At 34.8% G+C, this 144,179-nt stretch overlaps 1 protein-coding gene, 3 long non-coding RNA genes and 1 pseudogene across 8 annotated transcripts; 3 read left to right on the plus strand and 2 right to left on the minus strand.

Annotated features, from left to right (window-relative positions):
- Positions 1 to 832: 832 nt before the first annotated feature.
- On the plus strand, positions 833 to 2,135 carry LOC139875620 (uncharacterized). The gene is made up of 3 exons (XR_011767928.1): positions 833 to 1,141; positions 1,251 to 1,359; positions 2,066 to 2,135. It is a non-coding gene; the product is annotated as an uncharacterized lncRNA (long non-coding RNA).
- A 197-nt stretch (positions 2,136 to 2,332) lies between these two features.
- Positions 2,333 to 3,424, plus strand: LOC139875613 (uncharacterized). 2 transcript variants are annotated; one of them, XR_011767927.1, is made up of 4 exons: positions 2,333 to 2,369; positions 2,535 to 2,608; positions 2,758 to 2,946; positions 3,030 to 3,424. It is a non-coding gene; the product is annotated as an uncharacterized lncRNA (long non-coding RNA). The 2 variants fall into 2 exon arrangements; XR_011767926.1 differs by having other exon boundaries at positions 2,535 to 2,946.
- A 15,093-nt stretch (positions 3,425 to 18,517) lies between these two features.
- On the plus strand, positions 18,518 to 46,869 carry LOC139875625 (uncharacterized). 4 transcript variants are annotated; one of them, XR_011767932.1, is made up of 5 exons: positions 18,518 to 18,975; positions 19,070 to 19,118; positions 19,379 to 19,452; positions 19,527 to 19,580; positions 46,678 to 46,869. It is a non-coding gene; the product is annotated as an uncharacterized lncRNA (long non-coding RNA). The 4 variants fall into 4 exon arrangements; XR_011767929.1 differs by lacking the exon at positions 46,678 to 46,869 and adding an exon at positions 21,471 to 21,735; XR_011767930.1 differs by lacking the exon at positions 46,678 to 46,869 and adding an exon at positions 21,471 to 21,735 and having other exon boundaries at positions 19,536 to 19,580.
- Positions 46,870 to 53,624: 6,755 nt separating this feature from the next.
- LOC139840913 (uncharacterized) lies at positions 53,625 to 54,430 on the minus strand. The gene is made up of 3 exons (XM_071831155.1): positions 54,351 to 54,430; positions 54,254 to 54,309; positions 53,625 to 53,971 (listed from the first exon to the last, which is right to left on the minus strand). The coding sequence occupies exons 1-3, from the start codon at positions 54,428 to 54,430 to the stop codon at positions 53,625 to 53,627; spliced, it is 483 nt and encodes a 160-aa protein (XP_071687256.1).
- Positions 54,431 to 55,572: 1,142 nt separating this feature from the next.
- LOC139875634 (senescence-specific cysteine protease SAG39-like) lies at positions 55,573 to 72,870 on the minus strand (annotated as a pseudogene).
- Between the last annotated feature and the right edge of the window lie 71,309 nt (positions 72,871 to 144,179).

Genomic DNA, 144,179 nt, shown 5'->3' on the forward strand with positions numbered 1-144,179 from the left:
ATCATCTTTGTTCTTACACTTCATTATTAGTATTCTTAATCAAGAATCAAATCACTAAAGGTAGTTATAAGCCTACTGAATTATAACATCAAGAATCAAACCACTAAAGGTAGTTATAAGCTTACAGAATTATAACAACTATTACTATTACTATTATTACTATATTACTATATTACCTATTCCACAAAAACTTACAAACAGTTTCAATCATATTGTCTTTTCACTCAATTGTACCAACCAAAAAAATACACCCAACTAACCCCTCACATATATCCACCACGTACATCCAGAGACACTTCTACAAATGCTCCACTCTTCCTTCTCCGTTGATGATTTTTGCTTCTCCTTCTTCCTAGAAAAACCCAATTCAAACCCCGCCTCCATCGTCATCTCTTCACACCAACAACCAAACAATTGGGAGCAGCAAAGCAAACCAAATTATTAGATTCATTATCAAATAAAAATTGGGTGCCGTTAGTTGCTTTCGTAAGATCATTCACCCAAACCTCTTCCATGGGTGATGATCAGGGGCGGAGGGAGGGGGTCAAGTGGGGTCAGCCGCCCCCGACGATTTCAAAATTTTAGTGTAAATTTTTTCGGTTTGTTGATTTTGGACCAGGTGGAATTTTTTTTGCCCAAACCCTTCATATTTTGCCCCAAAACCTTCATATTTTTGCCTAAAACCTTCTTATTTTGCTCAAAAGCCTGCTCAAAAAACTATATATTTTTTCCCCCAAAACCTCTATATTTTGTCAAAATAAAAAAAATCCTTACGTTTTTTTTTTTTTTTTACCCCGGTGAAAAAATTTTCTACATCCGCCACTGGTGATGATGATGATGTTCGTTCGATATTGTTGCTCCCAATTCGATTCAAAGAGATTTGTTTAAACAACTATGATTTCCGATTTATTCCTTTTTCCCTAAATTTCTCCAAGTTTTAGGGTTCGACTTATTTAAAACGCCACAACTCCAGGATACATGAGTCGATTTTAGAGGCAAAATGAAAAGATTTGTTACCTGATATGTCAAAACCCCAATCCACACAAACGACTGAATTTGTTACTGGAGAAGACGACCGAAGATTATATCGGTCAGTTAAAATCCATATTCCTACAATGAAGTGGTGGGTGGTGATACAGAGGTATGATGATGATGATGATTAAATTTTTGGTTGGGAGTTGTACATTTATTTTAATTGTTTTCTGTTGTGCTTTATTTTCATTTTGTTTATAATGTTTTTAAATTTGTAGGATAACAAGTGCGCTGATGATGTTCGAAAAGGTATTCACCGTGGAACATTCATCGTCCATCCTCATATTTCTTTTACAAATAAGACAGTCAAATCAGTTGTAAATATAGGTATTATCATCAATCGTTATAATTAATTATATTATATTACTGTATGTTTTTAGCTGAGGTTATGGTTAACTGATTATGTGTATAATGTCTGGGTCGTTTTTTAGTCTAATAGGCAATAGCTCTTTAGTTTTTTCTTAAATGTGTGATACTACAATTTTTTTATGCCTACAAATCTCAGAAGTTGGAATGTCATACGCTTCAGAGTAGATGGAGATTATATTTTTTCCTCAACAAATAGCTCATCATCTACATGATTTGATAAATGTTAAGCGACATTTCTTTACAATAATTTGTTCAGTTTTGAAATAGATTATCTATATGCATACATTTTGCTGATGCTACTGATTAGTGTACGGTGTTTTAGAAATCCATTAGTGCGTTAAATGATTAGTTAATGGTGTATGGTGATATTGATTCATGTTTCTATTGAAATCATATTTGTAGAATTGTAGTATATAGATATAAAGGGATAATTGGTTCTGCGTTTCAACTTTTATGTTAGTTTTTTTACTTGAGCTATGAGGTCACATTGATTTATATTGCTATATTTATAATTCAGAACTTATTAGTAAAAAGTTAACTTATTAGGGTTTTTTATTTTTATTTTTTCTTCTTTTTTTTTTTAAAAAAGCCAAAAACTTTTTATCAACTATAACAAGGTAGAGGAGATAGTCAACTTATTAATAAAACGTTTACTTTTATGCAGAACTTATTAGTGAAAAGGGTTTGCGTTTCAGCTTATATGTTGTAGGGTAAGTTTTCTTTTTTAGTTAGCCTGTTCCTGATTTTTTTTGTGGTAGTTTTCGTCGATGTTCCGTAATCGATTTATGTTTTGCCATTCAGATGTACTAAATGTGATGCTTTAATTTTGTTTTAACGTTGTGTTGTTCTTGGCTTTTGTAGTGTTTTTTTTTATCTTCGTATTTGATTGGATTTTTATGTTGGTTAGCTAAATCTATATGTTATTTGCTGCAGGCCTGCTTGATATTTTCGCATTCACGTTTTGTAAGGTAAGATTTTGCTTTTAGTTTATTTACTTAGTCCTTTGTTTTCACAATATATGATTGTTTGGATATGCTTCCTGTGTCATCATACTCTTTCCGGCAAGAGTGGATTAAGTCTTGCAGTATGTGATTGTCTTGGTTCTGAATGTCTTTTTTTTACTATGGCTATAGGTGTGGTTGTATAACATTATGGATGTAGTTAGTGTTGCACGAACTTTTTGGAACTCACTCTTACTAAGGTGAAGGTAAAATGACAGTTTACATAAGGAATAGGGTAGCCCGTAACTTTAGGCGGCAAAGTTTAGCTCAGCCTTCCACGTATAATATTTTGTTTTCTGTGTAATGTTTATTAGTTTTGAAATCATTTGGCTTTATATACCCTGGTGAGTTGCAGAAATAATCAGAAGATGCGGACGCAGGTCATACATTAGTATTGACCATGGTGGAAGATATATTTCGTAAATATGCCCGTGTTGATTCTCTTACAGCTGTTGCTGTTGCTGAACGAAGAACAACAGAGGGCAGCGGGCATTTGAAACTAAGCATACGGGCAACATAGATTCAACCAAATGAAGATTAATAGGTATATTTTTCTCCTTTTTTTAGTTAATTGGGTATCAAAAGTCTACATTGTTTTCTAACTTTGCTAATTCAATCTCTCTTTAGAACTTGATCTCCTATTTTGCTCATATGTTGGTTGATTATCAAAGTTGAGACAACAATAAGCTTTCTTAGGATCCAGAAACCTTTTGAACTACTGCAACAGTCAAATGCACTACCAATCTTTTGTTAGTTGTAGACACTACCATATATGTAATACCACTACCACAATTGTATATTGCTGCAGCTAAGCACACTGCAACATTTTGTAATATCGACCATTTTGTCGACCATAAGAAGACACACCAAGTATATGTATGTAATGTCTCTACTATAACAGTTTACAATCTATCGAATGAAAAGTAGCGATGGAATCGCCACAACGTGCGTCTTTTATTTTGCTCAATTCTTTCCCTTTCTTTTGACAATCGAATTTAATAAACGTGCCCCCGACGCAACGCGAGGGATATTTCATCTATTGTTCTAACATATTATTTAATAAAATCGGTAGAATTTCAAAACAACATTTATTTAACCACCCTACCATTCAGTTACTAACATTTTTAAAAAAAATGACATTTGCAGATCCACCAAAGATGACTCATAAACACACCATATCAGAGGAACCAACAAACCCAACAATCAGGAAACAAACCACATCATCCAACATCAAAAGAGCACTGTTCCAAGACAAAGGTCGGTATATCAACAATGTTACCTTAATAAAAACAATATTATCACCTAAATCACGCAAAACATCTACAGGTACAACCAACGATGAACCAAAAGAGAAGAAGGAATAGCAAACCCGCAACTCTGAACGTTTTTGACTACCTTTCATCTTTTGCATCCCTGAATGTTTTGTAAACTAAATATAGTAGCTCGAAAATCATTTCCTTTAATGGCTAACTATCCCGACGCAACGCGAGGGCTACAACACTAGTCATTGTCACATAACAATAATAACAAGATACAATAATAATTTTTACTACATCCGTTATAATTATACTTTAACAAATTGTATGGTAGAACATGTTAATACATAATTTATGATGGATGTAGCAAAATGGTGGATATATCACCACCCTAATAATAATAATAATCATAATTATAATTATTATTAGACAAAATTGCTTAAATCTTCTTGGTCGAAGGTTTTAAGTTTTTAAACATCAATTACACATGAGTGGATTCACCCATCCAGTAAAACCACAATTATTTAATTCTTGATCAATAAAGGTTGACTAATAGACTGATCTTGAAAAAATAAATCGATCACAGGATTTTGAGAACTTACATTTCGAGAGCAACTATAAAGCCTTCGATCACGGTTCGATGTTTGTCCACAATGTTTGAACCAGTGGCGGAACCCGGAATCTGAGTCACACTCGGGAAAAAAAATTCGACAAAAGCTACAAAAAAGAACTTCACCAAATGTAACCAATAATGGCATGAAATGTACCAAAAACTACACGTTTCCTCAACGTAAACACATATATCGAAAACACTGCATTACATCTTCATCTTTAACTTCGGCTGGAGCTTCTCTTTATACTTCACAAATTACACAAGCATTGAAAAACTCCTCCCCAATACGATTGCGTAGGTTCGCCTTTACAATTTTCATTGCCGAAAAACGTTGCTCAACTGTTCTGGTCGCAACGGGTAACACCAATGATAACTTTAATAACCGATAAAGCAACGGATAAGATAGATGTTTCCTTGTTTTCCACCATTAGTCTAACAAGGTCGTCAATACCATTAAAGTCATTAATTTTTTTTATTTATCTTTTTGACACTATGATGGTATATAACAAGTTGATTCTCAAGTTCAATCATCTCCGTGCTATTAAAATCTATCGGATATAACTCACACGACCTTTTTAATCTTGAAGAATCTAACATCGAGAATGAATCATGTGGATTCAACACCACCGTACAAAAAAGTAACTTGGTACTAGTTTTATTAAAACGATCACCAAACTCTTGAATTTGCATATCCAAACCGGTTTTAAAACACTCTACCTCATAATATTGATTAGTGATTTTCTCCATTTGTTTCCTTGAATTAATACAATCTTCATTCATTTTAAATATTCGAATACCATGTTCCTCACAAAAAGACGACACTTGTTTTTAAGACAAGTTCAAATTCATTTGTTCTTAACTCTTGCAATTTTTCTTTGGTTGGATCCACTAACTGAACCGCTTCTAAAATGTCTTGATCTTTTCTTTGAAGAGCTTGCGATAATACATTTGTCAACTCTAAAATGCGCAACATTAGATGCAAATTTAAAACAAATTAAAATCAAATGGCTTTAAATACTTCAAAAGAACACGCACTTGATTTTGACTAGAACCGTTACTTCTTTCTTCTTTAACAAATTCAAGGACCTTAATAATGGATGGAAACATAATAACCAAACGCACAAGTTTTTATAGTGAGAATTCCATCGTGTATCTCCGGGTCGTATAAGATAAACCTATTAATTCAATCTTCTCATGGTTTCAAGCAAATGACGATGAAGATGAGCGATTGAGCTCTATAAGCAATTGCACGATCAGGGGTGATGAGCAATACGTACAGTACCAACATCTATCTTGATTTTTTGAAGCCTGGTCTATTGTGAAATCACGATACAATCATAAGGAGTATTATTTAATCTATTGGATCATGAGCCCAGATATTTAATTTATTGGATCATGAGCTTGAAGTAAAATTAAAAAAAAAAAAAATTTGGGCAAAAAATAAAAAATAAAATCCAGCAGGGACAAGTGCCCCACCCTGCCCCCTTCTAGTTACACCCCTTTCTAGTTACACCCCTGATTTAAACAATCGAAGGTTTTCCACACATAATGGATATTCATTTGAATCGAGCCTCGAACGATGATTGGTTGTTCTATATAGTATTTTAATTCTTTTGAAGATAATGAAATCATTGATTGAATTTCAAAGTGAAGATGAAATACAAATAATAATGGGAGGGACGAAAAGAATAAAAAGGGATAATACCGGAATGATTTAAGAAATGTATCTTATTATTATTATTTTCATATTTTAGGAATAAGTGAATAACCCAAGAGATATTTCAAGGTTATCTTTTCCCTATCCCTTGCATTTACATTGCTATAAGCTATAAAAGCTATCAATTATTCAATAACAATGTAACTGATTCTTATAAAGTGTAATAACTATTTATTTATATTATATTTCACATTTACGCAAAAGATTAAACACAAACGCTTGTACAACATAAAATCTAATATGATTGTAACGGAAATTGATCTGCCATGAGAGAAAAAGTTAGAAAATGAATAAAGTTGCTCATTTGACTGTCACAACTGATAAACTGGCATATCAAGGGTCGAGGGCCGTATTCCCAATTTTTTGGTCCTAGTCAACTTTTTGGTATGACTTGCCACAACTCAAGCTCTTGTAAAAATTCAAACAGGCATCATTGCATACCACGAGCCTTATGAGGGCTCTTTTTGCACCTACCAATAAGAGCCCAAGTCTACGAGCTTGTATGGGTGACCTCTCACTTTGTAACACCGTAACCTTTTTTAAATCACAGCGGAAGTATTTAAAGCATATAACATTTACATATTACAATACAACTGGTGTTACTTTTCAAAACAGTTATACATAGTTATATTAAATATCAGAGTTCTTCAATGTGTCAAACATAATCCAAGCACGGCTATCTTCTCCCGTCCCTAGTATGTAAAACAATATTACCTGCAGGGAGAAAATGTGGGGGATTAGCACAACACTAAGTGAATGAGATATCCCAACACCAAGCCTAGCTTTTTGGGATCATGCATCTGGTCATGGTCATGTGGACATAGTGTTACATAGCTATCATATAATAAAGCATTACACATCTGTATCATACAGAGCTAGCCCAACAATCATAGCAGCAATAGCATCAACAAGCTATTCACTAAAGGCACTAAGGCACTACACTAACATAGCCTCACATAGCTATACAATAAAGGTATCAATAGCTCTACACAACTATTCACTAAGTATCAATAGCCCTACACAGCTATTCACTCTCATAGCACTAATGGCTATACATAGCACTAACGGCTATAAATACAAGAGGATCGTTGACCCTGCCAGGTCTACAACTACTAGCTGATCAAGCTAGAGCTGTACCGATAGCCCTTGTTATTGTCACACAGTATACCTCTCCTGACATTTACATACATCGATTGCAATATACTGCCATTACAATAACCAATGAGCCCAACCCTTCTATACACGGTTGACCTCTTCTGTCCCTTCTATACACGGACAGTTCTCCCATGTTGAAAGGACCCGTTCATATACATTATAAATGATTCACAATAGTTGATTACATCGCGAGGTATTTGACCTCTATATGATACATTTTACAAACATTGCATTCGTTTTTAAAAGACAAACTTTCTTTACAACGAAAGTTGACGGCATGCACACCATTTCATAATACATCCAACTATAATTGGCTTAATAATAATCTTGATGAACTCAATGACTCGAATGCAACGTCTTTCAAAATATGCCATGAATGACTCCAAGTAATATCCTTAAAATGAGCTAATGCACAGCGGAAGATTTCTTTAATACCTGAGAATAAACATGCTTTAAAGTGTCAACCAAAAGGTTGGTGAGTTCATAGGTTTATCATAACAATCATTTCAATATATTAATAGACCACAAGATTTTCGTTTATAAATATATGTACACTCGCAAGTGTATAAAAGTATTCTATAAGTTGTAGGCACCCGGTAACAAGCCTTAACGTTCATGTTTTACCCTCTGAAGTACACCAGATTAGGTGTGTTTAAAATAACCTCGAAGTACTAAAGCATCCCATAGTCAGGATGGGGTTTGTCAGGCCCAATAGATCTATCTTTAGGATTCGCGCCTACCGTACATAGACAAGTAGTTTAATGTTACCAAGCTAAGGGTATATTTCTGGTTTAAACCCACGTAGAATTAGTTTTAGTACTTGTGCCTATTTCGTAAAACATCTATAAAAACAGCGCATGTATTCTCAGTCCCAAAAATATATATAAAAAGGAGCAAATGAAACTCACAATACTGTATTTCGTAGTAAAAATACATATAACGTCATTTAACAAGTGCAAGGTTGGCCTCGGATTCACGAACGTATCAATATTGAGATTCAATATTGCAGGAAAGTACGTAGACGCAACGGAGATGATAAACACTATATTGACCTCACGAGCATACTCATGAACCATACCCATCACCTCCATAGCTATAACCCATAATTTCCTTAGCTTCGACTCATTCAAAAAAACTATTTTGAAATCACTCGGACAGCACTCCGTCGTAATATTATATGTATACTAATAATATCTTGAAATAATACAGAGCAAATATATATATATATATATATATATATATATATATATATATATATATATATATATATAAATCGATTGAGAGAGTTTAGAGAAATATATTTTCACGTTTCTATGAAATAATGAAACCTATTGAATTCTATTTATAATAGATTTTTGAATTATTAAAGTGAATTATTAAAGTATGAATTATTAAAATGAATTATTAAAGTATGAATTATTAAAGTGAATTATTAAAGTATGAATTATTAAAGTATGAATTATTAAAGTGAATTATTAAAGTTAACGTAAAGTAAAAGTAAAGTAAAGGTAAATATAAAGTATAGTAAAAGTATAAAAACTATGTATGTATAATACGCGTATAAATATATATAATATTAATTTAAATTGTTATATATATTTAATGAAATAAAATATAAATATCGTTATATTTATTATACTGGTTAAGTAATGAGTTGTCAAAAGTGATTCTAGATATTTATAAAAGTTATATACGTTTTAATAATAAAGTTCTTTTTAAACTGAAAACGTCTTTGTACGTTTGAAAATAGATTAATAGAATATTATGGAAACCAATTCTCCACTAACTTTTGTCTAACTTTCGTAAATGACACTTTTTATTTTTATTTATAAATAGCTTTACAAATTATTCTGAATATCGTTAAGAGGAATAGATTTTCTCAAATCATAGTGGACCTCTCAACAGAGACTTGTAATCATAATTCAATGTTTCTGATAATTCAATCATTTAATATATTTCTTTTTAATTTCGTCGAAAATCATATTGAAACAAATACGTTCGTGTAAAGTATTATACGTTTAATACTTTATTAATATTCTCAAGTTATAATATATATATACATATACATATCTATTTATATATAACGGTTCGTGACTCGTCGGAATTTGGTCGAGGTTATAATGAATGTATGAACACAGTTTAAAATTCTTGAGATTTAACTTAACAAACTTTGCTTATCGTGTCAGAATAATATAAAGATTAAAGTTTAAATTTGGTCGGAAATTTTCGGGTCGTCACACATGTGCACATAAACCACCTACAATCTCATGGTAGGTAACATCACTAATAACTACAGGGCACCCTAATCAGACATGCTATAGATGCAATCTAATCGGGCAACCTGATAACAACAGTATCACCTACTACTTATAATTACAACAGTAATCAGCATGCATATATAGATTATCATAATCTTTAATAGCATAACAACGGGTAGTAACTACACTTGTTACTGAATACCAATATCCATAGGGATATTCCCATTCACCGATTACCAGCAAGAACTTAGTGGTCTAATGTTACTGAGCCTTCTCCGTTCCCTTATTACCTGAGAATATCATATCCCAAGTTAGCACATATCTAATCAATAATATCATCAATTCATATTCTAAACAACATCATATAGCCTAATATATCCATATATGACAAGTTTATATGGTTCCTGTAACATCCTCATTCGGGCCTAGATGTAAGATTACTAATGTGCCCTTAAGTTAGTATTGTGTTACTATGTGTTTTTATTTTTATTTAATATTTATTATTAAATAATAATGTGGTTAGGACCAGTTTGTGACAAGGGTCACAGAACAGGTTTGTTTATTTAATTTGGACTTCGTTTGGGTTACCAAATGATGTACGAAAGATATCAGATAACTGATAAATACCCGTGTGTCACACAGTATGGGATTTAATCCCAAATAATAGACTTGTGTCTATCCCTTTCTTGCATTTTCCAGAATTTTCCCAAACCACCCCGTTCTTCATCTTCTCCAACTACCAAAACCCTAATTCCCCATTGTTGATCTTGAGCTCAAATTGGTCTTGGAATCACGTTCTTTACACTCTACTGATTCTTTTAAGGTATGAATCATGAGCTTTCATGATCAATTTGGTGTTAAAATGGTGTTTTTAAGTGTATTTGTTCAAAAGCTTGAATTTGTGTCAAAACAAGTGATTTAAGTGTTGTTATGGTCAAATTGTTGTGGGTTATAGTCTATAACATGTAGTAATTGAGTTGTGGTAAGTTTTGATGTCGAAAACGAGCTCTAGATCGAGTTTTGGTGAATTTAGCGTGAAGTCCGTAGCCTATGTTCAGTTTCTGAAGAAGATGAACACAGTCGGCCGACTGTCAGTCGACAGTCGACCGACCGACGTAGTGAACCGACCGATTGATAGACAACCGACCGACTGAGTATTGACTTTCGGCCGATTGTGGATATACCAAATGAATCGGCCGACTGGGAATGTCAGTCGACCGACTGTGTCGACAGTCGACCGACTGTAAGAGTCAGTCGACCGACTGAGTGTCCAGGGCAGAATATTTTACCAAAGTGTTGAGTTTTAGCCGTTATGCTGCCCGTTTGTATTTTGATGATTTTGATGTAAATTTTGAAAGTGCATAAGTGTTAAGGAGAAAATTTTTAGCGGACAGTTTTCTGACAAAATTTTCTGTATTGTGTTATTTGTTGTTTATGGACATAAACTAACTCGTGTATATGTATTTCTCAGGAGAAAAGGAGAAAGAGAAGGTTCAGTGATTAGATAGCTGAACACCTTCTCGTTTGCTGGTATTTGGTGAGTGGGACTAACTGGAGTATATAGTATATAGTAGCATGTTATATTATGACTGCCATGCTTGTTAGATATACTTATTGTTGTGGATAGTTGGTACATTGTGATGACTGCATGTTGGTTGATGCTTGTCTGCTGGAGCCCAGTGCGTCCCTATTGTGTGGTGGCCTCGGTAGGAGAGATCAACCTGCGGGTTGGGTTCCTCATGTGGTGGCCTAGACAGCCGCGGTGTATATATATGTGAATGACGCGTCCGTCGCGTGTGGATTATGTATATACATACGGTGGTGGAGGAACTTCTGGTAAGCCCCAGTCCGATCAGCTGGTGGTTAATGGTTTGTGTGACGATCGCTCCAAATCCATATGGACGAACACGTCATTCATTGATTTCATTGCGAGGTATTTGACCTCTATGTGATACGTTTTGTAACATTGCATTCGTTTGAAAAGGTATTTCATAAATGAATATATAAATTCCAGGTTTTTTTACATCTGATGATTCCTACGTATAGACAATCACCATTTAAATGGTTTACAATAATACATCTGTTGACAATACAGTCAAAATAAGATACATGGTAATGGTTTGATGAATGCAAGTTTCTTGTATATAGCATGTATGACTCCAAGTACATAACTTGTATCACGTATGAGCAAACAGCGGAAGACTTCTAGAAACCTGAGAATAAACATGCTTCAAGTGTCAACACAAAGGTTGGTGAGTTCATAGTTTTAATATTACACATAATCCGTATATCAATGTGGATTACAAAAGTTCAGTTGTTTTATTCAAAACGTTTATCATTATGTTTTAAATAAAAGGTGGATCACAAGATTTCAGTTGTTTCATCCGAAACGTTTATCAAAATATTCTACGAAATTGAGCACCCTGGTAACTAAACTTAACGTATATATAATTTATACCCTTTGTATAATCATCTTAATAATACACGCAAACCAACGTGTACGCTTCTCAAATAGCATACGTCCGTTAAAAGGCTAGTGCTCTAGCTCGGACGGGGATATCAAGCCCTATGGATCCATATACTACTACTCGCGCCCACCAGTTCTTATAACCGGCAGTTACTAGTTACCAAAGCTAAGGGATTTTCGGTTCAAACTCAGTGTAGAATTTAGTATGTACTTGTATCCATTGCGTTTAAAATAAATTGCATGTATTCTCAGCCCAAAAATATAGATTGCAAAAGCAATTAAAAAGGGAGCAAATGAAACTCACGCATATAAATATTGTATATCGGTTAGTAAAGCATTTGCATGTATTCTCAGCCCAAAAATGTAGAGAGTAAAAGGGATCTTATGAAACTCACGCATATAAATATTGTAAATCAGTTAATAAAGCATTTGCATGTATTCTCAGCCCAAAAATGTAAAGGGTAAAATGGATCATATGAAACTCACAGTTTAATATTGATATACAATATTGCAGGAAAGCACGTAGACGCATCGGAGATGATAAACACGAGGTTTGATTCACAAAAATACCCCCGAACATTACCCATAATTTCCTTGGCAATAACCCATATTTTCCTTAGCTCTAGCTCGCTCGGAAACTCGTTTTGAAAATTACTTGGACAGCACTCCGTCGTAATATTTTTTGTACATTATTATTTTTGTATCGCAAAAATAATAACACTAATAATAATAAAAAAATAATAAGATTAATAATAATCTTATTAATAATAATAATAATAATAATAATAATAATAATAATAATAATAATAATAATAATAATAATAATAATAAAAAATAATAAATAATATCGGAGTATATATATATTTGTGTATGTGTGTGATTTAAATCGAGCGAAAACACTGAAATTTATAGATGTGGCCTGAAATCTGGAGTCATGCGACTCGCATGGAAATGGCCTTCTGGCCATGCGACTCGCATGAGGACCAGGGACAGCTCACATTGTTTTGGCTCCTAGCTTGTCGACATAATATAAAATAAATATAAATATATAAATAATTAATATAATTATTTATATATTATATTTTATTCTTGTGCATAGTAGACTTGTAATTTTTGTTCCGATAAGTCGTACGTCATCACTCGACTTATGTCCCGGTTCCGGTTTCTCGAACGCATTTTCGTACGCTTAGAAAACTTGCATTTTACATTTCGTGACACGTACCTTTGTCAAAATATAGCCTTAAATTATCCCTTAATTATATCACTCAAAGTGTATCTTAAACTTTCGAGTGTTTTGGTCATTTACTTCTATAAATCATCGTCTCGCTATTTGTTAAAACACATTTTTATAATAGTGTTTTACTGTAGCAAAGTTAATGTAGCAAAGTCAAATTTTACTGTAGCAATTCACTGTAGCAAAGTCAATTTCACTGTAGCAAATAGTGATTTTCGAAAACACTGTAGCATTTTGAGTAATGTGGCAATTTGAAAACACTGTAACAAATTAGTGTTTAACTGGTTCATCTTAAACGCTTTAGTTAACTTAACTAAATATCAATTGAATCAATAAACGAATGTTACTATCGTTTATTATATATATGTATATATCTTTTTAATATACATAAATCAGTTTTTAAATACACATTGGAAGTTATTTATAAATAAATTTTAATAATAAATATTTCAACTTATCATATACATTCGAATAGATATTTAAACCAATAAGTTTAATGTACGGTATCAAACAATTAATACATTGTTACCTTTTCATGTTATAGTATATATGTATCTATTTACATATAATTGTTCGCGAATCGTCGAAAACAACCGAAGGGTATTTAAATATATAAAAGTAATTCAAAAATTTTGAGATTCAGTTTTACAGACTTTGCTTATCGTGTCGGAAATGTTAATCATACAAAGATTAAGTTTAAATTTAGTCGAAATTTCTGGGTCATCACAGTTTGGCCGAACCGCCGGAGTCTCTGTAGACTGCACTACTGGGTGATGGTTGTGTGTTAGACTATGTGACATGATTAGTATAACACTTATGTATGCTATGGCCTGTAGTTAGTCGTACTCACTTAGCTTCGTGCTAATTCCCCCCCCTCTCCTCCCTGCAGGTTATTAGCTTTTGTAGTTTATGCTTTTGGGGAGAAGCCGGGCATGAAGATGTTATGTTTGACAGGAGTCAACTCTGATGTTGTCTTGCTTTATGAAAACAATAATCTTTTTGTAAATATGTCTTCTCGGTATAAACAAGTATTTTGTAATGACGCGTGACACAGGTTGTATTAACAATAGTTAATGTGGATATCGTATTAAATTAATATTATGCTTCCGCCACGTATTAAAAAAAAAAAAAAAATCAGCGGTGTCACAGTTCCCCATTCAATTGCCACTATCCCACGCGTGTAGAACGAGGCATACACGCTATCCCAACATTTTGACCCAAATTAAAGTTTGATTCAGTATTTCAAAACTTCACCATTAGAAAGTAAATCTCATTACATTTCCAACGGTAGTTTATTCATCGAAAACGGAGTTACGGTTTGAAAGTTACGGCCAAAACAAGTTTTTCAAAAAGCTGCCAGACTGCAACCGCGCGGGAGCACCTGCAACCGCACGGTTGCACCTACAACCGCCCGGTTGCACCCTAAAACCGTACGGATGCACCCAAAATCGCTCGAATATACCCCGTAACCGTACGGATGCATCCTGTAACCGTAAGGGAGCTGTTCATCAGCATCAGGTCGTTGTTTTCGTCATTTTGAGCCCCAAATCTCGTTTTTGCACTATTTTGACACTACAAATCACTTAAAAAACATATGTAACTCATATACAAATGTTTACTAACATCAATTTGACATAAACAACACTTTTAGATCAAGATTTGATCAAAAACCCATTTGGTATGAAACTTTGATAAAACCCAAATTAATCACAGATTAAAGCACGAATTTGACATGTAAAATACCTTGTAATGATCACGAAATTACTGATAACAAATACCCCAAATCGATTTAACACAAAAACGAGATTCAAAGATTAGGGTTTTGAGGATTTGAGAGTGTTTGTGCAAGTGTTATGAGTTTCCAAAAATGGAAACAAGGAAAGAACAGAGGTTTTAAGGTTCAAGGGTTTCCTTCATAGTGAGGAAACCTCTCCCGTGTTTTACACGGGTATTTACCAGTTATCTGAAACACGAAACACCTCATTAAGTGGTCCAAACGAGGTCCAATTTAAATAAACAAATCTGTTCTGTGACCCTTGTCACGAACTGGTCTCAACTATATAAATAAATAATTATAAACACGTAATTATTAAAATAACATATAATTACACACAAGGGCAATTAAGACAATTACCACTAGGCCCAGTATGAGGGTGTTACACACTTAATCTATACTGTTCAAAAATTCACTCTCTTTGTTAGATCATGTAAAGGAAGATAGTGGCGGATCTATAAATCGTAATCGATGGTAGCACAACTTTCTAGAATATCAAACACACACACTCTTTTTCTCCACGACGGTCCTCGAAATCACAACTTCAAAGTTGATAGCTCTCATAATACCGCTAGCCCAGAAGCCCTTTAGTAGTATCACATAATTATAATAATTCATCAACTACTTACAATTATCGAAAGCTCAGCAAAATATATACTATCCACTAAACGCCTTTAATATTTTAAATATATATATATATATATATATATATATATATATATATGTATATATATATATGTATATATATATATGTATATATATATGTGTGTGTGTATATATATATATATATATATATATATATATATATATATATATATATATATATATATATATATATATATATATATATATTATATATATATAGAAATGATTTTTTTTAAAAGCAAGTAAAACTTTATTAATATATCGGAAAAATTTACAAAGCCCTATATATTATACATTATGTTGAATCATAATGGATAAACCAATATTCACGAAATCATGGACGAGGGGCCATTAAACACCACCACACTTGAAAGAAATCGAGCTGGGGAGGAGTGGCCAGACAGTAGCGCGAATGCGGTGACAAAGTTGGCCACTACTACCCATTTAACCAAGTGAAAAATAAAGATCCAAGCCGTGAAAGCGTGAGAAATAATTGAGTGGTCGGTCGAATATTAGCCAAGGAGGTCTTTTTAATCCGAGCTAGCCAACCCGAGTTAACAATGAAAAATTACAACACGACCATGGAGATATATACAATTACCATGCCCACACACTACGAAACCTAAATTTAAGTTATAAAAGAATTTAATTTCATTATTTTATTCATTTATAAAAAGAGATAATTTGAAACATTAATCGATTACCACTATATACGCCTCTGTTATTATTGTAAAAATAGATAGATGAATATAATATAATATCATTAAGTATTAAGTATTTCATCTAAAAAAGATAATTTAAGTATGAGCGGAATCACACATTATTATAATATCGTTTCTCATATTAAACAAAATTGATTTTTTTTTGCCCAAATTACATTAGAAAAAGAGCATGTTTCTAAATGTAATCCATCATTTCACTAATTCACTAATTATTACGAAGTTTTATTTATATAAGAGGATAAAAGAACCACAACATTATATGTTACTCACTCCGTTTAAATTCTAGACTCTAGTATTTCTTTGTGAATGTTCTAAATTAATTGTCCACTTTCATAAATGAAAAAATGATGTAATAAAATTCTTTTATAACACTGCTTTATAGATGTAAGACAAAAAAAAATGAGTAAAAAGTACTCCGTATAAGGTAAGACTGAAAATTTAACAAAAAAAATACATGTATCAATTACTTTTTCTTAAATTTTGTGGTTTTTGTCTTGTAACAAAATTTAAACTTTTAGTCAAGTTTATACAATCAATTAGAACATTAATTATGAGTTAAATATACAACTTATGATTGATATTTAAAACTTTTAATTGAAGTAAAATATTTTTAAGACTTCAGAATTTAACTTTTAACTATGAGATTAAATTAAATATAAGTAGGATAACGTACAAAGTGATATGAATGCATCATTTACTTGTACAATCTGTTTTTAAAGATGTACCACATTTTTGGAAGTGAGATGACAAACTAGAAGTCAATTTTTTTTTGGCAAAAAACAAAAATAATATAAATAGGAGAATGTCATCAAAAAGATGACAATTATAAGATTACAAAGTAGTGCACAAGAGGAGCTCTTGACAACATTACAAACTCAAAAACATTGAACATTTTAACGTGCAAAATCTAAAACTAACTTAAACTAATTAATGACTCTAACAAAAACTACCCATTAAGCCAACTAAATTAGACGATCACCCATACATTATGACTATTGAGCCCTACCAACACTAAATCACATCATTAAACCAACCCAATCAACTCCATACCTTCTTCAACTGTAAAAGATCTATTCTTTAAAATGTATGAGATTTTGCGCTCCAAGTAGCCAACCTATTCCAAACCATTAGCATGAAGTTGCTCATCGGAACCAACTTCACAGATAGATTAGAAGACGCTTCAACATAATATACTATTAATCATACAACTACTCCTTCCATAATAGCTACTTTTAACAACCAAGTTTTAAGCTTTTCGTAAACCACAACAAGACTTGTAGAACCCATTTAAATATTCCATCAACCACATCCGATTAAAACTCAATTCTGAATATTGAAACTTAGTCAATCGATTCACCATCCATTTGTATCAATAACCAATATTAAAGTTTACTTCGCTTACTTTCGTATCTTGAATAACCACATACTACACTTGAAAAATATATACCATTCGACCAACCATTTGACCTCTTTCGTTGCAGCCGAGGCCCCTCATATTCTATGAGGCAAACCTCATTATTTCTTTTTATTAGGAGGGGTTGGTGGTTCTCCGTACGCTCTCATCCCACTCATGAACTCGTCATAACTCTTTATCTCGACGTCATGTTTACTTGGATTGACTAATTTTCCGACCGCTTTTGGTATTGGTTTTGGATTTGTTTTTGTTTGTAGCGTTATATCATCAGTGAACCCATCAAGACCATCATCTTCGGTGTCTAAATGATCCGAATAGCCGAAAGCCTCCTTATTGAGATTTCCACCTTTGTTCTTTAGATTAATTTTTCTAGTATTCTTTAAGTTAATACTAATGCAATTCTGGCCATTCAAAACCACTTCTTTTGCTTCCAGATCTTTGACTTTTTAGAAGTCAATGAATTAAAGATGTACTCCTTTTTTTTTGGCGAAAAATAACAGTATATTAAAAAGAGATCTAGATATTAAAAATATTAAAAAGAGATCAACAAAATGATGATCTAGATATTTGAGTACGGTACAATAACAAATGAATTGGCAAAACATTACACTGCCATTGAAAAATTAAACTACACGCCTAAACAATGACTAAGCGTCCTTAAACAAAACTTTTGAGTTGAAATCCCGCATATATGCTTGATGCCTGTTTGCCGTCAAAAAAAAAAATATGCTTGATGCCTCTAACATAACTTGAAAGTCAAAGCCTAAAGGAAGACTTCCATATTTATTTTTCATTTACTTCCTCATTTACTTCCTTCAGATCCATTTATAGCCGTTTTCCCCTTCCTTTCTTCTGATCCATCTGATTTACTCTTTCTTTCGTTCTCTCTCTTTTCTCCTCCCTTCATCCCCTTCCTTTCTTCCCCAAATTACTTCACATGCAATTTGTATGATTTCGTCTAAAAAAATGTACACATGAATTTTTTTTTTCACTGGTAGATCCTTCACCTCCCCCTTCTCCCCGCTTATACGACTTTTACACTTTGGTAACTTTTTTCTGGTCACTACTAAAAATATTGATGCTTGTTTTTCTGGTGAACTCGCTGGTCACTTTTTTCTGGTTATCCCAATCTCAAATAATCAACTTGTTTACGCTGGATCTCAATTCTCAAATATAGTAGATCTCAAAAGCTTACGAGAACATTCACTGGTTATTCTTTCTATTTCTATCAAACCCTAACCTGATCTTTAACGGTTATTTTCGCCAAATCGTACACCAAAAATATACAATTAAGCCACCGATTAAACTTGATTCGAAGGTTAGTTCATCTGATTTCATAAATTTGCCACCGATTAAAGATGATGTTGCCGCTCTCTTCAGTTGTGATTGTTTAATTTCACTAATTGCATCAGGTTTGCAGCGATATCACTAATTTGTACTCTTACTTTTTCTATGATTCAGGTCAACTTCTTTTTTTTGCCCTTTTTAATCAGCATTATTTATTTTATTGAATTATTAAAATTAAAATTATTGTTATTTTATTAGCTTTAATCATATCATATGCTTGAATTTATGTGATAAACGATTTCAGTTGGTACGTGTTTATATATTGTTGTTGCTCATAGGATTTAGTGTTATGCATTTTATGTGACCGTATATTTTCTTGTGTATTAAATTGAAGAAATAATTGCTTAATTTGTTCTAAATTTTGTCGATGCTAGGTTTTTGATGCCAGTGACTTCAAATTTAGAAATGAAATTAACTGATTAATTGCATTGCAGTTACGGTGTTGATGGTAAGTTTTGACCATTAGTTTTCAGTTGGTGGTAAAACAATCAAATCATCTATTATTGGGTCTTATAATTGTAGATTTACCAGGGTTGGATGCTGATTTGGGACAAGGGAAACAGAAGCGAGTGAATGGTACTGTGAATTACTTAACCGTACTCTCATTATTATATAGCTAAGGTCGTTGGAGACGAAATCTCTAAATGCGTGTTTTTTCACGTGATATCGTCCAAAACGGATTTCAACTTTTGTTTATCAAAAGCAGTTCTGAAAGAATATGATGAGCTGATGAGATTGGTAAGCGAGTCGTTCCCCGTTTTACCTTGTCAGATCAGTTTGTTGATAAAGAAGCGATTCTTGCGTTAATGGAAAAAGAGACGGAAGACCAGATGCCTTCCGAATATTTTTATGTCGATATGTACCTGATTGAATATTTGCTAAACTGAAAGAGTTTACCAAGAAAGACGACAATTTTTTTTGTGATCGACTCGGTGGCTGAAAATCTAGTGACCGGAATGATATCGGTTCTTTTTGGGAGAAGCTCGGCGGTGTGTGAAGGAATATAGGAAGCCCTGTAAAACTGTAAGCGTAAACTAACAAGGAGATTAGATTGTTTAATTCGGTCCATAATGTTACACAACATACATCGGAGATCGTCGACCATGCAAACATCTCGTTGGAAAGATTGTCGTATTGGGAGAATATTATAAATTCATGGTCTACTCACACATGCAAGCTTATGACGGGATAATCTCCAACTTTGAGAAATTTAGATCAGATCTTCGGTAACTGAGATTTGATAAGGGTTTGTTTTATCATGAATACGATCTGATTACTAAAAAGAAGTTTTCGGGCCGGCCGCAACTATCAGCGAGCATAATGAAATCATTACTTAGAGAAACGATTTCATGCTGCCGACACAAACTATCATCGAACACATCATCACCTAATTCTTTATACTCGTGTTAACATCATGAAATCTTTTCTCAGTTAACAATTTCATTATGCACGATGATAGTTGCGGCCGACCAGAAAACTTCTTATTGGTAACCAGATCATATTCTTGATTTGAATGCAAACCCTTATCAAATCTCAACTGTTGAAGTCTGATCAAAATCTCGAACTTGGAGAGTTGGAGATCATCCTGTCATAAGTCTGCATACGTGAGGAGTTCATGTATTCATTGTATTCTCCTAATACGATAATCTTTTCTAATTAGATTCTTTCATAGTCGACTATCTCCGATATATGTGGTATGGTCTTCTGGATTGAATCAAATAATTATATCTTTTTTTTAGTTCACTCTTACGCTCATACAAAGCTTCCTCTATTCCTTTACACATGTCGGGATTCTCCCAAAAACAACCGATAACATCCCTTTCACTTGATTTTCAGCCACCGTGTCGATCCCAATAAATCTGTTGTCCTTTTTGGCCTAACTCTACCAGTTTAGCAGATTTTCAATCTAGATAAATCATTGACATAATATTATCCGGAAGGCATCGGGTCTTTTGTCTTCTTCTCCATTAACGCAAGAATTGTTTTTCAATTAACACACTGATTTGACAGGATAAAAACTGGAATGGTTCGCTTACCAAGCTCATCAGCTTAACATATTCTTTCCTCACTGCTCTCGATAAACAAGAGCTGAAATCCATTTTGAACGATATCACGTGCAGAAACACGCATTTAGACTTGCATCTCAACTACCTAAGGTGTATAACCTAACGTTAAAAAGAGATATAACGGGTGATACATTTTACAAAATTTAACATCAACATTGTTTTGGTTGTATTATAAGTTAGAAATAAAAATTGTTGTAGCAAAGTACATCATATACTTTTGTCCAAGGTAGTAAATCATGAATAGGTCAAATGGGTCTGAAATGGTGTTCCAACATAAACACCATTTTCATTATACTACTACCAAATGGCCTGAGTCAATTGTAGCAAGCTGCATCATATTCATATACCTTTTTCAAAGGTAGCAAATCATAAATAAGTGATATTGGGTTTTTAACTTCAGGTCATATAACTAAGGTCGTTGGCGACGAAACCTCTAAATGCGTGTTTGTGAGTGTGTACGCGATATCGTCCAAAACGAATTTCAGTTTATCGAAAGCAGTTCTGAAGAATATATGATGAGTTTGGTAAACGAGTCGTTTCCCGTTTTGTGATAGAAAACTGATTCTTGCATTAAAAGAGTTTTTGTTTAATCTTTAAACCCTAGGAGATTTGATAAAAGATTTGTTTGTGTTTAAATAAGGAAACAAAGTATATACATATATACATATACGATCTATATATATATATATATATATATATATATATTGATGTGTGAAATCTAGTATATAAATTATCTCTGGAAATATGCCTGGTTAAAGATTACTACACACTTACGGGCAGTGCACCCGATCGTGTAATAGTATAAAAATGGTAATTCCAAGTATCGTTCCAAGGACAGTATTAACGTGAGAATTAAGTTTGAAACTAATAAAAGTAAACTAAGTTAAACTATGAAAATTGAAATTACGAGATAGTTTGTTTTGCGGCTATTTAACGATTAGCCAAATCAAGATAGCTTTAAAAGTAAAAGATAATATTTTTGGATTTTTAAGTTTAGATAAAAGAAATACAGACTCAACGGGAAAATAAAGATATTGGAATTCAATGGATAGAAGAATGTTCGCCTAGATCTCCTATTCGCAGTGTTGGATGATTTGTTATTAAGCACTAGTTCTATTAATCAATGCACGCAATTACAGAGTCGGTTTACCCAGAGTTCTCTTTTAGCAAACACGTCAAACTAGGATTTATTGGCTTAGGGTTCCCTTTCACCAAAAACCATCTTTCGTTTGTGACTTAGTAACTAGTTAATTATAAGATTAAGATTCAATTGGTTACGCGTTCGCTCCACACAATTCACCCCTATTTTGTTCAATTACGTTACTCGGTTTACCCCCTTGGTCCAGTAAGCACCCAATCGGTTAAGACAAATCAATTGGAAATTAGATCATTAAATTGAAACAGGGTTCCCTTTGTTCAAACAAGATTCACTAATCAACCTAGTAACAATAATTAACACCCACAAGAATGGTTCTTAATCAAAACTCATAATTATTATGCATCAATTAATAAAACATCAAAGTAACATCCAAACACTTGCAAATATTCAATCTAGACAAACATTAAGAGTTTAGCCTACAATCATGGCTAAAACCAAAATAACAATCAAAGAAATAGAGAAATTCATTGTTGATAACAAAGAGATAAAACTAATCAAAGATTGAATCCTGAAAGATACACGAATCAAGACTTGTTTTCGGAATGATTGGTACCTTAGAATGACCTTGAAGATCTCCAAAAATCACCTAAGTTCGTCAAAAAGTGGCTGGAATTCGTCAAGATACGATAATGATACATTAGGGTATTTTTCGGGCTTAAATATGAGAAAATCCTGAACCCGGGCTGAAAGTCGCGCGGCGCGCCAGATACCCCGCGCGGCGCGCCGTTTCACTGTGATCTGAGCCTTGGTTTTTGAATATGCTCGACTTGTTTTTCCAGTTAATTGGCGCGGCGCGCCACCATTTGGAGCGGCGCTCCATGCTGAAAATGCTGAAACTAGCTGAAAAACTCAATATTAACACCAAAACTCGAATCGAATCAAACCTTTTCACTCGTTAACATCGAAAAACATCCAAAACCATCAAATAACCTCAAATTTAACCTCCTTGGACTTGGAAATCAAACTTTCACAACTTTAACCAAAATAACTCCAAATCGTATCCAAAAGGACCAAAATGTACCCGATATCGCTAAGGAAAACGCATACGAAATATGCGATATCAAACATCCCCACACTAGAGTTTTGCTTGTCCTCAAGCAATGAAACTCGATAATAATCTTCTACAATAAAATAATGTCTTCAAAAATATATGTAGAACCAAACGAACAAGAAACCAAACAAGCAACTAGCGTGGGCACGATTTGGAGTAAATAACAACCATGGTTCCCACTTGCATTCCCCCTTGAAACTTCCCAAACCGCAAACAATATGTAACGGATAAAGAAACCAAAAATAATCTCGATTACGTACCATAATGATGAAGTAGAGAATCTCGAGTCATAATATAAGTCTTCAATAGCATCGGGAATCAAGTGGGAACCGAGCACCAAAGATAAAACAATCGAACACGTGTGCCAAGAGAACGTACGGGCTACCCCGCAATTGGTCAAGCCAAGCCTCCCACAGTACCTAACATCGCGAGATGTCGGTAGAAAATAATGTGCTTAGGAGGATACACATTACGTCCAGATATCATCGATGGTTATGAGGTAACCGTCTAATCCGTTAAGTCAACCATAAAGATTGAGGGTCATCAGACTTAAAAGCTGATATATTACCTTTCCGGAGGTTATCCACTGGGAATCTGATCAATCACTGACATTTTGTGTATCATGGTGCGCTTCCCATTTGGCTAGCAAATCTCCCTCATTGAGATAAGCTTTGACTACCAGTTTCCCTGTTTGATGTTGAGGCCTGGTAGATTTCCAGTCGATTTTAGCAATGACTTTTCAAGACTTTTCGTCACCCTACAACTGGTCTGGACTACAACTTCTGAAATAAATCAGCAAGTGTGTCGTTCGGGAGACTTGACTCCCTTTAGGATGGAGTGGATTCATCCTGTATGGTTATAAAAGGTGGTCGAGCGCATACATTGTCCTTGTTAGGAGAAACAATGAAGACCGCCCTATAAAGTTTTCGATCTAGCGTATGGCCCGGCTTTGACCACACGATCCAATCACCGTTCATACGGTTGACACCCGTTTTTGTACAAGTGACCTACGTATGAACTGAATGTTCATGTAGGATTTCACATTCAAAATAATGAACGTGTTTTGAAAGTTCACGACTCTCCTCTAACAGTACCTCATCGTGAAATGATGGGTAATGAAATGGCACGCTTAAGAGGTATACGAACCAAGTAGAACGGTCGGAAGACTTTACTTCCTTAATGAGTGGATCTGAGTCACTCGGAAGTGCCAATCTATTTCAATTGACACCGGGTTTGAAGCACTTTCGGAAGACTTTACTTCCGGTAAATCCCGAAAACCTTCGGGTGCCATAGCTTTTGGCTATGGGTTGTGTTGTCTAAGCAAACACAAGCACGTAGCTATTGCTCCTAAAAAGGACAACACTGGTGAAACTCAAGGCTCCTCTTCCCACAGTATCACATCATTAAATGATGCAATAATAAAATGATATAGTTTCGGAAGTATGCTAAACCAAGTAACCAAAAGTTTTTGATCTGGCACGTGATTCGGTCACAATCACGCTATGCAATCGCCGCTCTCTCACGGTTTACACCCGTTTTGGTACAAGTGACCTACTATTTAGTTCTTTGAACTAGTAGGATTTCATGTTCAATGGTAATGAACATGTGGAACAACTTTGGCTTCTTTAAACATCATGAAATAAATACCAAGCCAACTCTTAAACAAGGGTTTTGGTCGAATTTTTAACTATTTTTCTATATATTTTTTTTTCTCTTTTTCACTAACTAATTTTTTCATTTTTTTTATTTTCCCCTAAATTTTTCAATTTTTTTTTTACGACCAAAACCCCGTGAAACGCCAAGTCTTTTAGATATCAAAATCAAAATAATGATGATTCTATTAATAACCAACCCGAGAGATTTTACATCCCCCACCCCACACTTGAGATCAAGTAATGTCCCCATTACTTGAGATCAAAAATGGATTAAAATCAAAAGGGTAAGAAAAATAAAAACTTATCGAGCTTAACCACAAATCGTGGAATGACAGTGACAGATGGCGCTGAACTGACTGCCAGCATAAGAACATCGTCCATTCCCGATTCTCACACCAATATCATCACTCAAGTAGTTTTGCTGAACTTAATGCCAGACTTGAAAAAACCGTTTCACCAACACACCTAAGAAAAAGCAAAACACACCAAATACATAAAGGGAACAAGGTGGTACCACCCGGTACCGAAGCGCCTTGCCCCTAATAAGGTCTCATAGTACATCATACGAAAAATAAAAATATCAAGTACAACCAAATCGAAACGGAAATAGTCTAAAACAAATACAACAATAATACGTGCAACACATCAATTGCTTCCCGGCCAAAAATCTCTCAACGGGTCCCAAGTCACGCCATAAGTATCTTGGCACGCTTGATACGGGTCATAAGATGGATCCGGTCTCGGAGGCGTCACGGCTGTGTAGTCCGGAATGGTGGTTTGCGTAGGAATGTACGCATCCGGCACACGACGCATCTGCCGTTGGAGCTGCCTCTGATGAATTTCCCACTGATTGTGGGCCCGAATCCCTTGAACATCATACTCTATCCTGCTAACACGTTCGCCCAAATTACCAACCTCTGTCCGAACCTGACCCAAACTCGTGTTAAGCGACCCATAGTTACCCTGGTGCCACGTCATCAACTCCTGATTATGACGGCGCTGCTCGTCATACATACGCTGATTATGCTCAATCTGAGCATTATAAAATGAACGACTATCTTGGAACTCAAGATGCAACCCATCAACACTATTCACCAACCCATTAAAAGTTTCCTCATCGGGAGTCCATACTCCCCGAACATTACCACTAGAACTCCCTGCTTCATACGTGGACCCAGTACCACGTCCTCTACCTTGACCTTGACCTTGCTGACCTTGACCCTGTTGTTGTTGTTGACCCTGTTGTTGTTCTTCCTCACCTACCAAAACCCAACCGTTCGGACCTCGCCTAATAAAATCGGCTTTAGCGAAAAACAAAATATTCGATACCATTGAAAAGGGGATATTTGCTTGAAAGTGTGGTGGTTTTTGAATTGTTCATGTGTTTTTAAGCTAGTGTGGGGTAGTGTTCATATGGGCGGGTCAAATTGTTTTGATTGACTTGTGCTAAATTGTTCCAATTATGATTATGCCATTCTAGTGATGATTAAACATATGATTTTTAATTGTGATGAAGCTTTTTGTTAATGGTTGTTGAAATTGTTAAAAGTTGCTAACATGATGAAGTTTATTGGATTTTTGGAATTTAAAAGAGTGATAAGTAATCATGTTATGTTTTGGTTATGTTGATTGATGAATAAGGTTATGAGTTATTTGTTTTAATGGATAATGTGATTTGGTTGAGAGTGTAGTTTTTGAAAAGTTTTCACAAGAGTTATTTGTTTCATTGTTGTTTTTGAAAGTGAATTAACATGAAGCAAGGATTGATTGTAAAGGTGTTTGGTGCTTAATATGATGACTAACACTAACTTTTGAGTTTTGTGTTTGTTTTCTTACTTGTTTCATGAATGTAGAGAACAAGAGGTAACCAACCACAGCAACCACCGAACAATCCGGAATTGTGGTTGACTCAAGTTGCTAATATGGAGGATCTAGAACAAAGGTTTACCATAAATCTTGCTCGTCCAAGTGAGCAAACTTACTACTTGGATTGGTCGCATCTTCGAAATGAGAATATTCATGCTTATCGACAATTGCGTGGTTACTTATGGGTTACTTATAGTGGTAATGAGTTGAGACCGTATGAGCGATTGTTTGAGATTAACGAAGACGTTTATGAGCAGTTGACTGTTGAGTTCTTTTCGACCGTAAGTTGTCGCCCCCGAGTTGCTCCTCGTGAGTCGGACTTTTTGACATTCAGGCTTGGCGGGGCGGACCGTCGAATGAGTAAGGTTGAGTTGGCTCGGGCATTGGGTTTGTACCCCGAGTTAAATGATGATATCGATTTACAGTACCATTTGTTGGGATGCCGGGTTTTTGGTGAAGGTGCTTTTAGTGAAAGTGAGTATTGGCCAACGGTTATTAATCCGGGGGTTAGAGCTTTTAGCTCTAGTAGGAGCATTCAGTCAAATCTTCGACGTCCGGAGGACCGGATTCTTTTTAAAATGATTGCTACTATGTTCATGGCCCGGAGAAATGCAAACAAAATTAAACGAAAGGATCTTTGGATCCTTCAGCAGATTAAGGCTAGAGAGGCGATAGATGTCCCTTGTATGTTGGGGGCCTGGTTTCAGGAAATTGGTGAGGATAATCGTCCCGAGCGCCCGTTGTTAGGGGGGCATTTAGTGACACGTTTGGCTGAGGCATTTTCGGTGCCATTGCTTCGGCCCCCGAAACAGTACACCTATCAGTTGGCACCGAAAATGCCTCAGCCAAACGTGTCACTAAATGCCCCCCTAACAACGGGCGCTCGGGACGATTATCCTCACCAATTTCCTGAAACCAGGCCCCCAACATACAAGGGACATCTATCGCCTCTCTAGCCTTAATCTGCTGAAGGATCCAAAGATCCTTTCGTTTAATTTTGTTTGCATTTCTCCGGGCCATGAACATAGTAGCAATCATTTTAAAAAGAATCCGGTCCTCCGGACGTCGAAGATTTGACTGAATGCTCCTACTAGAGCTAAAAGCTCTAACCCCCGGATTAATAACCGTTGGCCAATACTCACTTTCACTAAAAGCACCTTCACCAAAAACCCGGCATCCCAACAAATGGTACTGTAAATCGATATCATCATTTAACTCGGGGTACAAACCCAATGCCCGAGCCAACTCAACCTTACTCATTCGACGGTCCGCCCCGCCAAGCCTGAATGTCAAAAAGTCCGACTCACGAGGAGCAACTCGGGGGCGACAACTTACGGTCGAAAAGAACTCAACAGTCAACTGCTCATAAACGTCTTCGTTAATCTCAAACAATCGCTCATACGGTCTCAACTCATTACCACTATAAGTAACCCATAAGTAACCACGCAATTGTCGATAAGCATGAATATTCTCATTTCGAAGATGCGACCAATCCAAGTAGTAAGTTTGCTCAATTGGACGAGCAAGATTTATGGTAAACCTTTGTTCTAGATCCTCCATATTAGCAACTTGAGTCAACCACAATTCCGGATTGTTCGGTGGTTGCTGTGGTTGGTTACCTCTTGTTCTCTACATTCATGAAACAAGTAAGAAAACAAACACAAAACTCAAAAGTTAGTGTTAGTCATCATATTAAGCACCAAACACCTTTACAATCAATCCTTGCTTCATGTTAATTCACTTTCAAAAACAACCACCAATGAAACAAATAACTCTTGTGAAAACTTTTCAAAAACTACACTCTCAACCAAATCACATTATCCATTAAAACAAATAACTCATAACCTTATTCATCAATCAACATAACCAAAACATAACATGATTACTTATCACTCTTTTAAATTCCAAAAATCCAATAAACTTCATCATATTAGCAACTTTTATCAATTTCAACAACCATTAACAAAAAGCTTCATCACAATTAAAAATCATATGTTTAATCATCACTAGAATGGCATAATCATAATTGGAACAATTTAGCACAAGTCAATCAAAACAATTTGACCCGCCCATATGGATACTACCCCACACTAGCTCAAAAACACATGAACAATTCAAAAACCACCACACTTTCAAGCAAATATCCCCTTTTCACTTCCAAAATTCGAACTTTAAACCCTACAAACCCTAGGTTCATGTTAAACTTCCAAAAACACAAAATTCATCTTGAAATCAAAGCATATAAACATTATCTAACAAAACCCATAACTAATTGAATCACATAACCCAAATTAAAGCAACCCCACACTAATTCATCATGATAATTAAGAATTAAACAAGCAATTTACATATAATAAGATGAAATTAGTAAGGAAGGAAACAAATTCGGACCTTTTTGGGTGCCATTCTTGAAAGATTGAGGTTAATTGAAACAATAGATCAAACTTTTAAGATTTAGGGTTTTGAAGATCAAAGGATTTGTAAGAGTAAAAGATGTAGATGAAAGAAAATAATTGAAGTAAAAAGGCATAAAAGACAGCTGGTACCCGATTTAAAGTTATGTGGTTGTGAAAATTCGGGTTGACTTTAATTAAAAACCCAAAAACCGCTGGCCGACAGATAAATGGCGCGGCGCTCCAATATCTCGCGCGGCGCGCAGGTTTATCGCGCGGCGCGCCGAAAGCTTGCGCGGCGCTCCGAATAACTACAAAACGATGTCGAGCCTTTTCCTAAATCTGGTACATCAGGTACCCAACATTGGCGCGGCGCGCCCTTAACTGGAGCGGCGCTCCACCTACTGAAACATCTAAAATTCGCATTTTTAAGCCTCTAAACCCAATTTTCGCACCATAAAACCACCAAACTAACCCCAATAAAAATTCAAGCATGATCATATTGCACATATTATCAGACAAGTACAAAAATATACAAACTCTACAACAACGTGAACCTTATTTAACGAGTCGTTCACGCGACTCGTCCCCAACTTCAAGTGACGTTGGGATCGGGTTCAACGTGAACCTCATCATTAATCTCTAACGGACCATCAAAATACTTCTTCACACGATGTCCGTTAACCTTAAAGGTGATACCATTAGCATTTTTTAACTCGATCGTACCGTATGGGTACACCTTAACAACCTCAAATGGTCCCGTCCACCGGGATTTGAGTTTTCCCGGTAAAAGCTTTAATCTAGAGTTAAACAAAAGCACTCGGTCGCCTTCGTTAAACTCCTTTGGACCCTTTAACTTCCTATCATGCCATTGCTTGGTCTTTTCTTTATAAATCAATGAATTCTCGTACGCATCAAGGCGTAATTCACCAAGCTCATTCAATTGCCCCGCCCTTAGGCGTCCGGCTTCCTTCAAATCTAAATTGCACTTTTTAAGTGCCCACATAGCCTTGTGCTCAATCTCCAACGGGAGATGGCACGCTTTCCCATAAACCAACCGATAAGGAGTGGTACCAATTGGCGTTTTGAAGGCGGTTCTAAACGCCCACAAAGCTTCATCGAGCTTAATTGCCCACTCCTTCGGATTCGAACCCACAGTTTTCTCAAGAATACTTTTAAGAGCTCGATTTGTATTCTCAACTTGTCCGCTCGTTTGGGGATGGTATGAAGTAGAAACTTTATGGAGAACTCCATATCGCTTCAATACCTTCTCCATTTGGGCGTTACAAAAATGAGTATCCCTATCACTAATTAAAGCTTTAGGAGTTCCAAATCGAGAGAATAAACGCTTAAGAAACGAAATCACAACTCGTACATCATTTGTGGGTAAAGCTTGCGCTTCGGCCCATTTAGACACGTAGTCAATGGCAACGAGTATGTAACTATAATTCTGAGATTTCGGAAATGGCCCCATAAAGTCAATTCCCCAAACGTCAAATACTTCGCAAACTTGGATGCTTTGTTGAGGCATCTCATCCCGTTTGGTGACTTTACCGGCCCTTTGGCACGAATCACATGACTTACAAACCAGGTGGGCATCTTTGAAGATTGTCGGCCAATAAAAGCCGGCATCATAGACTTTACGCCCCGTAATTTGGGGTCCAAAATGCCCACCGGTAGGCCCACTATGGCACTCGGTTAAAATACGCATACACTCATCACCGGAAACACACCGGCGGATAACCCCATCGGGACAACAACGGAAAAGATAGGGATCCTCCCAGAAATAGTACTTAAGGTCACTGAAGAATTTCTTCCTCTTTTGATGTGACCACCCTTTCTCCAAGAATCTCCCAACTAGATAATTAGCAATGTCCACGTACCACGGCTCATCAACCTTATCCATCTTCATGAGATATTCTTCGGGAAAATCATCATGAATGGTAGTCTCATCGAGAACCTCACGGGAGGGGTTCTCAAGACGTGAAAGGTGATCGGCCGCCAAGTTTTCAGCACCCTTTTTATCCCGGATCTCAACATCAAATTCTTGCAAAAGCAAGATCCATCTAAGAAGTCGGGGTTTTGCATCTGGTTTAGCAAAAAGGTACTTTAGAGCAGAATGGTCCGTAAAAACAATAGTCTTAGATAAGACTAAGTAGGACCGGAACTTATCGAACGAGAAGACCACCGCAAGGAGCTCTTTTTCAGTGGTAGTATAATTTAATTGCGCTCCTTGCAAGGTCTTGCTTGCATAGTAGATGGGTCGGAAATGCTTCTCGACCCTTTGACCCAAAACTGAGCCAACAGCGAAATCAGATGCATCGCACATAAGCTCGAACGGAAGGGACCAATTCGGAGCAATTATGATTGGCGCATTGATGAGTTTCTCCTTCAAAAGCTCGAATGCCTTTTGGCACTCGTCGGAGAAGTTCCACGGGGTGTCCTTTTCAAGGAGTTTATTCATCGGGTTGGCAATCTTAGAAAAATCTTTAATGAATCGCCGGTAAAAACCGGCGTGCCCGAGAAAACTCCTAACACCCTTAACATCGGTAGGGGGTGGAAGGTTCTTAATAGCGGTAACCTTTGCGGGATCCACCTCTATACCGTTTTTAGAAATCTTGTGCCCGAGAACGATGCCCCCTTGAACCATGAAATGGCACTTCTCCCAGTTGAGCACAAGATTAGATTTTTCGCACCTGACCAACATCCGTTCTAAATTAAGAAGGCATGAATCGAAAGTGTCACCGAAGACCGAGAAGTCATCCATGAACACCTCCATGCAATCTTCTATCATGTCATGAAATATGGCCATCATGCACCTTTGAAAAGTGGCCGGAGCATTGCAAAGGCCAAAGGGCATGCGTCGATAAGAGAACGTGCCATACGGGCACGTGAAAGTAGTCTTCTCTTGGTCCTCGGGCGAGATAGGAATTTGAAAATAGCCCGAGAAACCATCGAGAAAGCAATAGAAACTGTTTCCCGCCAACCTCTCTAGCATTTGATCCATGAAAGGTAGCGGGAAGTGGTCTTTACGTGTGGCGTCGTTCAACTTACGGTAGTCGATACAAACACGCCACCCCGTGACAGTCCGGGTGGAAATTAACTCATTTTTATCATTGGTGGTAACAGTCATACCACCTTTCTTAGGTACACAGTGTACCGGGCTAATCCACGGACTATCAGAAATCGGGTAAATCAGACCTGCATCAAGGAGCTTTATGATCTCTTTCTTCACGACATCTTGCATATGCGGGTTCAACCTCCTTTGACGTTGCACCACAGGTTTGGAGTTATCCTCCATTAGGATTTTGTGGGTGCAATAGGAGGGACTAATACCCTTAATGTCGTGAATCTTCCATGCAATGGCCGGTTTATGGGCCTTTAGCATGGTTACAAGCTCAGTTTTCTGACCTGCTGAAAGAGAAGAAGAAATAATTACCGGAAGCTTAGATTCCTCATGCAAGTAAGCGTATTCCAAATGATCTGGAAGTGGCTTCAATTCAGGCTCGGGAGGTTCTTCAATTGAAGACTTGCTCCGGTAATCTGAATCACGTTCGAGTTCTTTGAACTCCTCTTCAGTCGGCTCATAGCCGTTTTCCATCAAGGTGGTTAAAATATCCACCTCCTCAACCTGCACATCCTCATTAATCTCAACCAATGAGCATTCTCCTGAACCCTGTAACTCTGGGAATTCCTGCAAAAACTCAGACTGGACATTCACAGTGTTAAGAAAATAACATGTATCATCAGTGTAGCCAGGGTATTTCAAAGCATGGTCGATTGAGAATGTTGCGCTCAAATCGTCTATCCTAAGGGTCAACTTTTGGCCATACACATCAATCATACACCTAGCAGTATTTAAGAAGGGCCGACCCAAAATAAGTGGAATCCTTTCATCCACTTCCATATCCAAAACCACGAAATCCGCCGGAAAAACTAACGACCCGGTCTTAACTAGCATATTCTCTATGATTCCACGAGGGAATTTAATAGAGCTGTCAGCTAGCTGAACAGCCATGCGCGTGGGTTTTAACTCCCCGGGGTCTAGCTTTAAGTAAATAGAATAAGACATTAAATTAATGCTAGCCCCCAAATCCGCCAAAGCCCTCATACAGTCTAGATTACCAAGTAAACAAGGAATGGTAAAACTTCCAGGATCCTCAAGCTTCTCGGGAAGCTTGTTAGCAACAACCGCTGAGCATGCGGCATTCAACCTTACTGAAGACACGTTCTCCAGCTTCTGCCTGTTAGTCACCAAATTTTTAAGAAACCTCGCATACTTAGGCATACCTGCAATAACATCAATAAAAGGCATATTTATGTTAACTTTTTTAATCAAGTCCATGAACTTGGACTTTTCGGCCTCTAGCTTCTCCAAACGCTGTTTCCTCGGGAATGGGAGCGGTGGTTGATACTCTCTAACTACCGGTTTAGCAGCAACAGTAACCGGTTCCTTAACAACTTTTTCAGCCACCTGTTCCGGCTCCTTTTCCTTTTCCGATTCACTTTCAACAACCGGCTCACTATCATTAACTAACGGGACCCTCAAATCATACTCGTCGGGCTTCCTCGGTGGATCATATGCTAAACCACTTCGGGTGGTGATAGCATTAACATGCCCGTTTTTCGGGTTAGTATCCGTCTTGCTCGGTAACTCCCCCGGTTTTCTCTCACTATTCTTATTAGCAAGTTGACCAATCTGTTGTTCTAGATTATGAATAGCTGCTTGTTGATTCCGAAACATTTGGTCATTCTTTTCATTGTTCTGAGTAACGGTAGTAACAAGTTGAGTCTGAGAAATCACTAACTTCTCGATCATAGCCTCAAGGTTGGACTTTTTCTCTTCGGCCTGTGGTTTCTGAAAATAACCGGGAGCTTGCTGCTGAAAACCTCCACTAGAACCCGGTTGGAACCTCGAACCCTGATTACCTTGCGGATTATAAGGATTATTGAAATTCCTATTAAACTGAGCACGTCCCTGAAACTGATTGTTATTCTGCTGACTAATATAGTTGATATCTTCTTTCTGATTCATAGTCAAACCCGCATCACAATCTTTGCCCAGATGCAAACCTCCACAGTATTCACAACCAACCTTCATACCATGAATATCCTTGTTCATCTTCTCCAAATTCCTACCAAACGAATCCAACTTAGCACTGAAAGACCCAAAATCATCATAAGCACCTGTACCTGTAGTCTCTGTTCTCTTAACTGAAGCTGAAGGGTAAGATTCATGATCCTGATGCCACTCATGAGAATAAGCAGCTTGCTTTTCAATGATCGCTAACGCCTCTTCTTCAGTCTTATCCATTAACGTACCACCTGCAGCTTGATCAATACTCTGACGCGTAGGAATATCACAACCTTTGTAGAAAATCTGAACCTTCTGTAAATCATTCAACCCGTGTTGCGGACACGAGCGTAACAAAGTAGCAAAACGGTCCCAAGCATCAAACAATGTCTCACTGCTCTTTTGTCTAAATTGAGAAATATCTGCTTGAAGTCGAGCAGCTCGAGATGCAGGGAAAAACTTTGACAAAAACTTATCTTCCAAAGTCTCCCAAGATGTAATAGTACCCTCTGGTTGCTTATCTAACCATCTCTTAGCTTCTCCCTTAAGAGTCCAAGGGAAAAGTCTTGTCTTAATTGAAGTGTCGGCAACCTCATGTAGCTTAAACAAGTTACAAACATCATTAAAATTACGAAGATGCTCGTTAGCATCCTCGGTATCTTTGCCATAGAATCGGCAATCAGAAGAAATCAAATTCAGGATCGGCCCTGTAATTTGAAAAGGCTGAGTAATATTCGGCTGAGTAATCGAATTGCCTTGGCCTCCTCGGGTGGCCTTCAACTTTTCTGCCATAGTCTGAGGACGAGGTGGTTCTTCGGCCATTTCTTCAGTATCTGAAGTGTCAGACGAAACGTAAGAATCTTCTTCTGAGTTAACTTCTGGTGGTGTCTCGGGCACCACAATATCGTTGTTACTGAACAAATTGACTACAACTTCACTCGAAGACGGTGAAGAATCCACTTTAGACTTTTGCTCTTGACTTAAGGCTTTGAACAACTCTCTTTCAGGCTCGTCAAATGGTGTTAAAATCGGAAACTTGAAGAACGCGTGTGTGGCATGCACTACCTGTAACTGCAAGAACACAGCTAACAAACCGATTAAACGCACCGACTCAATTAGAATTAAAATAAAATAAACAGTTAAAATTAACTAAAAACAAACTTAATTTTCAAACTTAATTTTCAACACAACTGTCCCCGGCAGCGGCGCCAAAAACTTGATGTGTGAAATCTAGTATATAAATTATCTCTGGAAATATGCCTGGTTAAAGATTACTACACACTTACGGGCAGTGTACCCGATCGTGTAATAGTATAAAAATGGTAATTTCAAGTATCGTTCCAAGGACAGTATTAACGTGAGAATTAAGTTTGAAACTAATAAAAGTAAACTAAGTTAAACTATGAAAATTGAAATTACGAGATAGTTTGTTTTGCGGCTATTTAACGATTAGCCAAATCAAGATAGCTTTAAAAGTAAAAGATAATATTTTTGGATTTTTAAGTTTAGATAAAAGAAATACAGACTCAACGGGAAAATAAAGATATTGGAATTCAATGGATAGAAGAATGTTCGCCTAGATCTCCTATTCGCAGTGTTGGATGATTTGTTATTAAGCACTAGTTCTATTAATCAATGCACGCAATTACAGAGTCGGTTTACCCAGAGTTCTCTTTTAGCAAACACGTCAAACTAGGATTTATTGGCTTAGGGTTCCCTTTCACCAAAAACCATCTTTCGTTTGTGACTTAGTAACTAGCTAATTATAAGATTAAGATTCAATTGGTTACGCGTTCGCTCCACACAATTCACCCCTATTTTGTTCAATTACGTTACTCGGTTTACCCCCTTGGTCCAGTAAGCACCCAATCGGTTAAGACAAATCAATTGAAAATTAGATCACTAAATTGAAACAGGGTTCCCTTTGTTCAAACAAGATTCACTAATCAACCTAGTAACAATAATTAACACCCACAAGAATGGTTCTTAATCAAAACTCATAATTATTATGCATCAATTAATAAAACATCAAAGTAACATCCAAACACTTGCAAATATTCAATCTAGACAAACATTAAGAGTTTAGCCTACAATCATGGCTAAAACCAAAATAACAATCAAAGAAATAGAGAAATTCATTGTTGATAACAAAGAGATAAAACTAATCAAAGATTGAATCCTGAAAGATACACGAATCAAGACTTGTTTCCGGAATGATTGGTACCTTAGAATGACCTTGAAGATCTCCAAAAATCACCTAAGTTCGTCAAAAAATGGCTGGAATTCGTCAAGATACGATAATGATACATTAGGGTATTTTTCGGGCTTAAATATGAGAAAATCCTGAACCCGGGCTGAAAGTCGCGCGACGCGCCAGATACCCCGCGCGGCGCGCTGTTTCACTGTGATCTGAGCCTTGGTTTTTGAATATGCTCGACTTGTTTTTCCAGTTAATTGGCGCGGCGCGCCACCATTTGGAGCGGCGCTCCATGCTGAAAATGCTGAAACTAGCTGAAAAACTCAATATTAACACCAAAACTCGAATCGAATCAAACCTTTTCACTCGTTAACATCGAAAAACATCCAAAACCATCAAATAACCTCAAATTTAACCTCCTTGGACTTGGAAATCAAACTTTCACAACTTTAACCAAAATAACTCCAAATCGTATCCAAAAGGACCAAAATGTACCCGATATCACTAAGGAAAACGCATACGAAATATGCGATATCATATATGCATGTACAATTTTTTTTTTTATATATATACATATACATACGGGTTATAAAAAAAATATACTATATATATATATATATATATATATATATATATATATTAAATAATAAAACCCTAAATAAACCTAAACCCTAAAAACATTAATTAAAACCTTAATCATTAAATACTACTTTAATTAATTAAACCTAACTAGTTAATGAAACCCTAATACTACTTATATATTTTTATATTTTTATTTAACACTTGTACATTTATGCTATTAGTAGTTAACGAAACCCTAATACTACTTATATATTTTTATTTAACACTTATACACTTATAACATACTACTTATATTATAACACCTAAAAACATATTGAATATATATAGATCATTTAACTTTCTTGATGAATGGTTTCTACGAAACTCTAGGCGGAAGGGTTTGGATTTCCGATTTAAAGGGTCCTATAGCTCAAGCCCCTAAACCTGAAATGGCCATTCGAAGGGAAAGGGTATGATTGAAAGTATATCTAATATGGACACACTCTTAAAATAGAAACACTCTTAAGATATAAACTTTCTAATTATAGAAACTTGCTAAAATAAGAAACTTACTAAAAATGGAAACTTATTTTGCTAAAATAAGAAACTTACTAAAAATAGAAACTTTCTAAAAATGGAAACTTACTAGGATTGGAAACTTAGTAAAACGAACTATACTTAAAACATTTTCATACTTGAACTTAATTTGGGCAAAACACTAACTACTCTTAAATGTCAATAGGTTACTTTTCTGCTCACTCATCCAAACTTTTTTATTCCGAGGAATAACCATCTCTCTACTTACTAAGGTGAATTTCATAGCCCCACTTTACATTGTGCATAACTTATTTAACTTTTATTGGGGTGACACATATGCTACTTTTACTATTTACAATTTAGACACAAGTGCCAACTGTTAAACTATGCTATACCCGGCTATATCCGACTAAGTCCTTACAGTGATATTTTTAATTGCTCGTTAAATGCATGCTTAATTATTGGGGGTAGGCCTATCGGGAGTAACGTCCCCGATACATTTGACCAAGTCATTGTATTACTTAATAATGAAATTAAACCGACAAGTATAAACACAACTTGCCTTTGGGGCAAACTTGAACGTTTAGTCTAAATATCACGAACTGACATAACTTTTTGATCCCTGCGAGATCAACTTTATAAACTAAATGTTGTGGTCTAAAACAACGGTCAAACATATTTGTTAAACCTATGAATTTCACTCAACCTTTTTGATTGACACTTTAGCATGTTTTGTCTCAGGTGCTGATTGATCAAGCTTTCTTACTTACTGCTTATGTGATGCTACTTGGACATAGGATCAAGAGATATCGTATTTATTACTTTTGCATTTGAACATTTACTTTATTGAAATTTCTATCATTGTAACGACATTTCAATTTTCGCTGCGTACTCAATAAAGTTTGTTTTATCATTTAGTATTGTTCTCGTATATTATAATATGTTGGTTTATTTGATATTAAGTCACATTTCACCCAGGCCCTAACTGGGGGTGTGATAGATTGGTATCAGAGCATAATCAGGCTGTTATAGAGAACCAGGATTGCATTTTTATGTGTGCCTTACTTGTTAGTTAGGGTGCCTTAGCAATCTAGGAAACTATAACCTTTCATGTCTTAGACTTAAAGCACTTAGGATTGCCTTATAATCTTAACAATTATGTTTTACTAAACTTGACTTAAAGATTCTAATCAAAGTCTCTTTCCTAATGATAGGATGTCAAGCTCAAGCGTTAACAAACCAAACAAAGCTACTCTCTACAAGCCTTCTGAAGAAATGGCTCGTTTCAACCCTACCACCGAAGTAGGTGTTGGACACTCTGCAACTTCGAGACCTGTTCGAAGTCCTCTCTATAGTCCTGCCTCACCGAATTATAGCCCGAATACTAATCGTGATTCACATGGGTCTCCTCAATACTACCCAACTCCGAGGATCGAAGATAAAGGAAAACGTCATGAAGAAGTTGGTCCATGAAGGAAGAGAGCTCGATCTCCTTTTTATGATGGTGCTAAGTATGAGATCATGAGCCTGCGAAATGATATCGAGAGGAACATTGGGGATTTGCTTCGCCACGTGGCGAGAGTGGAAGTTCGAATGGAGAAACTTATGGAAGAGAACGTCAAGCTAAGAAAAGAGTTAATGATGCTAAGGTGTGAAGAAGAATGCAACACCCGTTGGGGGAAGTAATCCCTTGCTTATCTCAAAGAGGATGTTGACTTCCGAATGAAAATGGAGAGAAGTCGAGTCGAGAAACAGCTTGCTCTAAGAGAGTACGACACCAATACCGTCAACGGTCGTGTTACCAACCTTTATGACAACCTCGAGTACCTCTACGAGAAGCAAAAAGAAAAGAATGAAAGATATCGAGAGGAACATTGGGGATTTGCTTCGCCACGTGGCGAGAGTGGAAGTTCGAATGGAGAAACTTATGGAAGAGAACGTCAAGCTAAGAAAAGAGTTAATGATGCTAAGGTGTGAAGAAGAATGCAACACCCGTTGGGGGAAGCAATCCCTTGCTTATCTCAAGGAGGATGTTGACTTCCGAATGAAAATGGAGAGAAGTCGAGTCGACAAACAGCTTGCTCTAAGAGAGTACGACACCAATACCGTCAACGGTCGTGTTACCAACCTTTATGACAACCTCGAGTACCTCTACGAGAAGCAAAAAGAAAAGAATGAAAGATATGAGAAGTTTATGAAGGAGGCGGAAAAGAAGAAATAAACCGCCATTTGTTTTGTTTTGTTTTGTTTCCCATTCCTTTAATTCTTAATTATGTAAAGGCTTTTGTCTAGAAACTATTCTTATGTTCAAACCCGTGTATTAAAAGGCCTATTTAACGCCTCGTTCCTAAATAATATAAAGTGTTTTATTTATATCATGTTGATATCAATACTTTATCTTATTCATACTTGTAATTGCTCAACTTATAACTTGTTAACTTATCCAACTTATGTTCACTTCTATGTAGCAACATCATGGTTCGTCCAGCTGCACCTACTGTTAACAATGTCGTGTTGACCACCGAGCAATTCCAACAGTTGCTTGCTGCCGCTCAAGGCAACATTCAAGCTAATAACGTTAATCCTCAACCGAAACCTTGTTCATACAAGGACTTTACAAACTGCCACCCTTCCGCTTTCAAGGGAAATGAGGAAGCTGTCGAACTAGTTCGATGGTTCGAGAAGTTGGAATCCATCTTCCGTATTTGCAATTGCGGGGATAACGACCGAGTCAAGTATGCCACTAGCTCATTAGGTGGCAATGCTCTAACTTGGTGGACTGCTCATGCCAAGTCCGTGGGAATTGACAATGCTAATGCAATTTTGTGGGACGAACTCAAAAGCATGATGGTTAATAAATTCTGTCCAAGAAGTCAAGTTCAGAAACTTGAAGCCGAGTTCTGGGAACTCAAGGTGAAGGGTACTGATATTGAAAACTACACCAACCGTTTTCTTGAGCTTTCTACTCTATGTCCCGAGATGTTTCCTACCGAAGCAAGAAGGATCGAACGATATATTGAAGGTCTCCCCGAGGATGTTCAGGGGAATGTTATTGCTGCCGAGAAGGTTACTCTTGATGCTGTGATTCTCATGGCACAAAATCTGATGTTAGCTAAGAGAAGAAGAGCGTCGGCCAGTAAGCCGGTTGATGCTAAGGGTAATGAAGATAAAAGGAAGTTTGAGTCATCTCAAGATTCAACTCAGAATGCTAGTAAGAAGCCTGCGGATAGTACAAGGACGAATTATAAGGGTACCTACCCTTTCTGTGTTCATTGTGAGAGGCATCACCCGGGGCGGTGCACTGCTTACACGTCTTAGCAACGTGTCTCACTTTCTTACACAACGAACATGTAGCAGTGCACCGCCCCGGGTGATGCCTCTCACAACGAACACAGAAAGGGTAGGTACCCTTATAATTCGTCCTTGTACTATCCGCAGGCTTCTTACTAGCATTCTGAGTTGAATCTTGAGATGACTCAAACTTCCTTTTACCTTCATTACCCTTAGCATCAACCGGCTTACTGGCCGACGCTCTTCTTCTCTTAGCTAACATCAGATTTTGTGCCATGAGAATCACATCATCAAGAGTAACCTTCTCGGCAGCAATAACATTCCCCTGAACATCCTCGAGGAGACCTTCAATATATCGTTCGATCCTTCTTGCTTCGGTAGGAAACATCTCGGGACATAGAGTAGAAAGCTCAAGAAAACGGTTGGTGTAGTTTTCAATATCAGTACCCTTCACCTTGAGTTCCCAGAACTCGGCTTCAAGTTTCTGAACTCGACTTCTTGGACAGAATTTATTAACCATCATGCTTTTGAGTTCGTCCCACGGAATTGCATTAGCATTGTCAATTCCCACGGACTTGGCATGAGCAGTCCACCAAGTCAGAGCATTGCCACCTAATGAGCTAGTGGCATACTTGACTCGGTCGTTATCCCCGCAGTTGCAAATACGGAAGATGGATTCCAGCTTCTCGAATCATCGCACTAGTTCGACAGCTTCCTCATTTCCCTTGAAAGCGGGAGGGTGACAGTTTGTAAAGTCCTTGTATGAACAAGGTTTCAGTTGAGGATTAACGTTATTAGCTTGAATGTTGCCTTGAGCGGCAACAAGCAACTGTTGGAATTGCTCGGTTGTCAACACGATATTGTTAACAGTAGGTGGAGCTGGACGAACCATGATGTTGCTACATAGAAGTGAACATAAGTTGGATAAGTTAACAAGTTATAAGTTGAGCAATTACAAGTATGAATAAGATAAAGTATTGATATCAACATGATATAAATAAAACACTTTATATTATTTAGGAACGAGGCGTTAAATAGGCCTTTTAATACACGGGTTTGAACATAAGAATTGTTAAGAATTAAAGGAATGGGAAACAAAACAAATGGCGGTTTATTTCTTCTTTTCCGCCTCCTTCATAAACTTCTCATATCTTTCATTCTTTTCTTTTTGCTTCTCGTAGAGGTACTCGAGGTTGTCATAAAGGTTGGTAACACGACCGTTGACGGTATTGGTGTCGTACTCTCTTAGAGCAAGCTGTTTGTCGACTCGACTTCTCTCCATTTTCATTCGGAAGGGATTGCTTCCCCCAACGGGTGTTGCGTTTTTCTTCACACCTTAGCATCATTAACTCTTTTCTTAGCTTGACGTTCTCTTCCATAAGTTTCTCCATTCGAACTTCCACTCTCGCCACGTGGCGAAACAAACCCCCAATGTTCCTCTCGGTATCATTTCGCAGGCTCATGATCTCATACTTAACACCATCATAAAAAGGAGATCGGGCTCTCTTCCTTGATGGACCAACTCCTTCATGACGTTTTCCTTTATCTTCGATCCTCGGAGTTGGGTAGTATTGAGGAGACCCATGTGAATCTCGATTAGTATTCGGGCTATAATTCGGTGAGGCAGGACTATAGAGAGGACTTCGAACTGGTCTCGAAGTTGCAGAGTGTCCAACACCTACTTCGGTGGTAGGGTTGAAACGACTCATTTCTTCAGAAGGCTTGTAGAGAGTAGCTTTGTTTGGTTTGTTAACGCTTGACCTCCTATCATTAGGAAAGAGACTTTGATTAGAATCTTTAAGTCAAGTTTAGTAAAACATAATTGTTAAGATTATAAGGCAATTCTTAGTGCTTTAAGTCTAAGGCAGGAAAGGTTATAGTTTCCTAGATTGCTAAGGCACCCTAACTAACAAGTAAGGCATACATAAAAATGCAATTCTGATTCTCTATAACAGCCTGGTTATGCTCTGATACTAATCTATCACACCCCCAGTTAGGGCATGGGTGAAATGTGACTTAATATCAAATAAACCAACATATTATAATATATGAGAACAATACTAAATGATAAAACAAACTTTATTGAGTACGCAGCGGAAATTGAAATGTCAGTTACAATGATAGAAATTTCAATAAAGTAATTGTTCAAATGCAAAAGTAATAAATGCGATATCTCTTGATCCTATGTCCAAGTAGCATCACATAAGCAGTAAGTAAGAAAGCTTGATCAATCAGCACCTGAGACAAAACATGCTAAAGTGTCAACCAAAAAGGTTGAGTAAAGTTCATAGGTTTAACAAATATGTTTGATCGTTGTTTTAGACCATAAGATTTAGTTTATAAAGTTGATCTCGCAGGGATCAAAAAGTTATGCCAGTTCGTGATATTTAGACTAAACGTTCAATTTTGCCCCAATGACAAGTTGTGTTTATACTTGTCGGTTTAATTTCATTATTAAGTAATACAATGACTTGGTCAAATGTATCGGGGACGTTACTCCCGATAGGCTTACCCCCAATAATTAAGCATGCATTTAACGAGCAATTAAAAATATCATTGTAGGGACATAGCCGGGTATAGCATAGTTTAGCAGTTGGAACTTTGGTCTAAATTGTAAATAGTAAAAGTAGCATGTGTCTCACCCCAATAAAAGTTAGATAAGTTGTGCACAATGTAAAGTGGGGCTATGAAATTCACCTTAGTAAGTAGAGAGATGGTTATTCCTCGGAATAGAAAGTTTGGATGAGTGAGCAGAAAAGTCAACCTATTGACATTTAAGAGTAGTTAAGTGTTTTGCCCAAATTAAGTTTAAGTATGAAAGTGTTTTAAGTATAGTTCGTTTTACTAAGTTTCCATTCCTAGTAAGTTTCCATTTTTAAAAAGTTTCCATTTTTAGTAAGTTTCTTATTTTAGCAAGTTTCTATAATTAGAAAGTTTCTATCTTAAGAGTGTTTCTATTTTAAGAGTGTGTCCATATTAGATATACTTCCAATCATACCCTTTACTTCCAATCATACCCTTTCCCTTCGAATGGCCATTTCAGGTCTAGGGGCTTGAGCTATAGGACCCTTTAAATCGGAAATCCAAACCCTTCCGCCTAGAGTTTCGTAGAAACCATTCGTCAAGAAAGTTAAATGATCTATATATATCCAATATATTTTTAGGTGTTATAATATAAGTAGTATGTTATAAGTGTTAGTAATAGTATAAGTGTATAAGTGTTAAATAAAAATATATAAGTAGTATTAGGGTTTCATTAACTAGTTAGGTTTAATTAATTAAAGTAGTATTTAATGATTATGGTTTTAATTAATGTTTTTAGGGTTTAGGTTTATTTAGGGTTTTATTATTTAATATATATATATATATATATATATATATGTATGTATGTATGTATATATTTCGTGTATATGTATATATATATATATATAGTATTTTTTTATTATTTTTTTATAACCCGTATGTATATGTATGATATAAAAAAAATATTTTTTTTACATATATATATATATATATATATATATACATATATATATATATACATATATATATATATATATATATATATATATATATATATATATGTATATACTTTGTTTCCTTATTTAAACACAAACAAATCTTTTATCAAATCTCCTAGGGTTTAAAGATTAAACAAAAACTCTTTTTTTTTTTTTCAATTCGTGTATGAATATGATCTAGTTAAACAAACTAGTTTTTTTTTTACATGAACAATATGAATGTATATAATCTAGTATGAATATGATCATGAATGTAAACATGAATTGAAAGTAAGATTTAAAAGTTTTGGATCTAGGGTTTTTACCTTGATGAAAATTGATGAAGATTAACAAGATAAAGTTGATGACTTGAAGATGAAGATCAAAACCTTTGAAGATCGAAGAACACCTTGAAGATCTTTGAAGAACGCGAAGAACGAGCTTGAAGATCTTTGAAAACCTTGAAGATTGATGATGATTTTCGATGGGGTGGTGGTGATTTCGGTTTTCTTGGCTGAAAACAAGAGAGAGGGAGAGAGGTTTGAGAGAGAGAATTGTGATTGTGATTTGGTACAAAGAAAAGGGTTAGCCTAGGTCTCTATTTATAGGAGTGATTGGAAAATTCTAGAATTAGGTTAGGGTTAGGTTTTACTTAGGGAACAAGTTTGCTTGATGAGGAGGTCATGGGAGCCGATTTTGGGGAGGGTATTTTGGGCATTTCACCTATTTTTTTTTTTTTTTTTTTTTTTTTTTTAAATTTTCGCTAGGTTAAAATCAAGGAGGAGTTAGGATTTTTCACTTTAGTCCTCGTACTTTAATTTAGCTTAAATGGTTCCTTAATTATCCAAGTTTAATTATTTTAAGTGTACAAGTTTTAAAGTTATTTATTTGTTCACGAAAGTTTATTAATTCATTATTTTTATCTTTTATTAACTTGTCAATTATTACACAAACTTAATTAATATAATTTATAATTCTTAATACTTAACAATCGTTAATTCGTTAATTAAAGTTTAATCGTTAGGTTTAATTATATTGTTGGACATTTAATAAAGAAAAGTATAGAATGGAAAAATGAGGGTCATTATACACAATACTTTCTCACTCTATAACTTCACCGCTTAGCAACAATACACTAGACGGACCACTTCACAATTTGGTCCCGGAAGATTGATAAGGCCACCCCACGGAGATATCATCACGTGCTTATTTAAGGGCTTAAGCATACAAGCTGCCTTCAGGCCCACACATGACGCTGGGCGGCCTGATAAAATCGGAGAACGCTGAACGGCTTGTTTAATAAAAGTTGTTGTTACTGCTATTTTTGTGCGTTTCGAGTGTTTCTTCCGTATAAAAATGATGCTTTTATGCGTGTAGCCCATAGGATACAGCATTAGTATGTATTTGTGAGTAATGAAATTTTAAGACTTTTCCATCGAAGCTGCTGTGGTGTAGTGCACAATGAGAAAAAGAAATTGAGAAAAATAACTGAGTAATCAAACAAAAAGGGGGCAACAGTGGTTGACGTCTGGTTGACGTCTGTGGTGTAGTGCACAATGACGATGCTAGTGTGTCTAGGTGGAGATGTCAGCCATTTTTAAGATTAAAAGGAAAGGAGTTGATTTTATCATGTAGAAGATGAAGAATTTAAGGGAGAGAGAAAAGGGTTTTCAGGGAAAGGAGAGAGAAAAGGGTTTTCAGAGAAATATTCTGAGAGTTGCTGGTTGGTTCGTGTAAGATTGAGGGTAGGGAAATAGAAGAATTAAATGTGCGTTTATGGGTTGTCCACATTACCGAGTAATCTCTCTATATGTTAAATCTGTCCCAAAAAGTCCTAAAGAAACAAACAACAAAAATTACCGAATAATCCCAATAAGTCCAAAATAAACAACCCCTTAATTAGGTATTCCAATTAATTGAAATATCGAAAATCCTTGCCCAGGGACATGCATGATCTTGATTTGTTTTGTTTTGTTATGGATTTGGATAATAGAATCATTATGTTGATTATTAACATGTTTCTTTCTTCGTTGATAAGGTCAAACGTTAACAAAAGTCTATTTCATATGTTTAGATTTGTTTAGTGAATTTAATCAATGGATGTTTAATTCTATTTCATTTGATCCATGTTCAGGTACAATTTATAACTTTTCAGTTTTTAATAAATTTAGGGTTAGGTTTAATATATATAAACTGGTAATATTTGTCGTCAAACCTTAACAAAAATCTAGCTGTTCAGGTTTAAAAATATATGATATTTGTTTTTGTAGATTTGTGTTCACAGTTTACGGGTTATAGTTGTTGGTTTCTTTGTTCCTTTTAGGGTTCTTTCAGTCTTCTTATTATTTCGGATCGATAGCAGAACAATTCGGATCATATCAGGTTCTACTTTTACACGGCACATACTACATCTTTGGAGGCAATGCAAATATAATCAATTAATAACAATATGTAATCTATTAATCTAGCCTTAGAATTACAATAACAAACAGAGATATCAAGCTTCATCCAAAGTATGTAGACTTTATGATACTATACTATTGTGTATTTATTTGCAATGACTTGGTATGTAGTGATTGCCTATTATAGTTAAATTAATTGGTAATTACACAACTGTTTACGAATGTTCATTTGCATGCCTTGCATCTTCTATTCGGTAACAAAGATTAACAGGTGAAATTGTATTCTCAAGTGAATGTTACTTCAATTCATTTGTTTATCACATTGCATTAAGTGCCAAAATCACATATTAGAACAGTTCAATTTAGAAGTCTGAATTGTGAAACTCAATTTCCTGTGACAACTTATGAATCTATCGTCTTTGATAAATTTAAACTTTCAAAAGTTGATTGGAAGTTTTTACTTTTGTGCATATCCAAATGCTTTAAAGTATAAGTTGACAATACGAAAGCTGCTACAAGTATCAAATATGAGTCAAAACAGGCTTGGTCGGTTGGGCTGATTAGCTAACGTCCTTTATCCTTTTATATAGTTTCACAATGGTTGTAATTACAAAAAATAATACTCAATCGAGTAAGGAGCAGCTCAGGTTTGGAAGGGGTATGTCGTGGCGTTCAAACAAGGGGGAGGTTTGAAAGTGATCTAACGGATTTGATGGCGATTCTAAAAGATGTTCCAGTTCTATCAGATGACGTGACGTGACGCAGATACGTGGTCGTGGAACTTAAGCTCCACATGCTTGTTCTCGGCTAACTGTCTTATTTCATTAATCGATAAGGGATTGCGAACGGCTGCAATTAATGTTGACTGTAAGGTGGATGCCATGAGTTCCAAAAAAAGTAATTACTTCTATTTGGAGACTAAATCAAGATAGATTGCCAACAAAAGATAAAAAGATAAGTTACTACATTGTGGAGTAATCCTAGAATCATCCCATTGTTCTTTCTGGAATCTTGATTCGGAGACCATAGACCATCTTGAGGAGTGAGGTTCTAAACAAAGTGTGTCTTGCATCAAGATATAATTTGTTATGGTTGATATGGAAGTGGCGGAATCGCTTGATTCATGAAACACAAGACAAAAGGGATTGTATTCTCAACGAGGACATTTTATCCACTTTAAAGGTTGTATCACACTTGGGGATCTCGTTGAGTAAAGGGAAAATAGGTGATTTCCAGAGCTGGAGAGCTTGCCCAAGGAGTTCTCGGACACTTGATGATTTATTGATGTAATAGGTATTGGATTGTAATGGTTATAGTTTAGGTTATGCAGTTGGCATGTGGGTTGGGTGAATCCCTGTGTTATATTTGCAAGCGGAAATAAAATTTATCTAGCCTTTCACACACAAAATAATAATAATAGTAGTAGTAGTAGTAATAGTAGTGGTGGTGGTGGTGGTGGTGGTGGTGGTGGTGGTGGTGGTGGTAATAATAATAATAATAAGTTATTTGCAATGTAATGTGTGCCGTATATATTTACTCCCCATGATTATTTACATTCAATGTATTAGGTGTATTTTTATATAAATAAGATATATTCATGTTTAAGTCCCGCGAATCCACAGATTATAGACGGAGGGAGTATATGTTAACTAATCCAAAGTATTTAACAAAACAGTCAATATTGGGCTAGACTTTTACTTAAATAGATACTCAAGTACATATTTACATTGGGTGCATTTGGATGAATCAGCTAGAGCTTATTTTTTAACAACAACAACAACAATGCCCAATCTCATAAGAGTGGGGTATGGGGGAGGTGAGATGTAGACAATCCTTCCTCTATCCTAGAATAAAGAGAAATCATTTCTCCACCCCGAGTTAAACACTCACAAGAGCGGAGAAAGTCCTCCCTCTCTCTATTCGACGGGTAAAGAGATTGCTTTCAAGGGGACCTCCGCCCATAAAGAATGAAAGAAAAAAAAACAATTATATATATATATATATATATATATATATATATATATATATATATATATATATATATATATAATAGTAATAAAAAATAAGAAAATAAAATATGAAATAAAATATAAAATAAAATAAAATAGAAATATAAAATAAAATAAACAGAGACGCCATGAAAATGGTAGAATCAAATTTTCATAGGTTTTACATGTGTCTGGAGTTCAATTTAGGCTCTAAGCAGCAGTCAAGTCGCCAATAAATCGACGCTTGCTAAGCATCACTTAACAGAACCGTGTATGAAAAAAAAAAAAAAAAGGGAAAAAGAAGATGTACCTTAGACAGTAGGGCGAAGCTCAGGACAAAACGAGAGATGCTACAACTAAAAACCAAAAAACATATATGACCACAAACAAGCAACCCTAACCACAACAAAACATACAAACCTAGAAACACACACACACACATACATACAAGAAACCGTACACAACCAAACAAAAAACATGAACACCTGAAATGTACCCGCGAGCATACATACAAACATACATAATAGCAGACCCACATACGCATACAAACATAGCCAAAGTAGAAAAGCCGAAAACATAGCCAACTTCTGTTGCTCCTTGAAAGTGTTTTTAAGCTGAATAAGATTAGATCGGTCAATCTGGACAAAACGGAATTATAGCAACCCAAAGCTATTAACAAATTCAAGGATTCAAATGCATAGTCTGCCTTAGGTAGTTACAAGTTGAATCACACATTAATTATTTTAACATATGCTAATAGCAGACCCACATACGCATACAAACATAGCCAAAGTAGAAAAGCCGAAAACATAGCCAACTTCTGTTGCTCCTTGAAAGTGTTTTTAAGCTGAATAAGATTAGATCGGTCAATCTGGACAAAACGGAATTATAGCAACCCAAAGCTATTAACAAATTCAAGGATTCAAATGCATAGTCTGCCTTAGGTAGTTACAAGTTGAATCACACATTAATTATTTTAACATATGCTACCGAGCCTTCTTTACCGAATAAATCATGAACAGACCTGCAATTTAATTTCTTTATTTCCAAAAAAAATTGCCGGAGCCTCGGATCGAACTTGTGACCTTTTCTGGGTCAGCGCTTTTAAGACCCTATATACATTATAGAGAATTGTATAGTATTAGAACAAGTAAACTAAGTTCCTCATTTTTGTGAAGATTGCATGACACCGTGTGAGATTATGATAGGTAGTCAATATGACAACTTCCATGTTTTTCAGTTATATGAATCTATCGTTTTGTTCGTCAATCATATAACAAGAATCGTAACAACTACCATAAATGTAATTTACAGTAGTTACTAAACCATATTATCATAGGAGTATTTGGATGTGGGTTTTTAAAAGCGTGATGAGCATTATCTGATAGTGAATAACTGAAATTTAGCAGTTGCAACATAAGGCATACGATATGGTGTTTGAATGTGCTTGTACAGTTCATTGCTGTAATAATCAGATATAAAAAGTTCTTTTAAAACCAGGAGACAACAATAAAGTGAGAAACAGTATAAAAATAAACGATATGATATACCTTACCAGTACCAGGAGGACCGTAAAAAAGAGCACCAGAGCTCTTACGTAGCCCATATGAAAACAAATCCTTATGCAGAAGGGGGAGCAGTAGATGCAATACCAATTATATGTGTTAATGTGTACTTCATGAAACAAAGCAGAGTGCAAAAACCATCTGAACTAAACGTGCAGCTAATATATGGACATAAATAAAATTTGCATATCACACATGATGCATGGGTGACAGTTTCAACCAATATATTTATAAATTAACTGATGATGGTTAGTATTATCTCTAACATGTCATATGAGTACAATAATATATTTGGCTAAAACCGAAACGGGTCGTCAGTCGCCCAAAAGGTCTAAATGTATTCTCAATGCGCAAGCAATAAGGCCTTCTAAAAACGATCAGATAATAACCGAAATAACATAATCTGGTAATCATATTTGACAACCACTAATTATTAATATAACAACAACAATACCCAATTCCACTAAAGTGGAGTATGGGGGAGGTTAGATGTAGACAGTCTTTTCTCTACCCTAGAGTAAAAGGGAAGTCATTCCTCCCCCCACGGATACCTATCGATCCGCGGGTAGAGGAAGTCGTCCCTCCCTATACTATAGGGTAGAGAGGCTGCTTCCCAAGGACCTCCGGCCAGAAGAACCATGAAATCCGTTAAGTGAAGTAACTAAAAAGCAAGTAAAGTAGATAAAAAAGAAACCTTAGCATGAAAAATGTAAAGATAAATATGGCATGTAACAAAGTAAAGTAAAAGAACATATAAGTGAAAAATGTAAGTGTCAAATATGCAAGTATAACAAGTCGTGTAAGTATAATAAGTGTATGTAAGCATGTAGGTATAAAGCATGTAGTTATAATATGCAGTATAAAACATATAAGTAAACTATGTAAGCATAAAGACATGTAGCATGTAAATACGTGTAATTTAATGCGATATAATGTAATGCAACATGTAACGGTATAGTGCAATAACACATGTAAATAAGTATAATGTAATGCACACAACAAATTGCGAAATGCTACAATAAGTATAAGTATAGTATGTGAAAAAAAAAAAAAAAAAAACATGGAAATACAAAGCATATATGAAGCACAAAAGCAAGTAGGCAAAAAGGCATACGATAAAAATATATAAAACTAATTAGAAAATTAAAAATAGGAAAATAAAATAAAATAAAATAAATATACAACCTAGTCATCAATCATAATTCTACTCCTCCACAAGTTTCTATCAGAAGTCATGTCCTCGGTCAATAAAAGCTCCTTCATGTCAAGCTTCAGTCTATCCTCCAACCTACGTGTAGGTCTACCTCTTCTCCTTACGCCGCCAACCGTGAGGGCTTCTACTCTCCTGACCGGTGCTGTGGGTGGCCGCCTCCTTACATGGCCAAACCATCTAAGCCGTCCTTCTCTCATCTTGTTGACGATATTCTCAACTTTTAAGTTCTTTCTAAAAATTCCATTAGGTATCATGTCTAGCATGGTCTTACCACACGTCCACCTAAGCATCCTCATTTCTGCCACCTCCATCCTCCTCTCTTGGGCCTTCGTCATTGGCCAACACTCCGATCCGTACAACATGGCCGGTCTAATCGCTACCTTGAAGAATTTCCCCTTCAATTTAAGGGGTATCTTCTTGTCGCACAAAACCCCTTTCGCAGCTCTCCACTTCAACCATCCTACTCTTATACGGTGAGACACATCCTCATCTATCCTTCCCGATTTGTGTAGCATTGATCCTAAGTATCTAAAGGAATCCTGTGGATGTAAGACCTGATCTCCAATACGAATATCCACAGTATCATTGTGATCTTCGATCCTCCCGTAGTCGCATCTAAGATACTCCAATTTAAGTCTACTAATCCGCAGTCCATTTTGTTCCAGGGCATTCCTCCATTGCTCCAGCCTTCTGTTTAGCTCATCCTGGGATTCCGATACTACAACAATATCATCGGCAAAAATCAAGCACCAAGGGATACTCCCTTGTATCCTTTGAGACAGGTCGTCTAAGACTAAAGCGAAAAGAAAATGGCTAAGAGCAGATCCTTGATGTAAACCTACTTCTACTGGGAAATACTCTGTGTATCCTACTGTCGTCCGAACGCGAGTTTTCGCCCCCTGGTACATCTCCATAATAGCTCTTATATACCTACTTGGGATACCTCTACTATTAAGGATCTTCCAAATCAACTCTCGTGGGACACTATCATAAGCTTTTTCCAAGTCTAAGAAAGCCATGTGTAGGTTCTTTTGTTTCTCTCTATACTTCTCCATAAGACTTCTAATAATGTGAATTGCCTCCATCGAGGAGCGTCCTGGCATGAACCCAAATTGATTCTCTGACACCTTTGTCTCGCGTCTAAGCCTATTCTCAATCACTCTCTCCCATAGTTTCATGGTATGGCTAAGTAACTTTATACCTCTATAGTTACTACACGTCTGCGCATCCCCTTTGTTCTTGTAAATGGGAATAACCTCGCTCAGTCTCCACTCCATTGGCATTTTTGCGCTTCTAAACGTCGTGTTGAAAAGGTTTGTCAACCACCTAACCCCATCATCGCCTAAGCACCGCCACGCCTCTATGGGGATTTGGTCCGGTCCTACTGCTTTGTTTCTCCCTATCTTGCGTAGGGCCACTCTAACTTCCCCATGGTTGATCCTCGTGCAGAAACAGTTGTTTTGGTATTGTGGGGCCATATCATAGCCATGTGGTTCTCCATTCCTAGTCCTTCCCCCATCGAAAAGGGATGAGAAATATTCTTCCCATCGTTTCCTAATTTTGTCTTCCTTCACTATGCTTTGACCTGCTTCATCCTTGATATATTTGATGTTAACCAGATCTCTTCGCCGACGTTCCCTAGCTTTGGCTATCCTGTAGATGTCGTTTGCCCCTTCTTTAGAGTCTAGTCTCTTATATAAGTCTTCGTAAGCTTTATCTTTTGCACGTGTAACAGCGATCTTTGCTTCTCTCTTGGCTTCTTTATAGCTATTTTCTATGCTAGTTCTGTCTGCTAGTGTACCCCCTCTAAAGGAGGTGAGCTCCCGAAACCTCGCTTGTTTAAGCGCGACTTTAGTTTGGACCCCGTCGTTAAGCCACCATGATTCTCTACAACCATTTTGGGCTCTCGACGTCCCAACTACCACTCCCAAGGATTCTTTTGCCACTCCTCTAATAGTGGACGCTAGGTTGTTCCACATCTGATCTGCATCAATAAAGGCTGCATTTTCCATTTCAGCACCCATTCTTTCAACAACATTAGCTCTAAAAGTCTCCGCCTTCTCTCCATTTAAGTTCTTCCAGAGGATTCTGGGTTGTTGTACCTATCTCGCCCTCCTGTTTACCCGTCCCTGGGTACCTAACTCCATGACCAACAGTCTATGCTGGGATGAACAAGTCCAGGTTGGGAGGACCTTACAGTCCTTACAGTTCCTAAGGTCACCCCTGCGAAGAAGGAAAAAGTCAATTTGGGTACTATGACCCCCACTATGGAAGGTGGCTAGCTGAGCATCCCTCTTCTTGAAGAAAGAGTTTGCAACAACCAGATCATGGGCAATGGCGAACTCGTGAATTGAGCGCCCTTCTTCATTTCTAACCCCATACCCAAAGCCCCCATGGGCTCCCCTATATCCCTCTACCTCCGCTCCTATATGACCATTAAGATCGCCCCCTATAATCAATCAATGGTCCGCTGGACATCCCCTTACAACCTCATCTAACAATTCCCAAAAACTCTTCTTCTCCGCTTCTCCTAAACCTACGTGGGGTGCGTAAGCGCTAATGACCGTGAACGTCTCCTCATTAATTATAAATGTAACCGACATAATCCTATCGCTAAACCTACCCACATATAACAAAAATAAATAATTTGGAGAAATGGATGATCTGGGTCAACCCAAACTGACCCACACAATAAAATTTATGCCAAAAACTTCTCATTCAGACTTGTTACCCCGCCTACCCAACCCGCCCGTTTTCCTCTTATTGCTAAAGCTAAAGAATCGATACCTGAACAACATCCAGAATAGAGACATTAGTTTACTAATTACATAACCACATTTGTACACACCTTAGGAGTCCCCAAAGCCTCTGCATTCCATTTCTTTAATCGGTCCAAAGCCTTTTCCATGAATTATTTGCCATTGGTTGAACAGATATCATTTGGTGCGTTTAATGCACATAAACTGCTTTTGCCTGATCTTTGGGGCTCGAAGTTCTCAAAGCTAATGCCATTGCTAGGAATCAAAGTAGAACTAGCATCAGCAATTAAGGCCCGGATGTCTCGATATTTGGATCTCCATTTAGTTATTTCTCTTTGTTTTTATCCGAAGTAACAAGCATCCTAATTTCGTAGAAACCCAATCATTGAACCAACATACAAATCTTAAACCAACAACAAACTATCAAACCTAATGAACTATAGCCTGAAAAACTAACCCGAAACATTGAAGCATTTACATGAGCACAAATACTTCAAATGCAAACAAGCGAAACCCGAAACCAAATTTTTTTCTTGGACATCGGTTTGGGATCACCCGGGGACTAAACCACTCACGCGTTCGTCTCCCGTTATTGCATACCCGCCCCCAACTACTGCCCTGGAGGAAACCCGAACCAATCCGAGGGCATGGTCGGTAAAACTCCCCTCCCCGTTGCCCCCGCTTTAAGCGAAAGGTGACCTGGGTGGATACTTCAGGTCAAGGATAACATTGAGTGCAATGTTGCAGCCTAGCGGAGTCGAACTCCTCACCTCTCGCTAAGAGAGGAAGGCCACCACCGGTTGGGCTACAACTCAATACCATTGACCTTAACTGAAAGGTTCATTCAGAACATTGAACCATTCATCATTCAACTGTTTTTGGTGTTTGTTCTTCATTCTTATTTTTTGTTGGGTCCTCTTTAGAGTATATGAGAAATAAACCTCATAAACAATAACAATAACACGAATCGGATCAGTATCAAAAAAATGTAGAGAAATTGCAGATTTTTCATTTGATATGCTGCTTTGACTTATAGAATTATGTCAAATCATTTCTTACTTTACAATAATACAATTGTCTTTTATCATCTCTTAAGATGTATAGAAGTCATAAACGTAAATCCAATTCCTAGAGAGAATACAAGTATAAATGCATAGAAGTATATATTTAACTTTCTTTTGTATACATTTTAATGCAATTTACAAATAACTTCACCAACTTCTGTACTGAATTTTTAGGATTTTATAACACATGAAAACATATGACAAGAAGACGATAACGATTATTTAAATCACGCAGTAGGATATGATGCCATCATTGCAATGCCACATAGACCTTCTTTAGCTTCAACATCCCTCTGCATCCTGATATATCCCTCTTCACCCCAACTCGTACCCCATGAATTCTTAACCAACCAGTATTTGACCCCGTCATCACTCGTTCCGTACCCAACTGCCGTAACCCCATGGTCCAACTCGGTCCCACAAGTTCCATTAAAAACACCACTTGAATAAAACTGGAAATCAGACTCCCCCGCATCAATAGCAACGGAAACAAGCTGCATAGCCACGGCTTTCAGCAATGCTGACTCGCTGTTAACTGGTACGTCCTCATGTCCTGTGATATTCGCTGCACGAACAACTTCTTCTTTCGTGTTGCAAGTTTCATCTACAGCCTTGTATGGGTACGCTGTTTCTGTGTTGATGCCTTTGTTTTTTTACGATAAATGTAAATCCACCGTCCATGTACCCACCTTCACATCCTTGATCTTCACTGTTGGAAGCTTCGACGAGCCCAACACACCCACTATAGAGGACCTAGATTATACTTGACTCACTACACCAACACTTTGACGTTGGTTAGCCTTTAATTTTATAAATCCTTAGTGCACAATAATACTTAGGCGACAGTGTCGACCATATATCTTTAGGCGGTATAACCGACCATGTATCACTTAGGCGGCAGAGCCGACCATATAATAAGAACAACACAAGTGCACTAAGAACTTAAACACAAACTAAGGCTTAACCGGGAAACTTAACAAAGAACACTTTTATTAATACAAAATACAATTACAATATTACTTACTTACAAGCTTTTCTTCTCTACTCACACTCTTCTCACTTCTTACTTCTTCTCTACTTCTCAACTCACTCTTTTCACAACTTGATTACAAATGAAACTCATCACCCATATTTATACTTATCCATGGAAGTTTCTACACACTAGATATTTCCATGGATAAATATCTAGATATTTCTCACCTACAAATATCTATATTATCTAGATTTTTCTACATATAAATATCTAGATATTTCTTTTACATATTAATATCTAGATATTTTCTTATACATATTAATATCTAGATATTTTTCCATACATATTTACAAATTCTATATTATTTCAAATTTGCATTGTATTTTAACACTCCCCCTCAATGCAAATTTTCTTCCAACGATGACTTGCAGACCATTCCAAGTGCTTCTCTGAATTTTGTAAACTTTGGTTTACTTAGGCTCTTGGTGAATATATCTGCAACTTGTTCATCTGTCTTTGTTGGCACCATCTTGATCTCCCCTTCAAGGACTTTCTCGCGAACATAGTGATAGTGTACTTCTATACGTTTTGTTCTTGCGTGAAAGACTGGATTCTCTGCTGGACGTATAGCTGATAGGTTATCGCAGAAAAGCTCTACTTGATAACCTGTTGATTGATGAAGATCTTCCATTAGTTGTTTCAACCATGTAATTTCTTATGTTGCTGATGATGCCGATCGATATTCTGCTTCAGTGCTTGACAAGGATATTGTTGGTTGTCTCTTGCTGCACCATGATATTACTCCTGATCCAAGAGTAAACATGTATCCAGTTGTTGACCGTCGTGTATCATAGTCTCCAGCGTAATCGGCGTCACAATATCCAGTCACATGACATTCTTTTATTTTCTTGTATAAAATACCAAAGTTGATAGTGCCTTTAACATACCTTAAGATGCGTCGTACAACATCAAGGTGAGGCTTCTTCGGATTGCTCATGTATCGACTAACCACTCCAACTGCATAAGATATGTCTGGCCGGCTTAGTGTGAGATAAATAAGACTTCCGACCATCTTTCGATACATGGTAACATCTTGAAGACTTTTTCCTTCATCTGCTCGTAGTTTTGTATTCGGATCCATCGGAGTTGAGATAGGTTTGCAATTAAGCATTCCGTACTTTTGTAAAAGATCTCGCGCATATTTCTGTTGTCCCAGAAATAATCCTTCTCTTTTCTGCTCTATTTCGAGTCCAAGAAAATGTTTGAGTTCTCCAAGCTCCTTCATATGAAATCTGATAGACATATTCTCTCTTGTTCTTTGGATATCCTCATAGTGATCTCCCGTGATGATTAAGTCATCCACATATACTAGCACTATGGCTAGTTTTCCTTGATCTTGTATCACAAATAAACTAGAATCTGAAGGAGCAACTGTGAAACCACTTTGTACCAAGAACTCGCCAATCTTCCCGTACGAAGCTCTTGGAGCCTGCTTCAAGCCGTATAGTGCTTTCTTTAATTTGCAGACATGCTCGGGATGGATTTTGTTCTCAAAGCCTCTTGGTTGCTCCATATAAATGTCTTTGTCAAGTTCTCCATGTAAGAAAGTGTTCTTGACATCCATCTGCCACATCTTCCAAGATTTACTAGTGGCTAAAGCTAGTAGAGCTCGAATTGTTGTGATCTTCGCCACTGAACTAAACGTTAGCCCATATTGTTGAGAAAAACCTCTAGCAACAAGTCGAGCTTTATACCTTTCAATGGAGCCATCTGATCGAGTCTTCACCTTGTAAACCCATTTACAAGATATTGGTTTTACATCTTTTGGCTTTGGAACTAAACTCCATGTCTGGTTTTCTTTTAGTGCATTAATTTCTTCTTCCATCGCTTTCTGCCATTCTTGACTTTGTGCTGCTTCTTCATAAGTAGAAGGCTCAATAGATATTGATTCATCCACATGAGCAGCATTGGCATACCTTGGATTAGGTTGTCTCGGCCTTGTTGATCTCCTTAATTCTTGTGCATGCTCCTCGACTTCCTTTTGGCTAGGACGAACCTCCTCGGATATAGATTGATGTACACCAGTTTTCCATGGACTCTTTTCCTTAGAGTACGACCCTTCTCCTTCTTTTATTGGATCCAATATCTGCTCTTTAGGTTCTTCTTTTTCTTCTGGACCTTCTTCTAATCCATGAGATTCTGGAAGCTCTATCTTTTGAGGTGACCACCATGAAGAAGCTTCATCAAATACCACATTTCTTGAAGTATGGCACTTTCCAGTATTTGGATCACAACATCTCCAACCTTTTCTTGAATCATCATAACCGACAAAAATGCACCGAATTGCCTTCTTATCAAATTTGCTTCGTAGATGATCTGGTGCGAAGACGTAGCATACACATCCAAAAACCTTGAGATGGTCGACGGTTGGCTTGATCTTCCATAATCTTTCATATGGTGAAATATGCCCCAACTTTGTTTGTGGGAGTCTGTTAATCACGTACGATGCCGTCCTCATACATTCGGCCCAAAATCTGCCTGGTACATTCTTACCATGAAGCATACTTCGACAAGTTTTGGCAAGGTGACGATTCTTGCGTTCCGCCACTCCATTCTGTTGTGGAGTATTAGGGCAAGTTAATTGCCTTCTAATCTTGTGCTTCTCAAGATAGATATTGAACTCGGTTGATAAATATTCTCCTCCATTATCTGTGTGTAAGCATCGAATCTTATAATTGAGCTCACTTTCTACCTTATTCTTGAACTCTTTAAACTTCAGAAAAGTCTCCGACTTTTCTTTCATGAAGTAAACCCACACATACCTTGAGAAGTCATCAATGAATGTCACCATATACTTCATGCCTCCAAGTGATGTTTGTTTCACTGGGCCAAAGACGTCGGAGTGTATGAGCTCTAGTGGTGTCTTGGACTGATGTTGTGACTCCTTGAATGGCAATTGGTGAGCTTTGCCAAATTGACATCCAGCACAAATTGTATCTGTTCGGATATCAATTTGAGGAAGCCCATTTACTATGTGTTTCACCATCATCTCCTTTAACTTGTTGTAGCCCACATGCCCAAGACGTTCATGCCACAGATCAGCCGTCTCATTCTTTCGAGTCTTATCCACATAAGCTGCTTCAGCAGATAATACATAGACCGATTCTATTCTTCTTCCATGCATAACTGGATTGCCAACCACCTTTACTCTCTTGAATACGGACACATCTTCTGGTCCAAAGAGCACATAATTCCCTTCTGCTGTCAATTGTGGTACTGATAGTAAATTCTTCTTTAGGCCAGGGACAACATACACCTTCTCGAGTTGGAGCTTTTGAGAGTCGCCTTCACTTGGAATTATTGTCTTTCCAATGTGAGAAATAGATAACCTTGAATTGTCGGCTGTCAACACGACTCTCTTTCCTTTGTAATCATCCATTTCTTGCAGCTTCGTCTCATCATTGGTCATATGATTTGAGCACCCAGAATCAATGATCCAATCATCTTTGTAGTTTATTTTTGACTTTAAGGTTGCTGCAAGAGCTTGATCATCCATGTCAGCTTCAACGGAGAGTCCTGCTTCTGCATCCCAAGTTTCCTCATTAATGGATGCTTCGAATGTGACCTCTTTCTTCTCATCTCTTGCGGCGGCCACATTTTCTTCGAAAGTTCGCCTTCTGGGGAATCTACAATCTCGAGCAAAATGACCCTTCTTGCCACAATTGAAGCATTTACCATTCTTTCTCTTATCATTTTCCCCGTATTGTTGGCGATGATCTCTTCTTCCTTGTTGAGCTCCCCCTGAAGCGTTGCCTTTTGATTTTGGGTGACCCTTCCACCCATATGTCTTACTTTCTTTCATCGCCTCTTGTCTTCGAGATGTTGCTTTCTTCTTATTGGTGAAGAGTGCATCTTCTCCGTCTTTTATGGTTACTTCATTCATCTGCTTGGCTAATGCCTCTTGATTAGCCAATAAATTCTCCAGCTCTATTAATGATGGTTGAGTAGGCCATCCTCTCACAGCGGCTATAAATCCATTATATTCAGATCTTAAGCCGTGTATGATAATTCTCTTCATCCTTGCATCACTCACTTTCTCTTCAGGAGCAAGTTGAGATATCTCACGACAAATAGATTTCACCTTGGTGAAATACTGAGAAATAGATAGACTTCCTTGTGAGATACCCGCAAGCTCATTTTCCAAGAGCTGGAGGCGTGCTTCATTCTTCTTTGAAAATAATTTTTCAAAAGTTTCCCAAGCGGCCTTTGGTGTTTTCTCGTCACGAATGTGCTCCAATAGATCCTCCTCGATTGTAGTCTTCAATATAAATAATGCCTTCCCAGCCTTGATGTTCCATTTTCTCAAGGCTTCGGCATTTTCTTTCGGTGGAGGCGTTGTGTCACTGCCAGCAACTATTTCCCATAAATCCTGTCCTTGTAGGTAGGATTCTATACAAGTTCGCCAATAACCATAGTTGTGGTTATTGAGACTCTTGATTCCACTACTCGTACTTGCAAGATCTGTCATCATGACGTCCAACGTCCAATAAGCTTGGTACCTGACCGATGAGCTTTCACAGTTCCTAACTGTGCTCCGACAGAATCTCCCTTAGAGCCTTGGTGAAAACAAGTCGATGTAAACGTCCAACGTTTACCGATGAGTACCTCCACTAGCAATGGTCCCGAATGACCCGCTCTGATACCAATTGTTGGAAGCTTCGACGAGCCCAACACACCCACTATAGAGGACCTAGATTATACTTGACTCACTACACCAACACTTTGACGTTGGTTAGCCTTTAATTTTATAAATCCTTAGTGCACAATAATACTTAGGCGACAGTGTCGACCATATATCTTTAGGCGGTATAACCGACCATGTATCACTTAGGCGGCAGAGCCGACCATATAATAAGAACAACACAAGTGCACTAAGAACTTAAACACAAACTAAGGCTTAACCGGGAAACTTAACAAAGAACACTTTTATTAATACAAAATACAATTACAATATTACTTACCTACAAGCTTTTCTTCTCTACTCACACTCTTCTCACTTCTTACTTCTTCTCTACTTCTCAACTCACTCTTTTCACAACTTGATTACAAATGAAACTCATCACCCATATTTATACTTATCCATGGAAGTTTCTACACACTAGATATTTCCATGGATAAATATCTAGATATTTCTCACCTACAAATATCTATATTATCTAGATTTTTCTACATATAAATATCTAGATATTTCTTTTACATATTAATATCTAGATATTTTCTTATACATATTAATATCTAGATATTTTTCCATACATATTTACAAATTCCATATTATTCCAAATTTGCATTGTATTTTAACATTCACCACTTCTGTCGCAATCCACCAGCTCTTGCTCTGATAGTGATATCAGTTTCCCGGTTGCCAGTTGAGTAATTCCTTCCGTAGCAACGATTGTTGAAAACGCCCATCAGTGATTGTTAGTTATATTTTGGTTAGAAGGAAAAATGGAGTTTTGTCCCACATTGGTAGAAGAGTGAAGTTGGAGGTGAACTCCTTGGCTATAAAAGGAGGCCATGGGATTACTTCCAAATTGCACCAATCAATACACTTTAAGTATTTGATTATTTCTTTCTTTCTTACTCTTGTTTGAGAGTTGTATTAGTTAAATATTTTGGAGAGTGTAGTTGGCTTAAGAGAGTCGTTTATATCATTGTGACAATTTGTGATATAGTGTATTTCTCTCTTTGGGGCCGGTGGTTTTTCTCCTATTTTGGAGTTTCCACGTTAAATCTTGTGTTGTGTATTGTTCTTATTTCTTTACTGTTTTTTCATTGGGCGTTTGTTGGGAATAAGTGAGGCCGTAATTTTCCAACAACTGGTATTAGAGCGTCAGGTTTGACGGGAGTCTCGGTTATAGGAGTCGGAGTATGCTCTGTGGTTGCCACGGGAGTGGATCGTCCACATCAGAAACGAGTTCTATTGATCGTATAGGGTATCTGGTTAGATAATATTTTTTATGATTCGTAGTAATAGTTGGATTTGTTAGTGGCGAGTTGTGAATTTCCGATTTAAAGGGTCCTGGCTACCTGCTACATCTTTTGGCTATTCGAAACGTGAGCAAAATCAGAGAAAGTGTTGTTTATAGGATACGGATACGATGTCAAAGTTCAGTCCAATGAGGTTTGATGTAGAGAAATTTGATGGGATGATCAATTTTGGCTTATGCCAGGTTCAAGTCAAGGATGTGTTGATTCAGTCCGGGTTACACAAGGCATTGAAAGGTAAACTCACCTTTCTTCCCGGCAGTGATTCTAGCAGTAAGTTCGATGAAGAAGCATGGGATGATATGGATTTGAGGGCAGCAAGTGCGATTCGTTTGTGTCTTGCAAAGAACGTGCTTGCAAATGTGCACGGGTTATCAACGGCAAAGGAGCTTTGGGTTAAACTAGAGCAGTTGTACCAGGGCAAGGGCATCTCAAATCGATTGTCTTAAAGAACAATTTCATACTCTGCATATGGATGGGGGTTGATAGTGCTCCAAATGAACATATATTTAGTATCAATATCCCTCCGATATGTAAAGATTTCAGTTGCAATTGTTCCATTTTCATGTAATATTCATTTATATTAAATAAGTGCGAAGACAAAAGGCGAAAACAACGAATTGAAGACGCAAAGGTCCAAAAAGCTCAAAAGTACAAGATACAATTAAAAAGGTTCAATTTATTGATAAGGAACGTCTAAAAATGACAAGAGTACAAGTTACGAAACGCAAAGTACAAAATATCTCAGCGTACGCAAGGACGTTCGAAAATCCGGAACCGGTACATGAACCAACTCTCAACGCTCGACGCAACGGAAAAAAAAAATTACGAGTCTACTATGTATATAAATATAATATAATATAATATATAAATAATTATAAAAATTATTTATATATTATATATATTTAAATAAAAACCGTCGGCAGCCTTGGATCTTGAACTTGTGGGCTGGTTTTGGAACCTCCGCGACTTGCGAAGCTGGAAGACCAAAATGGCCGCGACTCGCGGAGCAGTGAATTTCAGTTCTGGCTATAAAAGCTCTCGAGTTCTGCATGTAAAAAAAATAATAATAATAATAATAATACTCCCTAGTATAATATAAATAAATATATATATGTATATATAGTATAGATTAGTGTTATATTAGATTAGTTTGGGTTATGTAAAAGTTATTTTTACGGGTTTTTAAAGTCGGAGCTCTGTCCGTGTAACACTACGCGATAAATAATCAATGTAAGCTATGTTCTCCTTTTTAAATTAATGTCTCGTACTTAAGTTATTATTATGCTTATTTGAGCCAAAGTAATCATGATGTTGGACTAAATATTAAAGACGGGGTAATTGGGTTTTGTACCATAATTGGGGTTTGGACAAAAGAACGACACTTGTGGAAATTAGACTATGGGCTATTAATGGGCTTTATATTAAATTAACGATACCTCGTTAATTTAATATAAAGGTTATGATTTGAAGTATCTATATATAACCACATACGCTTAATCGGACACGATGGGCGGGATATTTATAAGTACGAATTATTGTTCATTTGACCGGACACGGGGATGGATTAATAGTCAATGGACTCATTAAAACAGGGGTGGATTACATTCAAGGGTAATTGGTGTAATTGTTAACAAAGTATTAAAACCTTGGTTTACACACAGTCGATAACCTGGTGTATTCATTAAGCAAAGTATTAAGACCTTGTTACAGTTCGAATCCCCAGTTAGTTGGAATATTTGACTTCGGGTATAAGGTTAAATTTGCCGAGCAGTTTATAATTATGACCGATGAACTATTATGGACAAAAACTAGATAGGTTTCAAATACATCCAGGACAAAGGACAATTAGCCCAGGACAATAAATTAAAATCAAAACGTCAAACATCATGGTTACGGAAGTTTAAATAAGCATAATATATTTTATTTCATTTTTCCTCGTACTTTTATTTATTGTCATTTCAATTATTGTTATTTATTTTATATTGTTATTTAAATATCGTCATTTACTATACGCTACGCTTAAAATATAAATCGACAAACCGGTCATTAAACGGTAAACCCCCTTTTATATATTATTATATATAATTATATATATTTTGTACAAATATAGTTGTTTAAAAATATAGTGTGCAATAAGCCCGCTCCCTGTGGAACGAACCGGACTTACTAAAAACTATACTACTCTACGATTAGGTACACTGCCTATAGTGTTGTAGCAAGGTTTAGGTATATCCCATTTGTAAATAAATAATTAAAACTTGTGTAAAATTGTAGCATATTTAATAGTATTTCCTGCTAAAATTAATAACTATTTTATATACACCTCGCATAACATCAAGTTTTTGGCGCCGCTGCCGGGGAATTGGTAAAACTCTATATTTTTAATTCATTTTTGTATATATATATATTATTTTTAGAAAAACAATATAAAATCCTAAAAAAAAAAAAAAAAAAAAAAACGTCGAATTTCAAACTGTACCAGAGTTGAATTCTGGAACCCCGCGACTCGCGGGGTTTGCAGCTTCAGGAACCGCGACTCGCGGAGCCGTCTGACACGAACCTGGTCCAGCAATTAATACGATTTAGGTTTTAATTATTTATTATTATTATTATTAAACCTAATTAGGTTTTATATATAATATTATTTAGTTTAAGTTTTTAATTAATTTGTAATATTAAGTTTTAATTAGTTTTATTTATATATAAAAATTAATACTATTATAAAAAATAATATTTTTATAAAAATTGTACTTTTTACAATTGTATATTTTTATATTTTGTCCCTTTTTAATCGTTTTAGCGTAATATTTGTATATTTAGCTCATATTTAGTTTTAAACTTAGTTTTTGCCATAGTTATTTTTACTTCTAGATTTTTAGGCTTTGCCGTAAAATCCCTTAAGTGCTTTTTCTTTAGACTAAGATTTAGGTGCTTTAGAATTTTGCGACGCCATTTTTCGCTTTAGTTTTAAATAGATTTTAGTGCCTTTAAGTAATTGCCGTTTTCTGAATAAAATTGCATTTACCTTTAGACCTTTAGGCGCAACTTTTTAGATATAATTTTTAGACTTTTAAGTTACGACGCGCTATTTTCTTATTTTTATTTTTCGACATTTTTCGACGCGCATTCTTTTCTTTCTTATTTCTCGACGCTTTAGTTTTTAGGACTTAGAAATTTTCTCTATTTCTTATCTAATATCTCAAACGGAAAGAAAAATTATTTAAGTGGTTAAATTAATGGACGTTGACAATTTTCTGCTTCGTAGTAATAGTTGGATTTGTTAGTGGCTGAGTTGTGAACTTCCGATTTAAAGGGTTCTGGCTCCCTGCTGCATCTTTTGGCTATTCGAAACGTGGACAAAAGCAGAAAAGTCTATTAATTGGACAACTTATATAAGTTTTTCTATTTTTATAACTAATAGGATAATTAGTAAACGCACCACATTGTAGCTAAAAATTTGTCCATCGCAATAAAATGGAAAATTTTGAAAACAAGGCTATGGAAACTCTTTTTGATATCCAAAATCAATTAAATCAATACTCTCAAACGAGTGTTGATGACAATTCGTTCGGTCACTCTTGGATCACAAATGACGAAACAATAACTGGTTGTAAAATCTGTGGAGATTATCACTCAACATGGGAATGTTATTATTACGTTCCTATGAAAAATTACGCACCCACGGAACCTGAATGGAATGATTATGAAGAATACAATTCAAATTGGGATTATTCCCAAGAATATATCCAAACTCAACAACCAGTAGACGAGGAAAATTACGTGTCTGAAAATTTATTAGACAATATGAAAATCAAACTCGAAGAACTCAATGCTCAAAATGAACAAATGAGAGAGTTTGTAAACCGGCAAGCTGAAACTCTATCAGACTACACACCTGTTGATCTGAGGAGTCGTGTGCAAGAAAATCTCATATCATCGAATTTTGATGAATTCGAGAGCTCCGAAATCACCAACTATCCCGATGATACTTTTTATTCAGTCTTACCAATTTCACAACATATCGACACATTAGCCTCTACCGACGAAATCATCGATTCATCAATGGATGAAGAAGAAGTAAGGGTGACAAATTGGTACTCTTGGGAAAACGATAACGTTGAAAATTTTACCCCCGAGACTAAAGTGGTGGGACCGATAAGTACCATTAATGAAGAAGAATCTACTTCGATCCCGAAATTCACCATTCCACAACCTTCCAACCCAATATTCTCAATAGACAAATCATCTACCGAAGATGAACTAAGAACTGTAATAAATAATGACACCTCAAATTTTACCCAAATGGGTAATAGAGGTAAAAACTTTGATCCCGAGAATGAACGGAAGGAAATATTAGGAATTGACCACCCTATAGGAATATGTATGTCAGTGTATGACGATCCATTTGACCAAGAACCAGAAAAGAGACGTATCCATTTACTAAAAGCTACACTTAAAAAAGAATTAAATAGTGACGATCGGGTGAGTCTAAACTTTAAACCCATTGATATATTATACACCACCCGAGATGTAAATAACTGGCTCACTATTCTAATTCGTGGAACTTATTCTACCGACTTCACATGTCGTCAGCTAAGTGTGGGGAAGTCTAACCCCACTTAACGTTAAATTAGGGGTTCGGGTTAGTGCATAACTCGTTAACAAAAATGCATGATAAGTTAGGGTAAAAGACGCATTTTCAAAATTAGCAAACAGTTCAGAAAAGCAACCGTTTTTGAAGAAAAATATGTGTGATAAAACAACATTAAGGAATGAACGATGAGGCGCGCCATCTATCATTCGAAGAGCTTTGTAAGTACAAACTAGGTTTCTTAATCACTTTTCTACACTAATCACCCTCATGAATTTATAATTATAGTCTGATTTCATGCAAATGAGGGCATTGCATGATCTCAAGTGTGGGGAAGGGTTATAAATTCTCTCGGGTTTGCACTTGGTTTATTTGCCAAATTTTGTGAAAATTTGAAAAATTTTCAATTAAATGAAGTCAAAATTATGTTTATACATATTTATGAACAGTGAAAACTAGGTGTTAATACCGAAATTATCGTTACCTCGGAAAGGGCATAAATTGAGAAACAACCTAAAACGCTTGAATTCATTTAAAATGGAATAAAGGAGAATAAAAAGGCAAAGAAAGAAACTAAGTGTGGGGAGAATGTACCAAGTTATTCAATTAAAAACTATATATCACATGTTTCTGTAAAGTTATTGCAGGTGCTTTTGTTTTGGACTAAATTAACTGTTTTACCAGAATTACTGTAATATATTTGAAAGAAAAGATGGATCTACACGATAAATCAATTCCATCATTAAAAGGAAGTAAAGTCTTCCGAAAAAGACACGCGCTTCTTGATTTAGGTCATGAAGTTGTCGTCCAGACCAGCTGTAGGTTGACGAAAAATCTAGAAAAGTCATCTCTAAAATCAGCAGGAAATCCACGGACCTCAGCATCAAACAGGGTCGCCAAGTGGTCAGATTTATCCTAACCATGAGAAGGATTTATCTCGTACAATGGGGGGGCACCGTGCAAATTAGCTTGATAAGACTAATGAATCAGATCCCCAGAAAGGATAATCTCCTTAAAGATTAAAAATCAGCTCTTAAGCCTGATATTACTCAATCCTTGAGATTGACCTTAAAGATTGAGAATTACAAACTCATGGAATTCAATGATATCTAAACTCGAGCTTGAACGAGAAAATATTTTGATCAAATTATAAACCGATTTGTTTTCTGAAAACCCATTTTCAATGCGTTCATTACCATTGAACGTAAAATCCTAGGAATTCACCTGGAATTCATTAGGTCACCTGAACCAAATCGGGTGTCAACCGTAAGAACGGTGGTTGCATATTGGTCGAAGACAGGACCTTTTGCCAAGACCGAAAAACTATAGGGTGATCTTTACTATTGCTCCTACAAAGGATAGTATTGCATCCGACACGTTAAAGACCATAATCAAAAGCATGTCACGGGACATTGCCTTAACAGTTGCTTGTTCATCGCTTTCCTTTACAACCGGACGGTAGTTTACCGAAAGGTAATATACGGGACAAGTAAACTGGACGTGTTGCTTTCCTAATACAAGGTTAGCAAGTGGGTGAAACAAAACCATAAGTTTTGAGCTAAAATTTTCAAATCTGAAACCCACCAACCCACAAAAATATTTTGCAAACACCGGTGAAGGGTTATTCCGGAAAACCTGTCTAGGGTAAAATCTAGCATGAATTTTCAAAAGATCAAATGTTTTTATAAAGATCCAATTTCCTAACGGATCTAAATTTTCATAGTCATGTGGGACTGTAAACCACAAATGCTACTATCATTGTTTATACCGCCGTATCAAAATCACTGATGTACAAAGTGTGAAGAATAAAGAAGTGATTCTAGTGTGTTTTATTTCAAGACTGTATTGCTTGAGGACAAGCAACGTTCAAGTGTGGGGATATTTGATAGTGCTCCAAATGAACATATATTTAGTATCAATATCCCTCCGATATGTAAAGATTTCTGTTGCAATTGTTCCATTTTCATGTAATATTCATTTATATTAAATAAGTGCGAAGACAAAAGGCGAAAACAACGAATTGAAGACGCAAAGGTCCAAAAAGCTCAAAAGTACAAGATACAATTAAAAAGGTTCAATTTATTGATAAGGAACGTCTAAAAATGACAAGAGTACAAGTTACGAAACGCAAAGTACAAAATATCTCAGCGTACGCAAGGACGTTCGAAAATCCGGAACCGGTACATGAACCAACTCTCAACGCTCGACGCAACGGAAAAAAAAAATTACGAGTCTACTATGTATATAAACATAATATAATATATAAATAATTATAAAAATTATTTATATATTATATATATTTAAATAAAAACCGTCGGCAGCCTTGGATCTTGAACTTGTGGGCTGGTTTTGGAACCTCCGCGACTTGCGGAGCTGGAAGACCAAAATGGCCGCGACTCGCGGAGCAGTGAATTTCAGTTCTGGCTATAAAAGCTCTCGAGTTCTGCATGTAAAAAAAAAATAATAATAATAATAATACTCCCTAGTATAATATAAATAAATATATATATGTATATATAGTATAGATTAGTGTTATATTAGATTAGTTTGAGTTATGTAAAAGTTATTTTTACGGGTTTTTAAAGTCGGAGCTCTGTCCGTGTAACACTACGCGATAAATAATCAATGTAAGCTATGTTCTACTTTTTAAATTAATGTCTCGTACTTAAGTTATTATTATGCTTATTTGAGCCAAAGTAATCATGATGTTGGACTAAATATTAAAGACGGGGTAATTGGGTTTTGTACCATAATTGGGGTTTGGACAAAAGAACGACACTTGTGGAAATTAGACTATGGGCTATTAATGGGCTTTATATTAAATTAACGATACCTCGTTAATTTAATATAAAGGTTATGATTTGAAGTATCTATATATAACCACATACGCTTAATCGGACACGATGGGCGGGATATTTATAAGTACGAATTATTGTTCATTTGACCGGACACGGGGATGGATTAATAGTCAATGGACTCATTAAAACAGGGGTGGATTACATTCAAGGGTAATTGGTGTAATTGTTAACAAAGTATTAAAACCTTGGTTTACACACAGTCGATAACCTGGTGTATTCATTAAGCAAAGTATTAAGACCTTGTTACAGTTCGAATCCCCAGTTAGTTGGAATATTTGACTTCGGGTATAAGGTTAAATTTGCCGAGCAGTTTATAATTATGACCGATGAACTATTATGGACAAAAACCAGATAGGTTTCAAATACATCCAGGACAAAGGACAATTAGCCCAGGACAATAAATTAAAATCAAAACGTCAAACATCATGGTTACGGAAGTTTAAATAAGCATAATATATTTTATTTCATTTTTCCTCGTACTTTTATTTATTGTCATTTCAATTATTGTTATTTATTTTATATTGTTATTTAAATATCGTCATTTACTATACGCTACGCTTAAAATATAAATCGACAAACCGGTCATTAAACGGTAAACCCCCTTTTATATATTATTATATATAATTATATATATTTTGTACAAATATAGTTGTTTAAAAATATAGTGTGCAATAAGCCCGCTCCCTGTGGAACGAACCGGACTTACTAAAAACTATACTACTCTACGATTAGGTACACTGCCTATAGTGTTGTAGCAAGGTTTAGGTATATCCCATTTGTAAATAAATAATTAAAACTTGTGTAAAATTGTAGCATATTTAATAGTATTTCCTGCTAAAATTAATAACTATTTTATATACACCTCGCATAACATCAGGGGTTCAAAGATTTCAGATCATCTAAGTATTCTTAACGGTATTGTTTCAGAACTGGAGGCTATTGGAGTTAAAACGGATGATGAAGATAAAGCTTTGAGGTTGATATTATCTTTATCATCGTCTTATGAACACATGAAACCTATTTTGATGTATGGGAAGAAAACTCTGAAGTTTGAAGACGTTACTAGCAAGCTCCTATTCGAGGAGAAAAGACTGGAAGGTAACGGGGTCTCGTCATCAGGAGATACGATAGTGTTGTGTTCGGATAGGCGAAAGAGAAACTCTGGGAAGAAACTGGTATGCTGGAGGTGCGGGAAGACTGGGCATGTAAGGGTTAATTGTCCAGGTGGAGCTAATCCGGCAAATGGCTCCAAAGACGCTAACATTATCTCCGTTGTTACGGAGAGTGGCGAATTCCTCTGAAGTCACACCATCCTCATGGTGTGTCCGCGCCACCATGGAAAGGGATGTTCGTTAGCGGTTCCACAATTGCACATGGGCATTGGTTTGGCATTGATGCAGGTTGTGTGGTGGAAATTGATGTTGTAGCTGATGAAACTTCCAGGGAAAGCCAAACAGGAAGTTGCACCATAAAGTTTCAACTGGTTGTTCAACAACATGTGCCGAGGTGAAATGCTTGGAATGTGATATTCTAAGTGCTATACTCTTAATGGTGGAGTATGATAATTCTTGTTAAGAGTTATGATTGTCTGTGATGACAATGATTGTCGGTTTAGACAATGTTCTGTAAAGATGCAAGTTTTATCTCTTGGGAGATAATGTCAACGGCATGAAGATAAGGATCTTGAAGTTGTCGTCGAGAAAGCGTCTACATTGGTTATCTTTGCAATGTGGAAGCATTATTATTTTCTTCTATTCAAAAGGTGGAGATTTGCTAGTTATATTTTGGTTAGAAGGAAAAATGGAGTTGTCCCACATTGGTAGAATAGTGAAGTTGGAGGTGAACTCCTTGGCTATAAAAGGAGGCCATGAGATTACTTCTAAATTGCACCAATCAATACACTTTAAGTATTTGATTATTTCTTTCTTTCTTACTCTTGTTTGAGAGTTGTATTAGTTAAATATTTTGGAGAGTGTAGTTGGCTTAAGAGAGTCGTCTATATCATTGTAACAATTTATGATATAGTGTATTTCTTTCTTTGGAGGCCGGTGGTTTTTCTCCTGTTTTGGAGTTTCCACGTTAAATCTTGCGTTGTGTATTGTTTTTATTTCTTTACTGTTTTTTCATTGGGCGTTTGTTGGGAATTAGTGAGGCCGTAATTTCCCAACAATTCCTTCCGTAGCAGCGATTGTTGAAAACGCCCAGCAGCTTCCTATTGATTAACGAATAGCATGAGCGTCTTAGAGGGTGTGCAAGATAAGCAATCAAACAGGGCCCAAAATTTTGAAAAGGGCCCAAAAATTTTAATAAATACCATTATATAAACAAGAGTTGATTAGCGATTGTGATTCCAAATTGTTAGGATGGTAGTTTTTTAACTAAATAATAATTTTAAATATAATAAAATGACAGCTATTTAAGAATAAAAAACTTTGATACGGTTGCTTTATGCACTTTTTATATATAATGACAATTGTTTAGTGGTATGGGTCTATTTTTGTGTCTCGAACAGAACCTTATAAATTAATGAGACCGCTCTAACGAAAACTAACTAAGATGATTAAGTAAAGTAAGATAAATTGTTCTTAAGGATTGATTTGTAATTCACGATTGACTTACCGCATTGACCTTGATCCTTGATTGGGGTTACGGCTCCTTCCATCCTCCAGTCGACGCTTGATGGAGCCGTAGTCACATCTTCATACCTAAACGACGTGCTTTGAGCAGATCTTGGCTTGGATGGGAACTTGAATCCATTACGAGTGGCCTTAAACTCCTCATTCGTTTGGTCTGCAAATGCATTGATGCTCAGTTTGTAACCATTGTTGCCAGCATTGTTGAAGTCTTCTATGTAATCTACATTGTCCTTAAATATCTTGAAGCGCATTTGTTTCTCCACGTTGTCTCTATACACACGCCCATAACGAACCATCCATTGTTCATGCGTTTGTAACATGGTCTCATCGCTTAGAGTTCGAGATGTGACTTGACATGCCCATGTCCCAAAAACCAACAGTGCTGCTAGCACGATTGATCTGTTGAATGACATGCTCATGATTAGTTTTTAACCACTTTAAATTTATATTAACAAAATTTGGAATTGTAGGCTATGAGAGAGTATGATACATGGAGAATAATATGATCACACATATATATGTTTTCCATTTGGATGTAGGAATGTTGAGTAGTGATAATGCTAAAAACGAACATATATTTCATAGCATTATTCCTCAAGAAAGACAAGCTTTTAGTTGCAATTGTTCTATTTACAAGTGATATTCGTTTAAATAATAAAAGGTGAAGACAAAAGACAGATTCGACGAATAGAAGACGCAAACGACCAAAAAGCTCAAAAGTACAAAAGACAATCAAAAAGGTTCCAATTATTGATAAGAAACGTCTCGAAATCACAAGAGTACAAGATTCAAAACGCAAAGTACAAGATATTAAATTGTACGCGAGGACGTTCGAAAATCCGGAACCGGGACCAGAGTCAACTCTTAAAGCTCGACGCAACGGACTAAAAATTACAAGTTAACTATGTATATAAATATAATATAATATATAATTAATTATATTAATTATATATATATTATATTTATATATAAAAAAACCGTCGGCAGAGAAAACTCCAAGGACTGAGCTGTAAATACTATCTCCGCGACTCGCGGAGTTTGAAGAGCATTTTGCCGCGAGTCGCGGAGCCCCAAAATTCAACTCTGGCTATAAAGCAAACCGAATTCTGATCAAATTTCATATTCTATTTCTATCTCTCTCTCAATATATACGTAATATATATATATAATTTATATTTTAATTTTAATTTTAATTTTAAATCCTAATAATAAGGGTATGTTAGCGAATGTTGTAAAGGTGTAAGTCGAAATTCTGTCCGTGTAACGCTACGCTATTTTTAATCATTGTAAGTTATGTTCAACCTTTTTATATTAATGTCTCGTAGCTAAGTTATTATTATGCTTATTTAAAACGAAGTAATCATGATGTTGGGCTAATTACTAAAATTGGGTAATTGGGCTTTGTACCATAATTGGGGTTTGGACAAAAGAACGACACTTGTGGAAACTAGACTATGGGCTATTAATGGGCTTTATATTTGTTTAACTAAATGAAAGTTTGTTAATGTTAATATAAAGATTTACAATTGGGCGTCCCTATAAATTACCATATACACTCGATCGGACACGATGGGCGGGGTATTTATATGTACGAATAATCGTTCATTTAACCGGACATGGGAATGGATTAATAGCCACTAGAATAATTAAAACAGGGGTGAAATTACATTCAAGGGTAATTGGTGTAATTGTTAACAAAGTAGTAAAACCTTGGATTACACGCAGTCGATAACCTGGTGTATTCATTAAACAAAGTATTAAAACCTTGTTACAATTCGAATCCCCAAATTAGTTGGAATATTTAACTTCGGGTATAATAATAATTTGACAAGGACACTTGCAATTTATATTTATGACTGATGGACTGTTATGGACAAAAACCAGACGGACATATTGAATAATCCAGGACAAAGGACAATTAACCCATGGGCATAAAACTAAAATCAACACGTCAAATATCATGATTACGGAAGTTTAAATAAGCATAATTCTTTTATTTCATATTTAATTTCCTTTATTTTATATTTAATTGCACTTCTAATTATCGCACTTTTATTTATTGTTATTTAATCGCACTTTTAATTATCGTACTTTTTAATTATCGCAAGTTTATTTTATCGCACTTTTATTATTCGCAATTTCATTATTGTTATTTACTTTACGCTTTAATTTAAGTCTTGTATTTATTTTATATTTTACATTAGGTTTTAACTGCGACTAAAGTCTTAAAATCGACAAACCGGTCATTAAACGGTAAAAACCCCCCTTTATAATAATAATATTACTTATATATATATTTGTATTTTTAATAAAAGTAAACTAATATAGCGTTGAGCTTTGTTTAAAGATTTCCCTGTGGAACGAACCGGACTTACTAAAAACTACACTACTGAACGATTAGGTACACTGCCTATAAGTGTTGTAGCAAGGTTTAAGTATATCCATTCTATAAATAAATAAATATCTTGTGTAAAATTGTATCGTATTTAATAGTATTTTCTGCTAAAATTTAATAGTATTTTATACCCCTTAGCTTTAACATCAAGTATTTTTGGCGCCGCTGCCGGGGAACTATCTTAAAAGCCGGAAGCGCAACGCTAATATAAAAAAAAAAAAAGAGTTTTAGTTAACTTTTATTAAAATTCGTTTTTGTAAAAAAAAAAATACGTTTTAATTATTCGAAAATATAAAAAGAAAAAAAAAACAAAAATATAAGTATTTTTAAGATTTTGTTAAATATTTAAGTTTTATAAGTTTCTTTATTTTTATTTTAGTTTATAAAAATATAAGTTTTAATATCTTTTATTTAATTAAAAAATAGAAAACAGAAAACATAAAAAAAAAAAAATAAAGAAAAACGCGTAAAAACTCAAAGCTGTCAACTGAATTTCTGAACCCCGCGACTCGCGGGGTTTTCTTCAATAAATGCCGCGACTCGCGGAGACCATCTGACACGCGAACAGAAACCCTAAAACTGCATTAATTACGGGTTATTATTATTAATTATAATTATTATTTAAACCTAATTATTATTATTATTATTATTAGTTTTAGTTTTATTTTTACTTTTTATTTATTTATGTATTTAGTATTAATTAGTTTTTATTAAATTGTAAAATTTGTAGTTTTATAAAAAAAAAAAAAAATAATATAAAAATAATATTTTTATAAAAATTGTACTTTTTACAACTTTTTGTATATTTTTATATTTTGTACCTTTTTAATCGTTGTAGCGTAATATTTGTATTTTTTAGCTCATATTTAATTTTAAACTTAGTTTTTGCTATAGTCATTTTTACTCCTAAGATTTTTAGGCTTTGCCGTAGAATTCCTTAAGTGCTTTTTCTTTAGACTAAGATTTAGGTGCTTTAGAATTTTGCGACGCCATTTTAAGTTTTAGTTTCTTTTTAAGTTATTTCCATTTGGGATTTAGTTTTTCTTGTAAGCTTTAATATTTTTAGACCTTTTACTATGTACCAATTATCATTCCAATTAGTAATTTCAATTTGCGATTATAATTTTAAGTTAGTTGTAGTAATAAGGTTAGGTTAGTTAAGTATTTTTAAGTTTTTATAAGTTTCTTTTATTTTTCCGTCACCTTTTATTTTTCAACCATTTTTTTTCTTTTTCGACCTTTTGCGACGAACTCTTTTTCTCTCTTATTTCTCGCTATTCTAGTTTTAGGACATAGATTTTTATTCTACTTCTTATCTAAATTTCTTAAAATTACGAAAATTTATTTTAAGTGGTTAAATTAATAGACATCAAAATTTTCTGGTTCGTAGTAATAGTTGGATTTGTACGTGGACCGGGTTATTGGAGCCAAACAGTCCTCAATTATATTGAGACCAAACGAATCCTGCCCCTCTGCTGCATCTTTTGGCTATTCGAAACGTGGGCAAAATCAGAAAAGTCTATTGATTGGATAACTTATTATAATTTTTCTTTCCTTTTTAAAAAACTAATAGGATATTCAGTGAATGCACCGAGCAAGACGTTCATCACCTTTTGTACGTTCACCACATGTAACTCGATCAAGACATCGTTTAACAAATATAACCGCCGTTGATTTTTCTTTAGAATCGTCATCCAGTCAACCAAGTACTTCAGTTCAAATTTCCGATAATCCATTTTTTGAACCCGACCTCACAATTGAGAATCCAGAAAATATTCAGGAACGGTTCGTAGATCCTGAACCATTAAACTTTCCTCCGGAACCACCAATCATTCAAACAGAGATTGTTGAGGAACGAACTATTAAAACAGAATCATCTAGTGATACCGATTCAACAAATTCAATTATGGAGAATCTGGAACCTTTAAGTATGGAAGACCGAATGAGAGCTAAACGCACTGGCCAAGGTCACGCAATTACTCATCCAGACATTAATACGCCAGATTATGAAATCAAAGGACAAATTCTACACATGGTGACTAATCAATGCCAATTTAGTGGTGCGCCGAAGGAAGATCCAAATGAACATCTACGTACCTTTAATAGGATCTGCACACTATTTAAAATCCGAGAAGTGGAGGATGAACAGATATATCTCATGTTATTTCCCTGGACTTTAAAGGGAGAAGCCAAAGATTGGATGGAATCGTTACCTGAAGGGGCGATCGATACATGGGATGTTTTAATTGACAAATTTCTTAAACAATTCTTTCCTGCATCTAAAGCCGTAAGACTTCAAGCAGAAATTGTTACGTTCACACAGAAGCCAAATGAAACTCTATATGAGGCGTGGACAAGATATGGAAAGTTGTTAAGAGGATGTCCGCAACATGGTTTAGACACCTGTCAAATAGTACAAATATTCTACCGAGGATGCGACATCACTACAAGGAAAGACATAGACATAGCAGCTGGTGGTTCTATTATGAAGAAAACCGAAACTGATGCTTACAAAATTATTGATAACACTGCTTCCCACTCACATGAGTGGCACCAAGAAAAAGATATCATTAGATCATCTAAAGCAGCTAGAGCCGATTCTAGCCATGACTTAGATTCTATTTCCGCAAAGATAGATGCTTTCGAGAGACGAATGGAAAAGATGACTAAAGATATTCATGCTATACGAATTAGTTGTGAGCAGTGTGGAGGACCACATTTGACAAAAGATTGTCTCAGTATTGAATTAACAATGGAACAAAGAGAGAATATTTCATACATAAACCAAAGGCCTGGAAATAATTATCAGAATAATTATCAACCGCCAAGACCAATTTACAATCAAAACCAGAATTATAACCGAAATATTCCATACAACAACCAACAAGGTCCTAGCAATCAACAAGTATCCAATAATACTTACAATCAGCAAAGACCTAATTTTCAAAACAAACCACCACAACAAACCGATGATAAAAAGCCGAATTTAGAAGATATGATGACGAAGCTAGTTGAAACTCAAACGCAGTTTTTCACCTCTCAGAAACAAACCAATGAACAAAATGCTCAAGCATTTAGAAATCAACAAGCTTCTATTCAAAATCTGGAACAAGAAGTAAGTAACCTAGCAAGGTTAATAGGTGAAAGAAAACCGGAAAGTCTACCTAGTGATACAAACGCTAACCCCCGGAATGAAACAGCTAAAGCCATTACCACAAGAAGTGGTACAACACTTAAACCACCTGAAATACCTGTAACTTCTGATGAAACTATTCCTACTCCACAAGAACCACAACCTGATCAAGATAAGGAAAAAGAACCGGTAGTTGAAAAGGTTAATGAAGATAACACAGTTAAGGATAAACCTTATGTTAAACCATACCAACCACCACTTCCTTACCCGAGTAAAATGAAGAAAGAAAAACTTGAAGCCGAGCAATCCAAATTCTTGGATATGTTTAAACAGATAAATGTAAATCTTCCTTTCATTGATGTGATTTCAGGAATGCCAAGATATGCTAAATTCTTGAAAGATCTAATCTCAAATAGAAAGAAAATGGAAGAACTCTCGGCTATTACTATGAATGCTAATTGTTCAGCAGTGCTGTTGAATAAGATACCAGAAAAACTATCTGATCCAGGAAGTTTCACAATTCCATGTTTTCTGGGTAGTCTTAATTCAATAGAAGCATTGGCAGACTTAGGTGCTAGTATAAATCTAATGCCGTATTCACTATACGCTAAACTAGACCTTGGAGAATTGAAACCAACCAGAATAAGCATACAACTAGCCGATAGATCAATAAAATATCCTAGAGGGATAATGGAGAACATGCTAGTTAAAGTTGGTACTTTAGTATTTCCAGTAGATTTTGTTGTTTTGGACATGGAAGAAGATTCTCAAGTTCCTCTCATATTAGGAAGACCATTCTTAAACACGGCTAAAGCAATGATAGACGTGTTCGGTAAGAAACTGACCCTAAGTATAGAGGATGAGAGTGTTACCTTTTCAGTTGATAGACCAATGCAACAACCACAATCTGCAGATGATACATGTTATTATATTCAAACTATAGATGCACATGCAGAATTATTAGAAGAATTTCTAGAATTACAAGGAACAGGAGAATGTTCTTTAGGAGAAGGTAATGAACCAATTGATGAAGCTGAAATGTTAGCTACACTTATAGCTAATGGATATGAACCAACAACAGAAGAAATTCAAATGCTAAAAGAAGAAGACAGATATCGATATAAATCATCGATAGAAGAACCTCCGAAATTAGAGTTAAAGCCACTTCCAAACCATTTGGAATACGCTTATTTACATGGTGAATCTGAATTACCTGTAATAATATCGTCTTCTCTTACTGAAAATGAGAAATCACAACTCATTTATGTGTTGAAAGCTCATAAACCAGCCATTGCATGGAAGATTCATGATATTAAAGGAATAAGTCCTTCGTATTGCACACATAAAATCCTTATGGAAGAAGGTCATAAAACGTATGTGCAACGCCAACGAAGACTAAATCCTAATATGCAAGATGTAGTTAAGAAAGAGATTATTAAACTGCTAGATGCAGGTTTGATATATCCAATTTCTGATAGTCCATGGGTAAGCCCAGTTCAATGCGTACCTAAGAAGGGTGGCATGACTGTTATCACAAATGAGAAAAATGAGCTTATTCCTACTAGGACTGTAACAGGATGGCGTGTATGTATTGATTATAGAAAATTAAATGACGCCACCAGAAAAGATCACTTTCCCTTACCTTTCATAGATCAAATGTTGGAAAGATTAGCCGGAAATAGTTACTATTGTTTTCTAGATGGATTTTCCGGATATTTTCAAATTCCAATAGCACCCGAAGATCAAGAGAAAACCACATTCACGTGCCCTTATGGTACTTTTGCTTACAAACGCATGCCATTTGGACTTTGTAACGCCCCTGCAACCTTTCAAAGGTGTATGATGGCGATTTTTCACGACATGATAGAAGAATGCATGGAAGTATTCATGGATGACTTTTCAGTCTTCGGTGATACATTTAAATCATGTCTAGTTAATCTGGAACAAATGCTAATTAGATGCGAAAAATCAAATCTAGTACTTAATTGGGAGAAATGCCATTTCATGGTTAAAGAAGGCATCGTTCTTGGACATAAAATTTCAAAAGAAGGAATTGAAGTGGATAGAGCTAAAGTAGATGTAATTGCTAAACTTCCACATCCCACCAATGTTAGAGGAGTTAGGAGTTTTCTAGGGCATGCCGGTTTTTACCGACGTTTTATAAAAGATTTTTCTAAAATTGCCACTCCTATGAATAAACTCCTAGAAAAGGATGCTCCATTCATCTTTTCGGATGAGTGTATCAAATCTTTTAATATTCTTAAAGAAAAACTCACTAATGCACCGATCATGATAACACCAAATTGGAATCTACCATTTGAACTAATGTGCGATGCAAGTGATTTTGCAATGGGAGCCGTTTTAGGACAAAGGATTGAAAAACGATTTCAACCTATATATTATGCTAGTAAGACATTACAAGGAGCACAAACGAACTATACCACTACTGAAAAAGAACTCCTTGCTATTGTCTTTGCTTTTGACAAATTTCGATCATATCTCGTTCTAGCAAAAACGGTGGTCTATACCGACCATTCTGCTCTTAGATACCTATTTTCAAAACAAGATGCTAAACCAAGACTAATCCGTTGGATCTTACTCTTACAAGAGTTTGATATTGAAATCAGAGATAAAAGAGGAGCAGAAAATCTAGCCGCTGATCATCTTTCTCGTCTTGAAAATCCCGAATTAGAAGTTCTAAATGAATCAGCCATACAAGACAACTTTCCTGATGAATATCTATTGAAGATAGATTATAAAGAAATTCCATGGTTTGCAGACTATGCAAACTACTTAGTTTGTGGATTCCTTGAAAAAGGATTATCGTACCAAAGACGAAAGAAATTCTTCAGTGATATAAAACACTATTTCTGGGAAGATCCACATTTGTTTAAAAGTTGTCCCGATGGAATAATACGCCGATGTGTATTCGGAGATGAAGCCAGTAAAATATTAAACCATTGTCACACAGGACCAACAGGAGGGCATTATGGGCCTCAACTAACAGCAAGAAAAGTTTATGAAGCTGGATTCTATTGGCCTACAATTTACAAAGACGCACACCTTCTTTGCAAATCCTGTGATGCTTGTCAAAGGGCCGGAAAAATAAGTCAACGTGATGAAATGCCACAAAATGTCATCCAAGTATGTGAAGTATTTGACATTTGGGGTATTGACTTTATGGGTCCATTTCCAAAATCTCATAATAATCTATATATACTCGTAGCCATTGATTATGTATCTAAATGGGCGGAAGCACAAGATCTCCCAACTAACGATGCACGAGTTGTAGTCAACTTTTTAAAACGTCTTTTTGCAAGGTTTGGAACACCGAAAGCTTTAATAAGTGATCGGGGTACTCATTTCTGTAATAATCAACTTGAGAAAGTTCTTAAAAGATATGGAGTAACTCATAAAATCTCCACCGCATATCATCCACAAACAAGTGGACAAGTTGAAAATACCAACCGAGCTTTAAAACGTATTCTAGAGAAAACCGTAGGATCAAATCCGAAGGAATGGTCCATTAAATTGGAGGATGCACTCTGGGCTTTTAGAACAGCCTACAAAACTCCAATTGGAACCACACCTTTTAGACTTGTTTATGGAAAAGCATGTCATCTTCCAGTAGAAATTGAACACAAAGCATTTTGGGCTTTGAAGACATGTAATCTTGATTTACATGAAGCCGGACGTCTACGATTAAGTCAACTAAATGAATTAGAAGAATTAAGACATGAAGCATACGAAAATTCGTTAATTTATAAAGAAAGAACGAAGAAATGGCATGATAAAAGAATCAGAAGTTCAAAAGAATTTAAAGAAGGAGACAGAGTTCTTCTTTTCAATTCACGATTCAAGCTATTTCCTGGAAAATTGAAATCAAGATGGTCTGGACCATTCATAGTCAAATGAGTTTTCCCATACGGAACGATAGAATTAATAAATTCAAATGGGATTGAATTTAAAGTTAATGGTCACAGAGTTAAACATTACATACATGGTCCGATGGAAGTCGACAATGAAGTTAATCACAATTTTGATACCACAGCTAACTAAGTGTGGGGAGAATCAAGTCTTTAAAGGATAATATGTATTTCTGTTAGAGTTAGATTGTCTGTTTTCGTGTAGTTCTCGAAAATGGAACCCGAATGGTCTTTCCCTAGCAGACCCTAAAGAACTAGTCTTCTCCCCCCATTCTGAATTTTTATTTTTTTTAGGTTTTTACAAAATGAAGACTGCCTGTGAATTAAACCATGGTCTAATGCTACACGCTTTGATCACTAAAAGAAATAATGATATACTACCGAGCGAATTAGTATCAGTAATCAGAGAAAGAATGGATGGAGTTAGAAAAGAATCCAGATGCGAAGATAATAAGTTACAATTTGGTAAAGGAAAATCAAAATCCGCAGCGAAAAGAAGAGCACGACACCTAGAACGATGTCACAAATGCGGAAAATGGTCACATGGAGGTAAATGTTCAAATAATCAAACCTATTCAAATACCGAATTTGTTACTTTATGCAGAGACGGACCGTTCATATGTTTAGAAGAAAAGACACTGAATGCTCGAGGTTACGCCTATGTAGCCATGGAAAATCAATTAAACCGACTATCTTATGAATGGAATAGATCATATAACTAAGAAATCTATTTCACAGGTATGTCTGTACAGTTTTTAGTTTTTATTTTTATTTTTAACCTTTTGATAATAAACGCTAATTTGTTCACTAAAAAGTATTAAATTGGTATTAAATAAAATTAGGTTTGGCGACCGAAATTATTGATATCATTCAAAAATTTATTACATCACTGCGAAATTTAACGTTTATTCTTAAGGTATAAATATCTTTAATCAATCAACCCAAAATATTTCAAAAATTCGTCATGAGTTAAATTAGGTCTTGGAACCGAAATTACTTTACCAAAAAGAGGGGCGCATATTTTTGATAATATTTGATTGATTAAAGTGGGATAAAAAGACAAAAAGATTTTTAATTTTATTTTTACCATGTTTTTAATCTTAATATTTAAATCTTAAATTAATATTGTAAACTTTGTAAAAACAATATATTTAAAATTGTAAATATTTGAAAAATTAATATAAGTTTGGTATGAATTTATGAATTTTTAAATTAAGTTTGGTGTGAATTTTTAATTTTTAAAATATGAAATTTTAATTTTATGCATTTCAAATTTTAAGTTTGGTGTGAATTTTTAATTTTTAATTTTGAATTTTATATTTAAGTTGTGTGAAAAAAAAAAACAAAAATTTACTTTATCTCATTAAGTTAAAAATATGATTTTTAAAATTCGTCGTAAGTTGAAGACTAGGTCTTTGAACCGAAATTGCTTTACCCGAGGGAGGGACGAGAACTTTTATTATCATTATTTTTAATCTTATTGATTTAAAGTATGCCAAAAACATTAAAAAACCCAAAAATCTTAGCTTTTAAAACAATCGCTACAAAAAGACAAATTTTAAAATTTTGTCGAGGGACGGACTAGGACATCGATCCGAAACGACCTCGTCCTAAATAATAAGGGAAACAAAATTTTAAAATTAATTTCTTAATTGTTTTTATAAGTTAAGGATTAAAAAAAAAAAAAAAAAAAAAAAAAAAAGAGCAAACTCCGCGACTCGCGGAGTTTGAAGTGCAAAACCTCCGCGACTCGCGGAGAGACTAAAAACCGGAAAAAAATATAACTGAACAACAGATCAGTTTCACTCCCCCACACACAAAAACACTGCGAAACACAGCGAAAAAAGACCCGAAAAACCCGAGAAAAAACCCCCAAAATCCCAATTTTTAACCGTTAATCACCAAATTTTTTGCTAAAATCATGTTGAGAAGGATGCTATCTAAGAATTACTCAAGAAAAACGGTAAATTTCTACACCTAAACACCATTTAATCCGAAATTTGGTGTTCTTGAGCTATTTTTCCCCCAATTTGATTTTGATGCTTTTTAGTGTAATTAGACTTAAATTGTTTATGTATTATGCTTGTATAACCTAGATTGATGCTGTTTAACATGATTAGAAGCCTTAAACTTCAAATTTTGAGTAATCTAGGGTTTGTGTTCTTGAGCAAATTTGGGGCTTTTTGATATAAACAGGTTATGGCCGATTTTTGTCATGAATTGTTGCTAAATTGAGTAGTGTAACATGTCTAGGTAGTTAAATGATCAAAACTTTGAGCCTAAACATGATTTTGAGAATTAAAGTGGACTTTTTCAAGTCTAAAATTCATGAACTTGATTTTTGAAAGATAATGCCATTTGAGACTTGTTTAATTGCTAGTAATGATTATTTTGACATGTTATTTGAGTTGAATGCTTATGAACTTGGCGAAAATTTTCGTATATGCTTATTTGAAAAAGTGTAGATTTGATAAAAATGTGAAAATGAGCTTAAGTTTGATATAAATTGATAATGTCATTATAATTATTTTGATTGATGATTTTGCTGACACTAATGCATATTTGGATGCACAAAAATTGTGTTTGATGTGTTTTGCAGAATGAAAGGGGTGAATCTTCATCCCAAGCCCGCAATGCTCCTGCCGAGAATTTGGAACAACAGGAGGTGGATAATTACTATAAGCAGGATGTACCTCATCCAGTCATGACCTTTTCCGATATGCATTTGGAAGAGTTGCACCCGAACCTGAGATTTGACAGACTTTGGATAGATTATCCAAAATATCAACGGGGTTTGCATACTCTTCATTCCAAGGTTGTTGAGGTACCGAGGGTCATAGAATGGGGACCCTTAGAAGCTGTAGAATTGGCCGGGCCAATTAGGGAATTACTTGTACAGAGGTATGGTAATTCTTCTTTTAATGACTGGATATGTTTATTCACCATACGCAGACTTGTATATAAAGTATGGTGTGAAGAGTTGTTATGTAGTATAGAGTTGAATGATCGGGTAGCTAGTTTAACCGATCGTTCTTTTATTAGATTTTTGTTAGGCGGTTTGATGCGCCACATGTCTTTACTGGACATGGCTCAGGCTTTACGTATATATACGCCTGAGGAGTTAGCGTCTGCCGATTGTAGAGGATTGATACTAAACGGTAGAAAGATAGATGAGAATTTTGATACACACGGTGTGTGGAGTCAAATGACAAGCCATCACCGTTTCAAAGGGGGAAATTACTCTTATTTGGATATAGATAGAGCCGAATTAAGAGTAATACATAGGTTTTTAGCTAATTCGATTACACAAAGGGGTAAAAACAAAGAAAAGGTAAATGAACAAGATTTGTTTTACCATATGTGTATTCGAGACCCACAGAGCGCTGTAAGTATACCATATTGTGTGGGTTATTATTTATCAGCTATGGTTCGGGGGATGCGACCACATAGCATAATAGGAGGTGGTATTTTTATTACTTTGATTGGTGAATATCTCGGTGTGGATATAAGTCGGGGGGGATTATTACTAGAAGAGCCGGAACCCCGCGACACTATAGGTTTAAATGTATACCATGGTGCGAAAGTTTTGAAGCGGCGAAATAACGCCGCAGTACGATACCATGGTAGACATCCACAGGTGGAGAGAAACCAGGAGCAAGGTAATGTAGGAGGGGGGAATGAGATGCAAGAAATGCATAGGTTTATAGCTTCTCAGGAATACGAAAATGCTAGACAGAGAGCATTTGAAGATTGGCAAGTTCATCAGAACCAGATCATAGCTCATTGCCAACATATAGGTAGAAACTATATTCCTACACCGAAACCCGTCTTCCCTCCTTGGTCGATAGAGATGCAGCCACCATATCCTACGTATGACCCTGCCGAAGCATTCTATAGCACTTATGGTTATGCCTGGAACCCCTATTGGTACCAATATCATCATTAGTTTACTTATTATTTTTTTTTATTTTGTAATTTGTAGTTATTGATACATTTAATATTTTTGTTAATATTGTAATCATTTTTATAATTATCTAACTTTTATTGTTAGACTTTAATAATTTTTGAATGTGGGGTAATATACCAAACTTCAAAAATATGTATATATGTTTGCAGTTTATCTTATGTACACAACAGAGTAAAACAACGCATTTTCAAAGACTGGCATTAAGTTCAGCAAAAGCAACTAATTTTGACGACAAGATGCAAAATATATGTGAAATAACAACAAGACGGAATGAACAAATGATGTGCACCATTTATCATTCAGCAAACAAACGCCAATATATTTGGAAACTTTGGTAAAAATTTAATCATTTTCACACAAATCACCCTCAATAATTTAAATTGTTACTGATTTCTTGCAAATGAGGGCATTGCAAGATCTTAAGTGTGGGAAGGGGTTAAATTCTTTCGGATTTTAAAATTTTTATTTTATACACTTGGTTACCATTAAAAATACTAGTAAAGCAGTAGTTGTATTAGAATCTAGTGCTCTCTGATAATAAAGAACAGCCCTAGTCTTATATACTGACTACCCAATTCTAGTAAAATTTTTCAAAATTTTCAATTAAATGAATTCAAAATCATGTTTATACATATTTATGAACGATAAAACTAGGTTTTAACACCGAAATTATTGTTACCTCGGAAAGGACATAAATTGAGAAACAAACCAAAATGTTAAAATTCATTTAAAATAGAATAGAGGACGATAAAAAGGAAAATAAAAGCCAAGTGTGGGAAAATTTACCAAGTTATTTTAAACATATGTCACATATATCTGTAACAAATAACTGAAAATACTTTTGCTTTGGACTAAATTAAACTGTTTTACCCGATGAAAGAAAAGAAGAGATGGATCTACACGATGAATCAATTCCATCATTAAAAGGAAGTAAAGTCTTCCGAAAAAGAAACGCGCTTCTTGATTTAGGTCATGAAGTTGTCGTTCAGACCAGCTGTAGGTTGACGAAAAATCTAGAAAAGTCATCACTAAAATCAGCAGGAAATCCACGGACCTCAGCATTAAACAGGGTCGCCAAGTGGTCAGATTTATCCTAACCATGAGAAGGATTTATCTCGTACAATGGGGAGGCACCGTGCAAATTAGCTTGATAAGACTAATGAATCAGATCCCCAGAAAGGATAATCTCCTTAAAGATTAAAAATTAGCTTTTAAGACTGATATTACTCAATCCTAGAGATTGACCTTAAAGATTGAGAATTACAAACTCATGGAATTCAATGATATCTAAACTCGAGCTTGAACGAGAAAATATTTTGATCAAAATTATAAACCGATTTGTTTTCTGAAAACCCTATTTTCAATGCGTTCATTACCATTGAACGTAAAATCCTAGGAATTCACCTGGAATTCATTAGGTCACCTGAACTAAATCGGGTGTCAACCGTAAGAACGGTGGTTGCATAGCATGGTCAAAGACAGGACCTTGTGTCAAACCGACAAATTATAAGGGTGAGCTTTACTATTGCTCCTACCAAGGATAGTAATTGCGTCCGACACGTTATAGACCATAATCAAAAGCATGTCACGGGACATTGCCTTAACAGTTGCTTGTTCAACGCTTTCCTTTACAACCGGACGGTAGTTTGCCGAAAGGTAATATACGGAACAAGTAAACTGGACGTGTTGCTTTCCAAATACAAGGTTAGCAAGTGGGTGACACAAAACAGCAAGTTTTGAGCTAAAATTTTCAAATCTAAAACCCACCAAACCCACAAAAATATTTTGCAAACACCGGTAAAGGGTTATTCCGGAAAATTTATCTAGGGTAAAAACTAGATTTCAAAAGATCAAATGTTTTCATAAAGATCCAATTTCCTTAATGGATCTAAATTTTTATAGTCATGTGGGACTGTAAACCATATCGTTACTACCATTGTTTATACCGCCGTATAGAAATCACTGATGTACAAAGTGTGAAGAATAAAGAAGTGATTCTAGTATTTCAAGACAATATTGCTTGAGGACAAGCAACGCTCAAGTGTGGGAATATTTGATAATGCTAAAAACGAACATATATTTCATAGCATTATTCCTCAAGAAAGACAAGCTTTTAGTTGCAATTGTTCTATTTACAAGTGATATTCGTTTAAATAATAAAAGGTGAAGACAAAAGACAGATTCGACGAATTGAAGACGCAAACGAGCAAAAAGCTCAAAAGTACAAAAGACAATCAAAAAGGTTCCAATTATTGATAAGAAACGTCTCGAAATCACAAGAGTACAAGATTCAAAACGCAAAGTACAAGATATTAAATTGTACGCGAGGACGTTCGAAAATCCGGAACCGGGACCAGAGTCAACTCTTAACGCTCGACGCAACGGACTAAAAATTACAAGTTAACTATGTATATAAATATAATATAATATATAATTAATTATATTAATTATATATATATTATATTTATATATAAAAAAACCGTCGGCAGAGAAAACTCCAAGGACTGAGCTGTAAATACTATCTCCGCGACTCGCAGAGTTTGAAGAGCATTTTGCCGCGAGTCGCGGAGCCCCAAAATTCAACTCTGGCTATAAAGCAAACCGAATTCTGATCAAATTTCATATTCTATTTCTATCTCTCTCTCAATATATACGTAATATATATATATAATTTATATTTTAATTTTAATTTAATTTTAAATCCTAATAATAAGGGTATGTTAGCGAATGTTGTAAAGGTGTAAGTCGAAATTCTGTCCGTGTAACGCTACGCTATTTTTAATCATTGTAAGTTATGTTCAACCTTTTTATATTAATGTCTCGTAGCTAAGTTATTATTATGCTTATTTAAAACGAAGTAATCATGATGTTGGGCTAATTACTAAAATTGGGTAATTGGGCTTTGTACCATAATTGGGGTTTGGACAAAAGAACGACACTTGTGGAAACTAGACTATGGGCTATTAATGGGCTTTATATTTGTTTAACTAAATGAAAGTTTGTTAATGTTAATATAAAGATTTACAATTGGGCGTCCCTATAAATTACCATATACACTCGATCGGACACGATGGGCGGGGTATTTATATGTACGAATAATCGTTCATTTAACCGGACACGGGAATGGATTAATAGCCACTAGAATAATTAAAACAGGGGTGAAATTACATTCAAGGGTAATTGGTGTAATTGTTAACAAAGTAGTAAAACCTTGGATTACACGCAGTCGATAACCTGGTGTATTCATTAAACAAAGTATTAAAACCTTGTTACAATTCGAATCCCCAAATTAGTTGGAATATTTAACTTCGGGTATAATAATAATTTGACAAGGACACTTGCAATTTATATTTATGACTGATGGACTGTTATGGACAAAAACCAGACGGACATATTGAATAATCCAGGACAAAGGACAATTAACCCATGGGCATAAAACTAAAATCAACACGTCAAACATCATGATTACGGAAGTTTAAATAAGCATAATTCTTTTATTTCATATTTAATTTCCTTTATTTTATATTTAATTGCACTTCTAATTATCGCACTTTTATTTATTGTTATTTAATCGCACTTTTAATTATCGTACTTTTTAATTATCGCAAGTTTATTTTATCGCACTTTTATTATTCGCAATTTCATTATTGTTATTTACTTTACGCTTTAATTTAAGTCTTGTATTTATTTTATATTTTACATTAGGTTTTAACTGCGACTAAAGTCTTAAAATCGACAAACCGGTCATTAAACGGTAAAAACCCCCCTTTATAATAATAATATTACTTATATATATATTTGTATTTTTAATAAAAGTAAACTAATATAGCGTTGAGCTTTGTTTAAAGATTTCCCTGTGGAACGAACCGGACTTACTAAAAACTACACTACTGAACGATTAGGTACACTGCCTATAAGTGTTGTAGCAAGGTTTAAGTATATCCATTCTATAAATAAATAAATATCTTGTGTAAAATTGTATCGTATTTAATAGTATTTTCTGCTAAAATTTAATAGTATTTTATACCCCTTAGCTTTAACATCAAGTAGCTAGGATCCAACATGTCTGTAGCTACTTGCTTTGCACGGCAGGGCACAATTAAGTGACAACTTACATTAATTTTTGTTCTGCTTTGCCGCAAAAATGATCATGCATGTAAAATTTCATTTTATGTTCTTTGGTTTATATTTTGTCGTACTTCAAAACTGTCTTTTAAGTGTCTTATTTGATGCCAATATTGTCTCACTCTAACTAGTTTCGGCATGTATTACATGTCCTTTCTTGTTTGGCTTAAACATGTGAAATCGTTCTCGTTAAAATAGCGGTCGTATGAGAAGAATGGAAATAAAATTTGATTCTACTAGCCTAACATTAAGGTGGGGAAAAAATCATCTTCGTGTGTAGTCATCTATACTGAAAGTTAGTTTAACCTTCAGTTTTTCAGTTGGACTTTATCAGTTTAAGAATTATTCATTAAGAGGCCACTCAAATATACCATTTTGTGTTTATAGGTCATCCGTATTCTTGAAAGATTATATATAGACCACCAAAATTTGTATTTTGTTTCCTATATACCTAAACAATTAAATACTCATATTTGAAGAAATATGTAATAATAAAATTTGTGTTAATTAAGAAACTTGTGTATTTACAATTTTTTAAATGAATTTTAATGTGAACTAGTTTAATGACCCGTGAAATCACGGGTTTTGTTAAAAACCACATGGTTCATGATCCAATCTTAACACAAATATCTTTTAAAGGTGGGGATCGAAAACTCACAGACCATATTCAATCCAAACAAAAGTCACAATAAAAAGGATATTGTATTAACATTAGTAATTCGATAAATTGTTATATATATCATCTAACAATAATGTGTAAAGTTAGGCATACATTTGAATAAAGATAACTAAAACATGTACAAATTATACATTGGAAAATTTTTATATAGTAAATATATCTTGGTGTTGAGAGCGACTTCGTAAAATGACTAATAAGAAACCTAAATCGAAATTATCAACCAGTAAAAGTTCATCATCATAATCAAGCACTCTAGTATGAAGTACTAATAAGCTATAACAAACCCATGAGTTTCAAACAAATAATGTTTGGACAAAAGAAACTCAAGTATAGCCCAAAGTATATTACAAAAATATCAACCCATTAAACCACAAGTTTGTTAAGAGAACATGTATATAAATTTAACGAATTATGCATAAAGGATTCATTTTGTAGGATGCATAAGATTGTCATTTTGGTACCACCAGTAAACAAAAACTACATGACGCATAAAGATCATATTAATATTGATGAGGATAATAAATTCTCTATCCCTACATATATTAACAATTTACATTGTTTAACTTCAACATCAAATTTGAGTTGAAAACCATAGTACCCATGGGAAAAAAATCTTCAAACACAAATAACAATTTAATGGTTTGAATTGTGAAGTCTTGAGTCTCATCCATGTTCAAACTCAAACGACTTTGAGTGACTCAAAAACTGGAATAAAAAACTCAGCAGCCCACACCACCACCTCCAGTGCTAATTTGAGTTTCTAAGATCTTATGAAAGAAACACCATTGAAGCAGAAGACGAACATTGCATATATACAAAACAAAACGTTATATGTTATACTGCACATGCAAGTATTATTAATATAATAACAAATTTTACTTCAAATACACATATAAATTCGAAAGCAAAGTAATTAACAATCTTTAAGCAAGTATTTTAACAATCATACATGTCCAGAATAATTATAAACCTCTTAAGAAGGGATGAAAACCCGATCTCCTAAAATGGTAGCCACTATAGGGAAGGTTAAAACCAAAATGATGTTAACTGATTAAGCACAATGATAACTAATTGACACTTCACCATCGATTAAACCGTAACCAAAGAACAAACTGAAAATTAAACAGTATACAACTAAATCGCATCTAACACGATGTTCAAAAAATATCTATTAATGAATTAATGAACATACCTTAAACTTATAGCAAATAATATATAAATAATTTTCTCATTCCTTATATCCTTATACTAAAATACTAAGGTAGAAATCAGTAACGTATGTGATTTGCAATTACCTAATATTGGATTGAGCCAAAGTTGAAACTTCCATCTAAGCCTTTGCAACCGTCTCAGTCAATCGATGCAAAGTTTGCTTGTCTTTTAATAGATCGATGCCTCCATCTTTCTTGAAGCTTGCAGCAAGCCAATCAACAATTCTCTACAAATATGAATTCAATTATTAATCACGTTAGACTAAAAATAAAATAAATCCACCTCAATATTGGATAAAAAAACGACCCATACCTTGTCAAAATCATCACCACCAAGATGTGTATCTCCAGATGTAGACAACACCTCAAAGACTTCATCACCAACCTCAACAACTGCAAATCAATTATTATTATTAACGAAAGAAACTATTGAGAAAGAAGTAACAATACAACCCTAATTTCTCTATGTGGTTAAACTTCTTGAAGAAGCTTAAAATCCAATGATGAAGACAATATACAAAGTAATCTCAATAACAAAATCAATTAAAAACTAATAGGAGAAACCTGAATCGATTATTATAAAGCTTATTTTCATATGAATATTCCTGCAAATATAATAAATCATGAGAATAAATGCAAAATTTATATAAATTAGAAATACAAAGAATTAAGATTGATATAAATCGCCTGAGTTGATTTTAGAAGAAGTTAGGGTTTAGAGCGGTCAAATAAATATAAATACTCCGTATAATTACACACTTTTAATTATAATTAGTTTTTTAATTGTATAATTATGATTAATGACATCAGCTTGGTGGCTTAGATTTTTTCTTTTTTCTTTTTAATTTTTTCTTAACAAGGAATTAGCCTAATAATGACATCATCATTATAGAATTTTAATAGAAACTATAGATTTGGAGGCATACAATGATCAACCTATGAATTTGAATGATTTACAAAATCGTTATAAAATATGAGTGACATACTAGCACAATATATAAACTTGAGTGACACCTCTCTCAATGTATAATCCCTTTTTGTTTGTTATTACTATCTTCTCTCATGAAGAAAGTACCTCCCCATCCATTCAGCAACATCAAGAGTGAATAAAAATGTCATAGTTCTTCGGCACACATTAATATTAATAGCTAATTAATAACATATATCTACATTCCACACATGTATTGTTATTGATTCTTGAAAGTATACTAGTACCAGATACCAGACAAGTTTATAACATTCTTGCAAAACTATGTATACCTACTTTGTAAGTTAATACTAGCCACAACACAATCCACATCTCCTATCAACACTGGTCACTATACGAAAACGTTTTATTAAAGTATGTGCACAGCCGGACATCATGATAGGGCATATAGGACCCCACCAACAAGCCTACGCTTTCTTTGAAAAAGTAAAGCCTCGAGAGACTTGGAATCCATAACAGGAGCTTTACACGCAAAAATTTGCAAACGAGAGAAACAACATTTTTAGCTGCATCGTTGCTTTTCACCATTGCAACAACATTTGGATTCTTGTCTTCCCAAAATGCCATCTCTTCTTCATCACTCGGGTCTATATGTATTACCTGATATAACAAGAAGCAATCAAATAGGCATTGGTGTAATTGTGTTCACCTCATCGGTCATAGGAAGCTTTCCTTTTATCATGCTTCGAAGGAACAATCACCGACTCCGTATCGCCGAAACAACCATACGCGCCCTTACCAAAAGAATCCTCGATCATCGGTAACTTACCTCTAAATTTATCAAAACTTGAAAGCAACGGAACTAATGCTCGAAGAACGTTTAATACCAATATCAACCGTCGATGTAATCACATCATATGTAAGGATATTAGGACCCAAAACAACGCAAGTGATTCAACAAGATCACTCACCGATAGTAATTCTACAAGATTACTAACCCACTTAATGAACGAAAGGTTATAAATGCAAGAAATGTAAATCGACACAAGAGATAACGTGGTTATATGCAATCGTTGTGATTGCTTTAGTCCACGGACCAACTAGAGAATGTATTTACTGAATATTTGTGGTGTGTTTACAATGAGTTACAAGAGGGTCTATTTATAGAATGATTTAAGGAGTAAGCTAAAAACAATTCCTTGAAGCTTCATGTGAGTTTCCTGACAGCTTCATGGAGGCTACATGTGAGTTTTCTGATAGCTTCGTAGAAGCTACATGAAATGTCCCGTTCTTATTGATTAAAAACGTTCCATATTAATTGATTTCGTTGCGAGGTTTTAACCTCTATATGAGACGTTCTTCAAAGAATGCATTCATTTTTAAAACAAACCATAACCTTTATTTCATAAATAAAGGTTTAAAAAGCTTTACGTAGATTATCAAATAATGATAATCTAAAATATCCTGTTTACACACGACCATTACATAATGGTTTACAATACAAATATGTTACATCGAAATCAGTTTCTTGAATGCAGTTTTTACACAATATCATACAAACATGGACTCCAAATCTTGTCCTTATTTTAATATGCAACAGCGGAAGCTCTTAGTATTCACCTGAGAATAAACATGCTTTAAACGTCAACAAAAATGTTGGTGAGTTATAGGTTTAACCTATATATATCAAATCGTAACAATAGACCACAAGATTTCATATTTCAATACACATCCCATACATAGAGATAAAAATCATTCATATGGTGAACACCTGGTAACCGACATTAACAAGATGCATATATATATATAAGAATATCCCCATCATTCCGGGACACCCTTCGGATATGATATAAATTTCGAAGTACTAAAGCATCCGGTACTTTGGATGGGGTTTGTTAAGCCCAATAGATCTATCTTTAGGATTCGCGTCAATTAGGGTGTCTGTTCCCTAATTTTTAGATTACCAGACTTAATAAAAAGGGGCATATTCGATTTCGATAATTTAACCATAGAATGTAATTTCACGTACTTGTGTCTATTTTGTAAATCATTTATAAAACCTGCATGTATTCTCATCCCAAAAATATTAGATTTTAAAAGTGGGACTATAACTCACTTTCACAGATTTTTACTTCGTCGGGAAGTAAGACTTGGCCACTGTTGATTCACGAACTTATAACAATATATACATATATATTAAAGTATGTTCAAAATATATTTACAACACTTTTAATATATTTTGATGTTTTAAGTTTATTAAGTCAGCTGTCCTCGTTAGTAACCTACAACTAGTTGTCCACAGTTAGATGTACAGAAATAAATCGATAAATATTATCTTGAATCAATCCACGACCCAGTGTATACGTATCTCAGTATTGATCACAACTCAAACTATATATATTTTGGAATCAACCTCAACCCTGTATAGCTAACTCCAACATTCACATATAGAGTGTCTATGGTTGTTCCAAAATATATATAGATGTGTCGACATGATAGGTCGAAACATTGTATACGTGTCTATGGTATCTCAAGATTACATAATATACAATACAAGTTGATAAAGTTATGGTTGGAATAGATTTGTTACCAATTTTCACGTAGCTAAAATGAGAAAATTATCCAATCTAGTTTTACCCATAACTTCTTCATTTTAAATCCGTTTTGAGTGAATCAAATTGCTATGGTTTCATATTGAACTCTATTTTATGAATCTAAACAGAAAAAGTATAGGTTTATAGTCGGAAAAATAAGTTACAAGTCATTTTTGTAAAGGTAGTCATTTCAGTCGAAAGAACGACGTCTAGATGACCATTTTAGAAAACATACTTCCACTTTGAGTTTAACCATAATTTTTGGATATAGTTTCATGTTCATAATAAAAATCATTTTCTCAGAATAACAACTTTTAAATCAAAGTTTATCATAGTTTTTAATTAACTAACCCAAAACAGCCCGCGGTGTTACTACGACGGCGTAAATCCGGTTTTACTGTGTTTTTCGTGTTTCCAGGTTTTAAATCATTAAGTTAGCATATCATATAGATATAGAACATGTGTTTAGTAAGTTTTAAAAGTCAAGTTAAAAGGATTACCTTTTGTTTGCGAACAAGTTTAGAATTAACTAAACTATGTTCTAGTGATTACGAGTTTAAACCTTCGAATAAGATAGTTTTATATATATGAATCGAATGATGTTATGAACATCATTACTACCTCAAGTTTAGTAGGTAAACCTACTGGAAGTGACAAGAAATGATCTAGCTTCAAAGGATCTTGGATGGCTTGAAAGTTCTTGAAGTAGGATCATGACACAAAACAAGTTCAAGTAAGATTTTTACTCGAATTAAGATAGTTTATAGTTATAGAAATTGAATCAAAGTTTGAATATGAATATTACCTTGAATAAGAAAGATAACCTACTGTATATAACAAAGGTTTCTTGATCTTAGATGATTACTTGGAATGGATTAGAAAGCTTGGAAGTAAATTAGTAAACTTGAAGGGATTTTTGAAGTGTTCTTGAAGTGTTCTTCCTATGATGATTATAGCTTGATTCTTGAAGTGATTTTTGATGAAGATGATGATTAACTACTGGAAAAATACGTTCATAATAGTGTGTGTGTGTTGAGAGAGAATTAGAAAGAGAATTGGAAGTGAAATGGAGTGAATGATGAGTGGTAATTGGTGAGTGGTGAGTGGGGTTAAAAGGAGTTCTAGTTAGTTGACTAGCTCATGGTAGAAGTTAAAATTGATTAGTCATACATGACATAATCAAGAGTGGAATCCCATGCTAGTTCCTATTGGTATATACTCATAGTAAGTACGTTTTGAAGCTGTGTATAATACGGGTAAGAATACGACTAGAATTCTTGATGAAAGAAAAGAATGGAAAAGTAACTGTAACCATTTTCGTTAAGTATGAGTGTTTTGATATATGTCTTGAAGTCTTCCAAAAGTATTTTAATACATCTAAATACACTACATGTATATACATTTTAACTGAGTCGTTAAGTCATCGTTAGTCGTTACATGTAAGTGTTGTTTTGAAACCTTTAAGTTAACGATCTCAATTAATGTTGTTAACCCATTGTTTATTATATCTAATGAGATGTTAAATTATTATATTATCATGATATTATGATATATTAATATATCTTAATATGATATATATACATTTAAATGTCGTTACAACGATAATCGTTACATATATGTCTCGTTTCGAAATCCTTAAGTTAGTAGTCTTGTTTATATGTATATAACTCATTGTTAATATAATTAAGGAGATACTTACTTATCATAATTTCATGTTAACCATATGTATATCCATATATATATCGTCATGTCGTTTTTACAAGTTTTAACGTTCGTGAATCGCCGGTCAACTTGGGTGGTCAATTGTCTATATGAAACATATTTCAATTAATCAAGTCTTAACAAGTTTGATTGCTTAACATGTTGGAAACACTTAATCATGTAAATATCAATCTGAATTAATATATATTAAACATGGAAAAGTTCGGGTCACTACAGTACCTACCCGTTAAATAAATTTCGTCTCGAAATTTTAAGCTGTTGACGAATCTTCTGGAAATAGATGCGGGTATTTCTTCTTCATCTGATCTTCAATCTCCCAGGTGAACTTGGGTCCTCTACGAGCATTCCATCGAACCTTAACAATTGGTATCTTGTTTTGCTTAAGTCTTTTAACCTCACGATCCATTATTTCGACGGGTTCTTCGATGAATTGGAGTTTTTCGTTGATTTGGATTTCATCTAACGGAATAGTGAGATCTTCTTTAGCAAAACATTTCTTCAAATTCGAGACGTGGAAAGTGTTATGTACAGCCGCGAGTTGTTGAGGTAACTCAAGTCGGTAAGCTACTGGTCCGACACGATCAATAATCTTGAATGGTCCAATATACCTTGGATTTAATTTCCCTCGTTTACCAAATCGAACAACGCCTTTCCAAGGTGCAACTTTAAGCATGACCATCTCTCCAATTTCAAATTCTATATCTTTTCTTTTAATGTCAGCGTAGCTCTTTTGTCGACTTTGGGCGGTTTTCAACCGTTGTTGAATTTGGATGATCTTCTCGGTAGTTTCTTGTATAATCTCCGAACCCGTAATCTGTCTATCCCCCACTTAACTCCAACAAATCGGAGACCTGCACTTTCTACCATAAAGTGCTTCAAACGGCGCCATCTCAATGCTTGAATGGTAGCTGTTGTTGTAGGAAAATTCTGCTAACTGTAGATGTCGATCCCAACTGTTTCCGAAATCAATAACACATGTTCGTAGCATGTCTTCAAGCGTTTGTATCGTCCTTTCGCTCTGCCCATCAGTTTGTGGATGATAGGCAGTACTCATGTCTAGACGAGTTCCTAATGTTTGCTGTAATGTCTACCAGAATCTTGAGATAAATCTGCCATCCCTATCAGAGATAATAGAGATTGGTATTCCATGTCTGGAGACGACTTCCTTCAAATACAGTCGTGCTAACTTCTCCATCTTGTCATCTTCTCTTATTGGCAGGAAGTGTGCTGATTTGGTGAGACGATCAACTATTACCCAAATAGTATCAAAACCACTTGCAGTCCTTGGCAATTTAGTGATGAAATCCATGGTAATGTTTTCCCATTTCCATTCTGGGATTTCGGGTTGTTGAAGTAGACCTGATGGTTTCTGATGCTCAGCTTTGACCTTAGAACACGTCAAACATTCTCCTACGTATTTAGCAATATCGGCTTTCATACCCGGCCACCAAAAATGTTTCTTGAGATCCTTGTACATCTTCCCCGTTCCAGGATGTATTGAGTATCTGGTTTTATGAGCTTCTCTAAGTACCATTTCTCTCATATCTCCAAATTTTGGTACCCAAATCCTTTCAGCCCTATACCGGGTTCCGTCTTTCCGAATATTAAGATGCTGCTCCGATCCTTTGGGTATTTCATCCTTTAAATTTCCTTCTTTTAAAACTCCTTGTTGCGCCTCCTTTATTTGAGTAGTAAGGTTATTATGAATCATTATATTCATAGATTTTACTCGAATGAGTTCTCTGTCCTTCCTGCTCAAGGCATCGGCTACCACATTTGCCTTCCCTGGGTGGTAACGAATCTCAAAGTCGTAGTCATTCAACAATTCAATCCACCTACGCTGCCTCATATTCAGTTGTTTCTGATTAAATATGTGTTGAAGACTTTTGTGGTCGGTATATATAATACTTTTGACCCCATATAAGTAGTGCCTCCAAGTCTTTAATGCAAAAACAACCGCGCCTAATTCCAAATCATGCGTCGTATAATTTTGTTCGTGAATCTTCAATTGTCTAGACGCATAATTAATCACCTTCGTTCGTTGCATTAATACACAACCGAGACCTTGCTTTGATGCATCACAATAAATCACAAAATCATCATTCCCTTCAGGCAATGACAATATAGGTGCCGTAGTTAGCTTTTTCTTCAATAACTGAAACACTTTCTCTTGTTCATCCTTCCATTCAAATTTCTTCCCTTTATGCGTTAATGCAGTCAAGGGTTTTGCTATTCTGGAAAAGTCTTGGATGAACCTTCTGTAGTAACCAGCTAGTCCTAAAAACTGGCGTATGTGTTTCGGAGTTTTCGGGGTTTCCCACTTTTCAACAGTTTCTATCTTTGCCGGATCCACCTTAATACCTTTTTTGTTCACTATGTGACCGAGGAATTGAACTTCTTCCAACCAAAATGCACACTTTGAAAATTTAGCGTATAATTCTTCCTTCCTCAATACTTCTAACACCTTTCTCAAATGTTGACCGTGTTCTTGGTCATTCTTTGAGTAAATAAGTATGTCATCAATTAAAACAATGACAAACTTGTCAAGGTATGGTCCACACACTCGGTTCATAAGGTCCATGAACACAGCTGGTGCATTAGTTAAACCAAATGGCATGACCATAAACTCGTAATGACCGTAACGTGTTCTGAAAGCAGTCTTTGGAATATCATCTTCTTTCAACCGCATTTGATGATACCCGGAACGTAAGTCAATCTTTGAATAAACAGACGAGCCTTGTAGTTGATCAAATAAGTCGTCGATTCTCGGTAGTGGGTAGCGGTTCTTGATGGTAAGTTTGTTCAACTCTCGGTAGTCGATACACAACCTGAATGTACCATCTTTCTTCTTGACAAACAAAACAGGAGCTCCCCACGGTGATGTGCTTGGTCGAATGAAACAATGCTCTAAAAGTTCTTGTAATTGGCTTTGCAGTTCTTTCATCTCGCTGGATGCGAGTCTGTAAGGAGCACGATCTATTGGTGCAGCTCCTGGTACAAGATCTATTTGAAATTCAACGGATCGATGTGGGGGTAATCCCGGTAATTCTTTCGGAAATACATCGGGAAATTCTTTTGCAATGGGAACATCATTGATGCTCTTTTCTTCAGTTTGTACTTTCTCGACGTGTGCTAGAATAGCATAGCAACCTTTTCTTATTAGTTTTTGTGCCTTCAAATTACTAATAAGATGTAGCTTCGTGTTGCCCTTTTCTCCGTACACCATTAAGGGTTTTCCTTTTTCTCGTATAATGCGAATTGCATTTTTGTAACAAACGATCTCTGCTTTCACTTCTTTCAATCAGTCCATACCAATTATCACATCAAAACTCCCTAACTCTACTGGTATCAAATCAATCTTAAATGTTTCGCTAACCAGTTTAATTTCTCGATTCCGACATATATTATCTGCTGAAATTAATTTACCATTTGCTAATTCGAGTAAAAATTTACTATCCAAAGGCGTCAATGGACAACTTAATTTAGCACAAAAATCTCTACTCATATAGCTTCTATCCGCACCCGAATCAAATAAAACGTAAGCAGATTTATTGTCAATAAGAAACGTACCCGTAACAAGCTCCGGGTCTTCCTGTGCCTCTGCCGCATTAATATTGAAAACTCTTCCGCGGCCTTGTCCATTCGTGTTATCCTGGTTCGGGCAATTTCTAATAATGTGGCCCGGTTTTCCACATTTATAACAAACTACATTGGCATAACTTGCTCCGACACTACTTGCTCCGCCATTACTCATTCCGACACCATTTGTTCCTTTCGTTCTATTAACCCCTGGTCCGTAGACCTCACACTTCGCCGCGCTATGACCATTTCTTTTACACTTGTTGCAAAATTTGGTGCAGAACCCCGAGTGATACTTTTCACACCTTTGGCATAGCTGCTTCTGATTGTTGTTTTTGTTACGGTTATTATTGTTGTTGGGATGATTGTTGTAGTTGCTGTTATTGTTGTTGTTGTTGTTGTTGGGCCGTTTGTTGTAGTTGCGATTGATGTTACGATTGTTGGGATAATTGTTGCAATTATTGTTGTAATTGCTGTTGTTGTTGTATTGGTGATTCTTATCACCGTTTTCCTCCCACTTTCTTTTGACTTGCTTCACATTGGCCTCTTCAGCAGTCTGTTCTTTAATTCTTTTTTCAATCTGGTTCACTAGTTTGTGAGCCATTCTACATGCCTGTTGTATGGAGGCGGGCTCGTGTGAACTTATATCTTCTTGGATTCTTTCAGGTAATCCTTTCACAAACGCGTCGATCTTCTCTTCCTCATCTTCGAATGCTCCCGGACACAATATGCACAATTCTGTGAATCGTCTTTCGTACGTGGTAATATCAAATCCTTGGGTTCGTAACCCTCTAAGTTCTGTCTTGAGCTTATTGACCTCGGTTCTGGGACGGTACTTCTCGTTCATCAAGTGCTTGAATGCTGACCACGGTAGTGCGTACGCATCATCTTGTCCCACTTGCTCTAGATAGGTATTCCACCATGTTAACGCAGAACCTGTGAAGGTATGCGTAGCGTACTTCACTTTGTCCTCTTCAGTACACTTACTTATGGCAAACACCGATTTGACCTTCTCGGTCCACCGTTTCAATCCGATCGGTCCTTCGGTTCCATCAAATTCCAAAGGTTTGCAGGCAGTAAATTCTTTGTAGGTGCATCCTACACGATTTCCTGTACTGCTAGATCCAAGGTTATTGTTGGTATGTAGCGCAGCCTGTACTGCGGCTATGTTTGAAGCTAGAAAAGTACGGAATTACTCTTCATTCATATTCACGGTGTGTCGAGTAGTCGGTGCCATTTCCTTCCAAATAATCAAATGGAACAAGTTAATCATACAGAATATTAAGAGTAGTTAATAGTATTTCGTAGCATAATATGAACTCATTTATAAAAGCTTTTTCTTCATATTAGCGTTTTATAAGTTTAAATTCGGGTAGTACCTACCCGTTAAGTTCATACTTAGTAGCTAATATAAAATTCAACTACTACAATTCTATATGAAAAACTGATTATAATAATATTTCGCGTTCACACTTTTATACAATATTTTACAAACTTACAATACCGCTTATTTTACATATAGCATGAAATATAGCACACAATAACTTTGATACAAGATAGTTGTGAAGATAATTCTAGCTAGTACACAAGTCGTTCAGTAAAGGCAATAAAGACACGTAATTCATACGTCCAGAAACAAGTCATGCATTCTGGTTTTACTAGGATTACTTCCCATCCTTGGTCTTGTGGAACATAACCGTTATGGCCGTTGATAAGACAGCGTGTTGTAACATCGTCAAAGGGACGAGGGTTACGTAATGTCCAACAGTCCCGTAACAATCTAAAAACCTCATTTCTTACCCCAATTACCGACTCCGTCACTTGTTGGAATGTTTTGTTTAATAGTTGTAGGCCGATGTTCTTGTTCTCACTTTGGTGAGAAGCGAACATTACTAATCCGTAAGCATAACATGCTTCCTTATGTTGCATGTTAGCCGCTTTTCTAAATCACGAAGTCCAATATTCGGATATATTGAGTCAAAATAATTTCTTAACCCATTGCGTAAAATAGCATTTGGGTTCTCCGCAATATATGCGTCAAAGTAAACACATCGTAACTTATGGATTTCCCAATGTGATATCCCCCATCTTTCGAACGAAAGCCTTTTATAAACCAAGGCATTCTTAGAACGTTCTTCGAATGTCTTACAAACTGATCTCGCCTTAAATAGTTGTGCCGAAGAATTCTGACCGACTCTAGACAAGATTTCATCAATCATGTCTCCGGGTAGGTCTCTTAAAATATTGGGTTGTCTATCCATTTTGTGTTTTTAAACTGTAAAATAGACAAGAGTTAGATTCATAAAAAAAATACTTATTAATACAAGCAATTTTTACATATATCATAAAGCATAAGCACACTATATTACATATATTACACCACACGAATACAACTATCTTATTCCGACTCGCTTGTTTCTTCGTCTTCGGTTTTGGTTCGTTTTGCCAAGTTTCTAGGGATATATGTTGTTCCCCTAATACGAGCCGTCGTTTTCCACATTGGTTTAGAAAAACTTGGTGGTTTAGAGGTTCCCGGGTCATTGTTACAACTTAAGGACTTCGGGGGTTGACGATACATATAAAGTTCATCGGGGTTGGAATTAGATTTCTCTATTTTTATGCCCTTTCCCTTATTATTTTCTTTTGCCTTTTTAAATTCAGTTGGGGTAATTTCTATAACATCATCGGAATTCTCTTCGGAATCCGATTCATCGGAGAATTGGTAATCCTCCCAATATTTTGCTTCCTTGGCGGAAACACCATTGACCATAATTAACCTTGGTCGGTTGGTTGAGGATTTTCTTTTACTTAACCGTTTTATTATTTCCCGCACCGGTTCTATTTCTTCATCCGGTTCCGATTCTTCTTCCGGTTCCGATTCTTCTTCCGGTTCCGACTCTTCTTCCGGTTCCTCTTCGGGAACTTGTGAATCAGTCCACGAATCATTCCAATTTACATTTGACTCTTCATTATTATTAGGTGAGTCAATGGGACTTTTTCTAGAGGTAGACATCTATCACATAATATCAAACGCTTAAAGAGATTAATATATCACATAATATTCACATGTTAAAAATATATAGTTTCCAACAAAATTTGTTAAGCAATCATTTTTCAAGTAAACACGGTCGAAGTCCAGACTCACTAATGCATCCTAACAAACTCGATAAAACACACTAATGCAAAATTATGGTTCTCTAAGACCAACGCTCGGATACCAACTGAAATGTCCCGTTCTTATTGATTAAAAACGTTCCATATTAATTGATTTCGTTGCGAGGTTTTGACCTCTATATGAGACGTTCTTCAAAGACTGCATTCATTTTTAAAACAAACCATAACCTTTATTTCATAAATAAAGGTTTAAAAAGCTTTACGTAGATTATCAAATAATGATAATCTAAAATATCATGTTTACACACGACCATTACATAATGGTTTACAATACAAATATGTTACATCGAAATCAGTTTCTTGAATGCAGTTTTTACACAATATCATACAAACATGGACTCCAAATCTTGTCCTTATTTTAATATGCAACAGCGGAAGCTCTTAGTATTCACCTGAGAATAAACATGCTTTAAACGTCAACAAAAATGTTGGTGAGTTATAGGTTTAACCTATATATATCAAATCGTAACAATAGACCACAAGATTTCATATTTCAATACACATCCCATACATAGAGATAAAAATCATTCATATGGTGAACACCTGGTAACCGACATTAACAAGATGCATATATATATAAGAATATCCCCATCATTCCGGGACACCCTTCGGATATGATATAAATTTCGAAGTACTAAAGCATCCGGTACTTTGGATGGGGTTTGTTAAGCCCAATAGATCTATCTTTAGGATTCGCGTCAATTAGGGTGTCTGTTCCCTAATTCTTAGATTACCAGACTTAATAAAAAGGGGCATATTCGATTTCGATAATTCAACCATAGAATGTAATTTCACGTACGTGTATCTATTTTGTAAATCATTTATAAAACCTGCATGTATTCTCATCCCAAAAATATTAGATTTTAAAAGTGGGACTATAACTCACTTTCACAGATTTTTACTTCATCGGAAAGTAAGACTTGGCCACTGTTGATTCACGAACCTATAACAATATATACATATATATTAAAGTATGTTCAAAATATATTTACAACACTTTTAATATATTTTGATGTTTTAAGTTTATTAAGTCAGCTGTCCTCGTTAGTAACCTACAACTAGTTGTCCACAGTTAGATGTACAGAAATAAATCGATAAATATTATCTTGAATCAATCCACGACCCAGTGTATACGTATCTCGGTATTGATCACAACTCAAACTATATATATTTTGGAATCAACCTCAACCCTGTATAGCTAACTCCAACATTCACATATAGAGTGTCTATGGTTGTTCCGAAATATATATAGATGTGTTGACATGATAGGTCGAAACATTGTATACGTGTCTATGGTATCTCAAGATTACATAATATACAATACAAGTTGATTAAGTTATGGTTGGAATAGATTTGTTACCAATTTTCACGTAGCTAAAATGAGAAAATTATCCAATCTTGTTTTACCCATAACTTCTTCATTTTAAATCCGTTTTGAGTGAATCAAATTGCTATGGTTTCATATTGAACTCTATTTTATGAATCTAAACAGAAAAGTATAGGTTTATAGTCGGAAAAATAAGTTACAAGTCGTTTTTGTAAAGGTAGTCATTTCAGTCGAAAGAACGACGTCTAGATGACCATTTTAGAAAACATACTTCCACTTTGAGTTTAACCATAATTTTTGGATATAGTTTCATGTTCATAATAAAAATCATTTTCTCAGAATAACAACTTTTAAATCAAAGTTTATCATAGTTTTTAATTAACTAACCCAAAACAGCCCGCGGTGTTACTACGATGGCGTAAATCCGGTTTTACGGTGTTTTTCGTGTTTCCAGGTTTTAAATCATTAAGTTAGCATATCATATATATATAGAACATGTGTTTAGTTAATTTTAAAAGTCAAGTTAGAAGGATTAACTTTTGTTTGCGAACAAGTTTAGAATTAACTAAACTATGTTCTAGTGATTACGAGTTTAAACCTTCGAATAAGATAGTTTTATATATATGAATCGAATGATGTTATGAACATCATTACTACCTCAAGTTTAGTAGGTAAACCTACTGGAAGTGACAAGAAATGATCTAGCTTCAAAGGATCTTGGATGGCTTGAAAGTTCTTGAAGTAGGATCATGACACAAAACAAGTTCAAGTAAGATTTTTACTCGAATTAAGATAGTTTATAGTTATAGAAATTGAATCAAAGTTTGAATATGAATATTACCTTGAATAAGAAAGATAACCTACTGTATATAACAAAGGTTTCTTGATCTTAGATGATTACTTGGAATGGATTAGAAAGCTTGGAAGTAAATTAGTAAACTTGAAGGGATTTTTGAAGTGTTCTTGAAGTGTTCTTCCTATGATGATTATAGCTTGATTCTTGAAGTGATTTTTGATGAAGATGATGATTAACTACTGGAAAAATACGTTCATAATAGTGTGTGTGTGTTGAGAGAGAATTAGAAAGAGAATTGGAAGTGAAATGGAGTGAATGATGAGTGGTAATTGGTGAGTGGTGAGTGGGGTTAAAAGGAGTTCTAGTTAGTTGACTAGCTCATGGTAGAAGTTAAAATTGATTAGTCATACATGACATAATCAAGAGTGGAATCCCATGCTAGTTCCTATTGGTATATACTCATAGTAAGTACGTTTTGAAGCTGTGTATAATACGGGTAAGAATACGACTAGAATTCTTGATGAAAGAAAAGAATGGAAAAGTAACTGTAACCATTTTCGTTAAGTATGAGTGTTTTGATATATGTCTTGAAGTCTTCCAAAAGTATTTTAATACATCTAAATACACTACATGCATATACATTTTAACTGAGTCGTTAAGTCATCGTTAGTCGTTACATGTAAGTGTTGTTTTGAAACCTTTAAGTTAACGATCTCAATTAATGTTGTTAACCCATTGTTTATTATATCTAATGAGATGTTAAATTATTATATTATCATGATATTATGATATATTAATATATCTTAATATGATATATATACATTTAAATGTCGTTACAACGATAATCGTTACATATATGTCTCGTTTCGAAATCCTTAAGTTAGTAGTCTTGTTTATATGTATATAACTCATTGTTAATATAATTATGGAGATACTTACTTATCATAATCTCATGTTAACCATATGTATATCCATATATATATCGTCATGTCATTTTTACAAGTTTTAACGTTCGTGAATCGCCGGTCAACTTGGGTGGTCAATTGTCTATATGAAACATATTTCAATTAATCAAGTCTTAACAAGTTTGATTGCTTAACATGTTGGAAACATTTAATCATGTAAATATCAATCTGAATTAATATATATATAAACATGGAAAAGTTCGGGTCACTACACTACATGTGAGTTTCCTAACAACTTCGTGGAAGCTTCGTGTGAGTTTCCTGGAATCTTCCCTCTAATTGTTTAAAGTTCTCCATATCTCCAACAATCTCCCACTTGGAGACTTTGGACAAACCCAACCTTTGTCAACCCAAATTATCAACGATCTAACCAAGAACATTAAACCACCATTATACCGCCAAACTCCATTTGGGACACGCACACTCAACACATACTTCGGATGAGCAGACTTTCGATACAAGGCCTTCAACACTACTTGTTAGAATATTAACTCTCTAATTCTCTAGTTGGGGTCTTCTCTCATCAATTCATTAGAAGACCAATTGAGGTAATTCAAAACCTCAATTTCTCTGTCGTAACAACCTTAGTAAACATATCAGCATGATTCTTCGTACCAAGGATTTTCTCCAATAATATAGTACCATCATTTATATGTTGTCGAATAAAATGATACCTTATCTTGATGTGTTTCGTACGACTATGAAACACCGGATTCTTCCCAAGATGAACCGCACTTTGATTATCACAATTCAAGACGCAATAGTCTTGTCTTTTACCTAACTCACCTAAGAAGTTTTTCAACCAAACACATCCGTATGAACAAGCTCCAATTTCTCCAACTTAGGAGCATTTCCCGATTTCCCAAAAGTCACCTTATTTTGCTTCCCATATACACATGGTTCGCAAAATCCAAGTTCTACCTTTTTCAAATCTGGAATTCTCCCACTCGAAACAAGCATCTTCATAACCTTCTCACTCATATGCCTGAGTCTTCGGTGCCATAGAGTTGATTCGGACTCAACATTAACCGTAGCAACCACCGTGTCTTCATCAAACACTTCAACCATATAAAGAGTTCCCCTTTTATGTCCACGAGCCACGACACAACTACCCTTAACCACCTTCCATTGGCGGTTTTCAAAAGTAACCGCGTTACCTTCATCATCTAATTGACCAACCGAAATAAGTTTCCTTTTTAATTTAGGAATGTACCTTACGTTTTTCAAGGTCCAATTAGAGCCAAGAGTAGTCTTCAATACAACATCTCCAATGCCCTTTATATTGAGTTGTTTGTCATCCGCCAATCTCACCTTGCCTTGATATGGACGAAAATTCTTCATCATGCTTTTGACATGAGTAGCATGAAACGAAGCTCCCGAATCCAAAATCCAAGACTCCATAGAATTTTCAACACTACATAAAAGTGCATCATCACTTTCTTCCTTGGTCAAGTTCACACCTTTCGCCGGACCATTTTTACAATTCCTTTGAAAGTGTCCTTTTTGATTGCAACCCCAACAAACAGCTTCACTTCTATCTTTCGATGGATACCTCTTCTTAGACTTCTTTCTACCCTTCTTCTCACCGCGATCAAATTTCCTACCACGGTTGTCGGTACTTAACAAAGAACCGGATGTCGATTCCCCCGAGTTTCTCCTACGACTATCTTCACCAAGAATCAAATCCCTTATTCCTTCAAACGCTAGCTTAGTAGTTCCCGTAGAGCTACTAACTGCGGTAACCGTACCCGACCAACTTTCCAGTAATGATGAAAGCAAGATTAGTGCCTTTAACTCATCATCAAACACAATATCTACCGATGCTAACCTCGATATGATGTTGTTGAACTCGTTGATATGATCCGTTGCACTCGTACCTTCCTTCATCTTCGTATTGAACAATTGTCGCATGAGAAAAACCTTATTAGAAGCGGTAGGTTTCTCATACATGTTAGAGAGTGCTTTCAAGCAAGCAAACGTCTTCTTCTCATTCACAACGTTGTATGCAACGTTCTTAGCAAGTGAAAGACGAATCGCACCCAAAGCTTGACGATCCAAAAGCGTCCAATCGGCATCGCTCATGCTTTCGGGCTTGGTCTCTAACAGAGGTTGATGTAGCTTCTTTTGATACAAGTAATCTTCAATTTGCATCTTTCAAAAGCCAAAGTCTCTCCCATCGAATCGGTCGATTCTAAACTTTCCGTCTTCCGCCATCGTGCCCAAAGTCGAAACCTTGAGCTCTGATACCAGTTGTAAGAATATTAGGACCCAAAACAACGCAAGTGATTCAACAAGATCACTCACCGATAGTAATTCTACAAGATTACTAACCCACTTAATGAACGAAATATTATAAATGCAAGAAATGTAAATCGACACAAGAGATAACGTGGTTATATGCAATTGTTGTGATTGCTTTAGTCCACGGACCAACTAGAGAATGTATTTACTGAATATTTGTGGTGTGTTTACAATGAGTTACAAGAGGGTCTATTTATAGAATGATTTAAGGAGTAATCTAAAAACAATTCCTTGAAGCTTCATGTGAGTTTCCTGACAGCTTCATGGAGGCTACATGTGAGTTTCCTGACAGCTTCGTAGAAGCTACATGTGAGTTTCCTAACAACTTCGTGGAAGCTTCGTGTGAGTTTTCTGAAATCTTCCCTCTAATTGTTTAAAGTTCTCCATATCTCCAACATCATAATCATAATTCATATTCATATTCATATTCATATTCATTTCATACTTATAATAATAATAATAATAATAATAATAATAATAATAATAATAATAATAATAATAATAATAATAATAATAATAATAATAATAATAATAATAATAATAATAATAATTATTATTATTATTATTATAACAATAATAATATAATGTCTCCTATTCCATATCACAAATAAGTTTCCAGTAACTATACAATAATTCAAGCCAACTAACAGACCATGAATCTGCTTCAATAGTTAAATCTTTTTTACCTCTCAATTAGTTTTGTCGTTGTAAGCCAGCCTACAGTGTTGTTTTTGTGTGTACATTTTTGGCATGGAAAACAATAGATATCGATATAAGCATGACCAGATGTGTATTGAATACATTGGCATCATACATATGGGCAGGTCTAAAAAATAATTGGTGCTTCATTTTTACAAAATTAAACATCATCAGGGGCCAAAAAGGGGTCAGAAATGGGTCAAAATTAAACATCAACAGGGGTACAAAATTAAACATCGTTGTAGCAAACTGCATCATATACTTTGGTCGGAAATCATGAATAGGTCAAATGAGTCAGAAATGGATCAAAATGGGTTCAACATAAACAGAAATTTAAGTTTACTACTACCAAATGGTCCAGGTCTGGGTAGATTGCCGTGCAAACACTTTTTAGTCCAGTCCATCCTTGCGAATTAACTTCAACTACCAACCAGTATGATTGTTAATGGTCAAATGCCATCAGAAATGTGTCAAATAGAATTTGTGTGTATTTTGGGCTGATGAAATCAGCAATTACTCAAATTTCAATAGGACCGTTTTTTGTTGGCCGATGGAACATAGCACCAACCCATGTTACGAAGCCTAACCTAACCGAATTTTGACAAATAGAGCCCAATAACATTTTCAAAGGTGGGCTGAACGTTTTGATGATTCTAGTATTAAAACTAGCAGCCGCACAAGTTGAGTGTTCGATGATAAATAAGTAAAATATTTGTGTGTCTTATTTAATTTTTGAGAAGATAGTAGGAAAAATTAACATCAACATTAGATAGATAATTATAGTAGACTAAGTAAGAAATCGATGTTAGACCCGCAAATATATTTGTGGCCATATTACCATTTTCACTTCATACCCCTAATGTTTGCCTAAATGACAATAAATACCCCTAACTGATAATTTACAGTTATTTAATGGGAATAACTGTAATAACTATATAAATACAATTAGGGTGCGTGGTTCTCTTCATAATATCAATAACGCATTCTCTCTGATTAAGAACACCAGAACAAGAGAAAACATCTCCCCATTGGATTCTTGATATTACTGTGGCAATTGATTAACCCTAATGGCTTCATCTTCAAACTCTAATCCTAAATCAATTCTTCCATCAAGTAAGTCTTCCTTTCATGTTATTGTTATTAATTTGTGATTACATGTTATGATTGATCCTGTATGATGATAAAATAATTAACATGTGGTATCATGAGCAATTAAGAAACATGTAATCCATATATTGAATTCAGTTGTTTGAATCTTTAAATATTAACATCGTCTTAACGTTTCTGATGTGAATTGATTCATACATGGTTTTATGTTTTTTTTTATAATCTAAATTAATGGTCGTAATCAATGGTTTAATTACTGGTTGTTATTAATGTTAATGATTTTTAATCCAATTGTTACGGCACAAATCCTTTACTACTTCACCGATGTTAATGATTTTACAAATCCTATTCTGCTAATTAATTGGTGGTTGGTAAAGAAATTTGAACGGAGTCAATCGGTGATGAGTAACTTCATAAAGGATTTTGGCCAATTTTGGGGAATTTAATTCACATAAATAAAACTAATCCATGTGAGTTAATTGTGCAAGTCGGTTACTTGTTATTGTTTATATGAATTAATTTACATGATGAAAGATAATGATAATATATTGATTACTGTATATCACGAAGGAATTAATTAAATCAAATTATTAATATAGTTGTATTGATGTCAGTATGGTTATATTAATTTAATTAGTTTGATAATGGATGATGATAATGTTTATTTGCAAGTGTTTATGGACTGCTCACCAACATCATTTTCTGTATTTATCTAATGGCATGTTAATTGATGAATAGAAATGATAAATTATTTATCTTGGTGATTAATTTAATGTACATCATTATGTCAAAAGTTACTTGTCATCATTCTTTAAGATGTGATCAACTGTAATGAACATCAAATAATTTTAGTTGATGTTTTGACACTAATATGTGAATTTGATCTATTAAATAGGATCAATTGATTTAATGGTAACTTTTATGCTAATTTAGATGACCGGCCCAACGAATGGTTGTTTAAATTGACGTGAAAGTTTAAGAAATACCATACTATATAATTATTCAAGTTTTCACTCAATGAACCCAACGGCTAGTTGTGTGATAACATGAACAATGAAATATATATTAAGCATAATTAGCATGCATGTTATGTTTCTGCCCAACGGTGATATGTAATATGCATGAATGCTTAGTTTATTTAAAGATGTCTAATGAATCTATTATCAACTAAGCCAACGTGAAGTTGATAACAGAGCAAAACATCTTATATGCCTATTATTTTGGTGTTCATAATAGGTTTTATGTTTTACTAATATGCTTGACTTTACTTATTTATATCCCATTAATGTTCATTAGCATTATTTGAGCATACGTTTAATTGTAAATCTATTTCAGCATCTACCTCAACTTCTAAAACGGGTCACTTATACGGAATTGAACCGTTAACTTGTACTAACTTCTCAACATGGAGAGATCAAGTGAACCTTACTCTCGGAGTTATGGATCTCGATCATGCACTTCGTACTGATCCTCCTGCTGCACTTACTGATGCTAGTACATCAGAACAGAAACGTGCTTAGGAACAGTGGGAGCGATCTAACCGTATGTCTCTCATGATCATTAAGAACTCCATATCCGTTGCTATTCGAGGAGCTATTCCTGACTCCGAGAATGCAAAGGAATACTTAAGCTCCATAGAGGAACAATTTAAGGGGACTTCAAAAGCCCATGCAAGTACTTTGATCCTCAAAATGTTGACTACCAAGTATGATGGGGTTAGTGGTGTACGTGAGCATATTATGATGATGAGTGATATGGCTAATAAATTGAAAGGCATGGATATGGAAATTAGTGAAGGTTTCTTAGTTCATTTCATAATGACATCTCTCCCTATGCAATTTGGTCCTTTCAAGATCAATTATAATACGCAAAAGGAGAAATGGAAAATGAGCGAACTAATTGCCATGTGCGTGCAAGAGGAAGAACACCTTAAAGTTGAAAAACCTGATATTGCTCATATTGCTACTACAAACTCCAATAAGAGAAAGGGCTCATGGAAGAGCAAAGGTTCAAGTGGAGAGTCATAATAAGACTCCAAATAAAGTCCAGAAAACAGGTGCAAGTACTAGCTCATTCCAAGGCGGTCCAAAATGCAAATTTTGCCGTAAGTACGGGCATATTCAAAGGGACTGTCCGAAATTCAAGGAATGGTTAGCAAATAAAGGTATCTTTGAATCTTTTATGATTAATGAAACTTTTAATGTTAATGTCCCTATTAATTCATGGTGGATTGACTCTGGATCCATGGTACACATTTCTAATTCTTTAAAGGGATTCCGTACAATCCGGAGATTGGAAAGAAACCAACGAACGGTTAAAGTCGGGAATGGAGTTGATTTAAATGTTGAAGCTGTAGGAACCCTTTCATTAATTTTGGAAGGTGGCTTTTGTTTAAATCTTCATGGAACTCTTTATGTACCGAGCATGACTCGAAACTTAATATATGTATCTAAACTAATTATTGGTGACTTTATATTTACGTTTGGATACAATAAAGTGTATATTAGTTTAAATTCCCGTATTGTTGGAACTGGTTGTCTTGAGGGAAACCTCTTTAAGTTATACTTAGACAATCAATTTTTGGAATCTTTATTATCATTTAACGTTAATGAGAATGTAAGTCAGTATAAGGGAAAACAAGATCTCGAAACTTCATCAAAGTTATGGCATCAACGTTTAGGCCATATTTCACGAGAAAGAATGACTAGACTCGTGAAAGATGAAGTTCTACCTCATCTTGATTTCTCTGATTTTGGCAAATGTGTAGAATGTATAAAGGGGAAAATGACCAAAGGAAATAAGAAAGGTGCCACACGAAGTACCGGATTATTAGAACTAGTACATACTGACATATGTGGACCTTTTCCTTCGGGGATTGGTGGTCATAAATTATTCATTACCTTCATTGACGATTACTCACGCTACATGTACTTGTTCTTAATTAATGAAAAATCCGAATCACTTGAAATGTTCAAAACTTTTAAAGCAGAAGTTGAAAATCAACTTGATCGCAAAATTAAAGTGGTAAGGTCGGATAGGGGAGGTGAATATTACGGTAGACATACAGATATTGGTCAAGCTCCCGGGTCTTTCTTTGACTTTTGCAAAGATCATGGGATTATTAACCAATATACCATGCCAGGTACCCCTCAGCAAAATGGTGTTGCTGAGAGGAGAAATCGCACCCTTATGGACATGGTTCGAAGTATGTTAGCAAATTCAAACCTTCCCAAATTTCTTTGGACTGAGGCATTAAAAACGGCTGTACACATCCTTAATAGAGTTCCTTCAAAGTCTGTCCCAAAAACACCATATGAAATTTGGATAGGAAGGAAACCTAGCTTACGATATCTACGGGTTTGGGGATATCCAGTCGAAGCAAAGATATACAATCCTTAGCTACGAAAACTGGACTTGAAAACCATTAGTTGCTTCTTCATTGGGTACCCAGAACGATCAAAGGGTTACCGATTTTATTGCCCGTCTCACAATACCAGAATTGTTGAGACACGCCATGCTGAGTTTCTTGAGAATGATAACAACAGTGGGAGCGGTTCATTTAGAAGAATTGAGCTTCAAGAGGCTCGAGATGAGACACCAATAATTCATGTGCCTATCCCGATTAATACTCCACTTGACACCTCGAATGATCACTTACCTTCTCATGATCATCCAAATAATGTCGAGGCTAATGAACCTAACCCCGTGACTAATGTTGAACCACAAGAAACTCAACAGCAGTTGCGCAGGTCACAACGACCAAGGGAGCCCACAAATTTTGACGATTACTATACCTATTTGAATGAGGCTGATTTTGACTTAGGAAAATGCGATGACCCTACTTCATATGAAGAAGCCATTACTTGTGACCAATCAGCTCATTGGAGGAAAGCAATGAATGATGAGTTGAACTCAATGAGCAAAAATGACGTTTGGGAACTTGCTGAACTGCCAAAGGGTGCAAAACCCATTGGATGCAAGTGGGTCTTTAAGACTAAACTTGACCCAAATGGAAATGTTGAGCGATATAAAGCTCGTTTGGTCGCGAAAGGGTATACTCAAAAGGAGGGCATTGATTATAAGGAAACCTTTTCTCCTGTATCGAGAAAAGACTCCCTAAGGATCGTAATGTCCTTAGTAGCTCATTTTGACTTGGAGTTACACCAAATGGACGTCAAAACTGCATTTCTTAATGGAGATTTACATGAAGATGTGTTCATGGCTCAACCTCAAGGTTTTATATCCGAAGGCCAAGAACACTTAGTTTGTAAACTCAAGAAATCTATTTATGGGCTTAAGCAAGCTTCTCGTCAATGGTACTTAAAATTTGATGAAGTAATGAAGAAACACAACTTCATCAAAAATCAGGTAGATCAATGTGTGTACCTCAAAATGAGTGGGAGCAATTTTATTATACTTGTCCTTTACGTTGATGATATACTTTTGGCAAGTAATAATATTGATTTGTTGCATGAGTCAAAGCGTTTTCTTTCTAGAAACTTTGACATGAAAGATCTTCGTGAAGCCTCTTACGTTATAGGTATTGAAATTCACCGAGATCGAGCCAATGGGACATTAGGATTGTCTCAAAAGGCATATATTGAACGTGTACTCAATCGATTCGGTATGCAACATTGCTCCCCAACGGTCGCTCCCGTGGTTAAGGGTGATGCTTTTGGATCTCATCAATGTCCGAAAACTGAGGTTGAAACTGAGGAAATGAAGCGAATTCCTTATGCTTCCGTAGTAGGAAGCTTGACGTATGCTCAAGTTTGTACTCGACCAGATATCGCATATATATGTGGCATGTTAGGCAGATTTCAATCTAATCCTGGCATACATCATTGGAAAGCTGCTAAGAAAGTATTGCGATATCTTCAAGGAACGAAAGAGTACAAATTAACCTACACAAGAACCGACAATCTTGAAGTCATTGGATACTCGGATTCTGACTTTGCGAAATGCAAAGATACTAGTAGGTCGACTATGGGATATATTTTCATGTTGTCAGGTGGGCCTATTTCTTGGAAGAGTCAGAAACAAGTGCTAACAACGACCTCAAAAATGATGGCTGAGTATGTTGCGGTTTATAATGCGACATGTCAAGCAATGCTGTTGAGAAACTTGATCACTGGACTCAAAATTGTTAATTCCATCTCAAGGCCATTGAAGATTTACTGCGATAATAGTGCAGCCGTGAGCTTCTCGAACAGTAACAGTTCGACTGGAGCTGGTTTATACCTCGATACAAAGTACTTATTTGTACGTGAAAGAGTGGAGGAACAACGTATATGTATCGAGCACATTAGAACTCATGAAATGCTTGCGGATCCGCTAACTAAAGGTCTACCACCCAATGTATTTACAAGTCACGTGACTAAGATGGGTTTTCGTCGAGACCTTACATGATGTTGTAGTTAGTGTTCTATTTCATGATAACGTTTAATTGTAAATGAAAGCGCTTTATGACAATATCCTTCACTATAATGTCTTGTTTGTCAATATTTACTTCAAATGTGTACACTTAACTTTCGTTATAGACAAACTAATGTTGTGTACCACATTATGCTCTTGTCTTTTTGGCTTTAAAGAAATCATACTTTTTATATTAGTACCATTAGTATAATTGATGGGGGTCCCGTGTCAAATGCGATACGTAAGGCTGTATCTTTTTGCTTTGGTGCTATATGAAATTATGATAATTATGATAAACTTGGCCAACCTAATTTAGTTTATCTATAAATGGTAATTCGGCCAAGTGGGAGAATGTTAGACCCGCAAATATATTTGTGGCCATATTACCATTTTCACTTCATACCCCTAATGTTTGCCTAAATGACAATAAATACCCCTAACTGATAATTTACAGTTATTTAATGGGAATAACTGTAATAACTATATAAATACAATTAGGGTGCGTGGTTCTCTGCATAATATCAATAACGCATTCTCTCTTATTAAGAACACCAGAACAAGAGAAAACATCTCCCCATTGGATTCTTGATATTACTGTGGGAATTGATTAACCCTAATGGCTTCATCTTCAAACTCTAATCCTAAATCAATTCTTCCATCAAGTCTGTCTTCCTTTCATGTTATTGTTATTAATTTGTGATTACATGTTATGATTGATCCTGTATGATGATAAAATAATTAACAATCGAAACTACAAGGCAATAGCAATTAGCAATTAGCAATTAAAATCAATATTGAGACCTACTAACTTTCTAGATAAGATGTCTGAAACCCAGTTTCAACTTCTCAATGTTTTCCGTATATTTCTCCAAATACCTGATCTTAAATTCAAGATTTGATTTATCATTAAGCACGGAAGGCTCTAGCTCGAGAATCTTTTCCATATTCTCGACTCTTTTTATAAAGTCTTCCCTCATGAAATCTTTGATGCCTTTTCGTATCATGTCCTTCACCATGGCCATCAAATGTAAAGCAGCTAAATCCGAAAAACGATTCACCAGAAATTTCCAGTACACGAAGATCATCAGTCGCATCTCATAAGCGATCTTCACGTCCTCAAGATTATACATTCTGAGATGATCCACCTTAACATTTCCGAGTTTTTTCAAAATGGCTACATCTTGCGTAAGTATCTTTTCATCCCACGGTTCGAGTTTCTTCAATTTATGATCATATTCTTCTCGATTGCTTGTGATAAGAAATTTTTTCTCCAATTCAATCATGGACGTCAACTTTTCTTTAAAACGCACTCTGGTCGTGTTAACCGACGTTTCTGCAATTTCTCTCAAGATACTGTACAATTGGCGATACTCACCCGAATGATCAATTAAGACTCTCTCCACCACATCTGTTATATAATCGAACACATCAACACTGAATTTATTTATAGTTGTGTTGGCGTCATGAAATCTTTTCGCAAGTAATGATTTCATTATACTCGATGATAGTTGCAGCCGACCGGAAAACTTCTCCTTGTTAACCAGATCGTATTCTTGATTCAAAAACAATCCCTTACCAAATCTCAACAACTGAAGATCTTATCGGAATCTGTCAAACATGGAGATCAACCTGTCATATGCATGCATGTGTGAGTAGTCCATGTATTTATTATATTCTCGCAATACGAAAATCTTTTCCAACGAGATGGTTGCACAGTGGACTATCTCCGATATATGTGGTATGGCCTTCTGAACTGAATCAAACAATTTAAATTTCCTTTTTAGTTCATGCTTACTCTCATACAAGGCTTCCTCTATTCCTTCACACACCATCGAACGTCTCCCAAAAGAACCGATAGCATCGCGATCACTATATTTTCAGCCACCGCGTCGATCCCAAAAAATTTGCCGGCTTTCTCGGAAAACTCTTTCGGTTTAACAGATTTCCAATCAGATACATCATTGACATAATAATATCCGGAAGGCATCGGGTCTTTCGTCTCCTTTTCAATTAACGCAAGAATCAATTCCCAATTAACACACTGATCCGACAGGCTACAAACTGGAACGGTTCGTTTACCAGACTCATCATATTCTTTCAGCACTCCTCTCGATAAACAAGAGCCGAAATCCTCTTTGGACGATATCACGTGCAGAAACACGCATTTACAAGTTTCATCTTCAACGACCTTAGTTATATAACCTGGCCAATGGGGCTTTGCCTCATTGGTAACCATGCTTGCATGGTTTTCGAGGAGACCCGGGTTCGAGTCTCACCAGGGGGTTTTCCCCACCTGCCCGTTTGGATGGTGGCGGTTTCCTCCTGGAAAGTGCGATGCGATGCGATCTAACCACTAACCGTGCGATGAAAACTAACATGCCTTTCAAAAAAAAAAAAAAAAAAAAAAAAAAAAGTTATATAACCTGAAGTTAAAAGGTATACAAGAATTAAGAAGAGAAATAGCGGGTGCTTCATTTTACAAACGTAAACATCAATATTGTTTTGGTAGTATTCTAAGTAAGAATTGAAAATCGTTATAGCAAACTACATCATATACTTTTGCCTAAGGTCGTAAATCATGAATAAGTCAAATGGGTCAGAAATGGGGTTCAACATAAACACCATTGTCAGTGTATTACTACCAAATGTTCCGGGTCAATTGTAGCAAGCTGCATAATTATTATATTTTTAAGGTAGCAAATCACGAATAGGTCAAATTGGTCGGAAATTGGGTTCAACATAAACACCATTTTCAGTATACTACTACCAAATGGTCCGGGCCAGTTGTAGAAGCTGCATCATCTACTTTGGTCGAAGGTAGAAAATCATGAATACGTTAAATGGGTCAAAAGATGTTCAACATAAACACCAATTTTCAGTATACTAGTACCATATAGTCCGGGTTAGGTTAGATTGTCGTGCAAACACTTCCTAGTCTAGTTCATCCTTGCAAGTTGAGGGTAAAGTAATCACTAACATCTGATTCTTACCTTACTATATAAATAATAAATATAAATATAAAATAATGAGAGTAAAAGAGAGTTAGACAAATGATCGACCTCGCCTCCCTCCGTCCGCCACCACCCTCTTCCGTCAATTCATTATCATTATCCGATCTCGTTCCAATCTTCAATACAGGTATACTTTTTTACTTTGATTTCTTTTTCTATCTAGATCCATACCTTTTGATACTATCATCCCGTCCATTCATAAACCCTAGCATCTCATATCCTTTAATTTACATATTTATTCTACTACATAAATAAACTTGCAACAACCACCACCACCTGTAACTACTGCCGCCGCCACAACCACCACCTGTTACTACTGCCGCCGCCACAACCACCACCTGTAACCACCGTCGCTACCACTACCTGCAACTACCGCCACCACCTGCAACTATCGACGATTCATGACCATCTCTTTCAACATCTTCTTTAAATTTCTGTTTTAATAAAATCTTTAGGGGTTCTTTCTCCTTCAACGCACTTCTCCACAGCTAAACATTCTGTCCGGCCACCTTTTTCCCATCTCCTCCGCCCTATCTTCTGGCGGTCGATTATGTAATTTCCATGTCGAAGCCAAACGGCTTTCCGTTCTCAAAGTCGAGTGATATTCGTGTTACTTCGTTCTTGATCTGCAACTTTCCGGAGACATGGTCTCGTGATGATTGCCGGAAAATTTTCGAGAAATATGGGACACTCAAGGACGTGTACTTCGCACGTAAAAGATTGTCGAGTGGCCAACGATTCGGTTTTGTTCGTTTTGAAGGCATCACAGATATTGATTCTTTTGCAAGAGTGTTAAACACCATACAAGTCAATGGTCGATGGATTCGTGCTTACAAAGCTTTGGAGAGGAATGTGGTCAAACATTCTTCGAGCAAAAATCAAGGTTCCAATTTGAATATCGACGGTCTCGAAGACTTCCCTCCGGCCCCTTGGAATCAGGGTTCTTCGAAAACATCAAGTTGGAATGGGAAGAGCTTCGCAGAATCACTTGCAGGTTCTAATCATCACCCCAATGCGGTACTGACTCCTAACCCTAATCACATTGAGATAAAAGTTGGAGGTAAATGGGTAATATTCGACCTACCCGTTTCGTTAAGCAATCATAATCTTGTGTTTAGCTTCAACAATGACCGGCTTTTTTGGACCTTGGTTGAAGTTAACAAACTTAAGGTCGACATGGCTGATGAAGGCCTCCATTCGGAATCTGAAACTAATAATTCAGTGGGTAATAATATAATCTCGGTTGAGGAAAATAAAGCAACATGTGAGAATTCAGAAAGACTTTATTCGGATGAGTGTAATCGTTCACTTGCTGATGAAAACATTGAAAACAATGAAATCCCGTTGGATGGGCAAAATACTTATGTTCCAGCAGGGGGTAGCGACGAGGTAGAAGAAGGAGAATTCAGGCTGCCGTGTGAATCCAAGGTTGATAAGTCTGTCGTCCCTCCGGCTCAGGATACCTTACCGGAAGTTCTGTCGTCGGAGGAAACCCAAAAGTCGAGTGACCAAGTTACAGCTTCCAATGTCGGCTATGATAGTTCCGAGGAAAACTGCAACACGCGTGATTCCTGTCCCTTGCAAGCCCCAATGCAATTTCAAATTCCTGTTGGGCCTGATCAATCAATTGGGTCGAAGCATACAATTGGGCCAGCGTTCTCAATAAATTCTGAAAAGGACTGTCTTTCTCCAATTGGGCCGAGCCTGGATGAATGCGACGAAAAGGACCCTAGCCCATCCAAAAATGATTGTAGTGAGGTCCCTAATTTAATCTATTCCACGGTTGCTAGTTTTCGTGCTAAAGAAAGACAAATTCATCCTTTAATTAAGAGCCATTTCATTAAGCATGTTTGGGGACGAAAAAATATGAAACACAACCGACGTCGGAAAAATTTTCGATGGCACGAAAGAATTTTTATCGAGAACGTGATGAAAAACTCGGAAGAGGAAGATGATTGTTGCTCCTGTTGCTCCTCCTGCGCGTCATCCGATTCGGAAATGTAGTGTTAATTAGATTGTTGCGAAGCGTTGATTTTAGCGTCTTTGTATTAGTGTTCGTGTCTCTGTGTTCTCGTGCGAGTATTTGTGTGTATGCGTGTGGTCTTGTGTCTTATCTAGCCTCTTGCTAGTATTAGTTTCGTGTTCCTTTTTTAAATTTATAAAACTTACTTGCCTTTCAAAAAAAAAAAATAATGAGAGTAAAGTAAAGTAAAGTAAAAAATTAAAAATTAAAAATTGAGACTACCCTTCATTTGCTTCTCCTTCTCTTGTCCCATAACAGCATCCAACCCTGGTAAATCTACAATTGTAAGACCCAATAATACATGTTTTGATTGTTTTACCACCAACTCAATTGAAGAACCATATTTCAATGATGTTGTTTCTGCTAGTTTAATCTTTAATTCCTCTTCTGTCACATCATCTTCTACAGTAACATACTCAAGTTTCTGCCCTGATTTTGTTTGTCTGGTATATTTTACCTTGTCAGATTTCCTACTAGAAACACTACTATCGTATTCAAACCTTATAACAAGTGGAGACATTAACCCTTGGGGCAACGGTAAACCAACAAGCTTTTCCACTAATTTTGCTTTAACGCATGATGAATCTCCCAAAACTATTATCTTGGGCAGATTAATTTCCTTTTCAATCACTTTCATACACCGTAGTATGTGAATCCATTGTAATGGTGCACTGAATTTCTTTATGAATTGGTGAATTAGAACGCCCATCTCTTGAACTGTTTCTTCAATCGGGGCAAATTGTGGAGTTTTGTTTTATTTTATTTTTTTATTTATTTAAATTTTTTTTTTAACTGACCTGGCACATTGACTTGGCCCTCCACATAGACCTCCACTCTCCACGGAAACGTTAACTGCCTCCCGTTTTTCGTTACTGCATAATTTATCTCTATTTTTTTTAGTAAAAACATTTTTCATACTCCCTCCGTCCCATATTTATTGTCACCAGACAAAAAATACACAGTTTTAGAAAATTCCACCAACTTTATTTCTCCACCAATGAAATATATTCCCTCTCTCCAGATCCACCAATAAAATATCTTCTTTCCTTTCTATTAATGGAAGTGGACAATTAATTTGGAAAATCCCAAAATGGAATAGTGGACAATAATATAGGGACGGAGGGAGTATTTTCGTAATATCACTATTTTTACCACTGGCCGCCCCCAGTAGATTTTTTTTAGTGTAAAAATTTTGGGTTTTTCGACTTTGCCTTCCGGTGGATTTTTTTTTTTGCCCCCAAACCTACATATTTTGCCCAAAAACCTTCAAATTTTGCCCAAAATTCTCCAACTTTTGCTCCAAAATCTTCAAATTTTGCCCCAAAATCTCCAATTTTTACTCCAAAATCTTAAAATTTTGCCCCAAAATCTCCAACTTTTGCCAAAGATCTTCAAATTTTGTCCAAAAAAATTGGTACGGTTTAAGAATTTTTTTTTTGTCCCCGGTGAAAAAAATCCTAGTTTCGCCTCTGGCTATATTGGTGGTCTAAATGGCCGGGCCACATTGTTACAGGTGGGATGTCTATTATTGTATAAAAGTATATGTTTCCCGTTAAAAATAGTTAAGTTAAACCAATCAAACACGCATAATTAAATTTTGTCTACAATTTAAATAATTAAACTCACATAATATAGCGGATTATTTTAACCAATTAAACTCACGTAATTTAGTTGATTAAAATGCTTGCACAAAAAAGATAGTTGTTAAAAAAATGAATAATAATCGTTGTGTAGAATTGATTTATGTACATTAACATCTAATATGGTTATCGTTAGAAAAATTCAAACGAATATGTAATTGCGAAAGTAAAAAATTCGAAACTGCAAATTTAAAAATTAAAATTAAAAATAAACATATATTTTTAAAATAAAATTAACTTTGGAATTAAAAAAAAAAAGAAAAAAAAAAAAAACTCATGTGGTAATCATGTACAATGCAGGATTAGAAGTTAAGATTGGAAGATTTCTTTCCAAGTATGGTAAGGCTCTTCGTTTAATTTAAATGTTGGATCCAAATTAAAAATATGGGTCAAAAGATCCAAATTGTGTAATTTGGTTTCTACCCTGTCTGTATACAATATTAGCCGATAGCATTGGTTAAAAAAATTCAAAAAAAATATGTAATTAGAAAGTAAAAAGTTTAAATTTTTTTAAAATAAAAATAAAAATTATACATCTATCTATAGTTTCTATTAAAATTCTAAAATGATGATATCATTATTAGACTAATTCCTTTGTTAGGAGAAAATCAAAAATAAAAAGAAAAAAATCTAAACATGGTGGGTGATGTCATTAATTTAAATAATTTTGAATTAAAATTAAATCTTATTAATTAATTATTATTATTAAATCTTATTAATTAATTATTATTATTAAATCTTATTAATAATTATTTTAGTTATTAAATATTTTAATTATTAAAATTAAATAATTTTAAATTATTTTAATTAATTATTTTGAATTAAGTACGGGGAGGTATAAAAGCTAGGCAGAATGAAACAAATTCTAAATTTATATTTTAATTTACACTTTTAAAATAAAATGACAATCAATATTATCTCTTATGATTGAATGTGGATTGTTTGATATCATTTTAGGTGTTTGATGAAATGTTCAGCTAACAAGTTTCTTAGTTGGACTCTGTAGTTCCACGGGTTATTAAACTAAATAACTTTAGCATTTACGTTCACTTAATACCTAAAACATATTATTAAACTGTTTCGTTTAAACAAACTCGTGGTTCCACGGGTCATTTCACTAGTATATATATCTAATTCTAACATAAAATTAACTTTGAAAATTAAAATAAAATACGAAAAAAAAACCTCATGCGGTAATTATTTACAATGCATGTGTTAGAAGTTACGAAACTATTTTATTTGGAGGATCTTCTTTTCAACTATGGTGGGGCTATTTTTAATTTAAATGTTAGATCCAAATTGAAAAATATGGGTTAAAAAAATTCTAATTGTGTAATTTGGTTTCTACGGTATTTGTATACAACTAGTAAAATGGACCGCGCTTCGCCGCGGTTTGAAAAAAATTCCGAGCGTCGCAGCGGATGTTTTTCGATATATAGTGCGTGTTTTACATTCACCGTTTTTTATCTTACATAATATATCTACGTATATTTTAACCATCGAAAAATGTAATTTTGTTTTTCAAACTGCTTTGTTGTTTACGAAATTTATTCTTTGTTGTTTCTAACTATATTTTTTTAATAAAAATATTTTAAAGGTAATTAACATAACATAACGTAAGAGACAATAAAGTTTTAGCATAGAAATACTTATTACAATTGTAAATAAAACGTAACGTCTTTTTCATTTGATTTCGTTTGATTAGATATATATATATATATATATATATATATATATATATATATATATATATATATATATATATATATATATATATATATATATATATATATATATATATATATATATATATATATATATGAGATATAATATGGGTAATAAATAAATTGTTAAAAATAATTATACAAAAAGTTGACGTTTTTCATTTTGGTTATATACTAACTATTTATATATACTTTTAATGTGGGTAAAAAAAAAGTTATCATAAAAATTATAGAAAAGGTTGACCTTTTTTCCTTTGGATTACGTACTAATTAGTTATATACGTGATTAAGGTGTGCAATGAAATAAAAAAAACATGTTAAACTTTATAGAAATATTTTTTAATACATATATATCTATAGTTAATATTAAAATCCTATAATGATTATGTCATTAATAGACTAATTACTTTGTTAAGAAAAAATCAAAAAGAAAAAGAAAAAAAATCTAAGCATGGTGGGTGATGTCCTTAATCTAAATAATTTTAAATTAAAATTAAATCTTATTAATTAATTATTATGATAATTAAATCTTTTTAATAATTATTTTAATTATTAAAATTAAATAATTTTTGAATTATTTTAATTAATTATTTTGAATTAAGTACGAGAAGATATAAAAGCTAGGCAGAAGGAAGCCAATTCTAATTTATATTTTAATTTACAATTTTAAATAAAATGACAATCAATATTATCTCTTATGATTGAATGCAGATTGTTTAATATGCATTTTAGGTGTTTGATGAAATGTTCAGCTGACGAACACAAAAATAACCCAAAAAAACGCACAAAGCATTTCAATAAATAAATACGGAACAAAAATAGATACACAATAAGGAAAAAACAAATACGGGTCGATTACATCCTAATCAGTTCATTAGGGTTTTCAAACACATCCCTCCATTGTTATCTCTGCACCATTCAAGTCATATAAAGTTTTAAAATGATAATGTCATCATTAAACTAATTATCCTTTATGTAAAGACCCGTCCTAATCCATCTGGACGAAGTCCATATCGATTATAAACGATTCACAACAGTTGATTTCATCGCGAGGTACTTGACCTCTATATGATACATTTTACAAAAATTGCATTCGTTTTTGAAAAGATAATCTTTCGTTACATCGAAAGTTGACGGTATACATACCATTTCATAATATATCTAACTATAATTGACTTAATAATAATCTTGATGAACTCAACGACTCGAATGCAACGTCTTTTGAAATATGCCATGAATGACTCCAAGTAATATCTTTAAAATGAGCAAATGCACAGCGGAAGATTTCTTTCATACCTGAGAATAAACATGCTTTCAAGTGTCAACCAAAAGGGTTGGTGAGTTCATAGGTTTATCATAAAACAATAAAATTCATCATTTTGATAGACCACAAGATTTAAATGCTGCATGGAACAAATGGGCCCGAATCCTATACCCACCTGTAATGTACATGCGATATCTTTTAAATACAGTACACCTTTCTCGTGTACGAAATCATTTTAATAAATCTTTGTAACCGTACACATATCTCGTGAACAAAAACTAATACACATCACATGTGTATAAAAATCATTCTCTTGATACATAACATTCATATCAATTGGTGGCAATTATCATGTCCACATAATTCAATGGTGGCAATTATCATGTCCACATAATTCAATGGTGGCAATTATCATGTCCACATAATTCAATGATAATCCGCAGAACTTCTGTCTGCATAATAATTCATTCGAGGAATATTTTGCTTGTGTCTATCTCGTCAAACATTTATAAAAGCATTTCATGTATTCGCAGTTCAAAATATATTTCAAAAGCATTTAATAAAGCAGTTATAAAATAGCGCATGTATTCTCAGTCCCAAAAATGTAAAAAGTAAAAGGGAATCAAATGAACTCACAATACTGTATTTTGTAGTAAAAATACATATGACTACATTAAACAAGTGTAAGGTTGGCCTCGGATTCACGAACCTATATCGATTGTATATTTATTAATACATATAATGTAAATCACAAAATTTCATTTATGTATTATTTATATATTTATAGTTATATAGAATTTATACTAAATTCCATTTTAAAACGTATTCTTATATTATATCTTAAATTATATTTTGTTTATAAAAATCAATTTTGGGTATATATATTTATAATGATAAATACTTATACAACTAGTGATATTAATATACCTATGTACATATATATATATATATATGTGATTGGTATTATATTTATGAAATATCATTAGTTTGTTATGTGAATTATTAATACAATCCTAGCATATGTAATAAGTATATATAGTGTACAAAAGATTTATTTGTTAAAATGATATTTGGGATAATAATGATTTACTACTAATAATAACATTTATGAAAATAATAATAACTTGTATTATTTTTTTGTGATAATAACAATCATAACCATAATAATAATAATACTTATTTTAGTATAATAATGATAATACTTAAAATGATCATTTTAATATTAAAAATGATAATTTTTAATAATACGTCTTATGGTAACAATATTAGTAATAATAATAATAATAATGATAATAATAATAATTGTAAAAATGATAGTAATAAAAATAATAAAATGTATTATTCTTATAATAATAATAATAATAATAATAATAATAATAATAATAATAATAATAATAATAATAATAATAATAATAATAATATTGATAATATTAAAATTGATAAAAATAATAATAAAAATTTTAGAATACAATCTTTGAAGAGACAAGCTTCTAAAAATAAAACACCACTGCCCGGACTCGAACCCGCGACCTCTTGTTCAAGAAACACACGCCCAACCATTGAACCGCTCATATTTTCTTGAATTAACTCGCGTATATAATTATATAACATATATAAACTCTTTATCATTATCGACATCATTTTTCACTGCATCATCCTCACCATCATCCCCGTACATCTATCTTCATTAACAATATTATCGAATCTATACATCATAACATCATCCCAAATTCGTCACTATTTATCATCGTTACTATGTTCACCGTGCATCACCCGTCATCCTCTTCATTTCATTCGTAAACAGAAACAGAATGGTAATGATATGATTTGGTGGTGTTGTGGGTGTGTGATGGGTTCAGCCATTGGTAACAAGGATAGCTCGAAGAACAGCAACCATGGCCAAGGTGTTCGGTAAAAAAAAATTGAGCAGTATCATGATCGGTCAACAAAAAAAAATGGCAGCAACAAAAGTTTATGGGCTTAGCTTATGAGATGGGCTTATGATTTAGTCTGAGTGGGCTTAATTTATGCAATAGACTTAAGTTATCATACAAGTGGGTTTCAATTTGCTAAAAGAAAAGGTACGTAACAGGAATAGCAAGTTGTAGGAATCGTGCATATATCAACATCAATCATCCTCATGACTGTCACCATCATCCTCATTTAAATAATCACCATCTTTATTAATTCTATTCATCATCATTTTATATTCGATTTTTTTTCATGTATCATAATAATATAAACTCATTAACATATTTGTTAATTTAATAAAAACAGAAAAGGGTGTACTGCAGCAGCAACCGGAGTGAAGAAAGAAAAAGAAGTCGCAGTAGTCTTGCTGTTCGTATGATGTTTGCAGGTGGGTTGCTACGGTTTTAAACTTAAGGTCAATACAGTTGCAGGTTCACCTCTTAGTATTATTGTATTCTTGGGTTTTGATTGACGCGAGAAAAAAATAATAATACGAAACCATAACAGGAGGTGGGGTTGTTGACTCATGGTTTGTAGTTTGAAGCTCATGAAGTTGGTGGTTATGATTGTATACGTGCTGATAACGCCATTTTCATACATATATTTTGGGCGTTATCTTGTTCCATTTGCTAGTATTTTGAAGACTTTGATGGAGATATCAAGTTACTTGAGTTTAAATTGAAGAAAGTGTCGAGATATGGTTTGTTGGCTCATTATTGTTGATTTTATTGAAGATATAGCCAAAACGAAGTTAGAGTTGAAGATAAATGTGCCTCGGGTGAAAAAGTCAGTTTCCATCGCTTCAGGATGAGTTCTATCGCGTTTTGGTCATCATGATACGTGATGAAGTGCATCAGAACACGACATGGAAAAGGGGCCGTTCTGACCATTCTGTCGCGTTTAAAATCACCTTTGTCGCGTCGTGTTTATCGCGTAACGCGATGTGTTTGTCGCGGATCGCGATGGTCTGTCTCGAAACGCGACATAGGTCGGTTTCAGCTGTTTTCTTAGCTTCTATAAATAGACGAATTTTACCCCAATTTAGGGTATGCAGTTTTATTTACGAATTTTCTTCCATAGCAACATTAGTTACGAATTTCTTTGTCTTTCTTCATTATTTTTACAAGGGTTTAAGCTACAATATCATTCTTGGTTAGTTTAATCTTTGTATTAACTTTTATTACTTTTATTAATTCGTTCTTCATTCAATTCAATGATTATGTTTAATTGTTCTTCTTATTTATTTGTTCCTTGTTTTACCATGAGTAGCTAAATATTTAGTATTCACTTAGATGCATGAACCTAGGTGATGGATTGCGATCTTTTGGTTAACAACAATTAATTAAAAATTACACAAGTTTATGTCTAGCTAAGATCCACCGTTATTAAAGCTTATTGATTGTTAGATCACGGAAGTTATTGATTAACTAACGACAGTTAAATTGATTAATAGCTTTTACTAGATTATTGAACGTGAATAATTTAGGAATACATGAGATTTTATGAGGGACACCGATAATAAAATTAATCGTATAGTGGTTGAGCTTGAAATTAGTTGCAATAATTGTGAGGTTGTAAGGGACACCAAACTAACCTAAGTTAGATTATAATCTTGAGTAATATCATTGTGAATTGGTTAGTAACTCTAGGTTAACGACAGTTATACTTAGGTTATTAGTCTTAAACTGTAGGAATCGACAGATAAATACAGTGTCACATCATTGTAATTGTTTACTTAACGAGTTTAACGAGCAATCCTAGCCTAGAGAATTGTAGCTAAGTGGATACCTTTGCTTTTTATTGAATTAAGTTTAATTTACTTTCGCGTTTAATCAGTTTTACAACAAAACCCCCTTTTAAATCTTAGAATAATTAATAGTTCAAGTTTTCAATTACCTGCTCTCTGTGGAACGAATTGGTCAAATACTTGTTTAATTACTACACGAACTGGTTATAGTTGCCTGTATTGTGTGATAATCGATAGGTATTTAGCTAATAATTTAGAGTACGAAATTACACATCAACTTTTTGGCACCGCTGCCGGGGAGCGGTGTAATTATTGGAAATTTGGTTAAGCTTTTGATTATTCGATCCTTTTTTTAGAAGCAATTCTTGCAAAAGTTCCTTTTCTGTTATTTTTTTTTGATTTTACGCGCAGTTTTGTTGTGGTGTGATCGCAGGTTAGGTCCAAATAACTCTGGAACCGTCTAGAGTTTACTACACACGCAGCAAAGCGAAAGAAGAACAGGAAATCGCCGAGGATTTCGCTGAGTTACCTTTTTATATTCCGGATTTTGAGTATATTAAGGAAGAAGTTAACATGGTTGAAGGAGCAGCAGGACAGACTATGGAAGCATTGATGAAAGCCACAAGGGCTGGCAACGGACACGCCATCAGGCAACCACCAGTCACTACAGATTTTAAAGTCAAGGGACAGATTCTTAATATGATAACTCATCAATGTCAGTTCAGGGGTACACCGAAAGAGGATGCATTCGAGCATCTTTGGAACTTTAAAAGCATTTGCAACTTGGTCAAGATTGCAAATATCGCGGAAACAGTTATCTATTTGAGGGTTTTTCCTTGGTCTTTGAAAGATGACGCCAAGGATTGGTTAGACTCATTTCCTGAAGGTGAAATTGATAGTTGGGCTACAATGGAAGATAAATTTTTGCAACGTTTCTTTCCAGCTGCAAAGGCCGCTCAACTGCAGAGCGAAATTAATCACTTTGTTCAGAAGCCACATGAGACACTTTATGTAACATCCTCAATCAGGCCTAGTTGTAAGATTACTATTTTGCCCTTAAGTTTGTATTGCGTTATTATATGCTTTTATTTTTATTTATTATTTATTATTAAATAATGATGTGGTTAGGACCAGTTTGTGACAAGGGTCACAGAACAGGTTTGTTTATTTAATTTGGACTTCGTTTGGGTCGCCAAATGATGTACGAAAGATATCAGATAACTGATAAATACCCGTGTGTTGTACAGTGTGGGAAATTAATCTAAATTAAGTGACTAGTGCAGCTCATTTCTTCCCATTTCTAGAAAACTCCCAAACACACCCGTTCTTCATCTTCCTCACCTACAATCAAACCCTAATCCTTAATGTAGTGACCCGGAAATTTCCGATCAAATTTAAACTTTAATCTTTATATGTATCCAACACGATAAGCAAAAATCTGTAATGTTGAGTCTCGAAAAGTTTGAAACTATATTCATGTAATCAATCACCCTTTGACCATGCCTGACGATTCACGAACGATTATATGTAAATAGATATGTATGAATATATACATATGTGTAATTGAATTGGGAAATATTATCAAAACATTTAACGGTTTAGTTAATATGAATATAAGTTATGAGATCTATTTACGACTAGAAGACATTAATGGAATAATGAATGGATATTACTTTACATGAGGGTATTATTTTGATAAAAGTTTATTATAATTTTGACAAGATTGAAAGATAATATCATAAGATTGAATTATTAGATACATTAAATTTTGAGTTTGAGTCTCTATTATGAGATCCACTTTGAATTAGGAAACCCTTACTTTTTAACGGTATTCGGAAATTTAGAAAAGTGAATTACATATAAGAACAAAAGTGTTATCATTGAGGATTAGACACAGGTTAATGAATAATTGAATTGCATAATACTTGATTGATCTATTTTCAAATGTGCAAAAACGATTTTCAATATAACATAACTTGGTTATCAAAATGTCTTTATAACGTAAGTTGGATCATTGGTTGTTAGTAATAAATAACGTGCAATGTGTAATTAAAACGTGTTTAAGTATATTAAATATTTATGATTTCAAATTAGTTATGTAAATGATTGTAACATTTGTTAGTCGATTCAATTGATATTAAGTTATATTAGTTAGAAAGTTTAAGGAAATTAAAATGAACGTTTGTACATAAAAGAATTTTATCAAATTAAGTTTAAAGCATAAAACGTTACATGATATAATATTTCGATTATGTAAACGATCTTAAATTATACTTTGAAATATAATTAGTTTTGAGTAGATAAATATTATTTTATGAGATAAATATTTCAAACATATATATTGTGTATACATTTATAATTCAAAATATATATTTTAACTTAGTTATTAAACGTTTTGATTTAAAATATATTTGGACAAACAACGGGACTTTGATTTTATGAAATAAATGACCAAAACAATTAAAATGATCATGTTACAGTTAGAGTAAAACAGTTGCTATTGATTTGAGTCTTGTCATTCGTAAGGGTACGTTACATAAAATATAAAGTGCTAGTTTTCTTAGCGTACGAAACTTCGTTTGAAAAACCGAAAGTGGTACATGAGTCGAGTGACAACGTACGAGTCATTTTTGTAAAAATTATATTTTTATCACGAATGTAAATATAATATAATATATAATTAATTATATAAATTAAATATAATATATATATAATAATAATAAAGAAAACGTCGGCAGGAATTTTGTGTCAAATGTGAGATGTATATGGAGCTCATGCAACTTGCATGAGAATCTCTCACAAACTCATGCAAGTTGCATGAGGGGGTTAGGTGGTGTTCAATTCCTTTAAAGTTCGAACGGTTTGATGATTCTGATTCATTTTTCACCTATCTCTCTTACTCCGTATTACTTACCTTATTTATTTATTTTAATTATTAATATTATTATTTAAGATTAGTATTAATCTTATGATCTTAATATTAGTAGTATTAGTATTTTTAAGTGGTGTTGTTAGTAGTATTATACATAAAATATTACGACGAGGTCATGAGCGATTTATTTTCAAAATGGGTTTTTACGAGCGGGATAGAGCTAAGGAAATTATGGGGTATAGCTATGGAAGTTATGAGTATGGATCAAGGGTATAGCTCATGAGGTCAACCTAGTGTTTATTGTCTCCGTTGCATCTACGTACCTTTCCTGCAATATTGAATCTCAATATTGATACGTGAGCACTCATAACTTATCTTTTATTTACTAATTGTGTATCCCTGACTAGTGCTCGAGAAAATAGGATTATGCATGCTTGTATATTTGATATTGCCCGTAGATAGGTTATGTTAAATCTTAAAGGTTGTTATACTAGGGATGAAATAAGATATAAGATATGCATGTCCTTAGAAAGCTATCGAAAAATTATGAACTTTTCCTTTAGATGCCGAATGATTTTGACGGATAGATTAGAAGTTATCGTCAAATGAATTTTATTATTTTACACATATATAATGGTATAAATTAATATATAAATTTTAATATAAAACTTATGTATCAACAAATAAATTATATTATTTACTCTATTAAATCTTTTAAAAATATTTTAAAAATACAAAACGACGATATTTAAAATTATATAATAATTATTTTTAAATTTTGGAAATCATTTTGAGTCAAACTAATTTTTGTCGACCTTTGCATATTAGTCTCGAGCATTAGGATTGTGGTACACTATGACTTAACTTAATTTATTAGACAAATATTGACAAATACATAAATATATATAAATAATTTAGGTTCGTGAATCCGAGGCCAACCTTGCAATTGTTCAATGACGTTATATGTATTTTTACTACGAAATACAGTATGCGTGAGTTTCATTTGCCCTTTTTACTCTTTACGTTTTTGGGCTGAGAATACATGCAAAATGCTTTATGAACTGTTTTACAATATTTATATGTGTGAGTTTCATTTACCTTTTTACCCTTTATATTTTTGGGCTGAGAATACATGCGCAATTTTTATAAATGATTTACAAAATAGACACAAGTACGTGAAACTACATTCTATGGTTGAATTATCGAAATCGAATATGCCCCTTTTTATTAAGTCTGGTAATCTAAGAATTAGGGAACATACACCCTAATTGACGCGAATCCTAAAGATAGATCTATTGGGCCTAACAAACCCCATCCAAAGTACCGGATGCTTTAGTACTTCGAAATTATATCATGTCCGAAGGAGGATCCCGGAATGATAGGGGATATTCTTATATGTATCTAGTTAATGTCGGTTACCAGGTGTTCACCATATGAATGATTATTTTTTGTCTCTATGCATGGGACGTATATTTATGAGAACTGGAAATGAAATTCTTGTGGTCTATTAAAATGATGGAAATAAATGATTATGATAAACTAATGAACTCACCAACCTTTTGGTTGACACTTTAAAGCATGTTTATTCTCAGGTGTTAAAGAAATCTTCCGCTGTGCATTTGCTCATTTAAAAGATATTACTTGGAGTCTTTCATAGCATACTTCGAAGAACGTTGCATTCAAGTCATTGAGTTCATCAAAGATTATTATTAAATCAATTTATAGTTGGATAGTGGATATTATGAAATGGTATGCATGCCTGTCAATTTTTGATGTAAAGAAAGATTGTCTTTTAAAAACGAATGCAATGTTTGTAAAATATATCATATAGAGGTCAAATACCTCGCAATGTAATCAACTATTGTGAATCGTTTATAATGTATATGAACGGGTCCTTTCAGTTGGTATCAGAGCCGTGGTCTTAGCGAACCAGGTCTGCATTAGTGTGTTTAACTGATAAGTCGTTAGGATGCATTAGTGAGTCTGGACTTCGACCGTGTCTGCATGTCAAAAGTTTTGCTTATCATTTCTAGTCGGAAATCATCTGCTTATCATCCATAGGAAATTACCTGCTTATCATTATTAGTCTAGACACGTCTTGCTACATTAATTGCATGAGTAGTGTATAGACAAACTTCATATCTTAGCGTATCTGCTAAATCATATCTTATCGTATCTGTTACTTTAAACTTTACCTGACATACCCCGCAAATTCCTCCGTAATCTATGAAATCTTTTGATCTCTATATATAGATATCCTATGTAAATAGAATACCACCCGATAGCCGAAAAATCATTTTTATATCGAAAATCCTTTATCCAATCGTACGAAATGGAATTTGTCATCAGTTCAAGTCACTCGGATTCCGAAATGGAATCTCACTCAAGCTCCGAAAGCAGTGTGACCGGAATGGATCAACCAATCAGTCATCACCTATTCTGGATGAATTGGGGATGGGTTCGTAGCCTCCTCAATCAATGGAAACAAGAAGAAGGCGATCCTTTCCATCCACCACATTGCCCTCTTGGCGAAGAACCTGAAGCACTTACCGGCGAACCTGTTCGAGACACCATTTTCTCTCTCATTTCCAGGGTATCTCGTCACGATTATATACTACATCAAATTCTAGATTTTATTTATCCGTTCGTTCCGACCGACAATCATCCTGGAATAATAGAAGAAGTCAACGAACTTCGCGCTCGGGTAGTGGCTTTGGAGAATATGGTGCAGAGATTACAAACACCAGCAGCAGCACCAGCAGCATAACCAGTACCACCATCATCAACGCCAACAGTACCATTACCACCTCCAACCACAAACGCGTTGTAAACCTCAACTTCACAATCTGTCCCACGAGCATCAACGTCATACGCACCATAGATACCAAGGAGTACCAACAACAATAACTGACGAAGTATTAATTCATAACTTCATTGAAGAAACATTCCACGGCGATTATATAATCTCTAAAGTCTTAGAGATTATCTAATCTAGCCCTAACCATAAATCAGTTAAGCGAACCAAAATGATAGAAGGAAGAGTAGAAACCCTGACAAAAATGGTGTGTGATTAACAAGTTAAACTTGTTTTACCAACAGCATCAACAGTACCGTCAACGTCACCAGCATCGTCAGTACAGTCAACATCAGAATAAACAACACCTATAACATCACAAACTCCGTCAGTTCAAGAATCACTGTGGACATCATTACGAATCAATAACGTGTATATTGTATCAACAGGTTATGAAGAATTAACTCATTCCCTCTGAAGAAATTATATATATATTTTATATATATATATATATTTTTTGAAATAAAAAAAAAATAAATCTTTCCGTGCTAAGCTATTGTGTGTGAATCTTAACTACTCAGTTAATTCATATTACAAATATGCAATAATGTACGTCCCTCACCCGCGACTTAACCATCGTTAACTACAATCTCTGTCTCAATTCAACAAATTCCAATTCCTAATAAATCAAGTATATATTTGATTTTACACTTCATCATTGATGTAACCGAAACTTTTCAGATAAGATCATTCGTACTTTGCGAAGTTCACAAGAATTTAACGAAAACCAACATCACATCTCAACAAATAACGAAGTATTGATTCATAATTTCAATATTATTGAAGAAATACTTATGTAACCTCTAAACCTTCATGGAATTATTCAATTCTAGTTCCAACCGTAAATCGAATGAGTTTAATTTAGTATTAACTCATTAAAATCTATGTTACATCTGAGGAGAATATATACATATATATTTTCATAAAGACTGTAATAAAATTCTTATGTACAAAATATTAATTGTGAAAATTTTTTAAAGGGTAGGTAATACCCGAGAGATATATATAAATTCACAATTAATATGTTACATTCTTCGAATCAGATTAAGCAAATTATCAATTATACTTCCTACTTTCACAATAATATACATTCTTTCATAGAAATCAAAACAACCATACTCATTCAAACCCAATTACGTATTCTGATTTTAAAATCTCAGAATTCAATTCGAGATATAACCGGTACCATTACTTTTAGATTCCTACATCTTTCAAAGCTATACTTTGACTTCAAAAGTGTGTTAGAACATCAAATGTATACAAACGATTACAATCTATGTTCAAACCCTTCGAAAATCGCTGAAGACACATCAAATAATGAGCAATCGAGATGATGATCCAACCACATATTACCCACAGTTATGTACTTAAAAAGCTCTCGAAACCAAAGTCATAATTCAACACATATCTGTGTCAGATCTTTTGGCATTTATTAGCAAAAATAACCTTGCAATTCCTTTGCAAAGTAGCAAATTATATCACAGCTCCAGCAAGACAACTTCGATTTTTTCATTCGGAGTAGCCTTATCATAATTTTGAAATATGTGATTACCCTTTTGTTACCGGAGAACCTTTCATATTCCACCACATTAGCAATAAGCTTACCAACAACTTCACTAATCTTGGGCATTCTGAAGAATCTTTATATTTATCGAAACCTCATCATTTACTCATCTGCCTCTTGTAACGAGAATTGTCATACGAATCATTGGGAGTTAGCAATCAGTATTTTGAAATCTCACAGCATGTTGACGCCAACAGTTATACATAACGTCTATTTCCAAGGCTTACATACTTCGAATGTGAAGTTTCTGAAAAACACTCTGAACCGCGAACTAGTTCTCGAAATGCTGATGAAGCAAAAAAAAAAAAACTGTAAACGACCTTAGCAGTAAAAATTTTGATGATAAAGATTAGTGTATTAACAAAGCTCAGAAATAGAGAAGTTTTGGAACTGGAAAACGGATTGAGCAAAGTATGAAGGAGGCTGTGGACAAATCACAAAGACTGAACCTGCCTTCAAAGAATCCAAATGATTCAGTGTCTGCTGAAGTCATTAACGAATACCTTGCTCCTGACACTAAACCCTTACAGACAATATTCTTCATCATCCTCTGATATTAGAAATTCTAAGATATCATCGTATCTTTCATTATAAATATCCTCCATATTTCTGAAGATATTTTCATAACTATTCTTATCTGGAATCATTTATCTCTTTGCGCTATCTGTATTACATCAAAAAGGAAACTGTTTAGTTCCTATACTCTGTAAACCTTTGAGTTTAAAATATGAATATTTTTGAAGTAGTGTTGGAAACTGAAGCATGAGTTAGTATAATATAATGACACTTGATCAACGTGATTATATTACAGTAATTCATGCTGAGTTTCTAAATGGAACGTGATGATTCACAGATCATAACATCATCATGTGCCATGTTATACGACTCTTGTATTCTATTTAACCTCTAAAATATCAAGAAAATATTTCTTGATGATTCGGTCTTTTCCAGGATATTCTGATAATTTGACAAGTCAAAATCGTACCATTACAATTTCCTTCTTAGAACATTAACCGTGTTTATTCCAAAATTCATATCTACAAATTCTGGACCATTACTCGCTTGACTCGAGGACGGGAAGAGGAAACGAAAGAATGATACCTCGAAATAGAAATAGGAGCATAAACCGCAGCAAATAAGAGAGAATATTAACTATGGGTGATAATGATTATAGAAGACAGAAGCAGGGACATCAAAGTATAAGGGAAGATATAAAACCCAACAACCACCCAGGAACTACAAACCGTGTATATCAATGCGTATAGCGATATAAAGACACGGGAGAATGAAAAACACTATAACCCCAAGGTAATGGTAGAAGTAAGTAACCTCCTCCGGTGGTAGATGAAAAAGAAGTATGACAGATATAAAAGTTAGTAGTATATCAAGAATCAGAATGGGATGAAGCATATTGATGAGTATTTTAAAAGATGAATCAAGGAAGAAGGAATAGAAAGTGTGAGTTGTGGAAGATAAGGAAACGAAGGGGATGCATTTATAGCAAAATATCAGGCAGAGCAATCGAAACAGATTATCGTATTTAATCAAAGAAAATCCCGATTTCCTAAATCACCGAAGAACCAAATCTTATTATGTAAGATTTTCTTTAAATCCCGAGAATTCCGGAAATCAATCATAACTACGTCATCAGTTAAAACAATAGTTACTCATTTCGATCTTTCACGATGGCTTCATTTATACGCTTCGAGAAATCGAGTTATTTTATCCGTATTTCTTAATCATGATAAAACTCTATGTATCAGCTCATATTCGTCATAATGACATTCTTACTGTTAGCCATGACGACCTCTATCAAATTTCGGGACGAAATTTCTTTTAACGGGTAGGTACTGTAGTGACCCGGAAATTTCCGATCAAATTTAAACTTTAATCTTTATATGTATCCAACACGATAAGCAAAAATCTGTAATGTTGAGTCTCGAAAAGTTTGAAACTATATTCATGTAATCAATCACCCTTTGACCATGCCTGACGATTCACGAACGATTATATGTAAATAGATATGTATGAATATATACATATGTGTAATTGAATTGGGAAATATTATCAAAACATTTAACGGTTTAGTTAATATGAATATAAGTTATGAGATCTATTTACGACTAGAAGACATTAATGGAATAATGAATGGATATTACTTTACATGAGGGTATTATTTTGATAAAAGTTTATTATAATTTTGACAAGATTGAAAGATAATATCATAAGATTGAATTATTAGATACATTAAATTTTGAGTTTGAGTCTCTATTATGAGATCCACTTTGAATTAGGAAACCCTTACTTTTTAACGGTATTCGGAAATTTAGAAAAGTGAATTACATATAAGAACAAAAGTGTTATCATTGAGGATTAGACACAGGTTAATGAATAATTGAATTGCATAATACTTGATTGATCTATTTTCAAATGTGCAAAAACGATTTTCAATATAACATAACTTGGTTATCAAAATGTCTTTATAACGTAAGTTGGATCATTGGTTGTTAGTAATAAATAACGTGCAATGTGTAATTAAAACGTGTTTAAGTATATTAAATATTTATGATTTCAAATTAGTTATGTAAATGATTGTAACATTTGTTAGTCGATTCAATTGATATTAAGTTATATTAGTTAGAAAGTTTAAGGAAATTAAAATGAACGTTTGTACATAAAAGAATTTTATCAAATTAAGTTTAAAGCATAAAACGTTACATGATATAATATTTCGATTATGTAAACGATCTTAAATTATACTTTGAAATATAATTAGTTTTGAGTAGATAAATATTATTTTATGAGATAAATATTTCAAACATATATATTGTGTATACATTTATAATTCAAAATATATATTTTAACTTAGTTATTAAACGTTTTGATTTAAAGTATATTTGGACAAACAACGGGACTTTGATTTTATGAAATAAATGACCAAAACAATTAAAATGATCATGTTACAGTTAGAGTAAAACAGTTGCTATTGATTTGAGTCTTGTCATTCGTAAGGGTACGTTACATAAAATATAAAGTGCTAGTTTTCTTAGCGTACGAAACTTCGTTTGAAAAACCGAAAGTGGTACATGAGTCGAGTGACAACGTACGAGTCATTTTTGTAAAAATTATATTTTTATCACGAATGTAAATATAATATAATATATAATTAATTATATAAATTAAATATAATATATATATAATAATAATAAAGAAAACGTCGGCAGGAATTTTGTGTCAAATGTGAGATGTATATGGAGCTCATGCAACTTGCATGAGAATCTCTCACAAACTCATGCAAGTTGCATGAGGGGGTTAGGTGGTGTTCAATTCCTTTAAAGTTCGAACGGTTTGATGATTCTGATTCATTTTTCACCTATCTCTCTTACTCCGTATTACTTACCTTATTTATTTATTTTAATTATTAATATTATTATTTAAGATTAGTATTAATCTTATGATCTTAATATTAGTAGTATTAGTATTTTTAAGTGGTGTTGTTAGTAGTATTATACATAAAATATTACGACGAGGTCATGAGCGATTTATTTTCAAAATGGGTTTTTACGAGCGGGATAGAGCTAAGGAAATTATGGGGTATAGCTATGGAAGTTATGAGTATGGATCAAGGGTATAGCTCATGAGGTCAACCTAGTGTTTATTGTCTCCGTTGCATCTACGTACCTTTCCTGCAATATTGAATCTCAATATTGATACGTGAGCACTCATAACTTATCTTTTATTTACTAATTGTGTATCCCTGACTAGTGCTCGAGAAAATAGGATTATGCATGCTTGTATATTTGATATTGCCCGTAGATAGGTTATGTTAAATCTTAAAGGTTGTTATACTAGGGATGAAATAAGATATAAGATATGCATGTCCTTAGAAAGCTATCGAAAAATTATGAACTTTTCCTTTAGATGCCGAATGATTTTGACGGATAGATTAGAAGTTATCGTCAAATGAATTTTATTATTTTACACATATATAATGGTATAAATTAATATATAAATTTTAATATAAAACTTATGTATCAACAAATAAATTATATTATTTACTCTATTAAATCTTTTAAAAATATTTTAAAAATACAAAACGACGATATTTAAAATTATATAATAATTATTTTTAAATTTTGGAAATCATTTTGAGTCAAACTAATTTTTGTCGACCTTTGCATATTAGTCTCGAGCATTAGGATTGTGGTACACTATGACTTAACTTAATTTATTAGACAAATATTGACAAATACATAAATATATATAAATAATTTAGGTTCGTGAATCCGAGGCCAACCTTGCAATTGTTCAATGACGTTATATGTATTTTTACTACGAAATACAGTATGCGTGAGTTTCATTTGCCCTTTTTACTCTTTACGTTTTTGGGCTGAGAATACATGCAAAATGCTTTATGAACTGTTTTACAATATTTATATGTGTGAGTTTCATTTACCTTTTTACCCTTTATATTTTTGGGCTGAGAATACATGCGCAATTTTTATAAATGATTTACAAAATAGACACAAGTACGTGAAACTACATTCTATGGTTGAATTATCGAAATCGAATATGCCCCTTTTTATTAAGTCTGGTAATCTAAGAATTAGGGAACAGACACCCTAATTGACGCGAATCCTAAAGATAGATCTATTGGGCCTAACAAACCCCATCCAAAGTACCGGATGCTTTAGTACTTCGAAATTATATCATGTCCGAAGGAGGATCCCGGAATGATAGGGGATATTCTTATATGTATCTAGTTAATGTCGGTTACCAGGTGTTCACCATATGAATGATTATTTTTTGTCTCTATGCATGGGACGTATATTTATGAGAACTGGAAATGAAATTCTTGTGGTCTATTAAAATGATGGAAATAAATGATTATGATAAACTAATGAACTCACCAACCTTTTGGTTGACACTTTAAAGCATGTTTATTCTCAGGTGTTAAAGAAATCTTCCGCTGTGCATTTGCTCATTTAAAAGATATTACTTGGAGTCTTTCATAGCATACTTCGAAGAACGTTGCATTCAAGTCATTGAGTTCATCAAAGATTATTATTAAATCAATTTATAGTTGGATAGTGGATATTATGAAATGGTATGCATGCCTGTCAATTTTTGATGTAAAGAAAGATTGTCTTTTAAAAACGAATGCAATGTTTGTAAAATATATCATATAGAGGTCAAATACCTCGCAATGTAATCAACTATTGTGAATCGTTTATAATGTATATGAACGGGTCCTTTCACTTAATCTTTAGCTAGAGCTCAAATTGTTCATATCTTTGTGTTCCTTGTGATTCACTGATTCTTTTAAGGTAAGAATCACAAGCTTCCATGCTCTAATCTTTGAGAAATTTAAGGTTTTGTGTTAGTTTTCATAAAAGTGTAAATTTGTGTCAAAACAAGTGATTTAAGTGTTGTTATGGTCAAATTGTTGTGGGTTTTGAGTCTATAACAAGTAGTGAACAAGTTGTGGTCGATTTTGGTGTTTAAAACAAGCTCTAGATCGAGATTTGAGGATTTCATCGTGAAGTCCGTAGCCTTTGTTCAGAATCTGCAGATGATGAACACAGTCGGCCGACTGTCGGTTGACAGTCGACCGACTGATATAGTGGACCGACCGATTGACAGACAACCGACCGACTGGAGAGTGAACCGACCGATTGAGTTTGACTTTCGGCCGATTGTGGAAATACCAAATAAGTCGACCGACTGGGAAGGTCAGTCGACCGACTGTGTCGACAGTCGACCGACTGTAAGAGTCAGTCGACCGACTGTAAGAGTCAGTCGACCGACTGAGTGTCCAGGGCAGAATATTTTACCTAAGTGTTGATTTCTAGCCGTTATGCTGCCCGTTTGTATTTTGATGATTATGATGTAAATTTTGAAAGTCAATTTTGAAAGTCAATTTTGAAAGTGCACAAGTGTTAAGGAGAAAATTTTTAGCGGACAGTTTTCTGACAAAATTTTCTGTATTGTGTTATTTGGTGTTTATGGACATAAACTAACTCGTGTATATGTATTTCTTAGGAGAAAAGGAGAAAGAGAAGGTTCAGTGATTAGATAGCTGAACACCTTCTCGTTTGCTGGTAATCGGTGAGTGGGACTAACTGGAGAATATAGTATATAGTAGCATGTTATATTATGACTGCCATGCTTGTTAGATATACTTATTGTTGTGGTTAGTTAGTTCATTGTGATGACTGCATGTTGGTTGATGCTTGTTTGCTGGAGCCCAGTGCGTCCCTATTGTGTGGTGGCCTCGGTAGGAGAGATCAACCTGCGGGTTAGGTTCCTCGTGTGGTGGCCTAGACAATCGTGGTGTATATATATGTGAATGACGCGTCCGTCGCGTGTGGATTATGTATATACATACGGTGGTAGAGGAACTTCTGGTAAGCCCCAGTCCGATCAGCTGGTGGTTAATGGTTTGGCCGAGCCGCCAGAGTCTCTGTAGACGGAACTTGGGTGATGTTTGTGTGTTAGACTATTGTGACATGATTAGTATAACACTTATGTATGCTATGGCCTGTAGTTAGTCGTACTTACTTAGCTTCGTGCTAATTCCCCTCCATCTCCTCCCTGCAGGTTGTTAGCTTTTGTAGATAGTGCTTTTGGGAGAAGACGGGAATGATGATTTTATGTTTGACAGGGGTAACTCTGATGTGGTCTTTTAGAATATGAACCGTGTACTTTTGGAAACAGAATGTATTTACGTCTCTTCCTGTTAATATGTAAATTGTTTTAATGACATGTGACATCAGTTTGTACAAATGTCGATATCGTATTTAACTAATATTATGCTTCCGCCACGTATTTATTATAAAAAAAAAATAGCGGTGTCACACTTTATGATGCTTGGACACGATTCGGAAAAATGTTACGTAATTGTCCTCAACACGGGTTGAATAACTTCAATAAGGTCCAAATTTTCTACAAAGGTGTTAATGTGCCAACAAGGAAAGAACTTGATATTGCTGCAGGTGGTTCTTTGATGAAAAAG

Source organism: Rutidosis leptorrhynchoides, chromosome 1 (genome assembly GCF_046630445.1).
Source record: "Rutidosis leptorrhynchoides isolate AG116_Rl617_1_P2 chromosome 1, CSIRO_AGI_Rlap_v1, whole genome shotgun sequence".
NCBI lineage: Eukaryota > Viridiplantae > Streptophyta > Magnoliopsida > Asterales > Asteraceae > Rutidosis > Rutidosis leptorrhynchoides.

Bases quoted from the DNA above. Each gene is read 5' to 3' on its own strand.
- LOC139840913 (XM_071831155.1), bottom strand. From the start codon at position 54,430: ATGGAAAAGGCTTTGGACCGATTAAAGAAATGGAATGCAGAGGCTTTG. The intron at 54,310-54,350 runs GTAATTAGTAAA...GATGTTGTTCAG, and splicing joins GTGTGTACAAATGTGGTTAT to GTATCGATTCTTTAGCTTTA. The intron at 53,972-54,253 runs GTAACAAGTCTG...GATTGATTATAG, and splicing joins GGGCGGGTTGGGTAGGCGGG to GGGGCGATCTTAATGGTCAT.